Source organism: Orussus abietinus, unplaced genomic scaffold (genome assembly GCF_000612105.2).
Source record: "Orussus abietinus isolate OABI.00-Male unplaced genomic scaffold, Oabi_2.0 scaffold45, whole genome shotgun sequence".
NCBI classification, from domain to species: domain Eukaryota; kingdom Metazoa; phylum Arthropoda; class Insecta; order Hymenoptera; family Orussidae; genus Orussus; species Orussus abietinus.
In genome coordinates this window covers 89,440-233,618 of record NW_019394256.1, presented here as the reverse complement: position 1 = coordinate 233,618, position 144,179 = coordinate 89,440, and the positions used below count along the sequence as shown (strand labels likewise).

The following is a 144,179-nucleotide window of genomic DNA, read 5'->3' as shown; positions in this document are numbered from 1 at the left end:
CTGTATATCAATAAGAAGTCGGAATAATTATGTGGCATAATTTTATTCTGCTTCTCCAGTGTCATCACATGTCTTTTTCAAGGAACTTAATAAGTTTATTATTAAAATATTGTATCAAAGATATTTGTCATTATCTACTTGTCGTTTTATCCACAGAATGCGCTTTAACATACTTCCAAAAAGACATGTTTACATTCCGGCTTCTTCTGCACTATATCCTGAGAAAGAAATTTACTTTCTAACCGAAATTAATTACTTACGGTTATCGAAATACTTTTTGCTAAGAAAATTTCTTGGCTCCAGCTAAATCAATTATATCGACGTTTCTAATCAAATGATGGCAACATTGTGCCAAGTAGAAACGAGACAAAGAGTCAATAACTGGATTTAATGTACTTCATTGACGTCAGGTATAAAAAATATCAATGAAAGTTCTCATTTCTAGTATAAAATCTTTCAATTACCGAAACTTGTATTTACTTCATTCAACCGATTCTACAGTTTCCTTTTTCAATAATAACAACATTGTTTTGACTAAAGAATTCCATTTTTCCAGAATGGGATTTCCCCGCTCTGTGCACTTCGCGGTGGGACTTAAATTTGTGCATTTCGCTTATTCATCAAACTGTAAATAATTCCACATCTCCAGTTGATTTGTTGATTTTCCCCGGAGCTCGATCTAATCAGGAAAAGCAATCAAACCGAGGCCTATAATTTCCAAATTCGAAAGGTGGCTACCCCGGCGGAGAAAAGTGTATTGTTTTCCCTTTTCCCCCGGAAGTTAAAAAGTGCCGGCCATTTCGGCATGTCCGGCTCTTCTGAAATACGCCCGGCACCCCAGTGGGTAAGTTCGATATCTCGGTGGGTATTTTTCAATTTCGAGAGAGAGCTCGATACGCAACGAGAGGCGGATTGCTACCCCTATCGATTGGCAATGCGATTTATTATTGATATCTCGGCGACGGGGGGCCGCAGCAATAAGCAGAACGGCCATTTGGCCGGGCCGCTTTTTTACGCTGATGAATAGCCGTGCCCCGGAAAATTGGGTGTCATTCGTAAACGAGAGTAATAATTTTGCGCTTGACCTTTCGGCCAGGCCGCGTAATGGAATCAGCGTCGGGAATGATTTTTGATTAGCGGCCCTCCGATATGACACTTTTTGATAGCGTCGGCCGCTCCCGAAAATGAAATTAACGAACAACGCGATTACGGGCCGGCACCGACATAAAAGGCACCGCGAGATTCGTCCGATGAACCGCGAGGACCCAACTATTGTCCGGCTTGATCTCGCTGTATTAAACCTCCAAGTAATTTCTCGTTGTACATTCGATTAAAGGTGACAGTAATAGACGGCGTTGTAGCGCTGTCGGCGAGATTATCGACAGCGGACAATGCACGGACTAGATATAAATGTTTTAATCGACTTGTCACGAACAGTTCGCGTAGCCATCGTTCCGCTGGCACGAAACACCCCGAGATAATCGGGAACGCAATCCTCGGCCTTTCCTCTTCCCTCGATAACTTTTTATCCCCCTGTCCCGATAGAATGCGCGTCGATGGACGGACCTAATCGCCGATTGTCATTGTATCGATTATTCCCAAGAGGGCGGTCATTTTTGAGAAAGCGATTGAGAAATGACGTGGATTGAAGTGACGCCCTAATCGAAAGTTTCCTTAATGTCTCATGACAGCGCTTCGATGAACTGCACAGTTCTGCACATACATCGGTACCCACAAACGAGGGTTTTTGGAACCAAAATTCAATCACAAGCTCATTAGATTTTCCTGAGGAATGTGTGTTAGGGTCTGATGTGCACGATTATTGGTACAATTGTTTATGGGCAGGGCGTCGATTAAAGTGACGCCCTAATCGAAAGTTTCCTTAATGTCTCATGACAACGCTTCGATGAACTGCACAGTTCTGCACATACATCGGTACCAACAAACGAGGGTTTGGGAACCAACATTCAACCACAAGCTCATTAGAATTTCCTGAGGAATGTGTGTTAGGGTCTGACGTGCACAATTATTGGTACAATTGTTTATGGGCAGGGGGAGTTGGACTTTAAACGCCTCTACATTTTAATATGTGTATTGGAACGTGAAAGACTTGCAGGGTTACCAGAAATGTTGCAATGAAGTTAAGTTTATCGTAATTTAACGTCTAACGCTTTCACAGGCATTCGCATAAGCCGCAATGGGAGGAATTATTATGTAGCAAATTTCCACCATTTCTAGAAATTCTAACGCGGCCTGAGTTGGATTTTAACCTGGAAGATTAGAAAAATAGAGGAAAGAAGAGGAATTAAACTAAGCATCGTTTCAACTCGGATGATGAGCTAGACGAGCAAAATGGGAAAGAAAAGGGACAAAGGACCGCATCGCGCAAGAGAGCGAGGAAAAGTGTGGATGGAAAAGCCGCAAAGATACCAGACTAAATATCTTCTTGCCTCGGAAGGTAAGAGAAATTGAGAAAGAGAATGAAGGAGATGGAACGGCAGCGAAAGTTCTATGGTGGGATGAAGTGTAGATTTGACGAAAGAATTTCGGAGATGGCAGCAACTAAGGGGAAAGAGATGGTCCAGGTTTAAAATATCTTTCGAGGATATTTTCTTAAAAACACACACTCAAAACTGTTTGTCGAAACGCATCTTAGTTGGAAATCTTTCTTCCCTTCATCGACCAGTAGAGCCGACCGAATTCCTTGTGCACGAAATTGCAGACTATTTTTATCGTATTTTCACTCAATTTTCCTACCCTTTATGAATAATTGTCCTTCGTAATTCCTCATTTTCGGAAGATTTTACAAATCTTTAAATGATAGGATTGAAGGGGTCGAACGGATTGATTTAACGTTTCCTCTCCCCGGGAAGACATTATCGAGATTAGCGCAACTGGCTTCCACAAATCAATGGCCGGCTGTCCAATTCGACGTTATTATACGTATAAATTCCATGGTAGGCCTTTCATTTTGGTTCCACAAAGCGATTCTACTTTCCCGTATCGGCCATTTCACCCCAATTTCTGCGGTTATCGAATAACGATTGCTCTCAGATTTGTCGTCGGTTACTTTTATTAGAGTACCGCGAACGACTTAAGAGCAACATGCAAGGGTGCCGAAAGTCTGCTCGTCATGATAATGCTTCCTTTGTTGCGGTATATTAGGAAATTAATTTTCAAGAAAGATTAGTAATTATCCGTTATCGATAAGCTTTCATGAGTGTTGCCGTTATTGGGAAATATTCGCAATCCCAACTAAGCATACAAAACACTTATTAGCGTTTCAAATACTGTTATAAATATTCATAAAGCTCTTACACATGTAGGAAGATTGTAGTAAAATTATAAATTTTCGCGTCTTAAAAGTGCATTAGTAAACTTTTCCTTTTACGAAATTTCTTGTATTCATCCTCACCTTTCTAGATCTGGCTAGTTTTAATAACCAGAAAAAATGGGAAATTAGACGAAATAAAATGTCAATAACTGATAAGAATTGCTTATAGTGGGTTGAAAACGCGAATGACTCTCAGCGATATCGATCTCGAACCGTTTGCAAATTGGACATCTACAGCGAATGAAATCCCTTTACAGAGGACGATCCCGTGCAAAGGGTTAAATTCTCGCAATAATTATTAAATAAAAATTATTGGCGACACAACTATTCGTATAGCTAAACGCTTTCATCTTTTTTTATTCTATTAACTTTATTGGACCGCACAGGGCTCTGACACTACATTTCTTGTTAAGACCACTTGAAATTTTTACCACGTCTTCCTCTGCCACAATAAACTTTTCATTTCACGAAATTTGTTGTATTCATCCTCGCCATTTCTAGATCTGGCTAGTTTTAATAACCAGAAAAAATGGGAAATTAGACGAAATAAAATGTCAATAACAGATAAGAATTGCTTATAGTGGGTTAAAAACGCGAATGACTCTCAGCAATATCGATCTCGAAACGTCTGCAATTGGACATCTTCAGCGAATGAAATCCCTTTAGAGAGGACGATCCCGTGCAAAGGGTTAAAGTCGCGCAATAACGAGTTAATTAAGCTTTCGAAACTATTCACAATTTGGCACGGAATGCTCGGAACGGTTCTCTCATTACGTTGGCAGTAAATTCGAAAATTCCTGCCGCCAAGGAAGTTGCTCCGGATAAGCTGGAGTGGATTTTTGTCAGCGGGGGCGAAAATGCCCCCGGCTAAATTCCCTCTTTTTCTCGATCTCCGCGGCGCTAATGGGCAATTATCTGCAGAATCGCCGTTTCCGGGAGTACTTGCCGAGGATTTTCCCACCTCGAAGGTACCGATCATCGATACGGTATCCTTTTAAGCAAACCTAATGCCGCCGCGACGCCTGGACTCCCTCAGGACTCGCGGCAGATTATTGCGGTTATCCCCCGGGAGGCGTAATCGTAATGATAACGACTACAAAAGTTGTTCCGTTTTAATGGCCTGCGTGCAAACGAGCCTCCCCGGATTGCTCGGTTTCAAACTCGGTACATGCGTATGTACAAACGTAGAGCTACGTTCCACGCATACGGAACTTTGCGCCGCTCCTCTATTGGGATCAGAAGCCCGGGATAAGCTTTGATTAGCCGAGTAAGGACTTAATCCTTTAATATTCGATATTTCCCGGGGATTTTGGAACCGCTGCTTCTATATGGTCTGAGATTCAAGTGGAACTGAATTTACTCCATGCGTGTTATTCCTGCCCCATCAATTTTTTAACCCTTTCGTTACCTTGGACGAGATATCTCGCGACCCAATATTGGCCGATTAACGCTTTTGACGAGATATCTCGCGACCCGGTAGTAGCCGATCAACGCTTTTGACGAGATACCTCGCGACCCGATACTGGCCGATTAACGCTTTTGACGAGATACCTCGCGACCCGATACTGACCGATCAACGCTTTTGACGAGATATCTCGCGACCCAATACTGCGACCCAGTCTGTGTTGATGAAAACGGTGTAAAGACAAATTTCGTTTGAATTTGAAAGTAGGAACTGGTGTTATGATTTGCCATTTGAAGCACGCTTATGTTGTTACGGAGTTCTCTTCTGATTTTCTATGAAATTAATATTTCATCGCTGTCTAAATGAAGACCTTGATCTAGATGTACACGCGTCAATGTTTCAAATAGTTCCGCGCACTAACTCTGAGGAAATATCGAGGAACGAATTTCTTCGGAACTTACATGGTAAATAGGCGCTTACGAACGCCCTTAAAGCAGGAACTTTGTTTCAGATATTATAGGGACCACCTGCATGCTTTGAAAGTACTTGCTTTCATGAACTACTTCCCTTCAGTTGCCGTAACCTCATCTTCATCCTTTCTTTTCACCCATTTGCCTCTTCTTGACTTTAAAGCACTAGCTATCACTTTCTTATCTACATGATTCATACGTTCTGCACACATTTCATTGTCAGTTCTAGCACTTTAAGGATCCGAAATAATGTTTATTATTGCAGGTCTTGTAAAAATGATTACCATGTTAAAAAAGCTGATTTAACAGATCCTTTTGTTTTCTTCCATTTGCCTCTTCTTGACTTTAAAGTACTAGCTATCACTTTCTTATCTACACGATTCATACGTTCTGCACACATTTCATTGTCAGTTTTAGCACTTTCAGAGTTCGAAATGATGTCTGTTATTGCAATTTTTCACACTTCTGCCTTATAAAATAGAACCGCAATTAACCTCGAAAGAGTTAGGTCAGTATTCTTCGAAGTTCTCCATCTCTTTAGACTATTATATTGTCCAGTGATGTTTCTAATATTTTCAATATTTCTTAACAATGTAATCGACTTCTTTCCGAGAGGGATGCTGTAGTGCGAGCCTTGGAAACATTTACACCATCGAAGAGTGCTGAATGTGCGTTAAAATAACAAATATGACTAATATGGATGCAATCTTTTGCAATTCATTTCGGGGAATATATTCGTCTAGATTTTAAATGCCAGACTATTCGGGGGAGAAATTTTTCGCAAATGAGAATTCGCTCTCCCGTTCATCATGGAGTTTACAAAGCGTTCGTTCAACCTGTCAGCTGCGGTGGACATCACTTTGTACCTTTCGCAGGTTAATAAGTTATTAGGGAGTATTGTGAGGCACATCGAGTCGCAGGTTTATTTTTTTCAGAAGTGATTCTTTTTCCTCTCTTTCGGTACTCCTCTATTATACGATTATTCCACGTAAGCGCTCTTTCTCCTTTTTTGCCGTTCTATTACGTTTTCCTTCGTGTTTTCCGCCCGCTTGGATTGCATGCGTGCCATCCTGCAGTTGATATGAAATATTTCATTTTTAAAGGAACTACGGGAAATCCACGTACGTGGATCGAATCGATAACCACGGTGAAGATAATTCCCGGATTCTTTGAGATTTAACGATGTCTATACTAGGCACCTTGTCGAATTCTCAAAAGAATGTCCGGGAAGAAGATTTCCCACAAGATCATCCATTTTTCTCTCGAAAATAGTGTTTCAGAGCCGGAGTATAAAATTCATAGGATACCTTGCGACTAGAAAATGTATTTATATCGATATTATACATCTTGACACCTTGGATATATATTTATTTGTATATATTTATATTTATAATCCTTGCGACATGTTTTAAGGTTCCCTGTTTAAACTCCCATAATTTCTTTATCTTTTTAACTAATTTTCATGACATTTTAAATATACAATACTGACGTGAGATTTTTTTTCTGCAAAAATGATACTATTCTGACTTTTTGGCATAATGATATCACAGCAGTTTTTAATGATACATTTGTCTTTAAAAAAATGATGATGATGTCTTCCGGCACGAATTCATAGCTGCTTGTTAAAATTATTCACTTGCACTTTGAATTTCTTTTCCGACCGAACAAAATGGTCTTTACTCTTCGTTGATGCTGTTCAGAATGTCATTTTATTCATGAGAAAGACTTATGACATGAATATTTTATATTTAAAATGTCATGAAAATTCGCTAATAGACAAAAACATTATTCAAGTTTAAAAGGGGAATCTTAAAAAGGTCGCAATTTGACCGCACCTATTGTTTTATATTTTCGGATGATGCATGGATGAGTCCAAAATGTAGGAACGTATATTTGGTTACATTCGTGAATCTTTCATAAATTGGAGGTGGTACATATATATAAGAGAGCCATTATCTCGAGAAACAAGTCGCCGATCGAACGATCGGTGCGCATGAAAATTTCCGGAAGCGAAAAATACTTCCGCAGCGAAAGATGGCATCTGCTCTTCCAGCTGTCTCTCGTTTCACAGATTCCCGTGCACAAGTAGGAGCATTTCCGCCCTCGAATCGATTTTTCTACGTCCGTACTGCCACGCGATGTGCCGCAAGAGCTTGCCAATTACCGCCAATTCTATCGATTCCCTGAACCCACCGATCGGAAAACTGCAGAAATATCGAGGGTCTCTAAATGACTGAAACCTCGAAAGAAACGTCCAAACTGTAAACGCTAAAGTATATAAAAAATAAAATAACGCGCAATGATTATTATTTCTCGCTATATTATATTCAGGCCTGAACAACGAATTATCGATTGATGGAATTATCAGTTCGATGCAGACTAATGAAGAAACATTAACCCTTTGGCTACTAAGAGCGCCTAAAGACGCCCGACGTTTCGTCCAATATTGCCTGCACGGTCACACGAATTTCGCCCATATGTCGAAATGGCTCCGTGTTGGTAGGTTTAAATTATCCAGTACTTTACCATCACCCAAATGAATACTATTCAATTAATCGCTGCTTTTGCATTATAGAACTGACATGCATGCAATTATCACATAGGGTAGGGCTGCGTTGTTAATGTTATTTAATTATTAAATGTAGGATTACATTGAAGAAATTCCAAATGTTTGTTACTTCTATACAGAGCGATGGTGATTTTTTGACGGTGATGTAATTGATATTTCTCGGTTTTCCTAAATGTCGAGTGGACGTTTCGAAAAGAGAGGGATGGGTTAAAGAACTGGACCAATTTGTCCAAATTCGAGCTGCCAAGTCGGGGAAGAAGGGTTAGGGGGTAAGAACCACTACAACTGTCGGATAAAAAGGACTCGCAGAGATTCCTTGCAGAGGATTAGTCGATACCATCCTGAAAGGGCAACTTTTCACTCCCGGTATTAAAGTCGGGCTTGTAAAGACTTCGCAGTCTTGCAACACCTTTGGACAGCTACAATCATTAGCTGCAATTAACGTTAAGCATTGTCTTCGACAGACTAACTTATGGCGTGGAATACAATACATAGATTTGACACCAGATTACTGAGACAAACTAAATTTCCACGGCCAGACAAAGTGATATTCGATCCTGCACGAATTTAACTTTAAATTGCACGATAGGAAATCAAATCTCATTATGAGACTTGACACAAAAGGGAAAGAGCTTGCTTCTGCGTTCGATCGAGGAGCGGATTTAATAGCAATGATATTACATTGCTATTAAATCCGCACTGCATTCGAAAGTTGTTGGTCCTACCAACCCCAACCACAGAAATAAAATGAAGGATGTTTGGGCACTCTTCAGGCCCACATAACCAGATCTCGGATGCGTATTTGTTGGTATAAGGCCCAATAATACTCTCCAAGGGCACGCATTGGTGTTGGTGCACCCTTCAGCTAGGTTTGCCTGAAAGGAGCAGTTACAGCGACCTTAAAAGATCCCCAATTAGACCTAATCAGTACTCCGCAAAATCGACAAGAATATCTCAACCTAAAATCATTGCTAGTAAATCCGCACTACATCCAAAAGGTGTTGGTCTCACCAACCCCAACCACAGAAGTAAAACGAAGGATCACTGAACACTCTTCAGACCACCGTCACATAACCAGATCTCGGATGCGTATTTGTTGGTATATGGCCCGATAATACTCACCAAGGGGACGCATTGGTGTTGGTGCACCCTTCGGCTAGGTTTGCCTGGAAGGAGTTGCGCTGACCTTAAAAAATCCTCAATTAGTTCTAATCAGTACTCTGCAAAGTCGACAAGAATATCCCAACCTAATATCATTGCTATTAAATCCGCGCTCCATCCGAAGGATGTTGGTCTCACCAACCCCACCCACAGAAATAAAACGAAGGATCCCTGAGCACTCTTCAGGCCACCGCCACATAACCAGATGTCGGATGCGTATTTGTTGGTATATGGCCCGATAATACTCTCCAAGGGGACGCATTGGTGTTGGTGCACCCTTCGGCTAGGTCTGCCTGGGAGGAGCAGTTACGCCAGCCCTGTGGAGTTTTTTTTTCACGATCCGACACACCTCGTCCCTTGGCACATTTTGTCGGACCGAGCCGGAGCGGAACGGTCGAAGGCCGGCGGCGTGCACGTTTTATTACTTTACGTGTCCGAACGAGCAGCGGACACGTGGGTGGCACTGTTTCAAACTTGCATCGGTCCCTTTTTTCGTTTTACGGGTCGCCGGCGTTAGGGTGACCGTGTTACGCGTAACGAAACGGCTGCTCTCTTTCTTACGCCTCCAGGTCCCGTCTCTCTTTCCCAGTTATGCCGCGCTCGGGACGTCCGGACGTCGATAAGGGACGATAACGGGGAATAACAATGGCGCCGGGAGTACCGGGTGATCGTTAGTGTCGCCGACGGGTTGCGTTCCTTTAATGATTTTCTCGCGCCCCTGGATAAGGCCGGAGAAAAGAGGAGATACATTAACGGCCGCTGGTCCCACTCGTTTGAGAGACGATCGCCCGATAATGCTCTTTGTCGTGCGCTGCAGAATTATTTTCTTTTCGTTATGGTAACGCAAAACGTGCCGGAGGTGGACGATAATCTACGCCATGGTCGGATTTTTGGACCTGGTTTTTGTCCTACGTACTTAACGTTCGCGACTCCAAAGTTCGGAAAGTTTCCTTTGAATAGAATAATGGCATTTGGATTTTACGTGACATTTTGCAGTAGCTTGAAGCTGTGCTTGAACTTTTGAAACCGAAGTTTTTAATGCGTTAGAACACGTGCAACTACGATCGTTGTGCCTAATTTTGAATATGCTTTCAATCTAGTTGTGGGATTTTGGTGAAGTACGAGGGTGTTTCAGAAAATAACTATTAAATATTTTTAGTGTACCATTCACTTGGAGATATATATTATACACTGTTTCTCTACTTCATTACCCTTTCTTTCCGATATACTTCTCACAATGTTGCACCAGCTTTTTAATTCCTCCAGAAGAGAAAATGTGTTTAAATGTGTCCCCAGCCAGAAAGGCATCGCTTCTTTGACCTCGTCATTCTTCCCAAACCTTCGTCCCCTCAAAGCGTGAAAGCTTCGGGGGTCTAAACACAAGATAATAAAGAAGAGCAAGGTCAGGGCTGCACGAGAGATGTCATAAGATTTGAAATCTTAATCTCCGAAAGATGTCAAGAATTGTAGCGGCGGGTGGTGCAGAGAAACAAGAGTGACAAGGCCAAAGAAGCGGTTCATTTGTCTTTAAGGGCACGACCAAAAACATTTATCTTCCGATAATCCAGAAAAGTTGGTGCAACATTGTGAGAAGTGTATCGAAGAGGAGGGTGATTCTGTATAAAAATGCCGTACCGTTTGTACGTATCATTAATTGAATGATATATCTCAAAACATTTAATTTGCGATTACTTATCGAAACACCCACATACTGGTCTATTAAATAGTATGTAGGTCTATTTAAGAACTGATTTAAATATAAAACAATACGTTCATCTGATGGAAGTTGCGTAAAGAGTGTATCTTAAGATGTAACGCGTGACAATGTTCCCAATGATCCAAGTCAGGAATGAAAACTAGGTAATCATCGAGTTTGAAGAGCTTCCGCAATATTTCCACGTTATTTGACAATTTCTGGTAGGGGGAAATGAAAAGTTCAAGTGGAGACCAAGTCTTGATGAGCAGCACCAAGATACTGCAGAGGACTCTGGCATTGATCTGTAAACTCAAGGAGTTTCATCGGCATTAGAACAAGCCATCGTCCAAATGAAGTGGGAAGAAACTGGTCTTTGTGCATGAAACAAGCCCGACAGCAATCGAAGACCCACTACAGGAGAAAAGGCGCTTAGTGTCGAAAAACCCTCACCTTAGATCGGGAAGGCTGAAGGACCCAATCCTGAATAAGGACTCCAACAGATTTCCGGAACAGGCAACGTACCATCTACGGTTCCCTACAGGGAATATCCAAGAATCTGGTGACCTGAAAGTCCTGATTCCCCGAAGTCCCAAGATACTTACATACAATGTAACTTTGCCGAACAAAGTACAGCACCTGCAAGTTCACCTGAGGAGTCCAAATCCGTAATTTCTGAGCCCTTACCCTTCGCAAGCTTATAGTCAACTGTTCAGCGACCGTGATAACGTTATTACGGCCATATTAATCGATCAAGGTATGAGAGTTCACCCGTCAACAAATCACCAACGCCTAAAGGTGTCCACTCACGTTATAATAAATCGTAGGGGTTAGTAATCGTAGCGTTATAATAATCTGGGCAGTTAAATCGAGTTCCGTAGCGTCCGCAGTTAAATCTGTACAGATCGGTCTCGACAAGCTTATAGTGAGGATTTATCGTTATACGTAGTCATCCCAAGATTCAAGCAATCAGTTACAATCGAACCATAAGTACATTCTTTCAGCAATGTTGTTTTATAAGCTACATAATTCATGTTTACGTCAACATTATACACTTTTGTGACGTGATAACATTTTTTTTTAAGTATTCGATACAGTGAAACAGAAGACCCTGCACCTTCCTTCTCCATACTAGAGATCAACATTGACCCCACCCATGCTTATAAAGCAATCCTTATGCAACATATCCCTGGTGAAGCTTGATTCAGAGAAGAATTATAGCAATTAACAGTAACTTTCCAATACTAATTGCAAGAAGAGGGAAAAGGCTGCAGGGAGGGCAATAACGTTTCAACAAACAGATTTTCCAGAAACGATCCGAGGCCAATAGCGGGGGTGGGCTTAGGTAAAGTGCGGCCATTAAGCGCACGCATATTTCCGGGTAGAAGACGCGTGTACCGGGGTGTTCAATCAAATTATCCTCCATTATAATTGAAGCCAATTAGTCGAGGAGCGCCCGGTGGGCGTCGTCGATTCCTGCGAGGGCCAGGGGTGTCAGGGTGGCCAAAAGTCGAGGGTGCTCTCCCACAATCCTCCATCAGACTTGGGCTGAAGTTGCCGGTCGTTCGAGATCTGCTGATGTTATTTGCCGCGTAAACAATAATTACCGCATGCAATTAAGAGGAGCTCGCGCAAGTCGCCCTCTCCCTCGGTCTCTTTATCCTCGATCCCTGGCGCCGAGTCCTCGGGTGCAGTTCGGGGATGAATGGAGGGAGACTCGTAACTCCATCTTGTTACTTAACGTCGGCTTTGCCCCGAATTTCTGGTGGCTCGGAGGAGGCGGTTCCTCTCTCCCTCTCGCTGAAAAGTGCTGACGGGTCGCGCTTCGGGCACCATATCGCTGGAATGCTCGGAATATCCTTCCCGTCTGTCTCTCTCTCGCGAGACTTTTCGAGTCGAACGGTCCTCTCGAGGGAAAAGTTGAATGAAACGCCCCGTCCGACTTGTGGACCTCCTTCCGGGTCTGCTGGCGAGCTTTCGTTTCATCTTATTGCCCTTGGTATTATCGCGGTAATCCCGGGAAACGACCTACGTGTCTCTTCGATCGAGATCGAATGCCCGCGCCGCAGGTTCCGTTCGATCGATCCACGTCTTGGCCACTCGATTCGTCCTCGACTTGTTCCGTACCGGTACCTTCGAGACTGCTGTTCTCCGTGCAAGTCCGTCGCCGGGCTCTGGACCCAATTGCCAAAGAAAATACCCAACGCTTAATGTTGACTCTGCTGTAACGAAATCCGCCGTCGCGAGGCTGATTTATGGATGTACCAAGTCGCCTGAATTTAGTTAACCGATCGATTCAATTGCGCCTCCAGAGAACGGTTGTGGAATTGCTGGGCAGGTTTTTCTAGGAATAATTAGAAGATTGTCCATTTCTGAAAGGGTGTAATCAGTTTGGCCAACAACTGCGCATCTACCGTAATGATAAAACCTTTCACAGGTGGCAAAGAAATATGTGGAAGAACCTATTCTTAAAGAAGTGATCATGTGGCGTAATGGCTAACTGGTCTGATCAGGAATTAAGTATAAAGGGAGAAGATCATTCCTTGGGTCTGTACACGCGCAGACGTTTACACATCTCCAAAACGATTGGTCATTTGTAATTGGACAAATATAAATGACTTGCATCTAGTCCAAACGAACGGCGAAGAATTTTTCGCAAGTCTGATCCAACAACCGAGGCAGCGGTTTTAGATATCCCAGGCAGGATCAAATCAAAGTCCTGTATAATATTTCTCCAGTAGAATTCGAAATCCCCACAAAGCATAATGTTTGAGGATAATCGCGTTTGACCGACTCGGTTGCAAATTTTTTTATGTTCAGTATGGGTCAAACGGAACGTGAACAAACAGCTCGAGAACACCTGGCGCATTAAGGCAAATTACTTTCGGAAGGAACGCTTATGTGCCGTGGCACCAAGTCGGGGAAAAAGTGACGCAAAAAGGGTGATACTTATGAGGCGTCTAAATGCGCGGGAGCATTAGCGTAATCTTGCCTCCCTACGGGCACTCAGTTAAGTTAAATGTATCCGGCTGGACGAGATGATGAGAGGCGTGCTGCTAACGAGTCGCGTTACGAGCTTTACTGATTTATGCCCTAACAAGACCAAAATGCGGGGCATTACAAATTTGACGGGTCAGCCATGCATAATCACCTCGTATAAAGTCGGACTTCAAGTGTACATCAGCTGTAGAAAGTGACGTTTTGATTTGTGTAATGGCTTTCAGAGCCGCTAATCAGACCACATGGCATGAGATGCACTTCCGTTTCAACTGTTACCTCTAAAGGGCGTCTGCAAGTGGCACTTCGCTCATTATTTTCACTGTTTAGGCTTTTACAGTTTAAGCCGAAGGTACGGGATTCGAAAGAGAACGATTCTAGCATTGACGAGAAGAAGTTCATTTGGAGAGGTGATTCATGCTACAATGTCGATGTTGGACCGCGTTATTCATCACTTCTGCAAGTTCTAATTGTCAGCTTGAGATCATATTCTGTACTTTAACTGCTTACTTCTGAAGAGCGTTCACAAGTGGCACTTTGGTTATTGTGTGATCTGTGCCGCTTAGGTTGAAACTACGAATGCTAAGAGAGGATGACTTTTCCACTGAATTCAGGATGTTCATTTAAAAAAAGATTATGGGGCCTAATGTAGTTGTTGAATCAACCTGCAACCTCTGTAAAATATTTTTGTTATTTTGTTCTCATTATTTGATTTTTGCTGTATAGCCTAAATTACCTATCTTGGGAATAAATGGTTTCCGTGTCGATCAGAGGATGTTTATTTAGTGAAGTGGTAGTTCGTGTTCAATACGGCTCTAACAACTGCGACAACATCAATGCTAAGAAAGGATGGGTACTCCAAGATATGATGCTCTACCCTGGAGATAGTTGCTGGACCATGCCAATCATATTTACAAGTCCTAATTGCCGGATTTAAAATCAGAGCGTCGAAACGATCCGGAACAAAGCAAAAAAAGCACTTTTGTAGAATTTGTCGAGGAACAGAGGGGGAGACCGGCGCCGGAGAGTTTGGTGAAACTTGACTTAAGAGTTCCGGAGCGGTTCAGAAAGTAGAAACTTTGGAACAGTTCGAATAACTGCTCCGAAATTATTCCATGAATCGGGAAATTGCAAAATGGTTTCTAGAATTCGATTGCTTTCGAATGACGCTGTTCTTTCCTTTTCTCTTGAATATTTCTAGCAACCGTCCGGTTATGTGTGTAATCCATTCCATCGAAACGTTTCGCAGTATTCCGGTACTAGTCCACATCACAAATACAATATCCTATTAGTCTATGTTATAAATATGACGTTAAAACTTACTACTTTTTACATATCATGACCTATTTACTTTTCTCAATCAAAAACGGAATTGTTTAAAATCCTTCTTTAATTTCCATGAGTTCAACTGATCTGTAAATATGGTGCTTCACCGCGGTTCGTTTCCGGATTCGTTCGCAGAGATGGAGGCAAAACAAACTCTGCTTCAGGTTCTGAAAAGTTTTCACCTTTGCGGGAATCGAACTTAGACTTCGTAGTAGGTCAGCAGTTGTTCTCTAAAAAGCCATCGAAGTTCTAAATGTGGTAGAACATTCTCGGGAGGCTAGAGAACTGACAGGTTAACATAAATAGAGCTCCGGAATCTTGACGAAATGGCCCAGGTACCAAACTAGTGTTTCAATTGTAACAAATACATTTAGTGAAGAAAATAAAAATTGCTGATCTTTATAGAATCTTGAAGCATTCAAATGTAAGCTGCCTTTCACTTAATACATGGACCGAGTATCGATCATAAAGAGCTGCTCCAATTAATTGTGGAAATAAAAACATAAACTTTGTAGCAATTGACCTCGGTCTCCCTTACCCAGCATTTCACCCGACACCATCAATGACTTTAGAATCCTGAAGATTGTTGGCTCCCAATCGCGTTTCGCCGCTCATTGCTGAAACCGACGTGTATGGTAAGTGAAGATGGCTGCTTCGGTATCGTTAGGGAAGAGAAGGGGTGTAAATATTATTAAATCCGTGAGGCCGCGTCGGATTACGTAGCCGACGAGCACCCTCGGAGGTGGCACGGCTTTGTCGGCTTTACGTCGTGATGCATCCGTATTGACCCCGCGCTTCTGGATGCGGACGTGCTGTCAGACAAACAAGCAACGACGCTCGACCAAGCACTATATGGCTCCTCTGGCTGCCCTCCTCTTCCCTGGAGATGGCCTAGCTCCCTGATCGCTGGCTCCTTCTCTCTTTTGCCATTTTGTGCCGTTGCAACGGGTCCCGACTGTCCATCCAAACTCATCGTTAGGGGATAGGGCAAGGTCCTGTTCCTTTCAGTGGGAATTTCGGGGCAGCTTCAAGGCTCAAAGTGGACGTCGATAACTGTGCTCGACTATCTGTGCGGCTCTTTTTTGGTCTCCCGCGGTATTCTCAAATTGGATCTCACCCTAACTCTCATCCAGGACCCCCGCGAGGTCGAACCGTCGTCGTTAGTCGTATTGGCCCTGGAATCAAAGACGAGCGGCTTAGCAATCCCTGACTTCGCTTTCGTTATCGAATACTTCGCCCTGCGATCGCGAATCGGGGACAATGGACTGTGAACACTGGACACGTGGTCATGGCCGGAATACGTTACCGCTTTAAGGCTCTCGTGTCAGCATCGACTGACGCTGATACGATTGGCTTTATCCTCCCAGATTTCGGATTCGTCCGAGAATTTTTGCTGGCGACTTTGACTTCACGGAGATGAAACGACGATTGGTTCTTCACATATGTATCATAAGTATTCGACTCTCTTTGTGTAACAGTAGACTGATAAGAAGTGATCTTCACTTAAGCGCAGCATTCCATTTCCACCTTCTGAATTCGTAAAAAATTGTCCTGTAATTTTTATCACGCTACCAAGCAAGCTGATTACCAGCTGAATCTTTAGACGAAGAATTCTGCTGAGGGTGTTTTGGGTTGTGTAATATGTTCATCCACATTTTTCCGTGCGTGCATTTAAAAAAAACCACACAAATGTGTTACTCAACCGACGACCGTTGCAAGGATTTTTCTAATTAAGATTCCCGCTTGTCTCGATTGTTAGCAAAATATTGATTAACACATTAAATTCATCAGTTCAGATGAGTTTACTGCATTTGTTAGTGTTCGATCAGACTATGAATGTGACATTGTGATCTTTTCCCTAGACGGTTAATTTCGTAATAATTCGGATTGGAGGCCAAGTAATGACTTCCATCATCACTGCTTGAACTCCTTTTCGGTAATCAGTACAAATGGCTTTTCTTTCCAACTGCTCAGGCAAAGTAGCGTTTCTTCGCCGACGGTTTCACTCACTTAGCGTCGTGCATCGGCACGTTGTGCTTAGAGATTTCGGAGAAAAATAGTGACGGAGTACTCGATGCACGTAGGGGTCACGAGAGACGAGGTCTACCTAGGCACGAGAGCCTCGTAATTTCGGAAGTGTACGAGCAAACCGGTAATCGCTATGCACGATACCGGGCTCTGCCAGAGAGAAGGAAATCCAGTTCCCTGGTATCGCGTTATGGCCTTCAAAGGTGTCTCCGCAGAAAGCTGTCGTACATACGTGCAATTTACGTTGCTAGCGCCGACTCAAAGCACCGAAATTCGTTTAATTCCATTCCGGGAGATTTCACCAGAACTTGTGGCACCGACAGAATCTAAGGCACTCCAGCCAGGTGTGAACGGCCTTTCCTGTGAGTCACAAAGGGTATTCATGGACAAATCGATACAAGTACCCCCGCGATCGTCGATATTTCTCTCTCGCTTCTGTGATAATCTGCTAAATCGGCTCCTCTGTGTTTCGAGGTAAATGCAACTGCGAAAGCTCCCGGGTGAATTTTCATTCAGCGTCGCCCGGTGCATGTAGAAGGGCTCTGCAGCAAAGGACGGTAACTTACGTTTTATGGAGATAAAATCGATATCTATGAGCAGGCTAACAGTATGGAAAAACGAGGAAAGTAATGCTGGGCAGTAAAAACGAGTAACGACGTTGGCCGAAAATATCGGCTGATTCAGGAAATGTGTTAATGGCTGCTTTCTTCGAAGCTGGCAGAAAGACAGTTTCGATGTAACAGAACGTGGATGCCGAAGAGTCACCATTTAGAGAATTTCTAATCATGGGAAACCATGTATGATTTGCTCTTAATCTGAAAGTCTCAAAGTACTAATTTTTTAGCAAAACGAAATACAAGTAGATCAGTTAATTTGTAGGCGTATGAATTTCGTTCGCGTTGATAGGATACAGTGGGACCAGACATTGGACAAAAATTAGCAAATGTACAGGAGAATTCGGTGTACCCAACGTGAGTAGAATTTCATCAGTAAAGACAGAACCATTTGAAGATTAACCCAGCGTTTCCCCAGATCCTAGATTCTGGACCCAGGACGAGTCTAATCCAGGATAGTCTTAATTAACGAGTCCAGAGTTTTCTGAATCTGCCGGCGAGAAGTTTAAGCTCAACTAGAGATGGGGTCGCGGGTTCAGTTTGAATATTTAAAGCTGGATGTGGCAGACAAGGGTCTCGTCAAGTACGGTGCTGTTACAAGTCCAGACGACCCTGGCAGCAGAGATTATCATCTTTCAGTCCCAAGTCCCACGAATAATTACACGAATCCACTAAGCGTGTTAAGTGAGCGATGAAATCTGGGGAGATCTCATGATACAAATTAAGGCTTCCGGTGTGTCTAGATTGTAAAAACAAAGAGGAAAGCGATATGTAATTGTCCAAAAGCAAATCGTATTCGGATTAGCTTCCTCATTCAGAATTCAAAATCCAAGATGAAACAAAATCAGTGTTTTCTAAATTTGCTGACAAGAAGTTTAAGTCCAACCATAGATGGGGAGTACATGGTTGCGGATCCTGTCTGAATATTTAAATCTGATTGCAGCAGATAAGGGCCTCGGAAAGTACTGACATAAATCCGGAGGTTCCAGGGTGCAGGAATTATCACCTTTTAGTCGCAATTCCCACGAATAATTACACGCGTGTTGAGGGAACAATGAAATGTCGGGTACACCCGATACCAATTAAGGCTCCCCGAGTGTCTGGATTACAAAGACTGAGAAGAAAGCAATATGTAATTGCGATGTAATCGTCAAAAACCAAGCCATTTTTAAATTAGGTCCCCTTGTTTCAAATCCAAGATCCTAGATAAGAATAACCTAGTGTTTCCTGAATCTTTTGACGAAAAGTCTAACCCCGACCATAGATAGGGAGCACATGGTCGCGGATCCAGTCTGAACATTTAACCCTTTGCTAACGGCAAATTTCTCTTATGGAAGTACTAGATAGTCTGGACAAATTAAGCTTTTCGGAGTTATTTTTCCCTAAGTGATTGATCAGGATCATGCCGCCAGGCTGGCGATGCCGACTTCTACGACACTCTGAAAATGCCGCCACTGTGGCGACACCGGTCGCAAATGGTTAAAGCTGACTGCAGCAGATACTGGGCCTCGGCAAGGACGGTGCTAGCAGAAGTCCGGGGGTTCCAGGGTGCAGGGATTATCACCTTTTTAGCCGCAAGTCCCACGAATAATTACACGAGTCGGCGACAGGCGCTGAGCGAGCGATGAAATGTAGGCTACCCACGGGATAGGAATTAAGGCCCCCTATGTGGTCGGGTCGCGGAACAAAGAGTGGAAGGGACGCACAATCGCGAAGTGATTCCAGGACGACATGATATTTCTAGGCCGAGATGGCGAAACAAAGCGACGTATTCCGTGGTGCTGAGCTCCGCATATTATTATACTATCTCCGCCCCCTGGAAGGGCTCGGCTGGTAAGTGCGACCAGGGACTTCTCGCTTCCCCGGATCGCGAGGGGCGCCTTCCCTGGCATAAAGACCTCGGGACACCCTGTCGCCATAAATAGGGATCCGGCCTCGCCCGCTACTAAACGGACGAATCCCTTATTATTTCGCACATTACCGAGGACGACGCCGGGGGCTGCGAACTACTGTCGCCGAATAATCTTCCTGGGACACGCGAGTCGCACGCGACCTAGAGGGCTGCTGGGAACTCTGCGAACCCAGGGGTGAATTATAATGCGGTTACCGGTTCAGCGTTTTCTGCCGTTCCGATTAATCCTTTGCGTAATGGGCAGAGGGGCTAATATTTGTCGGCGACGTTTCAAAGTGCTTAGTTGGTGAGATGCATTGCGTGAGAGTCGTTTAAATGGCTTATTCTGGTATATCTGGTGCGCTTCAGGTATAGTCCATCGACATTGGTCGTTAACATTTCTATCAGGGTGATAGATGTTGACCAGCGGAGGTTCCAGTTTATGATGCTCCTTTGTGGCTAAGCCATTTCGGGCGCGGCATCTAATTCGATAAAGTGAAACATCTTCGAAACGTAGCGTCACACAGGGAAACATCTGAAGTGGAATTTGTTTTGTTCGGGGGGAAGGAACACAGGTTTAACTATTTTTGTTATTCTGAGAACGTTTTTATGACCATGTTAAGGCCAACTTCATATCTTTCTGAATCTGCGATGAGAAGGATTATTTCATTCCTTCCAAAACTCAGTTTTTGAAGACCAACTCTTAACTCCACTAATGTTTGCATATGACCATTATAAGTTACCATTGTATCCGGTGACATTCACGTCATTATTTTTTACCGAGTTATCCTCCAACAAATTCTGTTCCAGTAATTTCGGACTGTTTTCTGAAAAGATATCTTCATAAAAAGCGGATTTTATTCCAATCTTTCAGAAAATGTCTAGAATCCATTTGCCTGCCGCGTCACATTAACTTCTGCGTCGAAACTTCGCCTACTCGTATTATCGTCACCAACCAGAGTTCTATTATAAATATCAATAATTATCAATCCTTTAACAGTCAATATAGGATTTTTGCGTCAAACAAGGCGCATGAGTTACTAACTTGAAAAACTACACCGATGCATGCACGCGTTCGTTAAAACTATTCACAGGACACGAAATGCACATCGAGCAAGCGCGGGCATTTAATTCCCCATAGTCATATTTATAATTCTATAGAGAAGTTTTTCCTTTCAAAAAGGGTGGGAAAAAGTCCCGGAGGGTGGCAGATTTTTCTACACAAATTTATTCTGTTTCCAATTTGTAACTGTTAGTTGTTTATAAAGGCGTCATTCGAATTACAACTTGAGTATCATACATCGGTGTGTAGCCTTTCTGGTGGACGTTTAAATACATGTAGGCAGCAATTAACATTGATTACGATTCATTCTCTAGTAAAGTGAGACTTCGCATTTTAATTGGTGTCTGCTAGCAATATGTCGGTTAATACTCGGCTGATTGGTATTAAAAGTATGGAATATCATTTTATTGTGGGGTGGAATGTAAGTGTATACTCCAACGAGGAGTACTATCGAAAAATTACGAAACGTATGGAATGCAGAGATTGAGAGAAAACGTATATAAAGCTGGGTAGGTAAATCAATTTTAATATTGCTCGGGTATCAGGAGAAAATTGCCATCTGTAGTAATTTCAATTTGAAGAGCATTTAACCTGATTGTAATACATGAAGTTTCGCTTGAAAATAAACATCAAATAATGCGGAATGTGAAGGAAAATGTTAACCAAAATATCCCGAAGTTTTAAGGTCATCCAACAGAACCGCATAATTGAACTAATGATTATCGAAAAGTGGAAAAAATTTTGTACGGATCAGATATCCAGACATCGTAATAATACTAGAATTCGATCATAATGTTCTAAACTTTAAGTTACGTCGAAGGAGAAACTAACATATTAACGCCGATTTCTGACGAGTAATTGATAAAATGAGAACAGAAATTTAATCAGCACTTTGCTAACACATAATGCAGAAATTATGCTTAGAAAGCGCACTCGAGAATATCACCGTTTATAAAAAGAAAATGCTACAATCATCAAAAAATGGTAAAAGAAACAAGAAAGAAGAAACGAAACCGCGAATCCGAACCGCTTCGAAACGAAACTTGATAAGAAAAGTAAGGAACGAAGCAAAGCTGGAAGGAAACTAGGGAATGAATCGGTAGGAAGGGAAATGCCGGAATGAATGCGAATGGCAAAAAACAAAAACGAGAGAATGAAGGCGGAAGTGAAACGTAATTGGAAACGAAATGCAAGATCGAGGCCGAATCGAACTGTAATTCATTACGACCCCGCAACGCAGATGGCTATGACAATCTTGTAATATCATTTTGTCGTTTAGTTTTCCAAGTTGGCCCGTTCAGCATTTTCTGCATTTTTCGATATCAAAGGAAGCGGAAGATGGAATTCTCATCTCACTTTTCCTGGGGATAGTTACGAAGCTGTAATTGCGCCGGCGTGAACCATATGCATTATCCAAGCCTCCCTCATCCACTGAGTTGTTATTTACATAAACTGCAAACAATCCATCTCCTCTCCCCCAGATCTGAAGTCTGGTGATGGGACACTGGTAGCATTGTCCCAGTTTCGGTTCCGACTGTAGATAGCAACCCAGATCTAATATAATAGCGTGACATTATACGCTACAATTACCTCATTGCTGGAGAAGTAACACTCCTCGTCTTTACCGACTTCAATAAGGTTAGACCGATTAAGATTTTTCGGTTCCTCAATGTTAGAATTAGAAGTTATAGTTAGAGTTAGAAGAGAAACGACGGGAAAATTACTTAAATCTTAACAACTGGCATGCTACTTTAATATCATGAACAGAGACCACATCAGTTTTTAAATATAAAAATTATATTGGCAATATTAAAATTATATGCGTTATCCAAGCTGCCCTCACCCACTGAGTTGTTATTTACGAAAACTGCAAACAATCCACCTCCTCTCCCCCAGATCTGAAGTCCGGTGATGGGACACTGGTAGTATTGTCCCAGTTTCCATCCCAACTGTAGATAGCAACCCAGATCTAATATAATAGCCTGACATTATACGCTGCAATTACCTCATTGCTGGAGAAGTAACACTCCTCGTCTTTACCGACTTCATCATGATTAGACCGATTAAGATTTTTCGATTCCTCAATGTTTCGGAGAAACTACGGGAAAATTGTTTAAATCTTAACAACTGTCATGCTACTTTAATATCATGAACGGAGACCACCTCAGTTTTTAAATATTAAAATTATATTGGCAATATTAAAATTATATGCATTATCCAAGCCGCCCTCACCCACTGAGTTATTATTTACGAAAACTGCAAACAATCCATCTCCTCTACCCCAGATCTGAAGTCCGGTGATGGGACACTGGTAGCATTGTCCCAGATTCGATTCCGACTGTAGATAGCAACCCAGATCTAATATAATAGCCTGACATTATACGCTACAATTACCTCATTGCTGGGGAAGTAATGCTCCTCATCTTTACTGACTTCAGCAAGATTAGACCGATTAAGATTTTTCGGTTCCTCAATGTTTCGGAGAAACTACGGGAAAATTGTTTAAAACTTAACAACTGGCATGCTACTTTAATATCATGAACAGAGATCACCTCAGTTTTTAAATATTAAAATTATATTTAACAATCATTAAACTGTATAAAAGTTAGACCCTTGACGGAAGGTTATGCAGAGTAGTAACGAAATAAAATTAATAGAAATAAAACATGAAGAGATGAAATTATGGGAAGTACGGAAACAACATCACTAAAAACGGTCGAGTGTATGAGAATACATAACTGTAGTTAAGGGTTAATGGGTTTCAATTTAACGGCGCTAATAAAGTTTTGTGAGAAATTATGATTGTTAAAAATTTTAAAGGTGCTTCCATCCGTTGGCTAAACTCGGGAAAAAATAAACAAGATCATGGCATTTATTGCATTAATTAAATATTTTAATGGACATAGCAACTTAGCTAATTGTTACGTTAAGTGAACTTCGCAACGTTGTAATCTTTTATAAAAGGAAGAAGAACTTGAATATTGTAAACGATGGCGCTAAAAGCTTCTAATGATTTAGGAAAGATACGCCATGGTGGATTAAACTCAAAGGGTTCACTATTAAAGTGCTTTAAAATCCTCTTTGGATTTACAGTAAAAGGACCGAACGAAAAGTTTGAACGTAATGTCGTCTAACAACGTGTCGCACATTATTATACACGTATTTTTTACCATTTTTAAGTTTCAGAAGGTATTTGATAAACTATTGAAGTTTTCATGCTTAATATATTTGCGATATATTACGGACGATTAAGGTTTTGATGTTCAGCACATTTAATGAAAGCATGTTTCTGCCGTTACAATCCGTAAATGGAGAGTTCGTCACTAGATTAAGTATAATAATGCTCACCCATTCAGCTAAAAATCGTCTCTGCTGTTTCCTTTGAGAATATTACATACGTGTGTGCATGTACGTCAGTATATAACATGGACCGTAAATCGGTACTTCAATTCTGTTAAGAAAACAATGACAACGTTACGATACATTTATTTATGCATGCATGCGTGTATCCTAAATACTGTTGGTAACTTCTTCCATAACTCTGTCAAGACTGCTTTAAGAAGTTTACATACGTCAGCCATTTTTAGAGTCTGAAAAATCCATTGAAATTTCTTTGACACTTTATGGGATATCCTACGTGAGATTGAATTTGACTAATAACAAGCAGACAAGCAATATTTCACTTTGAAGGGAACGACGAAATTAAACTTCAGAAGATGAGGTCCATAACAGGATAACAAACCGTCGTAAGTCGATCAATCGACTTTCTTGCATAAAATTCGATTTCAGGAATTCGAGAAATAATCACAGTTTTGAATGCAATAGACCAATAAATGTGCCTAACCACGAAAACTGATCAAAGGATCTACTGTCCTCCAACTTGCTAAAGAAGGACAACTGAATTTGAGGATTATCAATTGTAGACCGTAAACCAGGAATCACTGGATCTACTAATTTGGATGTGCCCTTATCATTCATCTAACGTCGGACCTTTCCACAAAATTCACCAAACGTAACTCCTGATTTCACGCATCCTCGAATTCCCTTGGTCATCTGTCAATTGCGATGTTTGATGTTTTGACAGAACACTCTTAGGATGCGGCCATTTACAGACGACCGATCCATCAATTCACAGTCAAGGTCTTAATACGGGAGGGCTTCCCGAGGGACCTCTGTGTACGCTATTCAATAGACACGGGGATAGAATTATGGTTCCCCTATGTCACCATTATGAGTCCATTGCCCGAACTGTTTCGAACTCTCTCCGGTCTTCTCCCTTCCGGGCTCTGCCTCTTCTCCTTCGCCTACGGTCTTGTATCCTTACGCCTAGTCTCAGTAATCCCCGCAGATGCCGTGGAGTTTCAACCCTGCCCCACTAGTCTGTTTCGCTCGACATGCTAGCCTACTCGCGTTGTACGAACCATTATGTCACCAGTTCCCATCATGCACATCGTACACAGCAAGGGAAACTATAATCTGCAAGGAAGACTAACTCGATAAACGAAACCAAGGAGTACTGTACAGAATGGTTGAAGAACTAGAAAAAACGCTAGAGTTTGAGTCGACTAAAGTGTCCATCAGATACTGCAGGCCAAAACAGGAGCTGCAAAGTCACCATCGCAACATCCCATAAGGCGGGTCCGCCATTGTGATTGGTGGGAAACCTGAAAGTCTCGAGAATAAACCGCGTCAGATGTGATAACATTTGCTTAAACAAAGTATCTAACCTAGCGAAACGGTGGAATCTAAAAAGAATGATTTATAAGTTGAATAGGATATATCATTCCTAGTAACAAAATACGCACGTATCAGTGTGTTTTCTTAATAATACGCGATTTTTATGATTAATGTACGTAACGTCTTTTCCGGAAGTACGACTCTGATGGACGACTGATTTTTATGGTTGCAGATCCCAAGTTCAAGGAGCCGATCGTAAACGTGACAGCTTCCGTGGGTCGGGAGGCCATCCTGGCGTGCGTCGTCCAGGATCTGTCAGCATACAAGGTAAGTTTCGGGTATTCCTTCTAAAAGTCGTACCGATGGGAATCCGGCGGTTCCTCAGAGCTTTCGCCGGAGAATAATGAAAAGTCACTCGATCGAGCCGTGGCCATTGTACGGGGTAACGGAATTGCATGCGAGCCGATGGGTACACGGTGGTCTTTTTAGAAATTTCCAATTTCTCCGTCCAATGTGCCGCGACCGACGAATGGCTGCCGTGGCTCGCCGCTGGCTTTGAGGATTCGTGACAAGCAATCAATTTCGGCCAACGAAATGCTATCCACCGGGAAACGCCAGAAATGGATTCCCTATGTCTCGCCGGGTGTCCAACACCGGCGGAGCAGTCCGGTTGTTTCGTCCTGCTCTGCGCCAAGGAAATTAACGCGAGACAAAGGAAATAATTCACGGTTAAAGAAGCGCACGGAGTTCGGAAACGGAGAATGCCGGGGGAAGAAGGAATCCAACTATTTGAGTGAAAGAGAATATCTGAGAGACAGAGAAACTCTGAATGGATTCTGTCTGACTTCGCCAACTTCACTGATGGCACTGCGCTTTCTTGCGGAAGAACATTGACGTCCAGGGTGAATGCGCGTTTTCCTGCTGGTTGTGCTCGGTTTTAGGTGAAGTTACAGCCCGTGGCCCGATTATTAGTTACACATGTTGTAAACGCATCATCAACAAATTGAAGCAATCATTTTCTCAGAGAATCTATGAACTGTTATCGACGTTTGTTAGGTGAAATAGGTATTCTACTGTGATCAGGAAAGAACTTTCCAATCCAACTGTTTGAATGAGAAAGAATATTTGAGTGAGAGAGAAACTCTGAATGGATTCTGTCTGACTTCTCGAACTTCACTGATGTGCTACGTTTTCTTGCGGAAGAGCTTTGACGTTCAGGGATGAATGTTTGTGGGTTTTTCTGTTAGTTGTCCTCGGTCTTAGGTGAAGTTACAGCCTGTGGTCCGATTATTAGTTACACGGGTTGTAAACGCATCATCAACAAATTGAAGCAATCTTATTTTCTCAGACAATGTATGAACTGCTATCGACGTTCGTTAGGTGAAATAGGTATTCAACTATAATCAGAAAAGAACTCTCCGAAGCAGCACACGTTCAAGAAGAAATATGCTTCAGATTGTTGTAAAAAATGCTCTTAGTACTTAGTAAAACTTCCCTTAACCTCGATCATAAATTGAATTCTTTTTGGTATGCACTAAATACTTTTTGCAACACCTTTCTAATTCCAATTCTTAGTCATGATGCCAATCTTTTATTAATGTTCTAATCGGTTTTGTTTTAGTTGTAGGCTTTTCTAATTTGAAACCTTATCATCTACTATCAGTATGTCGTGTCTTAAGTTTCATCAAAATTGAGCAATGTAGCAAATAAACATAGGGTGAAGGTTTTGTTTAACCTAGTCTAACTTAATTTACACCACGCGTAATACCGTACCTGTTTAATCTAACTGACATTATATTTGCAAGAATTAAATGTCCCAGTCAGGAGCAAAACCTCATATATCAAAATTAAATTTCACTCTCGTCGCGCGTTTGACTGAGCTTATTGTCAGCCTCCCATTGTTGACTGATGAAAACTTGTGTAATTCGAATCCGAACAATAGGTCAGGCAGAAAACAATGGATGGATTCTCTGTATAATCGGCCTGGAATTCAATTACTCGAATGCAACCTCTCATTATCTGTGCGAGGAGTCATCGATGGAGATAGGAAATCAATAAGCTTCCGTTGTAAATTTATCAATTGTTAGAACCGTCTTTATGCGTCTTATCCGCTGGTACGTACGAATGCCAAAAGTTGTGGTAAAATGTCTAAATAGCCATAACGCTACAATACTTTTAGGTTTACCACCTATCCTTTAGTAGACAAAACTATTGTATTGCAGAAACTATTGTATCAAGTTGCAATGCGTCGCGACACTTGATATGTACATTTAGACTCCTGCTACTTCATATTAGGCATTGGACCATTTTGGTTTGTTTCTGAACGGTGGATGACACACGGTAAAGTGATGCTACAAGTTTTGGTAAGTGCTACCCTGTGTTCAGGCTGTTCCCTCCAAAATGTTTCCAAGTAATACGAGTGGTACATAAACACTTCACATTTGAAATGTGCGTTTCGAGAAATAGATGAATCGCCTCTCGAGACACGATTATGCATAAGTAAGCATGTACGCATATATTTACAAGTACCTTGAAAAACTAATTAACATTACTAGCGTCAATGTGCAAGCGGATAAATGTAGAGAAACGTTTTACTGACATTCATTTTATTCACATTAGACTGTTATAATTATAATATATTAATTTTATTCATATAGACTGTTTATGTCCGGGTAGAATTATCACGATGCAATGAACGAGTTTTTAGCTTTGAAATTGTTGACAAGTGTCGATACTGATAAATTAATTAAGTTGGTAGGGGAAGAACAGACTCGACGGAGAATAAACTCAAGACTGCCATGAAATATTTCTACGCGGAAAAACATATGTACTATGCTTTTAGATAATCCGATGTTGAGTGACTAAATTACTAAATTATTACGATCTCCGCGGACCGGACATTTTCAATAAATTTGGACTCCTGTTGCGGATTCGTCAGTGAAATTGAACAACAGACTCGGATGTAGAAGTCAAACAAATTTCGATCGTGCAGGCGGGATTTGAACCTGGTCAGTGATGAACAAAATCGATCTTGATCTTGCTCAGTCAAGTATAGGTCTTGCACGGTTTACTCTTGGTCTTGCGCCCTTTGCAGTATTTGTACCTTTTGCCGAACGAAGACCAACACTGGACTGAAGATCATGGAAGACCAATACTTGATCGAACAAGACCAAAACCGACCTTGCTCGTCACTAAAACCATATTCACATGAACATCACACCATGTTACTCCAAATGCTCATGAAACACGGAACTCTTTCCTGTCATCGGAAGACAAACATTGGCAGCAGCTTGCAATATCCCTTAAACAAGGTTATGGCTTTCAGATAATGCGATGTTTGCGGATTCGTCAGTGAAATTGAACAACATACTCGGATTTAGAAGTCAAACAAATTTCGATCGTGGTGGCGGGATTTGAACCTGGTCAGTGATGAACAAAATCGATCTTGATCTTGCTCAGTCAAGTATAGGTCTTGCACGGTTTACTCTTGCGCCTTTTGCCAAACAAAAGCCAACACAGAACTGACGATCATGGAAGACCAATACTCGATCGAACAAGACCAAAACCGATCTTGCTCGTCACTAAACCCCGAATACTTCAAATTCACATGAACATGACACCATGAACCTCCAAATTCTCATGAAACACGGAACCCTTTCCCGTCATCGGAAGACAAACATTGGCAGCAGCTTGCAATATCCCTTAAACAAGGTTATAAAGTTCAGAGGGCGAATCTCACTTCATCTTCTCAGATATCGAGGGATAAAGTGCTGATCAAACAAGATTAAGATGGAACAATGCTCCAAGTCGTGAGCGCTCGATCCATTTGAGGGGATCCGCACATTATTCGGGCCTTAATGTGCGCACGTACATCGGTAAATGCCTGAAGCACGCCTTAGACGCTATTTGCCTATCGTTCTCCGCTACTTTCAACGATGCGGAGAGAAGCTCTATTCCCTGCGTTTCTCGGTGCGTAATATGGACATAAACGTGGCGTGCTGCATTGCAGCCGCTCCGAGGACGTTTTACGGACCTTATATTTCCCCACCTAAGCCACGCGGTGTCGTAAATAATTTGCTTCCACAACCTCGGAATTCTTTTTATCTAACTTTCAAGTCATGACAAATAACCTCGGGTCCAGGTAATTACCTTAACCTTTTCTACTGGTCTGACAAGGAAGGTATCCCAGGTCGATCTCTCCGATTTGATTTCTTTTATAATATGTTATAGTAGACTAAAAACTAAGCGACACGTATTTTTTTTTGTCTGCCATTAAACACTTTAAGGGGGTGAAACCACCATCCAAAGTAAGGCATATCAAGGAGCGATTTGGCAGTTTCACCCACAAGAACATAAGATTCTTTAACCGATCCACCTGGAAAAGCTTTCTCATAACGAGAAATGAAAAATATAATTTTCTGAATTAAAAAGAAGAAAATTAAGGGGTGAGCCACCCCTCACAGGCCTTACTTTGGATGGTGGTTTCACCCCCTTAAAGTATTTAATGGCAGATAAAAAAAATACGTGTCGCTTAGTTTTTTGTCTACTATAATATATTATAAAAGAAATTAAATCGGAGAGATCGACCATGCGCTGTAAGATCAGTAGTAAGGTCGTTATGCGGCTTGATGACTCCCTTGAAAGGATAGTGATGTACGTGTGTAATAGTCGTTATCCGGAAGACCATCAGCTCTCCTGTACTTCAATTTTTCTATGAATTGTTTCAGCGCGCGAAATATATGAAATTTTCAGTGATGGATAGTGTTTGCATTATAGAGGTTCGACTGTAGCTTTAAATCCCTTAGAAACAGTGAAGCCGATTGAACGTTTACAGTCCATTAAATTATTCAACTACTAGCCTGAGCGCGTGCATATTCGTTAATATTTCCTGCAATATTGACAAGAGCATTATAGGTTTTTCTATCGTCCTTGTAAAGGTCTATATTTCTTTTTACATAAATCAATTTTGTAATAGTCGAAGGAGAACCATTTTTAAATATCGTGAGTTTCAAAATAACTCCTTGAGAGTCCAGCGTTGGATTGTCCCATAAGTTCGTGCCGTTCTCCCTTTTCTATTTAAAAAAAAATATATATATTTAAGAAGTAAGCTTTAACAATATAAATAAATTGTACATTCTCCTTCGTTTTCACAACTTCTTTTCGACATTAACGCAGTTTTCAAATCCCTCGCTTGAAAAAAGTTATACGAAAGACGCTTTCTAATCAGTTTTTAATATATAATCAGTATCCGATTGACAAATATAATTTTGAAAATAATTCTTTATTGACTCTTGGCCTATATTTCACTACCTCTCATTAAGGTGATATGAAAGTGTCATTCTATACATATAGAAAGGTGAAAATATTCATAAAACTTTTTTCCAAACCTGGTACATCGAATAACTTGAAACATTAACACGTGATTATAGAGGCCCTAAGGAAGAACGCAATGCTCGTAAAATTTCATTTTTCACAAAAAAATGTGATCTTGGGTCTAGTCTAGGCTAAACAAAAAAAAATTTTTGAAAAATGAAATTTCACCATCGCGTTCATCTTTAGGGCCTCCGTAATGAAATAAAGTTTCAAACGATTTGGTGTAATGATTCGGTTCGTCGAAAAGTTTTATTAATATTTTGACGTTGTGATATTTAGAATGACTCTTTGATATCACCTTAAGGCGAAGTGAAACACGTCGAGGAACTTTATCGACGTCGATAATGAAGATTTTAAGTTAAAAAGGCTAAGTTAAAAAATGTTTTCCAATTATCCAAATTTTGAATGTGTCAGGACAATTCTTAGATGGTCACGAGTCATGTGTCAAAGTTTCGGACAGTTTGGTCCAATACCCTTAAAGAAAAGTGTTGTATCCGAATCGATTGGTTTGAAGGGGGTTTCACTTCATCTTAATAGTTTGTAACGCCGCAGTTGTTCCGGTACTTATGTTCCAGGAGAAGTGCTGTACAATTCGTTGGTGCGCAATATAACTGTTGGTTGAACAACCCATTAACTTCCGGCCGACGTTAGCGCACTTCGGTCTTAGTTTTTCTCATGACGGACTATAAAGTGTCAGGGATGCAACATGGGATTCTCTGTGAATCGGGGGCTTCAAGTTGTGCGAGCTTTAGAAGAACGCACTCCGTGTACGATACTTTGCAGAGCTCGGTTTAGTTGTCTCCGCTCTACGTTTGTACTTCCGTAGTCGTGTCCGCACAAGGGAGAAATCCAACATTACCAAGATACCTAGGCCGACAAACTTGACATTGTCTCCACTCGACTGTGGTGCTTTTCAGTCTTTCCGTACCGCACCGTCCTCTGGTTCCGGCCGACTCTCGTGCAGCCACCCTTTTGAAACAACGATGCACTTGTAATTACAGTATTCAGAGCCTACTGCCGCTCATCGTAAATTAATTGCCTTTATCGATCAACTTTGTGTGTCCACAATGACGCATTTCCAGCGATGACCGCCTATTTTGCCTTTGCAAAGCTCCCCAGTGAAGCAGAACCTCATTAACTTTCATAAATCCTGGACGTCCTCCGAAAGAACATTCTTGATGTGCCCGGGGGTCCTAACAGTGGTTTGTATCAGTTCATCTTGATCCCTCTGTTAAGTTGATATGAAATGGTGGTAACGTCATCTTGAATATTCAAGTGGTAACATAAGCTGGCGCGTCACGAAACTAATATTTATATTTATGTTAAAGTCTTTTACCGTCTACGTTGATAATTATACGAACTGACCCGTCCTATATTTCATTTCGGTAAACTAATGATGAAGAAATCGAGGTGAAACTGCCGAAATCTCGCGAATTCATTATTCTACCAACTGTTTAGGACCGACGTCGCCATCTGTGACGTTTTGTTACAATTAAATTTTTGCTCCAAAAACACGTGTTAGCCCCGAGGCAAGTGGCGTCAAAGAGGTCTCGTTTATGAAACTTATCTCCGAACAGGGTGTCCCAAATCCCTTCAACCCTTACAACGTGAATACAGAGACTGTAAGGAAAATCTTGACGCCCATGAAATTTCAATTGTAAGATAATTTGTTTACAGCTATTTTAAAAAATCGTATAAAAAATGAAATTCCCGATTTTCAGGGTCTCCTCATTCGTGTGGTAAAATTTGAAACAAGTCATCCCTCCCAATTCGGAGAATACTTTCACAAACGATTGACCCCTCAGATGCCACTTTTTGCATCCCCTTAATGTAGAACTACTTTTAAAGGAAAGAAACATAATCGAAGCCGAAAAACTTGTCCGAGACGCGTCAGTCCCTCGTCTTCCCAACTGATTTTGCTTCCTACATTATACAGCCGTAATCCGTTTCCCTGATTGTCACAACCATTTCACCCACCCGGAGGTCCTTCGAGGAGGACCTTCATTATTTTTAACAAAGCCCGCACGTCCTAGGACAAAAACATCCCTAGTCATCAAAAATCTCCTAATGGCAGGGCGTACGAGTTCATACTTATTCCCACGTTTCCATTTTTCTAGCGACCAGGGAAAGAACAACGACGTAAAAGAAGCGAACGATATTATCGTCGCCGCGGTATCCTTCGAGCAGAAATGTTCGCATAGATAAAGACGTTTCCGTGGAAATGCATCCAGGCTAATGATGTAACGGGGTGGTGGTTGGGGGTACGGCGGAGAGGAACGTCGTCGCGCTCTCCGTGGAAACTGCGAGATGGAATTGCGACATAATATTCATGACGAGGGGAAAATCTGAAAATAGAGGGAGATTTACGGTTTATTCCCTCGATGGCGTCTGGAGCGGCGCCCCGCGGTCCAAGAGGTATTTCAGACCTTCGATGGAACCCTCGGAAAAATTGCCAGCGCGGTATTTAGTCGACGGGCTGGACGGTCCGGTGACTCTGGATTACGCCAACGACCGGCCAATTTTACTTCCGTTTGGCTGGAATAATTTCCTCTAATTCGGAGTCACCTTCCGCTTCGACTGGCTTCCTGGACGGGATGAGTGCTTCTCCAGGTGTGGTTACCAGCGACCCAGGAATGGAGTTAATGAGAAATTAAACGCGGCACTGGTGGCGTGCAGCGGACTGGATCGGTCCGAAAGTATTCCCAAGGATGAGTCAATGTGCAACCGCATATTTTTGTTTTGTTTAATATTATCCGTTTGCCGGGGATTTCTGAAACCCCTGGTACGATAGTGCAAAATGAACGGCCGGAGGATATTCGGCAAATAAATTGATTGTGGATTTTGTAGATGGTTATTTAAAATCCGCAATCACTTAGTTGCCGACCCAATAGTAATGGCAAATTGCGATTTTGGGGAATATCAAGTTTTTCGTTATTTTTTTTAATGTTCTCTTAGACAAAGGCAAAGTGGAATAACATTGTTAGGCGTAGAATGTTCATGAATACGAGGGTGATTAATAAAGTTATTGACAATTTTCGTTTTGCGAAATATTGTCAATTTATTGCTTTTTGAAACGCTCTCGCTCAATGTTGTAACAGTCAACAAACATGTACCAATTAGCGCTATCACGTATATATTTATCGATAGAAATAAACGATGGATTAAATTAATTAAACTTCGTCCTCGTAAGTAATGAAATATTTTAAAATAATAGAATGAATATTTTCCTTTCATCGATCAGTCGACGAGCTTTCACCTTCCCTTTGCAATGCCATGTACCAATTAACGCTATCACGTATAAATTCATCGATAGAAATAAACGATGGATTAAATTAATTAAACTTCGTCCTCGTAAGTAATGAAATATTTTAAAATAATAGAATGAATATTTTCCTTTCATCAATCAGTCGACAAGCTTTCAACTTACCGGCGGATACTATGCAGATTGCCATCGATGGTGGTTTTATTTCAAATACATTGGGTTATCGAAAGTACTGCAGACAATTCTGAAACCTTCCCTGCTAATCAGGATAAGTGACAAAAACGTCACATTGGATATTTAAAGATATTGCACCTGACCTTTCCTTATCTTTCGCAATATGTAATAAGACGTCTTTCTTTAATGATTATTCAATAATCCATTATTACCGCGACTGATAAATCGCTGTAAAATGTTTCCATTATTGATAACCGTTTAAGCGGTACATTAACGCCACTTAAATAGTATCTCACCTTAAATCGATCATAAACTATGTTATTATAAGCTATAACAGGCGATATAAAGAATAATTGCACCTCATATTATTCGGTTTTTATAAATAATCTGGATATGTCGGAGATTATTTGTAACATCATTTGTTACGTTTTAGTTTTACTTACTCGAAGATTTTTCCTGATAAGAAGTTATCGGGTGAATTTTCGTTGTTCCGTTTTTTAAGAGCAAGTAAAACAACGTATATAGTTATTTATTTAAAAATAAGACGGATAAATTAAGAATTAATGGATAATCTCGGTGGAGGATATGTTATGCAACTTCCCTTATCTTTCGCAATATGTAAGATGACGTTTTTCTTGAATGATTATTCAATAATCCATTATTACCGCGACTGATAAATCGCTGTAAAATGTTTCCATTATTGATAACCGTTTAAGCGGTACATTAACGCCACTTAAATAGTATCTCGCCTTAAATCGATCATAAACTATGTTATTATAAGCTATAACAGGCGATATAAGCAATAATCGCACCTCATATTATTCGATTTGTACAAATAATCCGGAAATGACCGGGATTATTTGTAACATCATTTGTTACGTCTCATAGTTTTGCTTACTCGATTTTAATTTAATTTAATTTCTATTTATGCTTACTAAGATTTTTCTTGATAAGAAGTTATCCGATGAATTTTCGTTGTTCCGTTTTTTAAGGTCAAGTAAAACAACGTATAGTTATTTATTTCAAAATAAGACGGATAAATTATGAATGAGTGGATAATCTCAGTAGAGGATGTGTTATGCAACTTCCCCTATCCGGAAATGACCGGGATTATTTGTAACATCATTTGTTACGTTTTACAGTTTTGCTTACTCGATTTTAATTTAATTTAATTTTTATTTATGCTTACTAAGATTTTCCTTGATAAGAAGTTATCCGATGAATTTTCGTTATTCCGTTTTTTAAGGGCAAGTAAAACAACGTATAGTTATTTATTTCAAAATAAGACGGATAAATTATGAATGAGTGGATAATCTCGGTGAAAGAAGTGTTATGCAACTTCCCCTTCAACTGTGTATGCTCAGTCACATTCGACATTTTCTAAACGAGTCTCAACAAAGGTTAAACTTTTCGAAGGAGCAAGATTTATTACCTTTCAGAGATTTCATGCTGCGCCCAGTCAGCAGCGAAGGCCATTAAAGCGACATTAATCTGCAAATGTCGCCAGCCATTTTCTTCAAACTTTATGCTTTCTCCCGTGAAGAGCCATGCTTGTAAGGTCATGCAAAAAGAAGATTGAACATAATGGGAGGTTCCTGAATACTGTATTATAATAACCCCAGATATGTATCAGCAACGTGCTCCATATTCCTTGATAAACTGCCAGGATGTTTTGCATACCTGTCGAGTTAACGTATATTAAGAAGTTATTTATATAAAAAAAAATTGAAGGCTCACTGGCAATTATCCTAAACTCGCTTGTGATTAGAATACATGTATGTTTCAAACATTTAAATATAATTCCCGGTCGTATTCTAACTCTCGACAAAGACACCTGATACCGTAGGCCACCTTTGTACGGACATTAATCAAGTACAAATTGAAAATGCATTAAATGTGGTGGAATACATTACGAGGTACATTTCCAAGCAACGAACTGTCAAAATATATTTCTGTAATTAATGCATATATATATAATAAAAATTCGACGGCATTTTTCTTAATTGCTGACGGTGATTGTGTTATGATAGGTATGTCCATTTCCTCGTTCAATATTTTCTACGAAAAGGTATGGTAAAAAGAACCCTTTTATTATTCGCTTTTAACATCCTCCCATCACTGCAAAATGCCATTCCATTTCACAGGTATTCCGAGATTAGTTATGGCCAATCGTAATTGCTCGTATCACAAAGCCCGCTGGAGAGTTCCGAGCTCGTCGGTCGTATCGCAGAACTCGTAATTTTGATACGGAGCAGAAATGTTCTCAAAAGCCGGTGTCGTAGTACGGAGAGCAAGAGGACGAAAGGGGGAAAGAGAAGAGACGGAAGAGAAACATTCTCTGGTAAGCTCAACGATGTCCCTGATTTCGGAGTCGAAAGTTCGGCTTAATCACCCGGACTAGCGTGGACTAAAAGTCTGCGAGGACCCACCGCGATTGTTAATATTCCTGGATGGAGCAGTGTGTCGTGATAGAAGAAAAAGAATTGGAAGAAAAGGATGAAACCAGATAAACGCAGAAATGCTGGACCCAGTTGGACGCTACGCGATTGCGGGTAGATTCTGCTTTTAGTGCCTCTGAAAATAGCTAAATGGTCCAGTCTCTTTCTGGCTAATCGGGGGTGCTAGCATTATCATCTAGTCGATAAACATTTCCTATTCAAGAGAAATGTATATCATTGGATTATTAAGTAGCTGTTCTGTAATGGCATTGGACACAACCGTTGACTTCCTGAATCTTGATTTGTTCATCACGTTTGGGCAACTGGTAACACAACTATGAATAGATAGATGGCAGGAAACGTAGAACTTAGTAAAGATGCCTAATTCTGTTTCGGAGAAGTACTGCAACAATTGCTTATATTGGTAACATGAATCAAACCTTGAGCAAATGACGAAGGATTATGATGAGAGAAATTTAGGGCCCCTAAGCAGTATGCGTGATGTGCGTTGTACGTAAATGTAGTATATGGACGGTGCGTTCAAATTTGTTCTATCCTTTGTTCTATCCCCTGATGAAAACACGGGGGTTGAAATGAAAAACCTGAACAGCCGCGATGAACTACACGGTGCTATAATTTATTAGTCCCTTAGAAATCTAAATGATATTACATTCTTCTGTCATATCGAGCCCTAGCTCTATATCTACGGAAGGCAACAAATCAAACCATCAACAGTCTTACGAAGTTTTTTAAAGTTACCGATGCTTAAGGTGATGTGAAAGTGGCGTCAAAGAGGTCTCGTTCATGAAACTGTACTCCAAATTAGGTGTACCGAATCGATACAAACTTTACCATATAAACATGGAGAGTATAAAGAAGATCCCGAAACTCATGGAACTTGTTCATTGATATTATTAATACAATTTTGTTATAAAAAATGAAATTCCACGAGTGTCAGGACCTTCCTTCCAGCCTTCATATTCACATTGTAAAATTTGAAACGATTCGGCACACCCAGTTCGGAGAAAAGTTTCATGAACGATTGACAGTTTGGATGACACTTTCACATCCCCTCAAGAAACATAAAACTTCCTAAATGTGCGGCCTTGTGTCTGAACGAATATTGTATCAGCTAACACCGTCAATGGCATGCATTGAATTCCGCGCAACGTGACCAAGTATTTGGGGCTTACGCTATTTTGGGTTCCCACATTGAGTTAGGCTCGGACGTTTCTGGGGAAGGGATCAGAACGAATCGCCGCTTGTTCTTCCAGCTCGAACCAATTTCCATTGAATGCTTGTGCGTTGTTTCCTGCCACCCGTTCGCATGGGTACGTACCCTGCCACCTGTACGTAAGCGCATACAAAAGAAGCATTTAGCTCGCGACTGAAATAAAACATGATACATCCTTTGCATTCAACCCTCTCTCCCACTCTGTTTCTGTCTTTCCATCCCAACGTCCCTCCACCCCGCTATCGTCCCTGTAGTCCTTCTCCCTCTTTTTCCCTCACACTCTGATCTGTCTCTCTGTTCCTCTTCGGCCCCCTAGCCTCACCCCTTGCTGTTTTTGCTGCCGCCACTCATTCGGTGGGATATCGGTCGAACGTTGCCACTGAAAAAGGATCGCGCTCGAAGAGGTGCATTTTTGATCGCGTATAGGTACCAGCACCGATGCCTCTGATTGGTAAACCACGGAACACCGGAGCCGCTATTTGACATCTTCACACGAAACGCCTCGATAGTTTCGAACGATGAACGATTCACCGATTCAACTTTTTACTCTAACGTTAACTGTAACGCTGAACGAATCGTTGCTCAGGCCGTGTGATGAGTGATCGGTTTCATTAATGCCATCAATCGACATGTTGGGTGTGTTTGGGTCCAGGAAGGTTGTAAAGCTTCAAAGTGGTGACTTCAATTAATACGAAAAACCATGCAACGAGCAACGATCATTCACGTTGACGACGCGACAAACACACGTGGTGGGTGTATTAGGGTCCAGCAAGACGAAATCTTCAACTTTGCGGTTTCAATTAATACACGAAAGCGTAACAGTAGCTACCGAATTAATGCTGCTTGCGGTTCATTAAATTTAATGGGAGGAGCTGAATTTGCTAACAGAATCAATTAACTTTTCTAACTAGAGGATGATGTACAGGTATTTGATCTGCTTGGTAAACGCAAAGGCGAAGTTCCTGCAGGTTCGGGGAGAGGTGGAGCTTGGGAAAAATAGAATGGTAGGGATTGTTTATTTACGACTACTGCCTGAATCAGGAAGAAAGAATCTCCGGTCAAGTACTCGAGTTCGCGAAAGGAACTCCTCTTGCTCCTCTCCTGCTTCTGAATTTAGTGCAACTTTCGGATAGTTGTACGCCTTTGTTGTCCGAAAACTTAGTAGCGACTCGATGTTCCATTCTCCGCGAGACTTTTTCCAGATTGTGGCAAATTGTATGTAGAACAATTGTGCGGTATAACTGTACGATCTTGTGTATGAAGGAATTATGAACTACCAAATGTGAAATGGGACATAAGTTTGTTACAATATTACTAACATTGGGTGAAATGCCATGACTGAATTCGTATCAGAGCCTTCGATAATTGTATATTGATCGAAATGTGAGAACTCGACGCCATTTTGATTCTGGTCTGGGCTAAGTTAAAAAATCATTTTCCAAAAATCCAAATTTTGAATGTGTCAGGACAATTCTTAGATGACCACGAGTCACGTGTCAAAGTTTCGGACAGTTTGGTCCAATATCCTTAAAAAAAAGTGTTATATTCGAATCGACTGATTTGAAGGGGGCTTCACTTCACTTTAAGTCAACAACTAGCCTAAGCTCAAGAAGTTACCATTACTAGTGACCAATGTCACTTTATTGTACATGAATCGTTTTACAAACACAACACCAGTATTTTCTTAAGTTAGGGTAGCTAATGGCTGTAGTTGTGTGACAATTTCTTGCGCATCTCCGAGAGTCCACCATGCCATTTAGAATTTTCAGTTCTTCTAGATGCAATAGAATTTCCACGTGCATCTTAAAACCTTTACTAAGAATCAAATTTCTCACCGTGAACGTATCCTCTCAAACGTGGGAACTATTCTCTCCTCCAGTAAACGCCAAAATGTGTTTCACGATCGCGCCATGTATTGTCTCCCGCGACAAAGAAGCCGCATCAATCGTCCCAGAAGTGCATAAAGATGCCAAAGACGCAGCTGCTGCACCATGGTCGGGCATCTCGCAACACCGTGCGGAAGAGGGACTGGGCGAAATATTGAAAAGTATTCATCCTGGCGGGCATACCATGAAATTCAAATGGATGTATTTACAGAGGCCGCACTGAGCCGCTGGGCGACGCGCCACCGACGTAGATATGGAATAATCGTGTCATTTATAAGCCCTCCGGGTGCGTCGGTTCCGGCTATGCATTAAGATGACGGATAACGGCTGCAGCCCAGCCGGAAGGCTCGAAGTGTCACGATGCAGAGATAACGGCGCCTCCCTAGCATCGCGTTGCGTTCAACGAGTACTCGCGTCCGTTGAGCCGCGTGATAACAGCGGGATGCTGCGCTACGGCTTTCTGCTATTTCATGGACCGAAGTGGCCATTTGGACTTTCGGATTTCTCGGGTTTACGATTGGGATGGCGTCCTGGGAGCTGAGGAAGGACTGGCTGCGGATTCTCTTTATTAAACACTGATTTACTGCTTGGAGGAATGGTCCTGCAGTGTTGGGTGTTGGGACCTTTTTTGAAAGTTGGTTCTGTTGAAAGTTTTAGGCTTCTAGTTGAAGAAGGACTGGCTGCGAATTCTGTTTATTGAACACTGATTTACTGCTTGGAGGAATGGTCCTGCAGTGTTGGGTGTTGGGACTGTTTTTTGAAAGTTGGTTCTGTTGAAAGATTTAGGCTTCTAGTTGAAGAAGGACTGGCTGCAAATTCTCTTTATTAAACACTCATTTTCTGCTTGGAGGAATGATCCTGCAGTGTTGGGTGTTGGGACTGTTTTTTGAAAGTTGGTTCTGTTGAAATATTTAGGCTTCTAGTTGAAGAAGGACTGGCTGCAAATTCTCTTTATTAAACACTCATTTTCTGCTTGGAGGAATGGTCCTGCAGTGTTGGGTGTTGGGACCTTTTTTGAAAGTTGGTTCTGTTGAAAGTTTTAGGCTTCTAGTTGAAGAAGGACTGGCTGCGAATTCTGTTTATTAAACACTGATTTACTGCTTGGAGGAATGGTCCTGCAGTGTTGGGTGTTGGGACCTTTTTTGAAAGTTGGTTCTGTTGAAAGATTTAGGCTTCTAGTTGAAGAAGGACTGGCTGTGAATTCTCTTTATTAAACACTGATTTACTGCTTGGAGGAATGGTCCTGCAGTGTTGGGTGTTGGGACTGTTTTTTAAAAATTGGTTCTGTTGAAGGATTTGGGCTTTTAGCTGAGGAAAGACTTGCTGTAAATTCTCCTTATTAAACACTGATTTACTGCTTGGAGGAATGGTCCTGCAGTGTTGGGTGTTGGGGCTTTTTTGAAAGTAAGTTCTTCGAAATGACTTACTCTTTTGATCCAATCGTCCTGCTTTTTCATTACTATTGTTATCTTGGTTGTTACTCCATGCAGTGTTGTGGTCTGTTCGTACGTGTCATTTAGTGCTGGATTGTGCAGCGCCGAGAGTTGGTTCAAGAACCTTTTTACAACGACACAGTTTGTAGGTCTATTTTCTATTAGGAAAGAAAAAAAAGGTTACTTATTTGTGGGCTGCCGGTTCATCATTACTATACTTTGCACTCGTCATTACGGATTGATGAGTTCATAATTATAGATAGAGTTTATTGGTATACACTAGTCTGTTTTTCGTCACCATCTCCAAGAGACTAACTCTTAGTTTTATTCCCTAGTAAGTCACAGTTTCGGTTTATTCGCCATCTCATGAACGTGTGCGATAACAACTACATATAAACCAGATATAACAGGAATTTAATCAATTCCCAAGACTAAGCCGTCCGTGTCTGAAAAGTGTTGGCCGTAACACCGAACAACAAACGAATCTAGAAGGTCCGGATCCTAATGAAAATTGTTCAGCTCCAAAAAACCACCTTCATAGGTCTACGTTGTTAATTGGTCTACTTTTTCTTCTGGTTTTTGAGAACGTTCTCTCGGAAAGTGGTAGTCCCTTCGGCATCGAGATCAAGAAGTCATCTTGGTGGTGATTAATCTGCGTCGCCTCTGTCGCGGGAAAGCCGTCGCAACCACTTCCTTGAGCCCATTCGGTCCGATTCCGAATCGTCTCTAGCCGTTAAATTAAGCCCTATTCGCAAACATCGTCTACCTTCGTCCCTTACCGTCTTAACATTCGCCGATGACGACACGTACAGCTCGCGACCCGGATTTAATCGGACTTCTCCATAACCAATGGCGCGTTCACTAATCCGCACTCCGGATTTGGGGCTCCTTCGCGATCGGTGATTCTCCTATTACCGCATGACGTATGGCACCCGTGGTCGTTGTAGTAATGACTGATTGCCCACGGATTACGTACCGTTCTGCACAACTTCCAACATCTCTCCTTCCATCTTGATTTCCGGCACCAATTTTTCCCCCTTTTTCCTTCTCGCAATACCGTCTTTAGGTATTCTTTTCTTCTTTCCTCAACCTTGTCATTTTTGTGTGGAAGAAATGAATAACGCTGCATTAATTAAAACAAGATTAATCATTTTGCTGCAGATGAAAGTGTGTAGGTGACAAGAGACATCATTCGACTTTTTGAATTGATAATTGTAGGGAGGGTTTTGAGTAGCGTGAGAGTATGTATCCTGAGTACTCTGCTGCGATGATGAGATTACACGGCTCGTCAGAAATTGCAGCACCAAAAATTGCAAACCGAGCAAGTGAAAGGCTAACATATACCCAGATATGCATATTTACTTCATACTGACATAGGTAAACAGAATACTCAGCGCAAAACATAGCTGAAATTTTAACTATCGCATGAAAACACATTTTCCTTGTACAATGCAGATAGTATAATGCCAATAGGTGTGAATTAATTATACACACAATGTAATGATCATGACTTAGCTGGGTAAATTTAGAATAATGAAAAGATACGATGATTTAATTTTTGTTAAAAAAAATACTGTTCATTATCAGTCAGAACATCCTTTCACTGTACTAAACATTTTGTGTGGTCATCAGCCATGCATAGCTTTGTTTTCCAAGTGTTGCCGCTTTCAGCAACGAGTGCATTATGATTTTTCCCAGATAAGGCATTTTCAATTTTGGCATTTCGATCCGGAGTTGTCTATTGTCGCATCGCAGGATGATTGGGCGTATAATAATTTTTTTAATGCCTGAAAGTCTTCATAGTAGAAGTGGAGTTTGAATCTAGGATCCATGGTAATGAAAAGTTGTATTTGACCATTGCACCTGGAATCCCATGAAATAAAATACGTTTTTCAATCTTTAGCAAAGGCGTTAGAATATTTTACTGTTCTACATTACATCTTAATCAACGTAAAAATCTTCTTAGAGTTGACATCAACTCCTTCGCGGTCGTCTTTCCTGTCTTGGTTGCAGTTATTGATATAGCTGGTCTCAGGCGGACCGAAATTCGATAACGTTGATTAATAAGTTATGAGGTTGAGACATTGTCACTCAAAATGGACCGCTATTCACGGATTAGTTTCTCTTCATGTATTCTTAAACAACGTGAAAGATGCATCTATGCATAAATTGGGGAGCCGACAGCTGTGTGGAAATCTTCCAGACTTCCGGCGGTTTACACTAAAATTACTCCCTGGTTCGTTGAATTCGTCGCAATCCGGATTACAGGGAAATTACTGAATTAAAGTGGAAAGTGTTTCTTCGTTATCCTCGGCGATTTCACGATGCTTGGCTACTCTGGGAAATAGACGAAGTAATTAAGACGTCAGGACGGGAGGGCGGCAGCCGCGCCGTGATGGCTCGGCCATCTTCTTGCAACCAAGTTATTACATCAACGAAAAAGAAATTAAACGTATCGCGTCTGTACAGACCGGTCTGCTGACAACAGATACCGCATTAAACGCTGATAATTGATATCATAAAATTTACAGTTAACGTTTAATCATTTCCCGCTGGATGTAATATATCGTGACACCAGATAAATTAGAGTCACTGATTGCCATCTCATTTTCATGGGGAAATTAATTAATTAAATAATAGACATAAAAGAGTTAATGGGTTAAGATGGAAATTGAACGTGAAAAATCATAGAAGTGAAATTTTTTATGAGGAAAGTATCACAGATGTATCTCGTCGATTTTGTTGGTTTTGACACAAAAACTTTTTATTGACACCTATCTCAGACGGAAATAAGCGCGGTGGTTGATTGCGATTTATTTTCAATAAACTGAATATTCCTTTGCTTTATCAGTCGTTCAAAGGTTCGCAAAAGCATATCACACCTATCTTTTCTTCCTTCCTTATCCGAGGTGCTTCATAGTACCAACGTGGTGCGGAAGGAAATCAAAAGAATTCCACATTCTTCTTGCTGTCTCGATGTCCGGAAGCATACTGAAGGCCGATTCAGACATATTCGTACCATGTCCATGCCCTGAATGAGATATCGTCTTCTGAGATTTATATCTAGGTGTTCATGCGTGTCGGTATCCGCAGCCATATTCATCAGTCCGTGTCAATGTTCGACATTGGTCCGACCGATATTTTCACTGAACTGATGGTACGGTACAGGGTCGACATTGTGAAGAAAGTCGATCTCCTGGACCCATTGGTTCTCTTCAAAGTATCTATTTTTACTTTCGGATGCAATTTCTTTTTCTAGTAGTACATGCACAGGAAAAAAAAGAATGGTCAGGAAAATCACAATTCTGGTAATCCTAACCCTATTGCAAGGCAACATACGGGACAACCTTGGGAGGAGGTTGCATTAACCAGCGTAACATAGTAAAAGGAACATAGGAAGGGTTACTTCACCATTTAGTTAATGTAACTATAAGGAACGAATTGTTCCAACATTCCGCATAGTTGGGAATATCCATTAAAAAATTTACCGTCGGTATGAAACATTCGATTTTGATGATTACGTACGTTATACCTATGTTTCTGTCAGGGTTCTCATACAATCCTACCTTAAGTAGTAAAATATCATTTGATGCTCGAAAGGATAGTTTCTCGATGATCACTTCTCTTTTCCCTCTTCTTCAGGACGGGGTACAGTCATTGTAACTTAAGCCTAAGGAATAATAACACGTCTTATATGCAAACGAGACATCCGCATCGCCTGCGAGAAGTTTGGCCACCTGGCGGTCCTGTCGGAACTAATGGGGCCAAACCATTGTTTCTGCAATCACATAAGCAAGTTTAGAATAACTTTGCAACGGACATAACCTTACTATGATACTTGGTTACAGCTCCCAGATAAACCTTCCATTTTCCTGTGCACATTGTAACCTCTTCATGTAATTACTATTACCGTTCCAAATGGTGATCACTCCTACACCTTTTAGGCGCAGCGCCATGGATACAGTACCTATTCTGAAGGATACATTTTGTTTGCGCCGTTTGAAAATGAGCGCTGAGGTAAGTTCCTGGGGGGTTAATTCGGAGTTCATTGAATTTGCACCACGCACAAGTTTAAAATAAAAACAACAAGAACAATTTATTGTACTGATAAAATAACGGATAGAGAATATAATTTTTCGATGTGAATTCGCGGTACAATCGCGGGTCCGAGTTACACACTAACAAGGAAGGTACCTGAAGTGTCCCCCTCCGATTTTGTTCATTTTTAAATATGTTATAGAGGACTAAAATCTAAGGGACCCGTGTTTTTTTTATCGGCGGATAAACACTTTTAGGGGGTGAAATCAGGCTTCAAGGTTGGCCGTGCAAGGGGGTGAGTTGGCTGTTTCATATAGAAGCACTCGACCGATTTTCATGAAACAACCGTCCAAATGTAGGGAATGAAGAATTATGAAACGTACATTTGGAATTTTTCGAAAAAAATTCATTTTTAAGGGGTGAGCCACCCCTTTGAATACTTCTTTTACCGCTTACGCGAGCAGTAATTTTTCTATCCAAATGAAACTTGGTTAATTTATAGACCAGAACAATACCAAAAAAGTTTCATTTGGATAGAACAATTACTGATCGCGTAAGGGGTAAAAGAAGTATTCAAAGGGGTGGCTCACCCCTTAAAAATGAATTTTTTCGAAAAATTCCAAATGCATGTTTCATAATTCTTCATTCCCTACATTTGGACGGTTGTTTCATGAAAATCGGTCGAGTGCTTCTATATGAAACAGCCAACTCACCCCCTTGCACGGCCAACTTTGAAGCCTGATTTCACCCCCTAAAAGTGTTTATCCGCCGATAAAAAAAAAACACGAGTCCCTTAGATTTTAGTCCTCTATAACATATTTAAAAATGAACAAAATCGGAAAGAGACACCTCAGGTACCTTCCTTGTAAGTCCCAGGGCGGAGACAGAACATCCGAATTGTTCGAAGTCCTAGTTGAGTCTAAAACTTAAAAAATATGGAAAGTTGCATTCTCGATGCACTTTCTTACCTTTCCTCTGTCGAAACCTAGGAAGGGATGCACTTGGGATGCTGAACCCTGATTGGCTGACTTTAGGATAGCATTTCCCAAAGGTTCGTTTCTCCAGAACTGCACAGACTTCCTCGAATCCTTGAGGAAGTCCGCGATGTCTCTTAGCCATACGATACCCTTTTGGAAATGCGTCGCCATGGCAGACCCTGAAGTGGCCACTTTGAAGATCTCCTTGATCGGGGTCCGGGATTCCGAGTCCTTTCTTTAGCTATTTCCTGACCATGTGCAGGACACTCCTTCGAGAAAGAGTGCCTCGCATTGTCCATGGCCAAATGTTGCTCAAATGTTCTTCAGGCCGCCTCACTCCAATCAGATGGTTCAACACATTTACCATTATATAATAAATTTCATAATTTATATACTTTTACTTCCCACAGTATTTTAACCAACTCCCTATAGTAATTTTAAACAAATTATTATTTTCTTTCCGTGTGGAAAGGGTATTCAGATAGACGGAAATATTGATAGAATTTAGTTGCTCGAAATTACGTGGAAATCGTTGGAAATCACCAAAACATTGCCACAATTTTAAAGCCGCTTATCACTTGTTGTCGAATCGCATTGTTCTTTATCATATGAAATCAGACAATCGCTTCTCAACGAAGGAAATCATTTTCACTGATTTCCGAATGTATAGCCCCTTGATTTAGTTTCATTTATTAGCTCGTCGTAAATTCGTCTTCAATTTTTTTCTTCTTACCATTTTTATGGATTTAATTGCCCACTTTCGTTTTTGCATTAAAGTACTTTCCTCTTCCTGTAAAATTGGAGCAATCACTGCGAGTTCCTAGACGGAAAAATTCATTCTTCTTAATAGCTCGATGTCTGGAGACCACGAAACAGAAATCACGGTAGTGTGTGATTACTTTGACTGGATTTATACGGATACGTCACGGACACTGTTCAGATATGTTTGAATAAATTTTAAGGAGATTGCTTAATCCACATAAGTGTCACTAGTGTCACCCTTTTTCTTTCAGGAGTCCTTAATTCCGTCAGTTCGTCAGGCTGCAATTTATTAGGCGCAAGGAAAAGTTCTGTCGTTCTTGAACATGTACACTTCTTTAGAAAAAAACGACAGAACTTTTACACCTAACAGTATAGCTCCCGTTCTTCTGGATTTTCAAATTTTTATCTATACAATTAAATCACTGGTATAGGCTTTTGGATACAAAAATGGAGTAAAGCCAAAGCCGGATTACCGATTTTCGATTCACTATTTTAAAAAAGGTAAAATCGTGAAATCACCTCGGCACTGGAACGGACGAAACGACGTGCAGTGGTGAAAAAGCTGACCAAAACCTCAAAAATGAAATTTGTATTTTGGGTTTATTGATCGCCAGATTGGGTAGAGGGGTAATTGAAAGCATTTATGTGAAGAAATAGAAAAAATGTTGATATTCTGAACCCTTTGAGCACGGAGCCATTTCGACATATGGGCGAAATTCGTCTAACCGTGCAGGCAACATTGGACCAAACGTCGGACGCCTTTAAGCGCTCTTAGTAGCCAAAGGGTTAACCTCGTAATTGACTTCTCTGAGTACATGTATTTTTCCTTGTCTAAACTTTGTGCAGGCGAATGCGTAGCAATATCGTGGCATCTTTTAAAGTATGAAGTACTTGCATACAATATTCTGTTCAGGAATTACATAAAAATGAGAGATCACTGTTAATACAGCACAGCGATCATTTGCAAGAAAAAAAAATGGCAGCTTTCTGTTTCTAATTCTATAGATAGAAATTTGTTTTTGGTGCCGAAACTTCTCAATGCAGCGATTAGCTCCAATACAGCGTCACATAATATACATATCTACAAAGAAAATAAATTTTCAACGAGCGAAATTTTTCGTTATCAAATGTAATCTTAAAAAGCACAACATACACGATTATTGAAGAAATTTAATAACCGCAAATAATATATATGGGCAATTGGTGAAATGTCCATCTCTGGAAATCTCCTCCTTTCGCGTGCATTTCCATTTGTTTATCGATTATCTATAAATCAGAAATAATCTGGGCGATCGAATAATTAATCAGCATTCATTTATAGTTTATAATTAATAAAGGGACGCATAAAAATGTATTCATCATTCAAACGCGAAGCAAATCGCGATTGTACATTTATTGCACGTTCAGACGATGCATTCAATTATTTTCATCAGTCACTGCGAGCTGAATTTTATTATTAAACATTTAATATGCGCTCCCTTATGTGTTTGTTGTAGACCGTCTGTGCTTTGACCGGAAAACATTCCATCTATTTTACCATTTCTCTGACATTGTAGCTCCATGCTGCATAATTAGAAAACTGTGCTAATTGAAGCCATTTACTGAAAGGAAGACCAAGTTGATAACATTAAATCTGAACAATCAGTTAACGCTTAGAAACTGAATAACGACGAAATTCCACCTTGATGTATTAAGGTGAAGTGAAACACGTCGAGGAACTTGATCAACGTCGATAAAGACGATTTTTCTAAATGCCTACGTTGCCCACGTTCGTTTTTATATTGACAGCTGTGTCGAATTATATTGTGTATTGTACCAAATGGCATATTCCACCTGTCGTTTTCGTACAATAATTATGAAGAAATCGAAGTAAAACTCCAGAAATCCTCTGGATTCATGCCTTCTGGGCCCTAATTGACTGCGGAGGGACCCCCTGCGCCATCTGTGATTTCCAGGTCAATTAAATTTTCACTCCGAGACCTCGTATTACCATCGTTTTAGCAAAGAAGCGCATACAACACTTTTTTTGCCTTTATCCCGTTCAAATGCGAGTTTATCGATTACCAGAGTGTTCTAAATTGTCGTAAAATTGTCCTGACCCTTTCGATTCTCATATCAGAGCCTTCGATAATTGTATATTGATCAAAATATGAGAGCTCGACGCCATCTTGGTTCTGGTCTGGACTGAGTTAACAAATTTGTTTGAAAGATCCAAATTTTCAATGTGTCAGGACAATTCTTAGCTGATCAGGAGTGATGTGTCAAAGTTTTGGACAGTTTGGCCTAATACCCTTAAAAAAAAGTGTTGTATTCGAATCGACTGATTTGAAGGATGTTACACTTCACCTTAAATGCTTGAGTAAAATGTTTTTAAAGTAACCAATTCAGTAAATTTAATGTACACTTTAATTCATGGAAAAAATAAAGTGAAGTTTCGACGATGTACAGAAACGAAGCAGGGTAGAGAAGTACTAACAATCTCACGTTAGGAATTGTTTTAACATTTATTTCATTTCCCATCATGGGTACCGAAAGTATCTTACCTGATAAGAACATTTTGCAAATCCTGGCAAGAAGGAGGCTCCATAGAAGAAGAGTGTTAAACTCGCGGTTAGTATTTCCTAGTGACATTTGAACCAGTCTCTCGAGTCTAACGATAAATGTCAAGCCTCGAGCAGAACTCGTCGGCAAGACCTTAATTAACTTAATTTCGACGTCATTAATACGAGCCATGGGCGCTTTACGTTCATCCGCGCGCTAGTCCTAATTGCAGCCTAATTATTTTCCTAGTGCAAATGTACACGGAGTGTTGAACTGGTGCAGACTTTGATGACAAAAATCAAGAATCTGAAAAGGCATATGGACAAGCAAAATCATTTGAAATATCATTTTCATAGATTGATCATTAAACCTCGTCTCGGAAAAGTGCTACATTGTTACACTAGTGGCCACTAAAATTGCAACACTAGGAATTAAAGGTATGAAATTAATGGTATGTAGAGATTCAATTGCTACAGTTAAGACTAAGAACACGAGGCAAATTTTATTTCTTGTTAAAAATACTGGAGGTTTATATCATTTGCTGCTCTGACCTGACAAATCATTTTGTGGCCATTTTTAATTGCTACATAATTTTGGGAAATTTCTGTACTTACATTTATATCATTTGAAAAATCATCTGTTAAAATTTCCTACCTCGTATCGGTTTTTATTTTAACAAAAAGATATTGTTATTGATTTTGAATCCGTATGCGTAAGAACTTCAGCGTTAAATGCGAAATGGTTGCAACGATATTGTATTCAATCCATGCTACAGGACACTTCCTTGTCGAAGATCAATTAACAGGCTACTTTATTACATGATCGACTTTTTTGTCGCACGGTGACAACGATGGAGTTGCCTTCACTCTCCGGTGAAAATTACATTACAATTTATAACTGCTGATCTAACTCCTCATGAAATTTCAAGAGACATTAAAGTCTTCTGAAGTTGACCGTCGTATATACAGCCGAGCAGAATCGCCTCCTATTCCCGATCTTTTAATCATTTATGAAGGCCTACTATTATTTCCCATCCAATTATTTTTCCCACTTTCAGTTTTCTTCCTGAAAATAATTTCCCGTCCTTCCATCCCTCGCCGTTCTTCCTCTATTCGTGTCCCATCGTTTCCTCTCTCTGCTCGAAATTTATCGTTCAACATTAAAGTCAATCCCGAGAGGGCCGAACGGATATCAGGTAATCCTCTTCTCACATCACGGAAGTTATTCCTGAAGTATATCAGCGGCAAAACCAAAAACCTGCTGCGAGCCGTCGGGAGAATTCCGCTTCGCAGTATTTACGGGTCCTTAACGAAGTTACAACCGGACTAGAAAACGGCTATGGGCAGTTCGAGATGCGCACCGAAGTGGACCGACCGTAAAGGTGGACAGCGAGGGCGGATGAAACGAACGAGGGACAGGATTGCACGAGTGTCCGAAGCGCAGGATTCTAACTGGGAAATCGAAAGTAACTAACTCCATTTCAATATTGGAAGCGTCCAACGAAATGGTTCTCTGAATGATCTGGTACTTTGATTCCGAAACGAACTTCTGCCCGTGTCCGTAAAGCTCTGCTGCAACTCTTGGCCAATGTCGTGCATATGCTTGCAATTGATCACATGGACCCATCCCTTGCTTCAAAGTTTCCTTTCTTAATTGCCAAGATAAGAGAATCGAAAGTAACTAACTCCATTTCAATATTGGAAGCGTCCAACGAAATGGTTCTCTGGATGATCTGGTACTTTGATTCCGAAACGAACTTCTGCCCGTGTCCGTAAAGCTCTGCTGCAACTCTTGGCCAATGTCGTGCATATGTTTGCAATTGATCTCATGGATCCATCCTTCGCCTGGAAGTTCCCTTTCTTAATTGCCATGATAAGAGAATCGAAAGTAACTAACCCCTTGTCAATCATGGAGATGCCCATCGAAATGGTCTTCTAAAAGATGTACTTTGATTCCGAAACGAACTTCTGCCCGTGTCCGTAAAGCTCTGCTGCAACTCTTGGCCAATGTCGTGCATATGTTTGCAATTGATCACATGGACCCATCCCTTGCTTCGAAGTTCCCGTTCTTAATTGCCAAGATAAGAGAATCGGAAGGTACTAACTCCTTGTCAATCATGAAGATGCCCATGGAAATGGTGTTCTAAAAGATGTACTTTGAATGCGAAACGAACTTCTGTCGGTGTTCGTAAAGCTCTGCTGCAACTCTTGGCCCATGTCTTGCATATGTTTGCAATTGATCACATGGATCCGTCCTTCGCCTGGAAGTTCCCTTTCTTAATTGCCATGATAAGAGAATCGAAAGTAACTAACTCCTTGTCAATCATGGAGATGCCCATCGAAATGGTCTTCTAAAAGATGTACTTTGATTCCGAAACGAACTTCTGTCCATGTCCGTAAAGCTCTGCTGCGACTCTTGACCAATGTCTTGCATATGTTTGCAATTGATCACATGGACCCATCCCTTGCTTCGAAGTTCCCGTTCTTAATTGCCAAGATAAGAGAATCGAAAGTAACTAACTCCATTTCAATATTGGAAGCGTCCAACGAAATGGTTCGCTGGACGATCTGGTACTTTGATTCCGAAACGAACTTCTGCCCGTGTCCGTAAAGGTCTGCTGCGACTCTTGACCAATCTCTTGCATATGTTTGCAATTGATCACATGGATCCATCCTTCGCCTGGAAGTTCCCTTTCTTAATTGCCAAGATAAGAGAATCGAAAGTAACTAACTCCATTTCAATATTGGAAGCGTCCAACGAAATGGTTCTCTGGATGATCTGGTACTTTGATTCCGAAACGAACTTCTGTCCGTGTTCGTAAAGCTCTGCTGCGACTCTTGGCTAATGTCTATCATATGTTTGCAATTGATCACATGGATCCATCCTTCGCCTAAAAGTTCCCTTTCTTAACTGCCAAGATAAGAGAATCGAAAGTAACTAACTCCTTCTCAATCCTGGAGATGGCCATCGAAATGGTCCTCCAGAAGATGCAGTACTTTGATTCCAAAACGAACATCCGTATTCGTAAAGCTCTGTTCCGCCTTTTGGCCAATGTCATGCATATGCTTGTAGTTAATCACAAGGGCCCATCATTTGCCTTTTTTAATTGCCCTGTGTTTCGACGGTGCAATGTAATGGAGTCAATACGGTTACGAGGCACTTTATAATGAGCCCCAAAATGGACGGACCGTAAAATTAAGAACAGAGTGTGAACGAGCAAGATAAATGACAGGATTGTCCAATATAAGAGAATCAGAAATAACTTGATTCTCTTATCTTGGACAAGCTAACCCCCTTTGCATAATTGAGATGCCCATCGAAATAGTTCTCTAGAAGATCTGATACTTTGATTCCGAAACGAACTTCGGTGTGTTATCATTAAGCCGAATTTCACCTTTTGACCTGTGTTCATTGAATAAGCTGGTACTTTTACTACAAAAGGATGCTTTGTCCGCAGGATTTCAAACACAGCGTTTCGTCCCCTGGTGACGGCTTGATTGTACTTAGAGTTCTAAATCGGTAGCATTTAAAACGAGCACGTATATCTGAAATTGGAAACACTCCAAATGAAGGATTCTGCAAAACTAATAGAGCGTCAAGGACTCGTATATAAAGTCAAATGGTTTCCAGTTGAAAGGTGAAATTTAACATTTCACGATAGAGAATAGAGATGGTAACTAGGGTAAATACCCGTTCGCGGATAATCGATCGTTTAATCGGCGCTTTCATACAGGATGTTCGGATATAAAGTGTGGGTATAATCGAGACTCTGCAACTCTGATTTCCCAGTGTCCGATTAACAGAAATGTTGAATGACAATTACAGGCTACAACGCAAATGTGAACCATGAACATTATCCAACGGTACTGATCAAATTATTCTCGGCGTTTCTGTTTCCGCGAAATGGTCATTCGCGTACGTGCTGATAAATTAATAATTACTATTGGCAAGATTATCCAGGCTGCAATGCATTTGCTCTCGTGATGTTCTAGCGCACTCCACATGTATTATGCTCCTTAATACTCCGGAATATTCTTTTCCCAAGCACTGAGTGCATATTTTGAATCGGCATATCGCTTAATCATACCGAATGCACTATGTACGTGAAACGAATTACCGTACCGAATACGTTCCAAGTACGCGAATTAAATATGGATACGTAACGCACGTTTGATCCTATTGAATATACGTACCTCCTACCAACTTCTATAGCCAGAACATACACAAATAAATGTGTATGATTATAGAAGACAGCTTATTCGCCATTTTTGTTGTGTATTTGCTACGTCTTTGTTATGTGCAACTGCCAACTTTGTACAATAAATTGTAAAAATAACACTTTTAAAGGAATTTCTCACAATTTTTCTTGCGCATTTACTACGTCTTTGTTATGTGCAACCGTCAACTTTGTACACTGAATCGTAAAAATATCACTTTTAAGGGAATTTCTCAAAATTTGTCTTGTGCATTTGCTACGTCTTTGTTATGTGCAACTGTCAACATTGTACACTGAATCGAAAAAATAACACTTTTAAGGGAATTTTTCAAAAATTTTGTTGTGCATTTGCTACGTCTTTGTTATGTGCAACAGTCAACATTGTACACTGAATCGTAAAAATAACACTTTTAAGGAAATTTCTCAAAATTATTCTTCTGCATTTGCTACGTCTTTGTTATGTGCAGCTGTCAACCTTGTATACTGAATCGTAAAAATAACACTTTTAAGGGAATTTCTCAAATTTTTTCTTGTGCATTTGCTACGTCTTTGTTATGTGCAACTGCCAACTTTGTACACTAAATTGAAAAAATAACACTTTTTAGGGAATTTCTCAAAATGGAAGTCCACCTTTTTTGAATGCGTTGCGTTGAACGGATTCAAAAGATGAAATTTTGAAGGATTAAAGTACAACAGCTGAAGAATGAAATGACGAACACGTTGATTAATTAAAGACTAACTTAAAAAATGTTGATGAATGAAATGAATAACATGATATGACGTTCAGTAATAAATTTGCACTGGTGTTTTCAAAATTGCAACACCTAGAAGTAGGAGGGACATACTCGTATAACACATTTTGTAACAAAGTATTTGTTACGTTAGAGTAAAAAATGGTCAAAATTATAGACGTTTTTAACGATAAGTAAAATTTTAATCTTGTCCTAGCTGTACCTATTATTACTATTATATATAATAGTACTATTATTGACTGCTTATTTTTATTTTTGGTGTAGTAACTTTAATGGCTACTGTAAAATAAATACGGTCAGTAGAAAGAACATTATTCTTTCATTATCTTTAATACGTGGATTTATTAAAAAGCTTGTACAATTGAGACATTCATATTCTTTTGATGACTATTTCTAACTTTACATAATATAAACGAGTTATATTATCAACAAGTTATTTAAATAACGATTAACAAAACATTAAAAAGTCGTTTTGCTGTGGAATAATCAACTGAAATGGCATATTTCTCTCGTTTTTCATACATAGAAGAAACTTAGGTATTTTCCGTAATGAACCATGGTTGTAAAACTTCATTCCGTCGCAAGGTGAGGCGGCTTAACAGATTTAAATGGAAGTCTGAGTAAATCGTCAGCTATTCTAAAGACTTGTGAGACACCAAATAACTTTTATCCGAAGTTTGCTTGCAAATGATGCATAATTTGAACTTGGATGCTTTCAAGACGCTTCCAAGAAGTTAGAAAATCCATTGCCATGGAAACTTAGATAGTTGGTAAATTGCCAGTTTAAGACGATGGTTGATTTTTTAAGAAATTTGCGCGAAGTACCATTTTTAGCCGCTTTTAGGAACGAGCAATTCAACAGCCACGGATGTCGATTTTTCTAACGACATGTCACAAATCTATCCCGTTTTTCCAGATGGAAGAGGTATCGGTGGCGAAACATTCTTTGTCAATTTGAAGTATCTAGATGTCCATTTTCGGCCTGCAATAATATCCGTCAAACTGTAAACTCTCCAACAATAGGTCATGCATGCCGTACATTAAGCATGGACTGGTACGAATGATCCGTGAATATCCTGTCATTACAGAGTTAAAGCGAGTCTCTCCGGTGCGTTTATTATCAACTCCATTCATGGGTTTGTTCCACAAGGATACATGGTTTCAGTTTATAACCAATGTTACATAAGGAAATGCCATCCTCCGAAGTAGCCCCCACATTTACAGGCGGTAGATACGTAACCCTGGATTCATAAAGGGGGTTCCGTATCTGGCTCAGCAATGAAAATAACATTAAATGCGGAAACCCACGTGTAACTCTAGGGAAAGATATAAACATTCATGTTTTCCTATTCCTCACAAGTAAACGCAGTCATTACGATATGACAGAACATAAGTAGATTTGTCGGTGCGAACATGACACTGTTATAAAAAATTATTGAGTGTCTAAGAAGTATGCGTATTTAGCGCATGTTCTTCTTATAGATCTGTATTTACTTCCTTATCTTGCCACATTCACTTAATACATCTCTATTTACTTCCCTTGAAAAATATAAAAAACTTGGAGAACCCTACAACTATTCCGTTGTATGTAGTTTGTTGTGTGATAGGTTGTAGGATAGTAGAGTAGGAGAGAATGGTATAGTAGGAAAGGGTAATAGGGTATGGTAGGATAGGATAGTGGGGTAGAAGAGTAGCAGGAGGGTAGTATAATGATAGTGATAGTAGATAGGACAACTGTATGGTGCTCAACATTTTTGATCGGTAGGGTATAAACCTCCAAAATAAATAACAAATGACAGTCAAAACCAACCCCGAAAAATATGCATCGGTGTCTAGTCCTAGCAAGACATGAATCAGTGAGTAGGATTCTGTCTAGTGAAATTCCCTACATTAGTCATTCGGCAGCGACATTAAACTGTAGGTTCCATATACTTATGCGAACCGAAGGACATGCCCAACATATTCAAGAGATTCGCCGACCTCCTAGTTACTGGACATGGCACTTCAAGAAATCAGAACAACACACCTTTGTTACCTTGTGTTTCTAATTTCTAGCTAGGAGCGAACTTTTCTACCTTGACGAAACCGCTTCGAGTATTTCAATCTATCAAGTCCCCTCCAGAAGACCAGACACATAATAGAAACATCTGACACTCCTACCATCTACCAAAAGTACAACTCCGCATGCCAAATCTCATGGTCGACATTCCCGATCCGCAAATACTTGGGGATCAAAAAGCTAGTTGCCGTTGACTCGCAATCTGGATAATGATATCAGGCGGAGTCGTTACCTTAGGTAAACCTTCGGATGCTGTTCCGGGAATGTCACGGACGTCTATTGTTCGACCTGTACGGAGTTCCAGCCAATCATTCATTCATGCGCCCGACAAGAATATCCTTTCCTAAATGGTGTCTTGGTGGGTCTTCAGCCCGACGCAGTTGTCGCGCATATAAATGCCTTTAATCGGCATTCGATGACATTCCCGTAACGCGATCGACTATCGTCCAGCTCGGCCTAACCGTTTTTCGCATGCACCCCGGTTAAGCCGTAAATCTACTTTATGGACACTCCGTGGAACGTCAATGTTTACCGTCCCGACGGTTTACGGTGCAGGCACCAGCCCCGTTGTACATACCTGGTCCATACATGTGCCGGCCTATATATCGACTTTCCCGCGTATGTCTTACTTAAGCGTGGAATCCGTGTGACGCTTCGCTGTATTCTGTTATTTCAGCGTTTTATAACTATTCCCGTTTTACGCCTTCGCGTACCCATCAGCCCGACCGGCTGCATAAAGTTTTTTATAGTTAAGCGTAAAGTGGCTGCGCGTCAGAAAGGATGAGGATGAGTCGACCGGCAGAGGCAAACGGACTTTCTGGAGGCTCGAATGCACCTTTAGCTACCGATCTCTATCGCGATTTGGGAAGATTCATTCCCTGCGTTTAGTGGACCTGCTACGCGTGAGTTACGTACGAGGCAAATCTGTGGAGGAACGGGTGCGATTTTTTCCTAGGAAGGTCGCCTAGGAAGGTTCCCTAGGAAGGTCGCCACCCTGTAATTTGAAAAAGACAGTGACCAGTTACAACCATCAGGAGTTTGTACATTCGATGATGTACTGTTTCTAGGTACCTCTTTGTCATAACCTTATTTAACCTATGAAAGACCAAGGAACTCAGCAAAGGATCCGGATGTTGAATATCTACGAAGGCTACAGAGGCAAAGTTACATTTTGATACTGGAATGCACTTTTGGTGGTTGATCTTTATTGCGTTATGACACGGTATTCCTTGTGATTAGTACACCTGCTACCTGTAAGTTAGGTACGAGGAACATCTGTAAAGGAACCGTTTCGATTTTTCTATACGAAAGTGTGGATTGGTTACGACCCTGTAATTTGAAAAAGACAGTGACCAATTTAAACCATCAGGAGTTTGTACATTCGATCATGTACTATTTCTAGGTACCTCTTTGTCGTAACCTTATTTAACGTAAGAAAGACCAAGGAATTCAGAAGCTGATCCGGATGATGAATAGGCTAACAGAGGCAAAGTTACATGTTGATGCTGGAATGCGCTTTTGGTGGTTGATCTTTATTGCGATATGACAATATATTTCTTGTGATTGGTGCATCTGCAATCTATAAGTTAGGTACCAGGAAATCTGTGAGGGAACTATCTCAAGTTTTCCATACAAAAGTGTGGTCGCGACCCTGTAATCTAGAAGAGACAATGCATTGTTCGGAACATCACTTATATTCCTATATTCAATTCCATACTCTGTTTCTCGGTTGCTCTTTGTTGTCACATTGTATAACATGATGGTGACCAAAAAACTTAGCAATGAATTCGGATGATGAATAGGCTAACAAAAGTAAAGTTCCTTTGTTATACTGCACGTATGCATTTTTGGTGGTCCAACTCTGATCCGATTTGGAGATTTATTCTCTGAGGTTAATAAACTTGCCACGTGTGGATGATCTAGGAGACAAATTTGGGAAGGAACAATTGCGATTTTTCCCGATGAAAATTTGTTCAGAGAACTACAATTAAGGAAGGAAATTGCTTAATTTTTGCCGTTAGATAGAGTCGCTCCTATATATCGTTTTTGGTGCTTCTTCATTGTAATATCGTTCCCTCTCTTGCGACTAAGGAATTTCTTGGCGAAGAAGCCAGATGACGAAGAAACCAACCAAAGCCGACTTTCTGATGGCTCGAGTGCACCTAGAGTGATCGATTTTCTTGCGGTTTGAGAGAAACTTATTTTTCCCTAGTAGTGCCTAGACATACCTGGAGTAGATTCTATACAATAAGCAATAATTAGGTATTGCTGTGAATTTTCAATTACGATCCTACATTTGATAAAGCATACAATTAGGGGGAGAAGACTTTAATAGCCGTCGAATAGCGTTGGTCGATTTGATGTAACACTGTTTCCTTGAAAGATTGTTCAACATCGCAAGTCCAGATAACTCCAGTCCTTCCATTTATTAAATATGATAATTGACATGCTAGCGAAAGCATTAATTCACCTGGGTTATCTTATTCGTAACAAGGAATATCGTGTATTGAAGTAACCACCCCAAGTGACATCACCTACGCTACACCTCACGTAAGGTTTCGGAATGCACGTCAGCATACCGAAATTTCCTACAATTTCTGTTCTATTCCGTCGAGCAAGAGCTTTCGCGTTTCAATCGTCCGAAGAAAGGCGACAATGGGATTTGTGCTCGCCAATGGCGCCCGGAATAACTTTTTCTTTCCGGACTGAGTCGATGGAACTTTTGGTTGCAGAGCTCCGTCTGCAAATGGAAAATCCCGAGGACGTCACTTTAGGAATTATTACGTGAAAGGTATCTCGAATAAATGTTTGCGAGCCGAAATAGCAATTCCATTATCCATTGGCTTTGAAGGCAGAGAGCTCGGTGTTCGCTGCAGGCGCAAATATTACTCTCACACGCTTATCGATTCGGCCCCTTTACGAAACAGCCTCAATGCGGTTCTCGTGTGAATGGCACTCGGTACTTTTCAGCGTACATCGCATTTTCTTAACAACTTGATTTACAGAACGGTCTGCGTGCGTTGTATAGATAAAAACAGAAACATAGACGTTCGTTGCAGCACAAAGTTACGCTGACATCCTTAACTCACCTTTGTTATGGAATTTTGTACTTACCCCATCGCACATGTCTCTCATCTGTCCTTACTAGGGAGTCTTCACTCCCATACTGCAGTGTATAAGTATGTCTATGTATACTATACAGGTTAACATATTTGTCAACTATGTGCAATGATTATCCGAAGTAAGGTGCGCAGACCGTTCAAGTACACGCCGGAGAGTCGTACCTACAAGACCAAAATAAAGAATTCTTAACGATCTACGAATGTGTCCTTTATAACCTCTCTGGGTATATATATAAAAGATATTATACATACGTTCTGATAGTTTCAATTTTTGAAGGGAAACCTTCTTAACCCTTTTATTACGGCAGTCCGCTCTACCAGACAACCACAACTGAACGCGACACCGCACCGAAAGGGTGCACATTGTGTGTCGGCAGTCTTCGGTGTTCGAACTTACGTCTTCCACCTGAACAACGCCTTCTTGACATCCTTTTGTATGTACATTTTTCTAAGTGTTAAATAACAACTGTTTTGTCGTATTATTCCATTATTAAACTTCCAAATTACAATCTAACCTTAAAGATTTAAGAAATTTAAAGTTACCCGGCACTCGTGTGAGTAGGAGCTCTCGTGACCCCTCTTCGATACATCTCCAAAGATTTAAATTATTTAATTACGCATTCGCCAACTTGATTTTGTTTGAATCCTGAGAACCTCCGAATCCGCCGTCCTTCTACAGAAGCAAAATTTTTGTTTATCAATCCTTGTGAACGTACTGTACTTTTCGCTGTAATACCTAAATAAAGAAGTAAATAACCTATTTATATTCTGACTTTAAAAAGTTTCTCCCTGGTCAATAGTACATAAGTGCCACGTCCTAGTTTTAAATAATAAAACATGTACTTACGTATTGTTTAAAAATTAAAACGTATTTTCCAAGAGTGCCTCGACTATAGTTATTGAATAACAGACCCGAACAGCTGATTCCTATAATCTTCCTCGCATGGTGAACATATTGTTCGAACAGATGTTTCATCAATGTGGAAATGTCGTGCTGAAGTTCATTTAGCTAAACCATGAATTTTATGTACGTGGTATGTACGATACGTGACAATTATACGCTATATGTACTTGAGGACGGTACTACGTCGACGCGTATGCCGCAATGTAGGTTTATGGTATATCTCCATATCAGGATCAGCATCATTGGATAATTCTTTGCTTTCAGGTTGCCTGGCTCCGCGTGGACACGCAGACTATCCTAACGATAGCAAAGCATGTTATTACGAAAAACCATCGGATTGGGGTTACCAACAGCGACGATCGTACGTGGTTCCTGCACATCAGAGAAGTCAAGGAATCAGATCGCGGGTGGTACATGTGCCAGATCAACACGGATCCTATGAAGAGTCAGAATGGCTACCTAGACGTTGTTGGTGAGTACACATTTGCGACTTTGCACCTTTACATCTTTCGGCCCTTCAAACTTTACAAGAATGCTACAGAGCGTTCACGAAACTTGTTCAGAGTTGGACTATCCTACAATCGTAACTCACTTCGCTAACATTTCACTTCGTATTTTAATTATATCATCAACGCTTTCCTCCGGGAAACAGCTTCATCGTTTCACCCTCTACGTTGTCCTCTATCGCGTCTTATTAATAGAATCAATCATACATTTCGTATAGGATTGACTAAATTATTGTTTGATTTTGTTTGAACAATTTGTTAGCCGGCTACGGTTCGTCGAAATGACTGGCTTCTTATAAAGTTTTGTCATTGAGTATTTGGAGGGTGGACGGTGTTAAAAAAAATGCGAAAACGATTACTCCCGCAAATTTGATTTTCAAGCCAACGTTGGGGGAAGAACAACCCCTCGAGCGCGTTTTGGGGACGAGGTCGTCACAGTGGAAACCTTCACACGCGGATGGCGCACTTGAAAGTAACGCGACAATTCTAAAGTGTAATAAGTGTGCCCGGGAAAAAGTTGGTTTCCTCTTACTTCAATAAGGCTTAAATGTACTCTCGTACAATGCTGGGCCTTTTGCAATTTTGATGGGTAATCCATCGTTACATCAAAATAGGGAGGTTCTTTCATTACAGTTCTTTAGATGGTAACGGTAGGCCATCATAAAGAGGTTGACGACTCCTCGGTTTACTTCAAAAACTGTAATACGCAGAGTTTATCGAATCAATCATACGCCCGGCTTAAACAATATTGCCTAGAGGAGGTCCAAGTGCCGGGAGATTTTTCCCCGAGCAGCGGTCTTTACGGGCAATAGTATGGAAGTAATGCCTGTTTACATCTGAGCTTACATTCGAGCCGAACAAGGAACGAGAAAACGCGAAATGACTTCACGAGGAAAACGAACATAGATGGGAGCCACTTGGGATGGTTATATCTACTACAGAGGGAGGTCCAGATAACCTAGGCGAAGGAGAGGGAAAGAGAGAAGAGGAATTTGGGAAGGAAAGAACGTGGACGGGAGATGAAAGGGGAAGAGGAAGGCACAGGAGGGTGTGGGAAGAATGAGAAGCGGCGTACTGACGGAACCCGCGGGATTAAATTGGTACGGATGGGGAGCAAGAAGGCTTTCGTGCTGATACCACACAGGATACGGATTTGATTTTAGGGTCCTATTCGGGCACGTTCTTTTTCTGATTGCCACGCAATGGGACTCCAGATCGTCCAGAATAATACCAAACACCATTTTATGATACGGAAATGTAATTTTAATGTTTCAATTCTGAAAATCTTGGGATGAAGACATGCATCAGCTACGGAACAAGTGTAGCGATGTACTAAACCTCATGAGGCGTTCAACAATGAAAGTATCAACGCCAATTGCTGATACCACACAGGATACGGATTTGAGTTTAGGGTCCTATTCGGGCACGTTCTTTTTCTGATTGCCACGCAATGGGACTCCAGATCATTCAGAATAATACCAAACACCTTTTTATGATACGGAAATGTAATTTTAATATTTCAATCCTTAGTATCTTGGGATGAAGACATGCATCAACTGCGGAACAAGTGTAGCGATGTACTAAATCTCATGAGCCGTTCAGCAATGAAAGTATCAACGCCAACTTAGTACATAGGTAGAAACATGTAGTCCATTCTTCGATCAGAAACTCCAGGTCTTTATTTGAGTACACAAGAAATGAAAACCAGGCGGAAGAAACTTTTGATATCTGACTTCCATTTCGAAGTCCAGATACAAGTTCGTACTCGTATCGGTTGGTCGTAGGTCATGTGCATGTTTCGTACACGCGGTTTACATTTACACTTGGTCTTGACACGAGGTTGCGTGTGAATCTTTCAACAGATTTAATCGAGAGATGACAAGTATAGGTTGTAATGGCGGGGAAGCATTGTAGCGACATTCTTGAGTCCGAGAAATATTTAAATAATATTTAAACAAAATTCTTACATTCAGTAGAAGACTCCAGGAGCATCACGGACAACGTGACTGCTACTTCCTCGTGAGTTTCGGATTCGATACCCCGATAATTGCAAAAGGACACTTTCAGCATTTAAGGCAGAGAGCTGTCTCTAAAAACGTCCTCGGACGTTTCCGGAATATATATATTATACGTTTTATTTGCAAACATGTTACAAAATTAGTATACCTTGAATAAAACTTCCAAGAAAAATGTTATAAATTGTTCTTTTTTTAACAGTGTAGTGTAGGTACCCTGGCCAGGACTCGAATCAAAAATGCGACAACCCCGAGTCGTGGTCAATCGTACGTCACCCTGGGTTAACCGAAGTCGCGTACTCGTAACTACCGCAAGTAACTCCAGCCGAGCTGACTACAACTTACCAACTAGCTTCCATGGCAGTTCGTAAGTTTTACCGCGTACTTGCGAACGGTAAGGCTATCCCTCCTGGTCCCGCCATTCTGCGGCCCAGCCCCGGTTTTTCTCTCTAGTCCCCCCAGCCACGTCACCTCCTCTCGGTATATTGCCGCTCGAATACTCCGCGAACTGGATTATGAACGCTAACGGGCCGCTTTCGCTGCTTTTCATCGTTAAGGAAAGTATGGGGTTAGCCAGCAGCCGGCCCGTTCGACTCTTTACTCACTCCTTGCTCTCTACCGTAGTTACGTCGGATCGATCGCGACTCTTAAGTTCCTTAAAACTCTCGGCTGAGAGTGACCGGAACCAGTGGTCGAAGTGCTCCACCGCAACTTCCAATTCGAATTAGGCTACCATCGAACCTTTCCTTAACCGTCCGAAGACCTAACTGGTCCCAATTGATTCCTTCGAAGTTAGGCCGACCTGATACGTGAAGCATTCGCAATCTCTTAAGATTGTGTGTTCATTGATTATAGGGCAATTATGTCGATTCCATGTCATCTTTTAACCCTTTCGATACGAGCGCTCTGTCCACCGTGAGATTCCCGCTGTACGAGGCGTCATTCCGAAATGCACACATAGCGCGTACATACAGGCTGTCACGTGGATGCCGGATATATCCGGCGTTAATACACACAGGTCATCAGATGGATGCCGGATATGTCCGGCACTCGTACACACAGGTCATCAGATGGATGCCAGATACATCCGGCGCTCGTACCGAAAGGGTTAAACCTTAGCTGGTCCCAACTGATTCCTTCAAAGTTAGGCAGGCCTGATACGTGAAGCATTCGCAACTTTTATAATTGTGTGTTCATTGATTATAGGGCAATTATGTCGATTCCATGTCAACTTTCAAGCCTTATCTGGTCCCAACTGATTCCTTGAAGGTTAGGCACGCGATACGCGAAACATTCGTAACCTCTAAAGATTGTGTGTTCATTGATTATAGGGCAATTATGTTGGCTCCAAAATTAGGCTTCCTTCGAAGTCAGGCTTTCAAGGCAGGCCTGATACGCGAAGCATTCGCAACCTCATAAGATTGTGTGTTTATTGATTACAGGGCAATTATGTTGATTCCATGTCAACTTTTAAGCCTTAGCTGGTCCCAACTGATTCCTTCAAAGTTAGGCTCCAAAGTTAGGCTTCTTTTAAAGGTAGGCTCCAAAGTTAGGCTTCCTTCGAAGTCAGGCCTTCAAGGCAGGCCTGATTTGCGAAGCATTCGCAACCTCTTAAGATTGTGTGTTCATTGATTATAGGGTAATTATGTCGATTCCACGTCAACTTTCACGCCTTTTGACACTTCCCTTAGAACGAGGGCAGCCGCGTGTATGATTTTTTGTGTATATAGAAGTCCGCCATGCATGCATACTTTGTCGAAAGTAGTCTAACGCATGTAGCCATAGATAATGATTCCTTAACACGTTGAGTGCGGCGTCGGTCCCTGGGGACCGACAGTGAACTTTCCGTCTGGGCGGCGTCGGTCCCTTGGGACTGACACGGCATCAAGAATCCTATATATAAAAAATTGTGCCGCCCAAACGGAAAGCTCAGCAAAATCGGTTCCGCGCTCAACGTGTTAATGGCTGAAACGGTTGTGATCACTGATTCTTCACTTATTCATTGCTATCTGCTACAAGCATATTGGATCGATACAAACTCTAACCCTTAAACTTCCCTTTATCTTTATCTCACCCTTAAGGTGATATGAAAGTGTGATATATACGTACTAAAAATCAGCATATTTATGAAACTTTTCTCCAAACTGGGCGCACCGAATTATTTGAAACTCCAGCACGTGATTATGGAGGCTCTAAGGAAGAACGCGCTGCTCGTGAAATTTCATTTTTCGTAAAAAATTTTGCATTTACCTCAGACAAGAACCAAAAAAAGATATTTTCTTTCGAAAAATGAAGTTTCACGAGCAGCGCGTTCTTCCTTAGAGCCTCCATAATCACGTGTTAGAATTTCCTATAATTCGGTGCACCCAGTTTGGAGAAAAGTTTTGTAAATATTTTCACTTTTTGGTACGTATATATCACACTTTCATATCACCTTAAATGTCCCAGCAGGAAATCACTGAAATCAACGGCCGGAGATCCTTATCGCAGCTTCCGATTGGAATTAAGCGGATATTATCGAACCCTTGGTGGTCATCCCCGAAGGCTTTCAAACTGATCCCAATTGATTTCTCAGCAGCCAGATCTGGTGAATGGAGTAACCGCAATTACTTACTCGTGATCAAGGGGGAATTTCAGATCTCTTTAAAAGCGGCCCTAGAGTCAGTCTGGTCGTGAAACGCACCGCATGTCGTTTATTACCATGTACGCCACCTTGGAATTACGAGCTGCAATTATCGCATAAAAGCAAGTTTTACAGCGAATGCTAAGTGGCTACCACTCGCTTGGATGCTGAAATTGATATCACATATGAAGAATGTGATTACTTTTTTCACTGACATTCGGGATGGTCTGGGAGAATCAGTCCAAAGCCTTAAGGTGATATGAAAGTGTGATATATACATAACAAAAAGTCAAAATATTTATTTAACTTTTTTCCAAACTGGGTGCACCGAATTATCTGAAACGTCAACACGTGATTACGGAGGCCCTGAGGAATAACGCGCTGCTCGTGAAATTTCTATTTTCGAAAAGAATTTTGTATTCATCTCAGCCGAGAACCAAAAAAAATTTTTTTTTTTCGAAATCTTTCGAAAGTATATTCTCCTGGACCTTGGATTTCGCGATGATTAGCCTAACTTCAAACATGGGATAGAAATATTTTAATGTCATTAAAATAGAGAAGGGAAGAAGGCGGCGTCATGGATCTTCCAGTTTTTTAATTTATTCTCCTGGACATTGGATTCCGCGATGATTAGTCTAACCTCAAACATGGGATAGAAATATTTTAATGTTGTAAAAATAGAGAAGGTAGGGGGACGGCGTCGTGGATCTTTCAGTTTTTTAATTTATTCTCCTGGACATTGGATTCCGCGATGATTAATCTAACTTCAAACATGGGATAACCTAACAACAAGGACCGTCATTTGGTACGGGGGTCACACGAATCTTTGTTGAAAATGAAACTTCTTACACCCATTCACAATTAGGAATTTATTTATAAATAAACTACCAGTTCATCGTCTCCTTCATATTCAAATCCACGGTTCGGCATTTTTTAAAAGTTGCCGCGGGAACATCGCTGCGTGATGTTTATGCTAAACGATGGCGTAAATTTGGAAGTTACCGCGAGTTGCCAGCAGACCTTAGAGTATTCGAATCGTATTCGAGATAATCAAGAGCAATTCAAGGTACTCCCGGAGTACTCGCCATGCATTTTCAAAGTATCCTTTGCTGTCTGGGTCAAAGTTCAGGGGAACGTTCTGGAACCAATAAAAACTGGTCCGTATCCCGCAGACTCCTACCAGGGGGTCCCTACTTCCCTCGTCTCGCAGTCGCGGTTATTGCAATTCACGTTGTGTTTCCGGCGAATCCGGAGTGACGACGACGCGGTGGATGGAGAAGGAAGTTGGAGGACTGTTCCCGACGAAGGTGGAACAGTGCCTCTAGATTGCGCGCATTTTGCAATATTAGAGAGAAGTAATGGCGTTGGCTCGGGGGACGCGGGACGATGGGGAGGAAAGTAAGGGCATTCCGAGGGGGTGAGGGGACGCGAAAACGAGAGGAAAGAAGCGAGAGGGGCACAAGTTTGTAAATATGTAGGTGGCGGAGCTATGTAATGAATAACAAGAGCACGGGATATCAGAGATGGCGGTGAGCTACCGAGTTTTGGACCGGGCGATCTTGAACCACGTTTCTCCAAATGGTCGGAATTCTTCCCGGGAATGTCCTTCGCGTTCCGTTGGCCAATGGAGAACTGGACTATGTTTTGACCCCACGTTTTAAAACAGAAAAAAAGTGGGCCCATAAACGTTTGGGTGCATCCGGCAAGCTGGGGTGCTCGAGGTGCAAAAGGCTCCGGGCAATAACGAAGAGACTCCATCATCAGACATTGAACTGCTCTGTTAAAAATAATATTATAATTTGATAACTTTTTTCTTGGAAGTTTCATTCGGATAGGGTATACTGATTACGTAACATATTTTCAAATAAAATGTATGACATACATTATAAATGTAGTACATATGTGTGATAAATTTATAACATATGTTATAAATTTGTGTTGATCGGTACTTGCTTAAGAACGTTTTTTTCTGGAAGTCTTGCTGGGAATATCCTTCGCGTTCCGCTGGCCAATGAAGAGCTGGACTACGTTTTGGCCTCACGTTTTATGTTTTTTATATTTTACAGTAAATGTGTACTAATTCCCTGTTAAGGCATCCAATGTATTATTTTACTGCAACCTTATGTACTAAAAGTGTTGGAATTTTTTTAACAGTGTTCATTGACTTATATCTGATTCACGGGGTGTGTTGGTGTTGTGTCAAGAAAGTAGTCGCTTTCTGTTCATCTGCCTGGTACATGCTACGGGTTTGTACACTTTGTGCAGGGTATCCCGAAATTCGGAACTCGAAGTGTACGTAGTTTAGAAGAGACTCATCAGCAACAACGTTCTGTCCGGGAAAGTTAGCGCAGGAGATAGTCTCGCGTTTCGGCTGGAATCTACGTCCGTACCTGCGTTTGTCTCGCGACTGATCGAATAGGATTTGATTAGGATCTGGAATTAACGGGCGATCGGGCCCTCGCTTCCTGTTCCTCTGGCGTCTTTCTTCGGGGGGCGATCCATCGTTTCTTGGGGCAAGGCAGGTGATTCAGGGGTGAACTTTTCACGCGCGCTCTCCGGATGGTCGAAATACCGAGTCCTCCTACTTTCTCTTCCTCCGATGGACCTTCTCGATGTTTCCGTTCCTCGCATTGGCCCGGAGTTCCATTTCCTTCCCATCCACGTCCCTCCGTTTCCTCCTCCTCGCCCCTCTTTGCCTCTTGGTCCCATATCAGATAACAAAGCAGCAGCGAAGCGTGCAGGCAAGTACGTCGGAGTCGAGGGCAAACCTCGTTGGCCCTCACCGGGGTGAAATATCTCCGGAGAAAATTGTCCGCTTTTCGTCACTGGAAGAAACGGAAAAAGAGCGGCGGCCGTCCCTCGTTATCCCTTCCGGCGGGCTGCCCGCGAAGTGGCACACTTCGGAAGTGCGCCTGAAGTGAGCCGGAGCTCGGAAGGAAGTGCCTCTTTCTACCTCGTTACTTGTACGCATCGGGGAGCCCCGGCCGTGGGACTCCTCGCATCGACAGTTTTACGAGTCCCGGATGGCCCGGAACCTACACGCGACGCACATCCTCGATTCTGCATCGCGCAACTCCGGCATCATCCCGGGGCAACCATTGCACATTCGACTCGGGAGTCCGGGGATCTCCAAAGCTCTCCCAAACGTAACTATCCTCGCGAAGTATAATGAGGAGGGTATGACCTCCTGCTACGACTCTTTGAAGATTGTGGTGACTTGGGTTCTTAAAGTCCGAGTCACCGACTTTCTCGAGTACACGTGGAATGTGGCACGATGTAGTGATCCTAGCTGCGAGACTGATTACATGCATCAGCATTACGTGGCGCAACTTCGGTATCATCCCGGTGCAACCGTTGCATACATGACTCTAGACTTTGGAGATCTTCAAAGTTCTTCCAAACGTAACTATTCTCGCGAAATATAATGAGCAGGGGGAACTCTCCAAATTTGGGTATGGCCACTTGCTACGACTCTTTGATGATCGTGGTGACTTGGGTTCTAAAAGTCCAAATATGCCACAATTTTGTAATCTCAGCTGCGAGACTGATTACATGCATCATCACTGTGTGGTGCAACTTCGGTATCGTCCCGGGGCAACCATTGCACACTCGACTTTAGACTTTGGAGATCTCCAAAGCTCTAGCAAACGTAACTATCCTCGCAAAGTATAATGAGAAAGGAGAACTTTCCAAATTTAAATGTGATCTCCTGCTGCTACTCCGAAGATTGCGGTGATCTAGGTTCTGAGAATCCATGTTATCAACTCTCTCAATTGCAGAATTCGGTGATCTCAGCTATGGGATTGATTAGGTGCATCGATAGTTTTGCTAAACCTAGATGGTGCAAACCTACACGAAGGTACTCGGCTTCGGTACTGCATTCGTGGTGCATCATCCCAATGCATTGACCATTGCATATTCAACTGGAGAGTCAAAAATTTACAAAACTCATCCAGATGTATCCATCCTCGCGCTTTATAATGAGGGGTGAAAATTCTAAATCTGGATATGATATACTGTCGCGATTCTTTGAATATTACGCTGGCATGGGTCCTGAAAAGCCAAGTGCCATCAAGTTTCACGAGTGCATGCAGAACCCGCCACAATTTGGTGATTCCAGCCGTGGAACTGGCTACATGCATCAGCTCTGCATACGGCATAACTTCAGCGTCATACGGAGGTTTGCACTTGCACATTCGACCCGTCAGCCCAAGGACTTCTAAGACTGTTCTAAACATATTTGTCCTCGCTAGATATAATCAAAAGTGAGAATCTGCCAAATTTTAGCATGACCTACTCCCGGATCTCTTTGGAAGGTACATATTTCGACTAAAAGGCTCTTTTAGGACCACTTTAACTCAGCCATAGTGTGACTTCAGTGTAGCACTTTTTAGTCAAGTCTAAATTTCAGTGAAGTATCTAACATCCAACTTCAAAGATTGCCACGACCTTACATTTAAAAGTTATTCAGGTACGACAAAACTCATCAAAAGTGGTATTCACCACCGTTCCTCTCTTTTCTTCATAAACCTGCGTCGCTCATCGGAATATTTTCATCCTGGTGGATGTTGAACTTCATGAGATTGCGACTGGACATATTTTCAATAGGTTTTCACCAGATTCCAGATTCTGAGACCAGAATTAGGAGGAAACCACCTGCTCTGTGTACATGGCTTGTCCATTCCCAACATAAGTGATGAATTCGATTTATGAATTATTAAAACTAGGAATAAAGTTATCGAAAATCAGTGTACTGTCTTCTCTACTTGTCCTTTGTTGCTTTCCATGTTTCTTTCTTCGTATTGTGTAATATTCTTGTTCATTCTTTTAGTCTTGTGATTTTTTACTAACGGGGAAACATGATCGTGTTTGCATTTAGTCCTCGGGTTGATCGCTTTTTGGACGTGCAGATATGAGCAAGGAAACGAGATACCAACAGACGCTTTGTGCAGTGTAATTAACTCGTGTGCTAATTGGCTTGTAATTTGAGTGTTGGCTTTAGGTAACTTTTCATGGGTTCCCGTGGTTGCCACGTAATTGTTGAATTTACCCACTGGTATTCAGATTCAATCCGAACATCGTGAATTAAATAACGCAACGTGTTGCCGCCCATACTCGTATGATGATTAATTTCTTTGGCAAGTAACACCCATCTAATGTGTAGAGAATCATAATTAAAGTTCACTCATATAAAGTTGCTTGAAAATTATTTATTTCGCATATGGTTATCAGGTCTCTTTATTACGTTCTAATCTCTACTACTTCTCGAGTACACGTTCCTTTTACAGTAGCAATTACTTGTAGATGCCTTGAAATATCTAATTACAAACGACGGAATTAAAAATACTGATTTCCTCAAACAGCATGAAACGATATACACAGTTTAATTTTAGTTTAAGTGTTTTACCTGTCATGAATTGCTCATCAGGAATAAATGACGGATATGTATTGCTGATTCTTCTGTTGACATGAAATAATTTCTCTGCTAATACCATGAAAGATTATTAATGACCGATACTTTCCGTTTGAATTTTTGTTATTAGGTGCAAGATAAAAAATCTGGATATACTGATCATTGATATTTAGTAACATTCAGAACTAATCTGGGTCGAAATTACACTTTCTTGGATTGGACCAAGCTGTATGTTCTTAAACAATTTTGAATTAGACTAAAAATGAAGACTAAGCTCATTTGATATGTACCTGAACACTTCCAAGCGGGCGGTTTTTGTCATTAAATTATTATTTAATCGCCGATCAAACAATCACTTATAAGAGGTCATTATCACGGCAGTAGATGAGGTCAATCTCAATTTGTAGGAATATGTTCCGCCCATATCAATAAACCTTGCCCAGGTCATGGCTATGTAAGACCTGATTTTCCAAAAAGTTTTAAGCTGGTAATTTCTTATATTTGTTTAAAATCATTGAAACTCTTCTTCAATACTTGGGATGGAAGGTAATAGACCTTCTTCACGTTCATTTTCTTCCATCTTAGGAGAGCGTTTCATATGAGTTGCTTGTCAGTACATAGCCGGAGGTCCTGAACATGTTCTGTTACAAATACAGGGATTTCGTTAATGCGTACAAGCGAAAAATTGCCGCCCCTTGTTATCAAACCGATGCATGTCCACGTATTTTTCTTCGACAGATTTCATTTTCCATTCTTTCCCTATTTAAAATAATTAATTTACACCTCTGATGATTTCTTTTCCGCGTTTAATGCAGCTCTTCTAAACGTGGACTTGATGATTATCTGTGCGAAAGAGAACCGTAAATTACATCTCGCTGGGCACAGGAAGTGTTTATTCTGAAATGGATTACCTGTTGATTCGTCGTGGTTAACTGATTGGCTTGTTGAGTGTCAGCTGAATTATCTCGCTAAGTCATGATATCGATCACGGCGATTATGAAGTTATCCCCTTAGCCATGGGAAACGGACAATCGTCGGATTTGCTGCCGCCTAAATCGTCTTGGAGATTGCTGAAACGGAAATTGATTAATTTGTAGAATTTCGTCTTTCGATTTGCTATTATCATAAAATACCGCGCATACACTTGACATATGATCAGGTGTGTTACACATTGTACTTCTGAAATCTCAAACACTAGTCAAACACCATCAGAATATTTAAGCAAATCTACCTTTTCTACCGCGTTGATGTTGAATTTAGAATTTGTAGTTGGAGTCACCTCCCAAAGATACTTTGTTTTAATCTAGCCAAGTTGCAATTCTTTCCAAGTTCCCGATGGATGATGGTTGAGGGAGTGGCATGATCGTATATTACCTTAAGTACTTTTATGCATGTCATCTCCTTTCCCTTATTAGAAAGTACATGCATTAGCGTTTACTTCATGCGTGACGCTTCTTTCGTCCAAAGGTTCATACTTTGTGTATAACACCTATTCCCAATTTGTTTTTAAATCATTAACATCTTACTTAACGCCTTTTCTGGTTGTTCCAACTTTGGATGCAACGTCTATTTCGTATTCATTTTTTAATCTTCCAAGAGAAAAATAAACGCGCGCAGTTACAATTTGTTTAACACTTGAAACCCACATGGACGACTGCTCATCACTGTTCGCGTTCTCGTCGAGGTCTCTCAGCACGCGTAACGACAAAGAGTAACAAACGCGTTCTTGCCCATCCACCGGACAATACTAGGGCTCAAAATTCAAAAGAAAGCAGCTGGTTGAAAACAACGAGAGCAACGCTTCAAAGGGAAATACTTGCCACAAAGTAGGGCTATTGCACTGGGTCCAGCTCCGCACTGCACCGAGGACCAAGGAGCTATGACATTGGCCGGTGCATCAGAGCTTAAAATCTGCCTGGTGTACCCAGGTCGCCATTAGTACACGGTGCTTTGTACAAGATCCATAACTCGTGATCGCCAACGTGCACGTGAACGTCGTTTGCGAGGAACATTGTCTTTACCAACACATGATGTGTCCTTATCATTCACCCTCGCTGCTGCGACAATACTCAGTGAATTCTGTTGGAAATGTCCTGCTCTTATGGATACTCTCGCCGCCCACTCTGTCGCGACGATTGTTTTATTTGCGAAGTATCTACAGTGGACGATAAATAATACTGAAAGCGAGGAGAAAATAGGTGAAAATAGTGAAAATATAAATTGTTTTTCGCTGGATTTGGGAAAACGTATTTGGTACTGTTGTGGTTTTATTTGATACAAAATGTAAGTTCTTCAGTTGGTTTTATTTCGTTGAAGTGAAACTTCTTGAACCACGGTAGGGTGAACCGCTGCTTGGGTCATTTAAACGAAACGAAAAAGTGAAACGCCAGGCACTAACCCTTGTAAATGCTACTTGAATTAGGCTACCGGTAATTCAATATGTTTTTTGGTAATATATATATTGTTTCTGTTGTGCCGAATGACAGTAGGTTTCATCCTGATTGTATGTGTGTATAAACAGTGAGAATGTTTATGTAAATTGGGATTTCGGAAACAGTTATTGGGCTCTATTGGCCCCAGAGGCACCGATATGTGTGCAGAATTTCCGTTTATTTTCGGTACAACAGGTGAATACTCTTTTCTCGGGTGTTTTGTTATATTATATCATAATGGTTCACCAGCATTGTTTGAGATAAAGCCGTTCAACCAATACTTCGTCGTCGTTTGTCAGCATTGTTTAAAATAAATCGGTTTAGCCAGTTTTGCTCCGTAAAGCAAATACTTGAATCTCCATCTCCCCTTCATTAATAAAGCATCAAATTTCAAATGATTCGGTGCATGAATATAGAATATCCCTTTCATATCACCTTAATAGTCGAAAAATGAAGAATGCGGGTAAAAAATTAATCTCATTATCAACGTATAGGTTTATTTTAATAATACTTAATATATTAATAGTACATATATTAATTCCGTGATGACTGAACTATCGGTATTTCGCTGTGGCAATACTTGCTAGGTCGCTCTTTAGGTAAATCATGATAAATGATTTCCCTCCTCCATCTCCCCTTCATTAATAAAGCATCAAATTTCAAATGATTCGGTGCATAAGTATAGAATATCCCTTTCATATCACCTTAATAGTCGAAAAATGGAGAATACGGGTAAAAAATTAATTTCACTATCAACGTATAGGTTTATTTTAATAATACTTAATATATTATTATTACATATATTAATTCCGTGATGATTGAACTATCGGTATTTCGCGGTGGCAGTACTTGCTAGGTCGCTCTTTGGGTAAATCATGATAAATGATTTCCCTCCTCCATCTCCCCTTCATTAATAAAGCATCAAATTTCAAATGATTCGGTGCATAAGTATAGAATATCCCTTTCATATCACCTTAATTGTCGAAAAATGGAGAACGCGGGTAAAAAATTAATTTCACTATCAACGTATAGGTTTATTTTAATAATACTTAATATATTATTATTACATATATTAATTCCGTGACGATTGAACTATCGGTATTTCGCTGTGGCAATACTTGCTAGGTCGCTCTTTGGGTAAACCGTGATAAATGATTTCCCTCCTCCATCTCCCCCTTCATCAGCCCCTTTCCCTTCCCGAGCCTTGTCTCTCCTCTGTCTCTTTGTAACATTATCATGCAAAAGTGGGGGGAACGGGGGACGATTGTAAGAAAGACGCCGACAAGCGCCTCGACGACGAGTAATTAATTATTCCCGGGAAAGTTAGGACTGGTGGAAGATGGCGTTGCGAAAATGGAGGACTCGCTTGGTGTTGGTAAGCCAGAAGTAAGACCAGGATAGATTCGCTCGTGGAGGTGCGGATAAAGGCTCGCCGTTTCGAACCCGACTCGCCAGTTTATATTCGGACCCCACGGTCGAGCCATTTGGTGACAGAGGATGCTTCGAGCTTAGTTTCAACCTGGCTGGATCTCACCTGTCTTTCCTCGATGCCGCACGTTAATTGCCGAAACTTCCTTCGAGGACTCGCGAAACGGCCAATCGATATCTCCCACTTCGGCAATCCAGTTATATCAGGGATTCTCGATCGGATTACTCGCCCAGCTTTTCGGGAAACACGAACTCGCCTTTCAATTGGAAAATGTCGGGACCGAGACATTTCCAGGGGTGGAAGGCGGCTGCGATTGTTGGCAATTGATTATTTTTCTTCCCACCTGCAGGCTTTAAGACTTGCCGGGAAACATACATCCCAATATTCTCATATAATAATGCCAACAATTAAGGTGATATGAAAGGGTCATTCTATTTATATTAAACGTCGAAATATTAAAAAACTTTTGTTCAAACTGGAATCACCGAGTCGTTGGAAACTTCAGCACGTGAAGGCATTTCTGGGGTGGAAGGCGTTTGCGATTGTTGGCAATTGATTATTTTTCTTCTCACCTGCAGGCTTTAAGACTTGCCGGGAAACATACATCCCAATATTCTGATATAATAATGCGAAGAATTAAGGTGATATGGAAGGGTCATTATATTTATATTAAACGTCGAAAAATTAAAAAATGTTTATTCAAACTGGATTCACCGAGTCGAAATTCTGCGGCATTGAATAATTGTAAATAAATTCATATTCGGTGTAATTAATTCAAATAGATTTCCTTGTACTAGCATTTGGAAGTACGGTAAATATTTACGTTTATTTCTGCATGTTTATTGGAACTAATTGTAAGTATTAAGAGGAATTTGACCTAGAGCGGAGATTGGGTTTGAAAAAGAATAATGAACCTTTTCGGACAAAACACCGTGTATACAATGGGGTTAAAGAATGAACACGTATACAATTACCGCGTTTATTTCACAGAAAGGGAAATATGCATATAAGGCCATTTAATGCTCCCTTAAAACGCAAATACACCGGTGTTCTGGCTTGCGCTTTAATTGGAGAGAGGAGATTTGCTCACCCCAATTTTCTCCACGTTATCCAACTCTGTGGAGTGACCAAGGATTTAACTCAGTAATCGACGAAAGTGTTATGATTAAATCATATTAATTTCAGTGACTCTGATTCTAAATAAATAATCTATCTTCATTCCCCTACTTAATCGAAGCGGTGCAGGTTAAGAGAAATGTCAATTAAATGTTTAAATTCTCGTATTAAACGCTGACTGGATTTTTGAAAGGCATCAGAGGTTCTTGTATCATAATTTGATAAAAATAAAAAGATTGTGAAAACTGACCAAGACCCTCTTTATCGCGCGAGCGAAAGTAGGAAAATTCTCGCGGAAACACGTCCACTTCGACCCCTGATTTGTTGCAGTGGACGTGCCATCATCTACATGTGCATTTTCACGTTTTTCTAAAGTCAGCCGTATTTTAAAAAAGTAACTCCACCAATGGAGATCGGATTACTCCTCGTATGAAGTGGATTATATTCTTCGATTAAATATCTGGAGAATTGTACGAGTGTTTAGAATACATGAACTGACGCTACGACTAACATCAGACTTAGGACTTCATTTCTGTAATCCATGCTTGATTAATCGAAATTTGTAACAGGCATTTGCCTATTACCAAATGCGTCGTGGGCTAATATGCATCATCGTTTATCATTTCTCTCCACCCAGGATATATAAAATGTTATATTCAGAAAACAGCAACGGATTATTATTTCAACGATCGATCAGCACCCCAACAAGGTGAAAGCGCCCAAAGAGCCCTTTAACGCACTCCTGAGATAAGGAAAAATGGTTAATTTTTGTAAAGGGATTATCTTTTGCGGTTTGGGAGGTAAATTACGGATCTGTAGTTACAGAGAAATTTTTTTCTGATTTGGATGTTAATTAATCGATGGGAATCGAGAGTCAACGCGGGTCATTCATTTTTTACACTGGTATTGATGAGAGGACGTGCTCGCCTAAATGTATCGGGAAACTTTTAGCCTGCCTGTTGATTTATGAATCGCGAACGGCTCAATCGACTAGCTGGAAAGTTTCAACAGGCAGCTCCTTCGTCAGCGATGTTTCAGCAGGTTTTAAACTTCGAGGAGTGATGACTTTCGCCGAGAAACAGGAATATCGCCGCTTTTGATCGATACCTTCGCTTAATGAGGAGACCCATCTTCCTTTGGCGTTGTATTACTGGTCCACTTAATGATCCTTAGTTTATCCATGGATAGGTGATACCACTTTTATGTAATAGTTATCCTACAATAAAACGATTGGTATAAACTATACACTGTTAAAAAAAATTCATACACTTTTAGTGCATAAGGTTGCAGTAAAATTATAAATTTGATATTCGAAAGTCATTTAGTACGCATTGTTTGGACATTTTTTCGATGAGTTATTTAGTTTACGATCCTTTCCGTAAGTTTATTTTTAAACAAATTTAATCGAGAAATGACAAGTATAGGTGGAATTGACGCGAAAGAAGTAAGTACCTACGCAGGAAAGTGTCTTACAATTATGGTTAGGTTTTCATGTAAAATATGTTTTAATAGGTTTATGTTTGGGTTAACATACGAGGCACATCAATATTATCACCAATTGCAAGATTATCCTCAAATTTACACATATAATGTAGGCCAATTATACATTTTACATGTAAAATTACCCTTTGTATGTAATATCACCATTCATATTTGCATATCAAATGTACGCCTGCAATGCGTTCTTTGGCTAAATTTAGATACTGAATCTGATATTACCCAGCTAATGTAATTTTACGGTATTAAGGTGAAGTGAAACACCCTTCAGATCAGTCGATTTGAATACAACACTTTTTTTTAAGGGTATTAGAGCAAACGATCCGAAACTTTGACACATCACTCCTGATCATCTAAGAATTGTCCCGACACATTGAAAATTTGGATTTTTGGAAAAAATTATTTAACTTAACCCAGGCCAGAATCAAAATGGCGTCGAGCTCTTATATTTCGATCAATATACAATTATCTAAGGCTCTGATATGAGAATCGAAAGGGTCAGGACAATTTTACGACAATTTAGAACACTCTGGTAATCGATAAACTCGCATTCGAACGGGACAAGGGCAAAAAAAGTGTTGTATGCGCTTGTATGCCAAAACGATGGTAATACGAGGTCTCGGAGTGAAAATTTAATTGACCTGGAAATCACAGATGGCGCAGGGGGTCCCTCTGCAGTCAATTAGGGCCCGAGAAAGCATGAATCCAGAGGATTTCTGGAGTTTTGCTTCGATTTCTTTATAATTATTGTACGAAAACGACAGGTGGAGTGTGCCATTTGGCACAATACCCAATATAATTCGACCCAGCTGTCAATATAAAAACCAACGTCGGCAACGTAGGCATTTAGAAAAATCTTCTTTACAGACGTCGACCAAGTTCCTCGACGTGTTTCATTTCACCTTAACAGTGGCAAGAAAATAACCAATGATATAGGGTGTAAATTTACATGGGAATTTTTTTTTCCCTGTTGGGGTGGTCAGGTGGGCACTAATTACATTGGTCTAAAGTTTCGGTTTCCACGTTTTGAGAGTACGCGAGGTTGTGAACGTTTACGCCGGTGTCACTTTGCACCAAGTGTGTATGCTTGAATTATATCCCACGTGCAACTTAATACCTGGTCGTAGATGCAGCTGAAACGTCGTAATGTAAAACGCAACGAGTCTGCATAAACCTCTATAAACGTCAGCACCTGCGGCGAGAGGAACTTCGTAATGTTGACCAAGTTCCCCTCCATTTCCTACCGTGCATTAGAACCCTTGTTTACGGGAAGTGTATTTATGAAAAAAATCCACGGCATCGTCGAGATCACCAGCCGGTCGGATTTACTATTCGCGGAGTTAATGGATTCGGCAAATGTTCACTTTCGGGACTTTGACGGGGCATAAGTGCCCATCGCCTGTACGCCATTACCGATCGAACTAATCGGATACGAGGGTTCATTATTTGTGCAACGCTAATGCCTTCGTATGACTCCCCGAATTTAAACCGTTTAACCGTGTTAATTATTACTTCATCCCTCTTATGCAATAGAGGGAAATGAAATGTTGGACGTTAATCATTTCGCATCTTCGCAACTCACCCGGAGTAATGAAGTAATATGCAGGGATCACTCTACATATATAAAACGTGAAAATGTTTATTAAACTTTTCTAATCATTTTAAACTTCACCACGTAATTAGGAAGGCCCTAAGGAAAAACGTGACGCTCGTGAAATTGCATAAATGAAACTTTGATTTAGCCTAGATTAGAACCAAAATCACGTTTCTTTGGGAAAAATGAAATTTCACTAGAGCATCGCGTTCTTTCTTGGGGCCTCCATAATCACGTGCTAATGCTTTATGTTATTTGGTGCAACTGGTTTGGAGAAAAGTTTTATTAATATATTTACGTTTTATAGATATAGAATTACTATTTTATTTTACTTTAAGGTGATATGAAAGTGGCGTCAAGGAGGTCTCGTTTATGAAACTTTTCTTCTAACTGGGTATACCGAATCGTTTCAAAATCTGCAATGTGAATATCGAGGCCATTAGCAAGGTCTCCACACCCATGAAATGTCAATTTTTTTAAAATATGTATATAGATATGTTTTAAATTTCTTGTAAACCATGAAATTTCATGAGTGTTAGGACCTTCCTTATAGCCTCCCTCTTCACATTGTCAATTTCGAATCGATTCGGTACACCCAGTTCGGAGGAAAGTTTCATGAACTCTTGTTTCATCAGATGAAACTTTCACATCCCCTTAAAGTAAAAAACATTCGTTCAGTCAACTATTTACCTTCCTCGAATTGGTTGCATGCCACTAATTGATTAAACCTTCACCTACATTTATGTAGGTGACATTATCGAACATATTACGCTTATCGGATAGACAATCCTAATCAATGCCGAATTACTGTACCATTGTAAACCCTAAAGACGATGTTTGGTGTCTGACTCGGTATCATCAGCACTTAAAAAACAATGCGCATGTTTTTGGGTCTTTCCTATTTAAAGACGTCTAACATAATATATGCGTACTGCATCTTGGAAATATGAAATCAGGAATGCTTTGATTTGGCAGGAATTGTTGAAGACATTATTGCCACCGTCTGAAATAATTATCGTAATAGACATCAACTTCACCTACATTTATGTAGATGGCATTATCGAACACATTACGCTTATCGGATAGACAATCCTAATCAATGCCGAATTACTATACCATTGTAAACCCTAAAGACGATGTTTGGTGTCTGACTCGGTATCATCAGCACTTAAAAAACCATGCTCATATCTTTGGGTCTTTCCTATTTAAAGACGTCTAACATAATATCTGCGCACTGCATCTTGGAAATATGAAATCAGGAATGCTTTGATTTGGCAGGAATTGTTTAAGAAATTGTTCCCACCGTCTGAAATAATTATCGTAATAGACATCAACGAACAGCAATGGATGGGCAAATTAATTTCGTTCTCGTGTCTGGCTAAGAATTTCGAGAGTTTCATTGCCGATAATTGCTCTCTGACGTGTATTTACGTATGCACGAAACACGTAGGACTGAGGACCGTGCAGATAATCATGCAACTCAGCGTATTGTTAGCAGCCATGATATTTCAAGTGCTAATAATCGCTTCGTTAGCGTGCCCGGCATTATTTACGCGTACCTCATGCAGTACCCTATTCGAATATTGAGACCGCACAAACATTAACCACAATATCCGCTTGGCGAGGACTCTGTCGGAAATTTGTGGCCAGATTCGAAACAGCTGGAAGTTGCTGCCATGACGGATCGTTGATACGCGGACATGTTTCACTGTCTGCTCAAACTTAATTGACCTGTCCAAGAAATATATTGTGGAGAATAATTGATAAAACAATTTGAAAATCTGGGCCAGTAACACCGGTTAACGTATAATATATATTTTTAATGCAAATACCAAGGAGATAAATAATTAATCTAAAGATTTCGAGTGAACAGTCCCGGGAGCAATCTCTAACATTCTCCAAGGTAAGACACATCACCTTCTAACATTTTTTTTTCCACGTGTAGAAATATGAATTTTCACTTCGTATAGAAATGTTCAATGGTTATAAAGAGTGTTATCATTGCAGAGTAAATTTGCATTGAATTAGGGTGATTATTAGGTCTTCGTGCGAGGCATAATACTCCTGAATGCGAGCTTTTGCACTCTTTTATTTATTTATTGTGAAGCTTCACGGCGGGGTACTGAGATTAAAGGAAAGCAGGCGTCTCAATAACGCGTAAGGTGAAGTGCAGCTCTTTTCATTAGGAGAGCTTGGAAAGTTGATATTTTCGATACGAGTGAAGCTTTACATATATTCAAAGGGACTCAAAGCATAAACGCGAAACTTTCAGTTTCGTAAAGTAAACAGTTTTAATTAAGAGAAGTCAATTCAATGAACTCCCTGCGGTTCTTTACCGTGTACAACTTATGAACTTCACAGGAACTTTTTAAAGTCAATTTACATCGCACGTTATTTTAAAAACCTGTCGATAAATATCGTAGAAAATATTCTCGAATGTGAAGTAGGAAGACGAAAACGAAGAAGGAGTATCGGTGTCAAATTAAAAAGGAACATTGTCAAGATGGGCGAAAATCACAGAAAATAACAATTGTCATCACTACCAATCATTTATATTTCACGTTAAAAGTGGATAAATATATAAGTAAATCATTGGGTGCCAAATGCACTTTAAATTTTATTGTGGCAAATTTCATTTGCGGTGTTATTCAGTACATGAAAGAGACTTTTTCACGCCACCGAACATTAATGCATTAATAAATCAAACGGGACACAAACTGCATTGACAGATCTGCAAGTGATTCAATTTTACCTCGATTTTCAAATTTATCAAATGAATGCCTTTTTAATAATAATTATGTTGCAACTATTGGGTAAATATCATCGTTGCCGAGCAGTAGAGCCTGCGTGAATCTCGTCGGCGGATGCGTAACGGCGATGCGACAAATCAGCTTCCGGCAAAGTGTTAAGACAATTTGTTTATAGCTATTTTTAAAAATTGCATAAAAAATGAAATCTCCCCATTTTCAGCACTTAACTTAGAGTCCCCTCGTTCGTGTGGTGAAATTTGAAATAAATTGGTACATCCAATTCGGAGAATACTATCACGAACGATTGACCCCTCAGATGCCACTTTCGCATCCCCTTAATGGAGTGTAAACGGAAATTCAATAGTTAGAGTCTCAGAGCTAATGTGTCTAAAGAGGCTCACGGAAGAAGAAAGAGAACGAAGGAAAACGGGAGAAAGTCTTCAGATGTGATCTACAAAGTGGATGCTCCATATTGACACCTCTTCGCTTGAACATTTGTTTACTTTCAACATCCCCTTTAAGCGACTCCATGCAAAGAGGAAATCCTGAAAACAGAACTTTTCTATCCCTGCCACTTTCCCTGGGCACTGCAACAGTGGAGTAATTATTAAAGGCCGCCTTTGCTGCATGCCAGGTATATGACAGGCACCTGTAAACGTCAAGCCCTTCTGCCGTGTGTACGTTCTTTGATGCACTTTGCCAGTAACCCTGGATCCTGCCTCTGTACTCGCGAAAACATTGTGCGTATAGGTAAACTCGCACGATCCAGCCTTGCGTATAGCCCACGTTTAATCGTGATGGGCTTGGAAATTCGTGCGTGGCCTAACACCCAAATGGATGTACACCGAGTTGGCGGATGAGCGCATACATACGTCTAGATCCACCCACATCTATTGTGCCAGTTACTTTTTAATCATCCATTTCCATCACCGGCCGAACGTTGCTACTGCTTTTGCCTGCCAACTCTTTTGTCCCCTTTAATAAACGGCCCGGATTTATTTACAAATTCAATTTGTCGTTCGTCAGTCCGAAGAGAGTCTGCGCGAGGATGGACTTTTCAGGGGGATTATCTAGACGAACTCCATCTGGGATGAGAGCGGATCTCTCTCGACTTCCGATTTCACCTGAATCCGTCCATATCGCTCAATAAACTGATGATAGCCCATTGCTTTGGGATCACCCGTCTTAACCCTTTCCTCGTTAAGTCCCTTCGATGTATGCCCAAAATTCATGAATGTGTACAGTCCTATAAGATTATTATAAACTTATTACACGAATGTACTAAAACTATAATATTTTGTTTAACAGTGTACCCTTTCCATTTCGCAAACAAATCCCACTGACTGAGAAATATTGTGATAGATACATGTTACCTGTACAACTATACAAAATGAATGAATACCACGAAATATGAAATGAAATACTAGTTCCTCCACTTCATTCGTTTGGTTCCCCCAACCTATAAGAAAATATTCATCTGTTAATTTCCCATAAATAAGGGGCGTCCTTCGCGATACATTTCTCTTCTAACGATTTGCCGGTCAATTTCCCTGGTATCGAGGAATACCGCCGATAAAGCAGGCGATCAATGGTGCTTGGTGGCGCATAAACTCCGACCGTCGACGAAAGTCCGGATTTCCTTCCTTTCCGGGCGTTTCATCCCCTTCCTGGGAAGGGCCCTCGCCCCGTGGCCACGTCTCGGAAATCCCTCGGTATAATTTCATCTGTGCCACTCGGTGGCGCCGCAGCCACTTCCTTTCCAACACTCGACTGACCCCGCCAAACTCGGTCTGGACGATGAACAATTTCCGGATCGGCTTTCCTCTCTTTCCAGTTCCTACCGCGAATGCCGTTCCGTCATCCACGAATCTACTCGAAACCTTTTCGCGCCGTCTCCGACTTTTCGTCCTAACGACCCAAGTTTGCATTCGACGGGGTGTACACGGCCAGGCTGGGATTGGACTTATGGGCCGAAGTAGATTTTACTTCTTATTACCATCTCAGTCATAACCTCGCTGCAAAGCAACGTGAAGAGTCATCCGGGGTACCTCTGTACCATGAACAAATGTGCGGTTACTTAGCGTTACCAATCCTGTGGCCTGGAAATCCTGGAAACTGTGGACCAACGATTTGACTCCTCAGATACATATAGGCTGACTTTCATTTCCTCTTAAGTGTTCGGCCACTGGTATACTTATTGGGGTCAATCCCGAGCCGAATCCCAAACACCCTACAACAACCATGGTACATGACCAGTAAAGGTGGGCTGAAAAACGGGTGTACGGGAGATCATGGGGAACCCGCTGATGGGAGCGATCGGGGTGAGTGAATTCCCACCTCGGAGAATACTTAGACCAACGATTTGACTTCTCAGATATATATATATAAGCTGACTCTTTCATATCCTCTTAAGTGTTGGGCCACTGGTATACTCACTTTACTGGGGTCAATCCCGAGCCGAAACCCAAACACCCTACAACGACCATGGTATATAACCGGCAAAGGTGGGCTGAAAAACGGAGGTATGGGAGATCATGGTGAACCATGGAGCGATCGGGGTGGGTGAATTCCCACCTCGGATTGAAGCGAGACGCAAGGGTGACGGGACAGGGGCTGGCTAGGCTGGAGGTCGCGATCCATGGGAGGGGACTTGACCCGCCAATTCAGCATCACCCGTACGAGCACTCAACCGCAAATCGAGTTCCGGCCGAAGGGCGGAATAAAATCGTCCCTCCCATCGGCTGATTCGCATGTAGGCAGGCCAGTAAGACATTACTCGCGAGGGACGCGTTTATTCGCCGTAGGGGCTCCGAGAGCCGGTGGAGTGTTGGTGCACGGGTTGCCGCGTTCGTGTGACCGCCGTTCGTACATAAGGGGTGCGGAAGAGTGAGAACTAGGGAGGAATAGAGATACGGGAAGAGGAGGCGGCGGCTTTAATGGGTACGGAAGAATAGAAGGTCGACGGAGCCCGGGCTAGGGGATGTTACTCGCTCGCTTCCGCCGGATATGACGTCCTGGATGTCGTTGCGCGTTATCATTCTGGTGTATTACGCGTACCTAGCCTTAGTTCGTAGGTTCGTACCGACGATACGTGTCGGCTGATTTATGCGCGATATCCCATCGGCCACCGGATCAGTTTATTGTTGAGATGGACCCGGGACATGGTCGATTGCACCGAAGTGCCGTGGGCGAGGGTGTTGTCCGTCATCCGGCACTTCGCGAGCGGGTATTATGGACCTTACTTTGTTCGCTACCCGGGGACTGATAAGACGGATGAGTGGTGTAATTTGCCACCGCAGACTGCAACTGGGAATCGGAAGGGAAATTAGAGATGCATCTTACGAGCTGGGGTTATGATGATCACCAGGATTTAAAATGGACTGGGATGTTTGCCTGGTGATTAGGATTTAGGGAAACGTTTTTTATGTCACTGCTTTCGTTTCATCCAGGTCATCGCAAGCGAGCGTTACAGGTTTTATGTTAGCTGCTAGTCGAGAACTGATTTTATTAATACTATAATTATGTTTGCACGGTAATTACTGTTCAGCGATAACAGCTTTGCCATTTGCTCTCCTTGTTACCATCATTGGAGAAATCCCAACAATTGTGTGGTACATCATACCCTCGTCAATGAAAAATCAGCATGAAAAGTAAAACCATCAAAGTTAATTCAACGAAGAAATATGACAGTTTCAACAGTGAATGTTTATACTGTATCTGAATAATTACGTTGGAAAAGGTAATTCCTTACATGGCTTGTTTTATCTAATTTCGGTACGTTAACGGGCTTTATGATATGTATATGGTTGAACAGATAACACTATCGTGTCCATAAAGTGGACGCGCGCCTCGCGATCTCCGCAAGACCAGTAATGACCAAGGGAACTTTCCTCCTCGTCCAGTAAATACGCACTTCAATGTATGTTTCGCCTTGTTGGGTTACAAACTCGATCCATTGTTGCACGGTACAACCTTCGCGTACGAATTATCACAGTTCGAGAAATCAGAGCCAATTAATGATTTCAAGTAATCACTTGTGCTACTCATGATAACACAGGACATAAAATATTCCACTTTATCGTACTTGACATGCAGTAAAGAGAAACAGTGGTACAATACCTCAAAGTAAAAAGAGGAGGGCTAAAAGATGGTTCAACGAGAACATCCAGTACTTCTCCAAAGGCACATTTTTTGTACCACAAGTAATCACTTCGATGCTGGTTAAAAGGGTTAATAGATTGTAAAATTCGCTTTAATCAAAGTGAGTTCAAAAGAGAATGGAAAAGTATAACGAATGTTTGCTTATGCGGCTCTTTTATTTTATGTTTTACAGAGAAATTAAAATAGAAAGAACTTTTGAAATGCTTCAAAACGCCGGACTTGTGGAGATTGAACGTTTCAGACTTTTCCTTTCACGGTGTACATGATTCCAGGCGAACGGCGAGTTTGAATCGCAAAGTTAAAGTGGTTTTAGAAACCATAAAAGATTATATTGGAGTACCGATAGCAGGAATTTTTTATGCAAATTTCTGTTCAAAAGTTATCGACAGTTAAAGTGCAAAAAGCAAGGAAAAGGAAAGGTCATTATTTGGGTCTGAATTTCTTTCTCGTAAAATAATCGCGCCATAAGTTCGCAATTAATTATACGAATTGTAATAATGAAATGACAGGTTTCCCTTGTAATATTTTCAGAGCTTCTCGTCTCGATTCAGTTAGCAAATTACTATGTTTAATTAGACTGGAGTTTATGTATACTCTCGACATGTACCCTCCGATGTAAATAGGCTTTCTTCTCCGTGGTTGATATCGACTTTAAATGCGGCATTGATATCAGGAAATGAATTTAACGGAGCCGATAGGCAGCGGAATCCATCGGCCGTGAGTATTGCTGGTTAGATTGGCATTTCTTGAGCTCCGACGAAGGCAAAAGAGAACCGAGAGAAGGAAATCGTGCCCGAAGCGAAATTCACGGGACAGAAGGGAAGGCTGGAAGGGGAGGAAGAAGAATCGGCAGCTTATTTTTATCCCACATCGAATGGGACTTGCGATTCGATGTGACGTAAATCTTGATAGGAGGACATCCTCTAATTGCATACATTCAAGGGATGGAACGGGAGACTATCGCTCCAGGTGGAGATTTAACAAGAGAAGCGGTTTTCTTGTCTCGTTTACTCCCCGTAAGACCTCGTTTCAAGAATGACAGTTCATATCTGCGTCCCAAATCATTACTACTTTCATGCGAAATAGAAAGAATCTTAAATGTACCGTGAGAATATTAACCAATGGTAAACATTTATAACGAATGTCTAAATAAATGTATAACTGTAGAAAATGACATCAGAAATTGAGAAATTACGGAGAATAATGGATGGCTTTATGTACTAGATTTATAGCAAACGCTTATAAAATATGTAGATTAGATGAAAAATTAGGGCACCACCTTCGAATGGAACTTCCATAAAATATTATAAAATTTGAATATTTATTTACCAGAGTGGGTACTATGTATTTGGTCTCGAAACTCAATCGAGTTTCTTGATTTCGCTTCTTCCGATATTCATTTACATTTATGCCTGGTTCCGCCAACCTCGGTCAAAAAGTTAATCCTCGGTTACAATGCACGTTCCACCATATTTTAACGGCGGGTTAATTTGTCATTAAGCTCCGTTTAGATTAACCAGCCAAATTCGATCGTTTAGTTTTGGTTAATCGAACTTCAACTTAAAAACCTCGATTGAAAAGCTAATCCTCGATTATAAGGAGATGCACGTTCCGCAAGATTTTAATGGCGGATTAATTTCCATTAACCGCCGTTTAAATTAACCAGACAAATTCGATCGTTTAGTTTCGGTTAATCGAACTTCAACCTAAAAACCTCGATCAAGAAGTCAATCCTCGATTATAAGGAGATGCACGTTCCGCCACATTTTAACAGCGGATTAATTTCCATTAATCTCCGTTCAGATTAACCAGCCAAATTCGATCGTTTAGTTTCGGTTAATCGAACTTCAACCTACAAACCTCGATCAAGAAGCTAATCCTCCATTATAAGGAGATGCACGTTCCGCAAGATTTTAACGGCGGATTAATTTCCATTAACCGCCGTTTAGATTAACCAGCCAAATTCGATCGTTTAGTTTCGGTTAATCGAACTTCAACCTACAAACCTCGATCAAGAAGCTAATCCTCGGTTATAACGAGATGCACGTTCCGCCACACTTTAACGGCGGATTAATTTCCATTAACCGCCGTTTAAATTAACCAGACAACTTGAACGTCAAGTTTAACCTGCGGTTAAGTAATAAATGATTTACCCGAGGTTGATGGAACCGGGGATTAAGATTTCACATGAACTTAGAGACCGAATTTTCGTTGCAAGTTGTATCCGCGTGCGAGGTATATTTCGTTTGTTGATGAACCTGCGATTATATAGGAAAATGTTTAATTTATTGTAACGTTTGTTTACAGTCCCCCCGGACATCCTGGACTATCAGACCAGCACTGACATGGTTGTGCGCGAAGGAAGTAACGTAACCTTACGATGTGCAGCCACAGGTTCTCCGGTACCCAATATCACCTGGAGACGCGAGGACGGCCAAGTAATTCTCCTCGGGAACAAACAAGGTGATTTTCAGCACAGACGCGAATTCCCGGCAAAACTAAATGTAGGCCTTTCCACGGGCTAACAATCCCCCTGAATACGTCCGCCGGAGAAGAGGGAAAAATATATTTCCCCATGTAGAAAGGAAGGTCGGGTAACAAAAAGCTTTGCGCGGTACATAAAGCGACGGCTCTGTTTCCTGCCGCTTTTTAGGTTGACTTGGAAACAAGTCTTTATTAAATTAACCGAACTAATTAATTGTGGATTAAACTGACACCACTGACACGGACCAGAAGTGGAAATATTATTTTCTTGAATCAGAAACAGGATACAAAGATAATGCTTGGCTAAATACCGTACACGACGTGAACGTCATATTTTCCCTAGTAGCACAAAATATTTATCATACATTATCTATATATTTAACGAATATCGTACATTTCGTAAATATTTAACAGACATTTAAAATATTTGCATAACATTAGCCTCATTTTTTCCGTAATATTTATTCCTTACAGACGCATCGAAACATTTCGTTTTATTTTAATATAAATGTTTCTTTCAATATTATCTGCAGAATACATTATAAACGTCTTAAAAATGTTTAAAATCAAAATCACCCGTTTTGCGCCCATAACGAAATAGCACAACGAAAATCTTGCAAATCTTTTTCGTGCGTTTTAATATCAAATGGAGTGTTAGACAATACTCGAAAAGTAAAAAATGTATATACATATATATATTATATGTTTATAAATTATTCAAACTAAATACGTCACTGAGATTTTCAGCAAATATTTTAGATGTCTTCAAATGAAATCTACGGGATATCTTAAAAAATATGTCGCTTGAAATATTTAGCAAAGATCTCAAGAAAATATATGGAAATTATTATTATATACTAGGGTTTCAATCGTAAAAGGAAAAGTAATGCATGTAACTTGCCGATCTCTCATTTAACTTGGTATGATTTTAATGAGGCCATGGCACAACGTAAAGTTCCTATTGTTCGAAAAATGTTTCCCCCGGTAAGCATGAAACAATGTACGCGCAAAAATGGACCATTCTTTATGTTGAATTCTTTTGTAATTCGTTTTACCTTTTGGGGGGAACATTTCACGTCGCTAGATCGTGTGGCCATTTCGATTTTAAGGTAAATGAAACATCCTTCAAATCAGTCGATTCGAATACAACACTTTTTTTTAAGGGTATTAGACCAAACTGTCCAAAACTTTGACACATCACTCCTGATCAGCTAAGAATTGTCCTGACACATTAAAAATTTGGACCTTTCAAACAAATTCTTTAACTCAGTCCAGACCAGAACCAAAATGGCGTCGAGCTCTCATATTTTGATCAATATACAATTATCGAAGGCTCTGATATTAGAATCGAAAGGGTCAGGACAATTTTACGACAATTTAGAACACTCTGGTAATCGATAAACTCGCATTTGAACGGGATAAAGGCAAAAAAAGTGTTGTATGCGCTTCTTTGCTAAAACGATGGTAATACGAGGTCTCGGAGTGAAAATTTAATTGACCTGGAAATCACAGATGGCGCAGGGGATCCCTCCGCAGTCAATTAGGGCCCAGAAGGCATGAATCCAGAGGATTTCTGGAGTTTTACTTCGATTTCTTCATAATTATTGTACGAAAACGACAGGTGGAATATGCCATTTGGTACAATACACAATATAATTCGACCCAGCTGTCAATATAAAAACGAACGTCGGCAACGTAGGCATTTAGAAAAATCGTCTTTATCGACGTTGATCAAGTTCCTCGACGTGTTTCACTTCACCTTAAGAATCCTACGTAGGTAAACTGGATTTATTGAAATGTGCGTGTTGCGTGAAGAGCCACTTGTCGAATTTGTTGTACTATTTGCATTTTGATCGTTTCCAAAATGCGCTCTGAAAGCGTTTTGGCCCAGCTGATAGGAATACTTCCCATTCAATTCCACGTGGTTGTAACACTACTGCTGCACTTTCACGGACAATGCATTTCCCTCTGCAGTAACGACATTGTCAGACCTTTGTCCGGAAGTGAAGTACGAGGAAAATCTAAAAGGATCGTCGCGGTGGAGTCGGACTTCGCGTTTGTGGGCCGTGATGAATAGAATATACCTGCCATTACCTGGGGATTAATGCAGACGTAAATGCGTATATTACTATTATACTACGTACTGGTTATTACGGCTATTTAGGTTAATATCTCATTTCATATCCCAAGGGAATATCAAGCGCAAAAAGACCTGCCGCGTACTATGGTCCGGGTTCGGGGAACCATCACATAAGTCCTGTGACTAATCTCGCGTTGTGATACCAGGGGAACCATATTCTGACATTTTTCCCCGGCAATGCTTCCTCGGAATTTTTCTAATGTACTTACGTTAATCACTTAATCATTTAATTGGATTGTTCCAGTTACGCGATTTTTTAACGTTTCTTATTTCATGTTTGGTGCCCCTTCTGGCAGACCCTCTACTCTAGCGATGTAACGAGTCGAATACTTTACCAATTCGAGTTACTCGAATTGGAAATCATGAGCAGCTCGAGTTTGAACTCGAGTTGATATTTCGATGCGACATAACGATTACTCGAATAAAGAAATAAAGCGCGATCTTGGTCTCACTCTTGCACTCATAACTCGCATTCGTTTGTACTAATAACTTGAGGTACAAGAAACATGACTCGAGTTGACTCGAACACATGCTATATATATGTAAATATTGAGTAATTTATTATTTATACTGCCAAGACGATGGAAAAGTCGAGTGTACTAGTGTTGGAACAGCCATTATTCATGGAATGTTTAATGAAGGGAAATATTTAACGTCGTGTTTGGCAGCTGGGACGTGTTCAACCACTGGTGCACTTACCTTAATACCTTCGCTCCGTTTATACTACTGATAAAGACTTTTGTTAATAAATTTTCAACGCCGCTGAACACCGCTCTACTTATTCCGTGTTCGCGAGTACCTCGAACAAAAGGAGAAAATGTCCGATTTGTTTGGATTTGTTTAGACCCTCGAGAGCAGCCCCATCTGATCCGCGATCGCAAGGACAAGATGAACACTATACTTGCTAATCTACTAAATGATCCTTGATAAACAAACGAATCGAATGTACCTGTCATCGAACAGCCATTATTCATGGAATGTTTAATGAAGGGATATATTTAACGTCGTGTTTGGCAGCTGGGACGTGTTCAACCACTGGTGCACTTACCTTAGTAGCTTCGCGCCGTTTATACTACTGATAAAGACTTTTGTTAATAAATTTTCAACGCCGCTGAACACCGCTCTACTTATTCCGTGTTCGCGAGTACCTCGAACAAAAGGAGAAAATGTCCGATTTGTTTGGATTTGTTTAGACCCTCGAGAGCAGCCCCATCTGATCCGCGATCGCAGGGACAAGATGAACACTATACTTGCTCAACTATTAAATGATCCTTGATAAACAAACGCAAGGCGCCTTAGGAACTGTGTGCACTGCATTCGCGGCTCATCCAGTCTGGATATCCAGGCTGGATATCCAGCCCAAGTCTCCCAGGAGGATAAACATCCCGTGTTCGGCTGAGTCCAAGAGTTAGGACGAGGTGATACGTCTGTAGAAACAGGAAGCTCTTTTGTATTTGCCCTGAAATTCGCAAATACCGCGGGCGACTCCCAGAACGAGCCGGAACTCACTTCCGGTATTTTCATTTTGGTAAGAAATTGTAATCGGGATGGAGTCACCGGACGATACGAGTTGTATAGAGGTTTCTCTTGTGTGCACTTCTCTTTCTGCCAGTTCCACTGCGTTCATCCGGAGCTGAGTTTTGCCTTCCTGAATAATGGACTGAATCGGAAAAAAGTTGCCGGAAGACTCGGTTTTATCGTTCCACGACACTTACATTAAACCCGAAACATTCTCGCGTACAGAAACAACAGGACGGCGATTTTGAACGGTCGCGATAATTATACCAGATCCTTTCAATAATTAAAACATTGCACTGTGTATCAGCCAATATGGTCAGAAAGATACTGTTTCGTCGCAGTCTGGCTTTACGTTTTTGGAAATTAGATTGAGTCTGATATTTGAGAATTATTTGAAATGGAATACAGAAAATACGAGTAGCAGTGTAGCAGGTTATTTAACGCCGATGCAGTCCAACCAGATATAAAATGTAAAATGTAACTTGATAACGAATCGGATTCAAAATTGATTGCAGTTTGACATTTGAGAAATTTGTAGCGAAAGATGTATGAAATTCAAGTAGGGTTGTACAATCTTGTGTGTATCGATTATATACAACCGGGAATATAATAAAGATGTCACTCGACGACGACATGCAAGTTTAACGGAAGTCATTAACTAGGTTTCGAATCGCTCAATTTCATTTCGAATCAGCTGTTTCTATTACTAGTAAAATAAAATATTGTGCGGATAATTCACTGTTAGGATTAACAAAACGATTTAAAGTTTCGCGAGAGTATCGATAGGTTCCAAATCTATTACATCCATTCCGGATCGGCTTGTCGCTTAACTAGTGATACAAAATATTTCGTTGATAATTAATTATTCAATGTAATTGCTGGAATGGTTGAATAGATCCTCGCAAATTGGTCAAGATAGAAGACCAACAATGGATCCGGTTATCAAAATTAGGTAGTAGACGGTATTTGAATATCATCAGAGTTGCATCAATTAGAATGCAGTTGTTATTTCGTACTATACAGACGTAGAAAGTCTCATTTTTCTAACCACAAATAACCTAATATTTTTTGTTGATAGCGTTGCTATTTTGGGACCCTTCCGAGGTCGCCATTAACTATCATCATCACTTACCAACGCTTCCTGGAGATGCTACTTACATAACGTCATCTGCACGTTCGTGGAATGACGTACAAAACGCTTGAGGGGTAATTGCTCGAATCCTTCCCGGGTGCACCCATGTAACCCTCTGACCCTTGTGCCCAGCTACATTTACTTTGTTAGCAGGGTGCAAATATTCGGTCGAATTTAATTGTGGTCAACAGTTGCACGTAGGGCGGACTAGACTTCCAGATAAGTAAACCGAATTTGCCTCCTCAACCAGGGATGAAACGGCCTCTCGGAAGTTATACCCGTTTCCAATGTTAGCTAATGTCAATGTTGACATGATCTCACCCAATGAAGATACCGGTCTTTAGGATTTGACAATAGCATCGTTTTTGCGCGCATGTTTCATCCAACCCTTCTTTAGACCAGTCGAAGCTTACAGTAACAAACCAATCTGTATTTATATTCATGCTTAGTAGTGCAATATGCAAATATTTTGTTACGGACCAACTGGATCATAATTAAAAAGTAATATGAAAGGACAAGAGATGAGTTGCTGTTTATGCACTTCTGACGATGACTGTGTTGGATCTTTTTCTTCGCTTAAACGCGTACCCTGAACGGAAAAATGAATGGAAAGACGAACGCATTCATTATGCCGCACGCCACATTGAATGCTTAAGTAATGTCTTATCAGCATCCGATAATACCATTACTCACGCAGTATCGCTATCGCGTTTTACATTAAGCATACGATTATAATTTACTCGCGGCAATTCGCCTTCTTCTTTTTTATCGTGTACAGGAAATGAAACTGCATGCATGTCGACTTGGGGAAAAGTACGTATTAAAGATACAATGTGCATTGTATGAAATGATAAAAATGCAAGCTGAGGGTGGTGGCTTCATTTATTTTAAAAAAGTTATATTTAGTCCATGCACTAATAGTTTCTGATACAGTCGTCGTATTGAAATCATTGCTTATGAAAGAAATAATACGATTAATGATTATTTCATAAATGAACATTATTTGTGTTTTATGAAGCGTCTACATCCTTTTCACCATTTTATAAATGACGTTTCTAACAAAAAATGGTATTTAAGATAGCATTCTTTACTTTATTCACGTAATCGATCAAACTTATCGCGTGGATTTTTAATCTGGCAGAATTGAGATTAGGCGAGTTATAAAATGATTAAAATGATTTAGCCGATAATTTAATAACTTTGACAATGCGTTTTATAAAACGGTCAAGCGTATTGCGAAAAGTCGAATTCTACAAACTGGCCACGACGTACATGTTTATACTTTATTTAATCTTTTTATTAAAAACCATTACGTTTAGTATACATCAGAACTCGAGATACGCAATCTCCTTTTGAACGGTACAGCAAACTTGTACAACGGGGAACAGGGAGCTAGTGGGTTCGCAAAATCACTAATTACTAATACAGAACACTAATATACAAATCAAACCCTTCGTTTGACTTGTACATAACATAACCAGATTGTAAAATCCAGCTTTTTGTAAAGCGCTTAGCATCATTTTACCTTCCGGCTAGTCATTTTACAAAGCGACTAGGCGTTTCATAAATTGACTGGAACGGTTTAGCCAGAATGTAAAAACAGTCGGTAATTTAATAAAATTTACAATGCGGTTAGGCACTTTACAAAATGACGGGCCAGATTGCAAAATGCAGCTAAGCAAATGAAAATTTAACCACCTGGTCGCGTTTTATAAAACGGCCAAGCATATTGTGAAAAGCCGAATTCTGCAAACTGGCCACGACGTACATGTTTATACTTTATTTCATCTTTTTATTAAGAATCATTACGTTTAGCACACATCAGAACTCGAGATAGGCAATCTCCTTTTGAACGGTACAGCAAACTTGTACAACGGGAAACAGGGAGCTAGTGGGTTCGCAAAATCACTAATTACTAATACAGAACACTAATATACAAATCAAACCCTTTGTTTGACTTGTACATATCATAGCCAGATTGTAAAATCCGGCTTTTTGTAAAGCGCTTAGCATCATTTTACCTTCCGGCTAGTCATTTTACAAAGCGACTAGGCGTTTCATAAATTGGCTGGAACGGTTTAGCCGGAATGTAAAACAGCCTGTAATTTAATAAATTTGACAATGCGGCTATGCATTACACAAAATGACTGACCAGACAGGAAAATACAGCTAAGCAAACGAAAATTCGATCACCTGGTCTCGTTTTATAAAACGGCCAAGCGTATTGCGAAAAGCCTAATTCTACAAACTGACTACGACGTACATACGCAATCTCCTTTTGAACGGTACAGCAAACTTGTACAACGGGGAACAGGGAGCTAGTGGGTTTGCAAAATGAACGGAAACAGATGTCTACTGCGAATCACCGGTTATCGGGGACACGTATCTGTTTGTACGGTCGCCAGCTAAACACGTTCGCGATTGGGCAGCTATCGTTGATTAATGGCTAATCATCGGCGATCGACGCCAGTCGAGGACTTGGCGTTTGACACGATGGGAATAACCTTTAAACTTTCATTTTACACGTTTCATACCTTTTGCAAGGCGCGTCCGTGCGACCCTCCGGTGCATGTTGCGAAATGTAATTAATGGCGTTTCGTTGCCGACTGATTGCAGTGGCGAGCGTGGAGGGGTCAACTTTCAACATCATCAGAGTGAATCGATTGCACATGGGCTCGTATCTCTGCATAGCGTCCAATGGTGTGCCACCCTCTGTCAGTAAAAGGATTATGCTGATTGTACACTGTACGTATTGTTCTACAGAATGTTGTTCAGCGCACAATTAAACACTTTGCGAGACCCCGGCTTGCTTTGAGAAAGCTCTTTGTTCCTCCTTTCGTTGTGCATCTTCCACCTCTTCAGTTATCTTTCCTCTGGTTTGGGTTAAGCAAATATGACAGTAATTGCAGATGCGCTATCCATGCAGGTGTATGTGTGAATGGAGAAATAATTGTTTTTTCGGTATTTAAATTTAATTATGCTGATCGACTCGCATGGGGCAAAGTATATGAAAGTAGGAATGAATGGGTACATCATGTTTTACTGTTTCTTCGAGGTAATTATATTATGTTCCTTTCTTCTCTCTTTAAATGTGCATAATGGGAATGACTGTAATGTTTTCAATTTTTATACTATAATATAATTAATATACTATAATAATCGTCCTTATATCAAATAAACTAAGTACAACCAAAGAGTATAACAAACTATTCTGACAGATGAGTCATCATCCTCGCGTTATGTTGAAAGCATTTAATTGCGTTATTTTTCCAAGTGTTTGGATGTTTACTTTACAGCTTATTTGGGTATAATATCCCTAGTTATATTAAATAAACTACGTACAACCAAAGAGTATAATCTAAACTATACTGACAGATAAGTCGTCACCCTCGCGTTATGTTGAAAGCATTTAATTGCATTATTTTTCCAAGTGTCTGGATGTTTACTTTCCAGCTTATTTACGTATAATAATCGTCCTTATATCAAATAAACTAAGTACAACCAAAGAGTATAACTTAAACTATTCTGACAGACGATTTGTCACCCTCGCGTTATGTTGAAAGCATTTAATTGCATTACTTTTCCAAGTGTCTGGATGTTTATTTTACAGCTTATTTGCGTATAATAATCGTCATTATATCAAATAAACTAAGTACAACTAAAGAGTATAACCTAAACTATACTGACAGACGAGTCGTCACCCTTGCGTTATGTTGAAAGCATTTAATTGCGTTATTTTTCCAAGTGTCTGGATGTTTGCTTCAAGCGGCAAGACGCAAGAAAAGCACTCGACGAAAGCGTGTCGCGAAGCTTTTATTTTTCCCAACGATCACGCTTAATTTTCCGCTCACGGGTTGATTGCATTTCGCGTGAAGAGAAAATTCCTCCGCGAGACTTTCCTTAAAGAAATTCGTATTCATAAAGATATTCCCCACGTTGTTCCCGCGGAGTTGAAAAGGAATCGTCACCGGCTCTGTCGGGAGACAATATAAACGTTACGACGAGGACGTCGTAAGATTACGTATTCGCCGAGTGACCTGTTTTTTACATTTTCCAATTCTTTCGCGCCGCGAGGTAACGGGGGGAAATATTAAAACCGCAATAACATTATATTCCAACGCGAGGGAGAAAGTTATTCCAAGTTGGTCGTAACAGGTTTTTACATAAGACCGGCTCAAAGTTCGCCACGCTAACAGGAAGCTCGTGAGATGCATTAAGAGAGCATCGTTCCGAGTGCCACTGTCTGCCAGGCACTTCGTCGAAGTGCCATTGTGCCCCCGACACTTCCCCGGCCACTTTTTAAAGCAACGTCTTTAAGGAAAATATAAACCTTCGCCCATAAATCCCCTGGCACGTAACGCGTCTTTCGTCCGCCATCTTGGGATTTCAAGTGTGGTTTCAATTTTCATTTTCTGGCGGAACGCATTTATTTATCTTGGCCTTGGAATCGGTCATGTTGCCGGAAGGTGTTTTTCTTGCAGGTGAGACACTCAATGCAATCGTGGTATCTAAGAAGAAAATAGAAATGTCTAAAGAGTACCACACGGAATTAATTATTTTAGGTTCAGGAATTACACTGACAGAAATCAGAGCATGACTGCCAGGCGCGTTGGAAATGCATCTAAGTACAGAGAATTATAAGATATTACTTACAAAATGCAATCGTGGTATCTAAGAAAAATAGAAACGTTTAAAGAGTACCACACGGAATTAAGTATTTTAGGTTCAGGAATTACACTGACAGAAATCAGAGCATGACTGCCAGACGCGTTGAAAATGCATCTAAGTACAGAGAATTATTAGATATTACTTACAAAATGCAATCGTGGTATCTAAGAAAAATAGAAACGTCTAAAGAGTACCACACGGAATTAATTATATTAGGTTCAGGAATTACACTGAAAAAAAATCAGAGCATGACCGCCAGGGGCATTGGAAATGCATCTCATCTTTCAATGAATATCTCACATTTTTCTGTAACGTAGTTTTTAGAATATTTTCCTTAGATATCAATTAATATCTCATATTTTCTGTAACGTAGTTTTTAGAATATTTTCTTTAAGTTTCAATTAATATCTCACATTTTCTGTAATGTAATTTTTACAATATTTTCCTTAGATTTCAATTATTATCCTATATTTTCTGTAATGTAGTTTTCAGAATATTATCTTCTTAGGTTTTAACTAATATCTCATATTTTCTGTACACTTGTTTTCTTTATTAGAATTTTTTATAAATAGTAAGTCTACAAAGAAACGCGTTTGCCGCGTACACTTTTTCTCTTATCAAAGTCGCTTTTTGTCTCGCCGTTAATCGGCTACACCAGGTCGAGTAGTTTAGCCACTAAATTACTTGCTCACCATGAAATCGTGTGATTGCTAGTTGCGAACCGAGAATGCATGGAGGGGTTCAGGCTTTATTAAACCCTTTGTCACCCGCTCCTGTATAGATGCATGCGTTCATGAATTCGGTACACCATATGGAAGAGTATGTAGTGAAACTTCCGCGGAGGGGATCGATTAATTTGATGAACTGCTGATACAAAATGAAATAGTGGTCAATATATTCGACGCCAATAACGCCGTTCAATCTAACATTGTTAAAAGATGATGAACTCTTTTGATAGTTTTTCAATGATTCTGAAGGTATTACACCCTGTCATTAAATTGCAACAGCAACAATAAATGAGGGGATGACATTAAATTGTTAAAAAAAAGGTTTATTATGTTAGCGTAACAAATCATCTAAATTTTATGTACTCTTAATCAGAAGCAACATTGTCGCAATTTCATTTGTGGCAATTAAATATGTAAATTAAGTTCTTCCCTTAAATTCTTGGCGTTGCAATTTTCATGATCCACAATGTATTTAATGATTACTTCATATACCGTCATACGATAGCGTATGAAACTCTGGTCAGTGTGTATTGGTTGTGTTTCTTCAAGAATTAAAATAATGCTTTTGAGAAAACTCTTCCAACAGAATTTAGTTAATGCTAAAATCACAATCTGTACTGGAAGCATGTCTTGCAAATGTTTTTCTAGTTGGACGTTCATTGATACTAAATATCGTAAAATCTAACAATGTCATTCATTATCAATAAACATGGTAACGTAATGGAATTAAAGAACATTGAAGTACGAAGGACCTTCTCGCTTTCTTTGAACAATGCTTAACCTAAATTGACGAGATTAAAGTGTTCTGAGAAATCTCATCTAATGACTATAACGCTTTAAAATTAATTTTTATTAGTAGAAATAGTATTACAGCATGTCAATTGATGTTCAATTGTCGAATATGGATATTGTACTCCTCTCTAAAATTCCACCTATGAGAAAATTCAAGTAACTAACATATTACTTTACGTAGGTATTACGTAACAAATGCAGTGTTTTATATAGTACATTGCATTTTGAGTTTTATATCTGGTAAATCATGGTCTGCACACTTTCACGCAACTTCCAACAGAGCATTATTTCAGAAATGCATTGTGCTGTGCAAGGATAATGCATAGATGCACATAACATTCTGTAACATAATAGTCACAGCGATTCGAAATCCATTCCTTTCTTTACTAACCGTTAAATAGTAGTTAGTATATGCGTTACCCTACAACTTTAATTTCTCTGATGATCCTAGTTCCACCGATGGTTGACATTCAGAACCAACTAGTTGGTGCTCGTGAAGGACAAGCCATAACGTTGGAGTGCATCTCCGAAGCTTATCCGAAGTCTATCAACTATTGGACCAGAGATATGGACGAAATAATACCGCAAGGTAAGTTCCTACCCACAGATACATATTTTAAACATTGATACACGCACGATTAAGTGTTTTGAAATACATAATCCACGCCGAAAACACTAGAAAACATCAGCTACAAGTCAGACCACCATGAATAAATGCCCCAACTATGTAGAGATAATTGAGAGATAACACTGAGTGTGTCTGAAGTCAAATGTGCGGCATTTTGTTTGCTACTTGTAAATGGTCTCAATGAAAAGGACCCTTTAGAGAACTATGACTTTCTCTAGAACAGTATTATATCATTTAGATTTTGTATCACGTCTAGGTATTTTTTATAAATCGATATCAAATTACGTACTAATGAGCCGAGCACTCGCTTATATCAAGGCAATCGAAATTCGTTCCATCGTAATAGTTGTTCTCATGGGACGATGCTTTCTGGCTGGGCCACAAACTTGCCTCGAATCCCCTGAGAACCTGTCGGGTAAACGAAGTTATCCCATAGCCGAGTATCCATGACCGACATCTTCGAAAAATTTCATGAGGTAAATCTTTGTTAAGAGATCAATAAGTGTTCTTCATGCCGGAAGGGATCATCCATTCCTTATCACTCGAAGTTTTCAAAAAGCTAGGTGGTGTCGTTTAGCTTCTGGTAATGAACGATTTCAAATGGTATTTACAGTATTTGCGTAAAGGAAAATACTAAAGCATAGTAAAGTTAAGAATAAGGAATGACAAAGTATGTAACAGAGTGGTGACGAAATAATTGATGTTTCTGTACACTGTCGGTACATGAAGTACGCAATTACTTGTGCACCAACCTAAGACTACCCAATGTAAATGTAATCCAGGTCCCTCGAGCTAGGAAACAGTTGCATGTGATTACATGGCAACATGAGATGGTTTGCTCTCTACGTGATGTTATTTACACGTCTTGATTCATCTGTGTTCCGTTTACGCGTAGCAGTGAATTAAATGCAGTTGATCCTGTACGTTCTTCCTTCAATCTGTACTAGATGTGTAATTGTCGTTTCTCATAATCTTCAGTCCTTTTTGCTGATATACGAACACTAAGGAAACAAAGACAACTCGGATAACATCTGCACATCTCAGATGAAAATGATATACAGCGAAGAGCTACTCACCGCTCAATCAACTTAAATATCAGACACAGGATAGAGACACCAGGTCTGACTTTTGCGATGGGGCAGAAATCGCGCCTTTCAATCCGTATAGTGGCTCTCACAGATGAGAAATAACTGCCCTAATCATCTCCAAATCTGCATGGACGGCGCCCTTTTCAATGTCCGCATTAGGCGGTATTACCGTTTCCATTTAATAATTGGCCAAGTGGAGGCACTCTTTCATCCTCCGGGTCCATCTCGTGTGTAGCTTCGAGCTTTCAGGACGACGAGGCCTCGCAGAATTTATCGAGCTCTTCCATCTTTTCCGAGGTACTCCCGACGAGTGCCCCACTGGACGGAACATCCTATTTTAGGGAGACGTTAGGCAGATTTTCGGCATCCCCGGCGAGAAGAGGAGCTCACAAGGGGCGGCCACCCGAACGCTCTGAATGGTGTCGATCTAAACTGAAATCACGTTAACTCAGCTACTCGCGCGCACCGAATACCCAAGTAAGGTAGACACGCGAATGGGCGAGGTCGTCTTCCCGGTTTGATTGAACCATTGTGACCTAATGCCGAGAACCTGAGAAATTTCTCCGGCGAAATTCGTCCCAGTATCGCAACCATTTCCGGCCCCGACCCCAGTAATGCGATTTACTGATGCGCCTATTGACGGCCAGTTCTATCTGCTCCCTTTAGGCGTTTATCCGTCCGCTCCTCTCTCTTATCCGTCTCATCGCGATTTATTATAATGGCCTGGCGATTTGCACGTCTTCGGGGATTGCTATCCTCGCACCTTTCCCGCCTAGTTAACTGTGGGTCGCTGAAACTGTATACCCAGAGCTCGTAAAACTTATTTTAGTTTGCGGCCCGTCAAAAACGATTACGAGTTTACGAGGGGTCGTTTCGTTTACCTTCTCCTCCCGTCAAATTGACGGACTCGATTTTCACTTTTTGCCCGGGTCACTCTTCTCGGATTTCCCGAGGTGCCAGGATCCTCCTGGCCGGTCGAGCCAGCCGCTCCAGAGGAGGTGTTCGTTCATCCGAAAATCGTTATTCGTTGGACATGGGTCTGCTCGTGTGCAGTTCCGACTGAAATCTGGAGGAAATGCAATGAAGGCATTACACTAATCGATGAATTGAGGACTGCAATTATCCGCTTTTGCTAGGAAGTTTCCCTTCCACATTACTCTGTGGTGTTCTCAAAAATAGAGGATCTTCTCGCGTTAGATTTCGCAAGATGATTGCGGCTTGTTCATGTTTGAAACATTTCAAATCCCTGATACTATAGAACCTTTAATACTATCGCAATGAAGGCATTGCACTAATCGACAAATTGAGGACTGCAATTATCCGCTTTGGCTAGGAAGTTTCCCTTCCACATTACTCCGTGGTGTTCTCAAAAATAGAGGATTCCTCGCGTTAGGAGATTTCGCAAGATGATTGCGGCTTGTTCATGTTTGAAATATTTCGAATCCCTGATACTATAGAACCTTTAATACTAATGCAATGAAGGCATTGCACTAATCGACAAATTGAGGACTGCAATTATCCGCTTTGGCTAGGAAGTTTCCCTTCCACATTACTCTGTGGTGTTCTCAAAAATAGAGGATCTTCTCGCGTTAGGAGATTTCGCAAGATGATTGCGGCTTGTTCATGTTTGAAATATTTCAAATCCCTGATACTATAGAACCTTTAATACTAATGCAATGAAGACATTGCACTAATCGACAAATTGAAGACTGCAATTATCCGCTTTGGCTAGGAAGTTTCCCTTCTACATTACTTTGTGGTGTTCTCAAAAATAGAGGATTCCTCGCGTTAGACGATTTCGCAAGATGAATACCTGCGGCTTGTTCATATTTGGATCGTTTCAAATCCTCGATACTATAGTATCTTTAATACTTATGGAACTAGAGAAATTGATGATGCATCTGCCGCTGATAGACAAACCCTTAATACTTATCTTCTCAACTTAATGTATTTCAAGTATATCAGCGGCAGAAGTGGATCACTGCCAAGAATGTACTTCTGCTTATCATTTCCTGATACCTTCGCTACCTGAATAAATCATTCTCTGATTGCAACCCGAGGCAACATGTTCGATCACAAGATCTTCCTCTTACAGTTTAAAGGAGAACATATATCCGGATTTATAAACGTGCCCTCCCGTCTCTATGATTTCAGGTGACAAGTACGAGCCAGTGCTCATGGACAACGCGTACAAGGTGCACATGAAGTTAACGATCCGCTCGGTAACATCCTTGGATTATGGGTCCTACAAGTGCGTGTCACGCAATTCCTTGGGCGATACCGACGGCAGTATCAAGCTTTACCGTGAGTGTCCCTAACCGTTTCATATCATCTTGTGACAACCTTCTAGAACGAAACGGATGCGCTATTTTAGCTTCTACCCAGATTCGCGAGATGATATCTCGAGTCGAAGGTTTGATCCTACTTACAAGGAAGTTATCCCAGGTCGATCTCTTCGATTTGATTTCTTTTACAATAAGTTATAGTAGATTCAAAACTAAGCGACGCGTGTTTTTCTTGATCTGCCATTAAACACTTCAAGGGGATGAAACCACCATCCAAGGTAAGGCATGTCAAGGGGCGATTTGGCAGTTTCACCCACAAGAACATAATATTTTTTAACCAATCCACCTGAAAAAGCTTTCTCATAACGAGACATAAAATGGTTAAGAAAGGTGTACAAGGTCGATAATAGGGCTTAAAGAGGGAAATGAGACCAATTTTTTATCAATGACATAAGAGTACATTGGATTAATCCTTTGACTAAGGAACCTTTTCGACATGTGGGCTAAATTCATTAATGCGTACAGGCAACATTGGACCAAACGTCGGATGCCTTTAGACGCCAAAGGATTAACCCTTTCGTTACCTTGGACGAGATATCTCGCGACCCAATACTGGCCGATTAACGCTTTTGACGAGATATCTCGCGACCCGATACTGGCCGATTAACGCTTTTGACGAGATATCTCGCGACCTGATACTGGCCGATCAACGTTTTTGACGAGATATCTCGCGATCCGGTAGTAGCTGTATTTATTTCTTCCTTTTAGCTATACGAATAGAATTAGTTATAAAATATATTCATCTAGAATGTCAAAATATTGGTGCTAGAAAGCTAGATTATCGTCAAAGGCGTTAATCCGTTACTACCGGATCGCGAGATATCTCGTCAAAAGCGTTGATCGGCCAGTATTGGGTCGCGAGATATCTCGTCCAAGGTAACGAAAGGATTAAGAAGGGTGTACAAGGTCGATAATGGGACTTCAAGAGTGAAATGAGATCAAAGGAGGACTTAGGTTCGAAGTAGGGCTAAAATTTCGACTCGAGGCTATTCGTCTATGTAGCTTTCTGCCGTCAGGGTGACTCGGGGGTCCCAAAACCGGGACGAGCAATGCGCAATCGATACGGTGCTGGTGATTGGTACCTTGCGACACGCGGGACCAAATTCATCGGGAGATTGCGCCGTGCCGAATATATTAGACCTTGTATTCATTACAGAACGCTGCGGCTTAAATCAATCGCGAATTCGATTAAGTGCGATTTTGCACTCGGTCGACAAGCTTTCACCGCTAACATCGTCCCATTCCGTCCTCGGTACACCATTATCCCTATCTAGCGGCCTGTTTGCGTCCTCTCTCGCATCGCATAAATGGGAATTTCGACACAGGGCCGCCGATTGCGATACACCTGTCTACCTTTGCTGCATTCAGTAGCCACGCGATGCACGGTGCACTCGACAAATTCGTCTTATCGGAGCTACCGACACGTGGATCCGACGCCGTGAACATTAGCGTAAAGGGCTCCTCTGTGGAACGCATCCTTCGATTAGCATATCATTTTCGAAATACTCTATCTTGAAAATCGACTCCTTGAGGTACATTTCGAGTAGATGTTTTCAACCTTTGACAAGATTTGGCAGTTTAATTGACATCGATAACTTCAACTTGGATATTAATCACTTTACCGACCAGTGAACTTGAAAGTAAATGGCAATCACGGGAATCGCAAAACCGATTAATTCTTCCGAAAGGTAGAGTTAAAATTCGATGTACCCGGGGACAGGAAATCGAAACGATATATCCCTAGACTGGTAACAATCACAAGAGGGAGTGAAACTTTCGTTTCGAAATCATTAATATTAATGCAAAAATGAAGTTTGTCGGTGTGTTGATTAGGGAACGCATAGTTCGATGAATCTCTTATCTCGATTAATGTGCTTCCGAAAGGTAGTGTTAAAATTCGATGTACCCGGGGACCGGAAGTCGAAACGATATATCCCTAGACTAGTAAAAATCACAAGAGGGAGTGAAACTTTCGTATCGAAATCATTAATATTAATGCAAAAATGAAGTTTGTCGGTGTGTTGATTAGGGAACGCATAGTTCGATGAATCTCATATCTCGATCGCACGTCGCCGTCATAATGGGCGGAGTTCGTAGCCGAAATTTCCCCGAGATCACGTAGCTCGTTCCGAAACTGGATTCCGTTAAATTAGCGCAGCCCAAAGTAAAGTGGCAGACATACACGGTATTTACATTAGAGGGATTGATGGTGAAATTTGTCTTGGGGTAATTGCGAGTGCGGTATTCCCGGATTATAGGGCGGTTTTGTTGTGTCGTTCCGATGGGCACAACTATATCCGCTCGTCCCCAATTCGGGGAACTATTCATCGTTTCCACGAGTGGACTAGACCGACTTTCTTAGAAATCTAGAATGCATCGAACTCGTATATACATATACGGGAGAATATCCCATCAACCTATATGCCACCTTAACTCCGTTCACTTTTCCGTTCCAGGAATACCGCCGAGTTCTGGTTCGCATTCTACGTACGCCAACGACACTAAGTACAAGGGTGAGTACCGGCCCTACAAGTAATGCAAGCTAGACCATAAGTGGCCCACGTGAAGTAGCCTCTACGTATCGATTAATTCCCAGTCCGATTAATGCCCGGTTCCACCAACCTCGGTTAAATCATTGATTAGCTAACCGTAGGTTAAAGTTAACGTTCAAGGTAATCATGGGTTAATGTACGTAAATGTTCTACCACATTTATTTAGAGCGTGATTAAGCGGGTATTATCGTCTAAAAGCTTGTCTTTAAGTAATTTTTAAAAATTAATTTTGCGATAACTATCAAACCTACAGTGCCGGGGTTTTTGACGCATACTAAGGTGAAGTGAAAGACGTCGAGGAACTCGATCGACGTCGATAAAGAAGATTTTTCTAAATGCCTACGTTGCCGACGTTCGTTTTTATATTGACAGCTGGGTCGAATTACATTGGATATTGTACCAAATGGCATACTCCACCTGTCGTTTTCGTACAATAAATATCAAAAAATCGAAGTAAAACTCCAGAAATCCTCTGGATTCATGCTTTTTGGGGCCCTAATTGACTGCGGAGGGACCCCCTGCGTCATCTGTGATTTCCAGGTCAATTAAATTCCTCGTATTCCCATCGTTTTAGCATGGAAGCGCATACAACACTTTTATTGCTTTTATCCCGTTCAAATGCGAGTTTATCGATTACCAGAGTGTTCTAAATTGTCGTAAAATTGTCCTGACCCTTTCGTTTCTCATATCAGAGCCTTTAATAATTGTATATTGATCGAAATGTGAGAGCTCGACGCCATTTTGATTCTGGTCTGGGCTGAGTTAAAAAATTTTGTCCCAAAAATCCAAATTTCGAATGTGTCAGGACAATTCTTAGATGATCATGAGTCATGTATCAAAGTTTCGGACAGTTTGGTCCAATACCTTTAAAAAAAAGTGTTGTATTCGAATGACGTAAGTAAAACTTAAGTGGGAGTACTTGGTTACTAGATATTACAAAAAAATTTCGCCTGAAGGGTAATTCACCCCCTTGAGGTGGAGTAGCATTATTGGACAATATTGTGTGTTCACCGTCCTTATACAGAATACGTTTATGCCAAGTTTCGTCGAAATCCCTCCCCTGCTTCTACGAAAATTAATATAAAAATCGAATTTTCTCTAAACTTCGGGGGGTTGTTTCACCCCTTGAATGTGGACCATTGCAGATAAAAGAAAGCACGTGTCTTAGATTTTTGTGTTCTTGACATATATAAAAATCAATAAGATCGGCGGCGGGCACTTGGGAATGTTTCCTTGTTAGAGTACGTAACACAACCCCTCGTCAAAGAAGCAGAGTCCTTTTTCTGCTGATCGATATCAAGCCATAAAATAAAGGCGGGAAGCTCGGATGGTTTTGTCGCCGCCAACTATCGAAGGCGTCGCGAGAGGCGACGACAACAGGTGGCAACAGAAGCCGGTCGACTAATTCTAATGTACCTGCCGAAGACAAATGACTCCTGTCGTGGAAGTACACGATTTGCCGGCATAACAAGGTCATTATTGGCAGTACTAGGATGAGCCCGTAACTCGGCTAGGAAGGGACAGCGCGTCGTAAACGTAAAGGCCGCCTGTAATGGAGGGACGTCACGTGCTGTCCCAAGGTGTCCCGGGCGGAGCCTTGAGTGATTAACCGAACTAATTAATACAGCGCATAACGATCCCTTTGGGAACGAATTCCTCAAGGTCGGTTACGACGTTCCACCTAGAATACCTCACGTCACTCGGTTCCGCCGATACCGGTATATTTATAATGGCATCACCTTCGGGACATTGATTAACTGATCCCGCCGATGAGCAACTTCTGATAAACCTTCCGAGGAACCATCCAAACATTTGATAATGCCATTACTCCCACACCCCTAGAGCAGGGTATGTTTAAACAAGAAATACCCTAATGGGCATTGAAATCGTAACAACAAGAATTAGTAGTGGGAAATTAATGACATTCGTGGATTTCATTACTAGATCTAAGATTAGGATGCTATGACAATTGTATTTCTTGTTATAACCGACTTGCAACTTTTTCGTATTTCTTCCTCTTCTTTGAAGGATCTTTGTAAAGCTTGGGGTATTTAGTCATGGTGTTTCTAGGCGTTGCGATTTCAATGGCCACTTGTACAGATGTCAGTTGATCATCGTGGTAGGAAGTACTGTAGTCATGATATCCAGGTGGGAGAGGAAGATGGGCAAGAAGAACGTAATGGATGGTAACTTGATTGTTCTTTTTCAATATGACTTCTTTGTATACAGGCGTGTTATGCAAAGACACAATTGTACGTTATGTCATGTTAAACATGGCTAGCGTAAGTTAGGGCAAGATCTGTGAGATCTTATGGGGATGAGTTGGATGCTGCGAAGTTGGATGTTCCTTCCTGGTTCCTTAGATCGATTTCTGGACCACATTAGAGCAGTTTCTTTGGATGTCCTTGGATGTTCGCACTTTATGGACCATCGGACTCCTTGGTGCCAGTCTTTCCTGCTTCCAAAAAATAAGGGTCCCGATGCGATCCCGATCCCAATGCGTTCTAACTTGGTGCGTCCGCATCAGTGTGTGATGTTCCACTTCCTTTGTAAAAAAACAATCCACTCAAACGGATCTTTATCTCCCCTAAACACTTACACATGATATAGACAGGTGATTCGTAGTTCGTTGTCGTCCAGTCTGGTCCAGTCGTCAAACATTCGTGGAACAAACTATACGCAATATGGAATAGAGATAATAAAAAGCTGTTGATTTTGTAGAATAATTAAAAAACACTGTACTTGTGGGATTTACGTTAAGTTTACGTAAAGATGAAAGGAATAGAAATGAAGCTGAATATGCATTTAGAAGTATTAAAGACGAGAAAGGAAGACAACGAAGATAATTCCTCAATACACTTCTGTAACAAACTACTGATTAATAAAGACTAAGCGGAAACAATTATTGGATAGTTTGCAAGGTGATCATCGCGTCTGCTGTAAAAGGCAAACCTTTACATCAAATGGAATAATGTTCCCTTCGATCGATAGGACCCTGAGCCCTTTAAGCGGCTTTTACTTGAAGGCGTTGTAATCATTCAGAACAAGCTTCAGTGTTACCTGAAAGCTGCTTATTATGTGCTCATAACAGTAATTACTCCTAACGATCACATCTCAAAATTCAAGGAAATTAATCTCGCGGTACCCCGTAGACAACAATCTAACGACACACTGTTGATTTAGATCCACAAATAACACACAACAAGTGAAATTTTTACAACAGTACAAGTCCCAGCGCGATCACTTAAAGTTCATTATATCCCTCGTCAAATTCTAACCACGGCTGACGTATCACTCAAAAATAATGCCACATCACATCAAAATGATAATCTTCCACGAAACAACCTTATCATGACAACATGCTGTATTTCAAATTTCATCAAATTGGATTAAACGTCAAAAGTAATCTGCGTTTAAGAACAGAAATGTTTAAAAGGAGATATAAAACATTTAAAATTACCAATTCCATCGCTATAGTTCATTGCATCTTTGAATAGGTCTTATTCAATTTCCAAATTTGCGTTCATGTGACATGCAAATACCTAATGTGTTAGTCCAGTCGTTTTAATGTGTTATCAGGCTGCAGGTATGGTTGAAAATATACCAGATTAATTCGTAGAGAGACGCGATAATTGAGCCGCTCAGTGCACACATTGATTAACTCCATAGAACAAAAAGTTGAGAAATGCGATGAAGTAATGTAGATTCTTTTTTAAAATTCCTATTATAATATAACTTCAAATATATAATGTAGAATACATAAATACAGTTATAGTTTTCATCTAACGGTATATAAAATTAATAAGAAAGAATAGCCAAAAAATAATCTGTCTGGATTTTATATCGTCTGGATTTTATATCGACAAATGTTTTTGCAGGTATTAAATTTCCTCCCCTATTCCTGTATGCCAAACCTTTTGTTCCGTTATGCTTTTGTAAATTTCGTGCCCATTTATCAGGATTACGACTTCTTTTCCTCCCAATCGATGTGTTTGTTGGGGAATTTGTACCGTTGCAATCGGATGAATCCGAGAAACACGATAAACGTCTTCTTGCCCCAGACTTTCTGCTGATAAATCGTATTGAAGAATCATCCCTGCTTTCCACATCCACATTGTTATTAGTTTCACTCATCTTGATTATAACGGTATAATATTTAGTTCTTTAAAAACAATCAGGGAGTAATGTTGAAAAGACTAAAAAATATGTAGTCCGTGTAATATTGGTGAAGTATACAGTAACATTTAGCGTGAGAGATCACCGTTATACTAACTACCGTCTGCATTGCGATTCTTTCTATCCGTTTGCTGATGCGATTTTATTACTCATATTGTTGAAAGGGGGAAAGCATCTTCGGCTGTTTAAAAAAAAAAAGCGTCGATGTACGGCCGCAACAGATAATCCAATAATACTATACTGCCAGGTATTCGTCTACGATTTACATTAGAGTATGGAGTTAATCAAAATTATTCAATGCCAAAAAAAATGTTGCCGTTTAATGGTGTTAATCTCTATTAATCAGGAAAGATATTATAAATATAAAAAGTTATGACTATACCAAGTGCTTTGACACCTAAATTTAAGACTTTTCAAAAAGTGGAGTTAGTCGATGTGTGCACTGAGCGGCTCAATTATTAATAAGATCAGTTCCTCCCAGAATGACGCGTTTCCAAAAGTAGCCGTAATTCTCCAAGGGGAATTGAAGTTTTGCCCTGGCGGTCGCACGAAATTTAGCGAGGCATAATCTTGAGTCCTGTGTTCAGGAGTGAACCGCAAATACACGTACGTTAACTCCAAGTTATAAGCGAATATTAGCACCAATCCGATTAGCGTTAAGCCCCATCGTATATGCATCTGCAATACAAATAGCACGGACCTGCCCAAGCATTGTGCAACGAGTGCACGTATGCCGGCACACAAGTGGCTTTTCAATTGAATCACTGCCAACACTTTACAAGGATCATGGTCCCGTATTATGGTGATTCCTCTTCTGCATTCTTGGTTTAGCAGAGTTCATTGTTTCGCCGTTTACGCTTTGTCAGGGCCAAATTGCAGGACCAACGAAACGTGGAAATAGGTGTAATTGAAGTATTGCGGTCATGGTGGTTGATAAACACTCATTCGCAAGAATCATTAATTTATTTAATCGTGTTTTATTCATCACCACAATTATTTAATCATTATCATTACTTCATTCATTGTTTTATCAATATGCGTTTCAATGAAATGCGGTCACGGGAGTAATCCTTAAATGACTCTCATCAATAGTCATTGACTGTAATTTATACCGTCACTCGTGTGGAATACTGTTTACAATTTTGGTAACATTTTGTGGCAAAAGTTACGGAGGCTTTCCACTTCATGAGTGCAAATTAATTCACAGCTACATGGTTCTTTATTTGTTGAAAAGGATGTGTATTAGTGATAACGTAATGCGTTAGGCATTTTCAGTATAAAAGTTAAAAATTTTGACGTAACACCTCAAGTGGTTCTTCAATTGTTCTCCTTTCTGTTAAGAAAAAAGGAACACACACACACACTTATAATTATTTTCGCTTAGTTTGGGTGGTAATTTGGTATTTATTAAGAAATGTATTCTTCAGCTGAACATTCAGAAATGATTCAAGTATCTTATTTGAAGTTCATTGGAAGCATTTCATCAACTATACTAATCGGGAATTTTTCGTGCGTGTGTGCGTGCGTGTAAGTGTCCGGTCCCATATTAGCTAGTTGCGAATTGACTTGCGGATTAATTTTTTGCATTCAGGGATTTTCGGGGGTGCTGAGTCGGAATCCAAAGTCGGCTTTCGGAAATCTCAATCACTGATCGATCTACCGATCAAGGACTGATTAGGAATAAACGGTCGTGCAAGCGCTTCCTCCACTTCCACACAAAGCCAGGAAAAAGGCTAATTATTTTCCTATACACGGTAGCTATCCAATCAAATCATGTCCAAAAGAAAATCATATTATGTTTGCCCCGAATATTGAATTCATTCGAGAGTAAACGACTGAAAGGAAGTAGAAATAGACATTTTAATATCCCTTTTACAGTAAATTTACATATGAATTTCCAATATTCAGGCGCGGCTTTCCAGGCGATTAATCCGTTCTTGGTGAAAAGAATAGCCATGAAGGATAGGTTGCGTAACAAGGGTTCTGGCATATTTATCGAGCCAATAAAGCTCTAACACTTAGAGATACTTATAGTAAATAACGATGGGACGCGTTCCTGTTACGCATTGAACCCGAAAATTGGTGACACGATTGCGCCACCGCAATTCGTCGTGGAACATTCTCTCTCCCTCTCTCTCGAAGGACGCAATTAATCTTCTCGATGGTTCGGAGTATCGGCTCCTCCGCGTATGGGAGGTTAAAGCCGAGAGATTATCGATGAGCGCGGTTTATTATATCGGCTGATCGCACCAGCAACCAGCGAACTCCGATCTGAAGGTGATCTCAATTTCATTTGGCAAATGCAGCTCGATATAGACCCAGGCTTTCCAATCGACGGCGTAATAAATCTAAATATCGATTCCCATTTCTTAGAATATGGATAGAGTATCTGTTGTTCGGCCTCACTGAATCACCATATTTTGCATAGGATATTAATACAGTTCGGGGGTTATTAATATTCAAAGAACGGGGTGCTGATGCATCATACCATGACCAAATGTAATTGCAATAAGTCAGACTAGGTTTTGGAAACGTAACCTTGCACCTCTTTGCACGGTGTTGACACTCGGTAACCCTTTGTTTGTGATGTTGACTTGTTTGTTGGTATCGCAAGAATTAGAAGAAACAAAGAAGGGGTGCGGATGCATCATACCATGACCAAATGTAATTGCAATAAGTCGGACTAGGTTTTGGAAACGTAACCTTGCACCTCTTTGCACGGTGTTGACACTCGGTAACCCTTTGTTTGTGATGTTGACTTGTTTGTTGGTATCGCAAGAATTAGAAGAAACAAAGAAGGGGTGCTGATGCATCATACCATGACCAAATGTAATTGAAATAAGTCGGACTAGGTTTTGGATACGTAACCTTGCACCTCTTTGCACGGTGTTGACACTCGGTAACCCTTTGTTTGTGATGTTGACTTGTTTGTTGGTATCACAAGAATTACAAGAAACAAAGAAATATGAAGTAATAAATCGAACTGATGCAATTTCGTTGTAACGTACGCAGGAGTTCATGACGAATTAGATTTCCATCCGAAAATAGGTTCCTTAAAAGTCATGAAATAGAGATAGGGCTGGGTTGGTAATTTGCAAATAGGTTTTTGCTAGATATTTTTTATCGCATGTTTTGCATTTCATTTGGAAATACAGGGTAGAAGAATTTTAAATATCGAAAGGGTATTCGTATTGGAACAAAAAAGAGAGCAGGTAAAAACTTGAACTTTACAATTCAAATACCTTTCGGAATTGGTTAAGGGTTTAGAGTCGGCTTAGTACCTACTATTAGGTTTCAAAATAGAATATATTTCTTCAATAGCAATCTCCCAAATACGTATATTTAGATCTCCATGGACGTGTTGACCCTTCACGAGGGATGACCAAGTTTTAAATATTGTATTACCCCTTTTTGGTAGCGTCCATTGTGACCTGATTCGTCCTGCCGCAAATCCCAGAATATCCAAAATAAGTCAGACCCGTTCAAAATAAAATACCTTGCATTCAACGGGAACGGCGACTAATCAATTCGCTAAAGCAATACATTTTGCGAACTAAAAATCATTAGTAATATTTTTCACCATATAAATAAAATCCAAGTCTGTCAGAATATCGGTACACGAAAACCAGAGCCAATAGGAACACTTACGACANAAATTGTCCTTGCAAAGACACCCAGCGAAAACTCGATCCAGGTCGACAGCACTTCCAGTTGTTGAAAAGCTGAGGTCAGAATGCCGAGATCAGGGAACATTTGGCATACCTCCAGTTCATTAAACGGCGTAGCTCACGCGTTGATCACGTACCGAGTCTGGGTGGAATAGAATAATCCCAATAGCTGGTACGTACCCCGGAAGGTGCAAAGAAGATTTCAAAGTCGCTTCACTTGGGGAGGCCACGGCAAACGGAATTTGTCTACGGGGAGCGGGATCCTTTTGATAGCTACGCGTCGGGGAAACGCCTAAACCTAAATAGCGAAGTCGTATCAACATGCGGAGTAACTTTGCGGTCGCGGATTTCCGCGATGTCGGTAGGTAAGGCAGTAGGCGGTGTAAAAAAGAGAGGAGTCCCGGAGCTGCTTCTGACGGTACTTCCGAGTAAAAAAGCCGGGAATGAATAGAGCCTTGCCAGATCATGCGGAGCATATCTCGGCCGGCTCGGCAGGCGCCGCGAATAGACACAAAAGTTCATACTCTACGTTGGTAAGGGCACCATACACCGGCACACGTGTGATACCGCGTCGGCGTACAGAGGGACGTTTCCTTTATTTTTCTTTTCCCCTCCTTTTTTCTAAATCCTCTGAATACCATTTCGGCTCGTACTCCTTTTTGGACAGGGCTTGCGCAAAACGGAGGCCCCGAGACGGGTCCTTTTCAGACGTAGTTTGAATCTCTGGCACCTGTCTAACTCTCTGCTTGCAAGTGCCGCGCAATCTGCTTCTTTGACCTTACCGACGTGCCCGACGTCATACCTCCGGAAACCTTTGCGACGTGCAAAGTCCTCTTTCCGGTATCGCCGTCCACGTGGATACCCTCTGTAATAATGCAAAATGTCGTTCGTCAGTGCCGAGTCGCATCGAAGCTTTGGTCCAAGGTGCATGGCGTTCGCTGACCTGAAGAATGGAGGTTGGACTCCGCTTTTGAAGAATGTCTTGCATTTAGGATGAATACTCTGGGATGGGCTCGTGATGATGTTAAGGTGAAGTGAAACCCCCTTCATATTAGTCGACTCGAATACAGCACTTTTATTTAAGGGTATTGGATCAAACTGTCCGAAACATTGTCACATGACTCGTGATCATCTAATAATTGTCCTGACACATTCGAAATTTGGATTTTTGGGATAAAATTTTTTAACTCAGCTCAGACCAGAACCAAAATGGCGTCAAGCTCTGATATTTATCATTACTTATATTATATCTTTATCATTACTTTTCCGAAATGACATATGGAACGCTTCACACATTGCAGACATATACAGTCACATACATGTACACATCTTAACATACACACACATTCGCATGAATGTCATTAATCAACATGTGTATCATATGATATATACTAATATACACTGTATACTATGTACAATACATGTTGCAATAAATACACATGCATATGGGTGTTACTATACAACGTGTAGTGCTATGTAAAAAAATGTCTCGTTAGAATTAGCCAGTCTAAGGTGGGTTTCACTACGCATTGACATGTTAAACATTTAGATCCTGCCTAGAAAAAATCCTGCGATGAGGTCCTTAGCCCACCAGAGTACTTTCGCCCCTTTTTAATACGTCCAACACGTTTTCGATGTCCTTTAGTGCCTCGCAGCTTCATCTCTCGCAGCGGAAACTTCCGGCATAACGTCTCGCTACGTTTTACGGCTAATCGATGTTTTTACGACTGGCGCGAACTTCCCTTGCCTCGGCGCAGTCAGGACTTCCGGAGGAAATAAATATTGCCGGGATAAGCAACATGACGAATCGCGGAAACTCTCCGGCCGACCGAATAAATGCGCTCCCCGGGTCGCGGCGCAAATTGCCGCGAGACAATCCTAATTTTTTACACGTAACGATACGCATTCCCGCTGAGTTTGACGCGAGCAGTATTTCTTCCTTGGATTTGCCTCGCACGTTGGCGGAATACGGAGCAGTCTTGTGATCTGGGAAACGAGGGAAGAGCGATACCGCCAGTGGCGATTGTTGAATCATTCAGCACGACCACTTGCACCGACCGGAGGTTCGATTCCTCCCAAATTCTGCTTCTTTTGCGCCCGAATCGAATCGACGCGGAAATTGCATTATACATAGCTCGTGAAAAGGTTCATACAACCTGCGACGTGGACCAGAAATAGTGGGCAAAGAATAAAAAAGAACATGTCAATGAAATAACGATTTACGAATGCGTTTGTGGATGAGAGATCCCTTTAGTGATGACACATTTGGGGCTTGAATCTGTGATCAACATAAACGTTTTCTGTCTTTCTTGTTGTACAATTAAACTTGAGTACGTTAATTTATGTAATCTCGTTAACTTTCATAATCCTATTTAATGTATGGTTTTAAAACGAGAGAGACGTAGTATTGCTCTTCAAGGTTTTGCGGACTTAAGAGAAATTAATGCAACAGATTTAATGGTATTTTTCGGTCATCGAGTACTCTGAATTTGTTGCTTAGTGTTGCTTAATTTTCATTATACAATTTCGTGGAAAGCAGTATGGAATTAATAAACAATAAAAAGGCACATGTCGATGAAATAACGATTTACGAATGCGTTTGTTGATGAGAGATCCCTTTAGTGATGACACATTTGGGGCTTGAATCTGTGATCAACTTAAACGTTTTCTGTCTTTCTTGTTGTACAATTAAACTTGAGTACGTTAATTTATGTAATCTCGTTAACTTTCATGATCCTATTTAATGTATGGTTTTAAAATGAGAGAGGCATAGTATTGCTATTCGAAATATTTACATGATGATTTTCAATCACATACACATACCCCATTGTATGCATTTTGAGAACGGCACGTTACAGTACATTCATTTACATTTGTCCCGATTATTTTTCTCTTATTATTTCGTTAACAAATTAGAATAGTTTCGTAGAAATGTTGGATACATTTTGAGAGTTCTTCGGAATCCAGTATACATTTGCTTGATTTTCATTTAGAGTGCCATTGTCTATGATTTTAGCGAACTATTGTACTCGAAACTGTTTGAAATTTGAAAATATTTCTAATTATCATAATGGGGTTTCATGGTGAAGAAATTAGTACCACGGTCTTTTGAAGGTACTTTTCAATGTCTGCATGCATAGAAGTTATTGTTCATGAACATTTGTGTTAGTGTTCATCCCAGAAATTCATTGAATTCGTATTTTCAGAAGTTAAAGTAATAATTCCTGGCAAATTCTAATACGTAACAGTTTCTGATGGGATGCAAATTGCAAATATCGTGTCGGCGTTAATTTCGAGCAAAACTATTGCAAATGGATGCCTAGGTCTGAAGTACAGCTGGTATAACAAGGACTTTAACCTGCTTATGCAGAAGCGTGTCAACCAGGACGTGAGTGCGCCAGCTTTAATCGGCTCTATTCGGTTAATACGAATTTCGAAAGCACATACACCTCGACACGCGATACACAGACGACAGTGTAATGAATATTTGCTCGGGGATCATCGTAGTCGATACATCCCTTGTAATATTGACTGATAGTTCCATGCAACTTTGTTCCGCGTCGTGAGATATTTCGCATAAATCCTCCGTGAACTGTCCCAAAATTTAATGCGGAAAGAAATATAACCGCATTTGCATTATACATACATATATACTACATAACATTAACATCCGCTCAACCATCGTGTACAATTTTGCAACATGAAGAAGTATTTTCGTTTCAACGTTTCACGAATATCGGTAGCAATCTCAGACGGAAATAGCAATAAAATTATTAGTCTTGTAAGAACGGCTATCGTTGAGACCGGAATAATAAAAAACAATATCGATAAACAGTAAAACTATGGCATTTTGAAAGAAAGGTTTTAAATTTCTGCGAGAGAACAATTTATTATTCGAGTCGTCGATTTAAAATTTGGCACTAATTGAAAAAGGTCTGGTTTTCAATTTATTATTTGAGTCGTCGATTTAAAATTTGGCACTAATTGAAAAATGTCTGGTTTTCAATTTATTATTCGAGTCGTCGATTTAAAACTTGGCACTAATTGAAAAATGGCTGGTTCCAGCAAGAGGTAGACATGCGCTGAATCTAATCGCGAAATTTCAAATGGATTCAAGAATCCGTTTTTGAAATATTACGATTACCATTTAAAGAAAAAATACTGTGTCGAGAAAAACGCATTTAAAGTTTCATGTACATATTTTTTTTGTATATAAAATGTAATTTGTGACTCTTACAGCTATTCCTGCGGGTTATTTTTACGAAGCTCATTTTTATCAATTGAAAAAAAATCGAATCGCGAAATTTCAAGTGGATTCAATCGTCCGTTTTTGATATTACGATTACCATTTAACCCTTTCGTTACCTTGGACGAGATATCTCGCGACCCGGTAGTAGCCGATCAACGCTTTCGACGAGATATCTCGCTATCCGGTAGTAGCTGTATTTATTTCTTCCTTTTAGCTATACGAATAGAATTAGTTATAAAATATATTCATCTAGAATGTCAAAATATTGGTGCTAGAAAGCTAGATTATCGTCAAAAGCGTTAATCCGGTACTACCGGATCGCGAGATATCTCGTCAAAAGCGTTGATCGGCCAGTATCGGGTCGCGAGATATCTCGTCAAAAGCGTTGATCGGTCAGTATTGGGTCGCGAGATATCTCGTCCAAGGTAACGAAAGGGTTAAAGTCGTCAAATAGGTATTTTCCTGCAACATCGGCGAAATGTAACGGGCTAGATTGGTACTTGCTTCATGACCGCACTTGACGGCATAGATGAAGCCGACACAGGCTTAAGTGTCTGATTGACACACATGTACGTCTCAATGATACACACATTCAGCTGTCTAATGCACAGCCAAGCCAATCAAGATGCAAAGTGAGCTTTAACAGGCTCCACTTGACTCGGGCGAAATGCCGGATAGTGTCAGAGAACATGTTTGGATGTGGTTTGAGGACGAAGACGTAATGAGTATTTGCTTCAGGATAATCGTCATCGACGTTTCGAGCTCAACTACGTTTTACATACCCATACTGATTGAATTGCACGTAGGATTTAAATTTATTAACGATAGCTTCCAAGATGGATATTTAAAAAGAACTGGAGTTTCGGGGGACTGTTCACTTGGAAATTGATGAAAAAGATTTCTTTCCTTGAGAACCGATTATCGTTGACTTCACATGATAAAAAACAATGCGATTCGGTAACAAGTGACGTCCGGCCTTAAAAACGATTATCTTTTACAGACCGATAAATTAAAATGTTTAGTGTATCGAATTATATGTTGTATGTTTCCATTCGTTGTGCAATGTATAAAACTTACCCTATTGCGGATAATATATGAGAGTATGAGGATGTAATTAAAAGTGTTATATACAGCATGGGTACTTTGGGCGGGCTATGTGAAATGTAATTTAATATGTGAGGAACATTTCAGGAACTAATTCACCAGTGAAACAATGAAATAAGTTCGTCCGAACGTAAATCCAGTTTAACCTGGTTTCCAAGTTACCGTGAGTTTTGTTTTCTTACAAACTGTTACTATTTACCTTCATAAGAGGCACGGAAACAAAATCAAACTGGAGATAACAAATCTTGGAAGTGTCTCGAAGATATTGAATCATATTTTGTATGGATAATTGTTTTGAACTAACGACAGCAAGATCGACGTAAAAGAACCATTCTTACCACAGTCCTTCACCTTGATGTGAGGTCGCCCACAACATCATTCTTGCGAACCCATCCCTCAGCGCAACCATTACCATTCCATGAAGCACATTTTCAAAATTCAAGTATTAGGTTGAGGAATAAATATAAAATTCACACATTCCTAAAACTTTATCAAGTTGCTGATCAGCATGCACTAAGTTCCACACATTGTTAACAAGTTAGACGTAAAAGAACCATTCCTACCACAGTCCTTCACATTGATGTGGGGTCGCCGATAACATCATTCTTGCGAACCCATCCCTCCGCGCAACCATCACCATTCCATGAAGCACATTTTCCAAATTCAAGTATTAGGTTGAGGAATAAATATAAAATTCACACATTCTTAAAACTTTGTCAAGTTGCTGATCAGCATGCACTTAGTTCCACACATTGTTAACAAGTTAGACGTAAAAGAACCCATTCTTACCACAGTCCTCACCTTGATGTGAGGTCGCCGACAACACCATTCTTGGGAATCCGTCCCCCAATGCAACCAGCCACCCACTGGCCTCCCCCTGTAACGCAACCCACTATTACGCTTAATTCCACATATTGTTAACAAGTTAGACGAAAAAGAACCATTCTTACCACAGTCCTTCACCTTGATGTGAGGTCGCCGACAACACCATTCTTGGGAATCCGTCCCCCAATGCAACCAGCCACCCATTGGCCTCCCCCAGTCCAACCAGCCACCCACTGGCCTCCCGCTGTAACGCGACCCATTATTACGCGGGTCCCGTGCAATGTTCTTTCCCGTCACACGAGTCGTGTTTACATTGACCGTACACGGATAATTTGGATGTCGCGTGTGGCGCGGATGTTCGCGATGTACATCTGGTACATGTTGGCATGCGACCATCTTAGGCGGAACGAAGCGAAGCGGAGCATGAGTGCTTTAATCGACACCGCTCGGCTGTCGTGAAATTCCTGGAATGCATGCGAGCTGGGTTGTACACGTCGGTCCTACGGGGAGTAATGGACGTTTGCTCAAGGATAATCGTTCGGAGGGTATTACGATGACAAATAGAGGCGCTCGTACGTCGCGGGCTAATTATCGGCGGCCGCATTACCATGCTCGTGATTGCGCGGCGCCTCCACCTTCCAGGATGGATACCAGTTAACGCGATGCTTCACCGATTCAATTTTCATTCCTGCCCTGTCCGAACTTCCCGGTCGATTGTCTACCGCCTGAAACGCCGCGCGTTATCATTACGTTATCAGGACGACGTGCCGAGTGCGCACCGAGTGCTCCGTAATTTCGATTGCTCCTCCTGGATCGGCGCTTTTCACTTATTGCTCGAGACACGGAACGAGCACATGCGTTTTTAATTGGAATCCCACAGCAATTAGAGGAAGCTCTGAAGTTGTTACCTCGCCATTATTGATGATGTATTTTTCCTATCTTGATGGTCTTGATGGACGTGTCGAGGTGGGTCTGGTAATTGAAGTTCGCGATGGGGCTGAAGAGCTGGACTGCTCAAGTCAGCTTGGTTTGGATGGTTGTGGAATTTCGGATTTTATTTTCATCGATTTTAATTGATGAACTCGAAATCTTGGACGCTGAATAGTTACGTTAATTAAGAAAATGAAATTAGGAAGATGGAACTACGTTTCAATGAAAAGAGGTTCAAAGTGGCTTTTCACGGTGACAAGTTACTTGCACATTCTTTTGAACACTTGTTTAACATCATTTCCAGGCATGTAACTCATCATCATCGTGATCATTGTCATTTTGACGTCTTGATAAGTGCCGCAATTTGATGGAAGTACTGTCAAGTGCTCCAGGTGAAATGTATTAGCTTGAGGAATAAGTTCCTGTCGTTTTTAACGCAACATAACCTAATTAAAACGGCGGGAACTTATTCCTCGATCTAATATAATTTGGATCTGGAAGATACTTCAGCGCTTCTGTGTCTTCACGTAATCAATGGAAATATGAGATGAACTCAATTTTTCAAAACATTTCTGATCGTACTGCATTGCTCGACGCTGTTCAGGACGTTTTTAAAAGTTGGGGTGGAGGAGAAAAGGAGCCATTATTCTTATTCGTGAATGTAGCAGAAAGCACTGGAACTTATATTTTCCGGCGACAGTAATTGTTTCTAAGTCTCTTTTCCTGTCGGACTCCAGACAAAAAGTGAAAAAAATCGTGGGGCATTTAATAATTGTCGACAACTCCCTTTTAAGTAGTAAAACATGTCGGACAGTCATCTTTAGATGCTCATGCAGTGGGTCGTCTCATAAGTTTGTGCCGTTTCCTTCTTTGCAATTAAACAAATTTATTTTAAGAAGTAAGGTTAAACAGTGTTAATCAATAGCACATTCCATTTCGTTCTTCACAAATTTTTCCCAATTTGCGAGCAATTTTTTAGTTCCTCACTTGAAAAAAGTCAGGATACAATTTTGAATAAAACGATACGAACTTATGAGCCAACACAATATGCTACATAAACCTCGTTTTTAGTCATACAGTAAATACCTATAATTAGTTACAGAGTGATACATTAAACCTATAACTTTTAGCAATTAATAACTTATAAATCATAACGTAGTAAAAAAATGAATAAAAATAGCCAGTGCAATATAATTGTAAATACATATTTTGTGAATGTCATATTCGGAATTTCCGAGATTAATAAGTTTCTCCTTTTTTCTGTTCTTAGGAAAGCTGAGGAAAAACTACGGAAACAATATCATTCAGGGAAACCAAGATATGTTGAAAGAACGTGGTAAGATTCCCGAAAATTATTTCCTCGTTAATTAACTGTTTAGCAAAAGAGTTGTGTAATTATTTAGTTACCCGATTCTTTTCTCACTTTCGAAGATGATTCTCTGTTATGAACGCAAAAAAAGTGTATTTCAATTTGGACAGCACGAAAAACACGAAGAAGGAGTTAAAATAATGACTCAAACGAGCATGCGCATGCCATTTCGCATATTAATTACCACGGAGTCTGAAATAGGATTTAACAACGATGTTAATACACTCAATGTACCTTGCCTGTCACGAGAGAGGAATTAATGACTAAATAATGCATTTGTACACTCTTGAAAAATGTTCACAATGACCTATAATTATTGTATACACGAAGATAACAGAAGGCTAAATCTATAACATTAAAGTTAAACATTTTTCAAATTAATAATTAGGTCTCCTTCAGCTAGATAATGAGAAATGTACTTCAAGTTCTAAATTCATACAAAATATGTGCATTTCAATAGAAAACTACACTTCAATAGAAAACTGTCGGTTTTTACACAACCATAATCTGCATACCATTGTTACATAATATACACATACTTAAACAGGATTAAAAAATCATCTTCCAAAAGAAATCCTGTGATTAAAATGTCTCAACACAACTACACCTTATAGGAAAACGTATTAGTCATCACTATGAATTAATAAATCGGTCGTTCGGCTGGGAAATTAATTAAATGCGTTAATTAGATACGTTGTAATCTGGGTGATAGATTTTAACAAAAGATTTGGCTGTTTCTTTCAGACCTCAAATTGCGAGGTCGCAAGGAAAACGGAGACGACGAGGACGAGGATTACAGCGACTCGGGGGCATCGTTTACAAGAGGTTGTCCGAGTTTAACCCTTACAGCAGTTGTTCTGATCCTGTGTCTACATCATCATCATCCTCAATTACGTAGGCTACATCCCGCCTGAGAAGATCGTTGATCCTCTTATCGCAACTAATCGATCCACCGGACACTCGGTTGGTTTTAATTGCGTCCGTATCTGTACATTTGGAGCTTGAGGTCCCAACTCGCAGACCACCACAACAACAACGATACCACTTCTTTGTAAAGTACCGATCAATTCCCACAAAGTGTGTCAACTAGTCCGCAGTCGATGACTGCACAAATGTCAAGTCCAAGATTGGAGAACTGCGAAATTAGAACGTTTGTATAGTTAAACGGAAAGGGACTGGTGTTGGTCAAGAACAGTGAAGAGCCTGATGAGGCATCAGCAGGGTGTTAATGATGCGACAGGTGATTCCGCTAGATCCGCAAAGATTATACCGGGAAGAGATGGGTTAATTGCATACTGATTATTTTCCGTCTGTTAATTTATTTATGCCTCATCTTCTACCACACTATACGATCATCAAGTTCCTGGTGAGTGAAGAACTCATAATTTAGTATCGAAGATTGTTCTAGTAGTGTTCAACTAGTCCGCAGTCGATGACTGCACAAATGTCAAGTCCAAGATTGGAGAACTGCGAAATTAAAACGTTTGTATAGTTAAACGGAAAGGGACTGGTGTTGGCCAAGAACAGTGAAAAGCCTGATGAGGCATCAGCAGGGTGTTGATGATGCGACAGGTGATTCTGGTAGATGCGCAAAGATTATACCGGGAAGAGATGGGTTAATTGCATACTGATTATTTTCCGTCTGTTAATTTATTTATGCCTCATCTTCTACCAAACTATACGATCATCAAGTTCCTGGTGAGTGAAGAACTCATAATTTAGTATCGAAGATTGTTCCAACAAGGCACAAAGCTCAATTAATGCAGGTCTAACCAAAACTGCGGGGGAATTCAATTCCGTGTTATAATAATATCCTGAAATTGTCATTCGGTTATCAAATATATCCAAAATTAGTCATTCGTCGTTACTTATTTTGGGACCCAGCTAGGTTCTTGATCAACGAGCTTTCTTGTAAATACGAGATGAGGAAATTCGAAGATAGATTTGCGATCCGAAGATCGCAAGAATTGGACACTCCGGTGGATCGCGAAAGGTAACGAAAGGCTTGGTGGAGGATTACAAGTGAAGTAAACTCACTATGAGAGTTAGTACTTACAAATGTACATAATATAGTACAGACATTGATCGCAGTTCGCAATGTCGAGGTGCAAACCAGGTAACGAGAGCATGAACGCGTGCGTTTATGGACACAATTATGTAGAATAAAGTGTACTAGTAAGACATGTGTATATCCTTTAAGAGGCTTACTGATATAAACACTGCATTTTTCATGCCTGTACAGATTCGATCGTAAGTTACTAAGAGCGCATAAGCTAGGGTTATTGTCATGGCTGCGTTGTTACACCTCAAACGAGAGACATGATGAGAGATAATAATTTTAAAACTGATTAACTCCTGTATCTAATCTGAGATTAGACTCCTGAAATGGACTTCGTGAAAAGAGCTTACGTTCCTTAAGGTGATATAAAAGTGGGAATATACATAAAAAAAGTCAAAATAATTATGAAACTTTTATCCACACTAGGTGCACCGAATTATCTGAAACCTTAACACGTGATTATGGAGGCCCTATGGAATAACGCGCTGCTTATGAAATTTATTTGTTTGAAAAAAATGTTGTACTTATCTCAGACAAGAACCAAAGAAAGATGTTTTTTTTTATGAATATGAAATTTCACGAGCAGCGCGCTTTTCCTTAGAGCCTCCATAATCACGTGTTAATGTTTCGGATAATTTGCTGTACCCAGTTTGGAGAAAAGTTTTATCAATATTTTGACTTTACGGTATGTACATATCACACTTTCATATCACCTTAATGGAGGTAAAGTATTTACAGTGAAGGTTGAATGGGTGTATTCATTTTGCTTTCAACGAAAGTTTGCGTGGTCTAAAAAGTATGATTTAGCGTTACCACGTAATGCCAAGTCGTACATTAAGAGACTAATCGATTTTAGAAACATCAATTTGTGAGAAAAATTGAATGTAATCATTCTTTGGGTTAATGGGACTTTCTTCATGTTGATAATGTAAATTTTATCGTAAGCTAGGATTACTGCCATACCTGCGCTGTTACATCTTAAAGGGAAACAGATTATAATTTAAACACAGATAAACATTTGCGTTTATTTTGCAAATAATGGATATGCAAATTGGTAGGAAGTAAATTTATAAAAGAAAGAGTCATGAGTCTTAAGACCCTTATTATGTTTTTGAATATAACAATTTTCGTTATAACCTTCTGTTGAAAAATGTATAATGAACGAGAAGAAATAATTATCTTTTTTTAATCACAAACCACAAAGATAATCCCATTACGTACCCAATAATGTTATATATGCATGTACTATTTACGTCAAACGTAAGTAAATTTGCTGTACATTAAATGTATATAACATTATTGCAGACAATATTGGGTCGGCTATAGCTACTGATTTGTAAACAGACAGCACAAGAATCGAGTAATACTTAATTGTTAATTAACTGGCGATACCGATGAAAGACTTAAACGTGACCAAAATGTAATTATTGCTTGTTACACCCAAACGTAGTTAAAAATAATTCTCGGGGATTTCATAATTCTAAAGGAATAATGCTGCGAGTACTTTCAACCGTTTAAAGCCCTGACAATGTTGAAAATTAATTTATGGAATACACGCGACATACATAACAAATGAAGATACGGTACGAATGACAAGAAATTTACCAGATCATGCAAGAAGATAATTCGTTTAATTCACTTACGACCTTGTTACATCTATTAAGATATATTGACGTAAGTGAAAATCTTGTTTCTTTAGGAAAGCAAACATTAATTCCATTCTAATGGAATAAAATGAGAACGAGGCGCCAGGGACTTCTTTATTTCTAATTATCTTCTTAATTCGGTGGTAATGGTTTAATGAAACACGTAGGAGAAAAACTCATGCAAGATCCAAATATGCAATTAGCCCGGGAAGGAAACCAATTTGCATGCTTCAGGACTTTAAAAAGCAATATTCCTGACGGAGTATCGCAGATATTAAAATGTACAAACTAAGATTAACATATAATTTACATTCGATTTGCTTCTTGATAAGTCATTTACAATTAATTAGGGGAACTGAGGATATTCGGCCTGAGTTTAAATAAATAATATGTATACTATATTCCTTTCACGCGTTACGCATCAATTTTTCAATATGACCTTAATTCATTTTTTATTTTCGTTTATCCCTTGGTTGTAAAAGAAAAAAAAACGAATACTTTTTTAATTCTCACGCCAGGAGAGCAGTTTAGCCAATGTGTTGTAATATATTTTAATGCGAACGCGTTTAATTAATTTACTTAATAAATAATTGGAGTCGATTGCGCAGATAGAGTCGCGGAAAAATAATAATAAAGGGAAAACTCGGTGGCAGAATTTAGACCAGTAATCCGGTGATGGAAGCGATTGAAATACAGCAAGCAGAAAGAAAAGCAAAGACAGCGAAAGTTATGAAAGCGGGGAAAGAAAAATAGAGGAAATAATAAAGCAGACGATGAGAAAAGAGCACAGGAAATTAACCTTTTGTCTACCACGCAACTTGATTGCCCTCCAAGGAGAGGTGCCATCTTGACACTCCAAGTGTTAATTGATACTAATTCAAGATTACTTTTTCAGTGATCGTTAATTGATCATTTGCTTACTTGGCAATTTTCCTTCACATTCCGGACATTCCCAGAATAAATATAATTTAAAGAGAATTTACTTCTCCTTTAATATTGTAATTCAGACCGCCACGCGATTTGTTACACCTTCAACGTAAAGAGGAGCTTAATCCAAATGTTACGTCCTGAAAAAATTGAAAACTCCGCGCCATCGGCAGTCAGGGTGTCCAAAAACAAAATATCACCTCCATGCAATTCGTAATCTCAAAATCACATTATAAAAAAATTATAGAAAGCCTTGGAAAATATAAAAGAAAAGAAACGAAAAGAACTGGGTCGTACATCAGCAGTTCTTTTGGATTATTCGATAAGCCAATATGCAATGCAAAACATGTCGTTTGTTATCCAAGTTCTTATCTCATTCTGCAGAATTCACTGGAAGTACGCAGACAATAATATTTTATTTATCTTGAAGACATGTTTGAAGACGTATGTTCTTCCTTGGACAACGATGCAACATCTTCCCATTGCCTATCCTACTTGGCATGATTTTGGGTGATTATTTCCTTCATACGTGCGAAGATTCAGAGTCTAAATAAATTCCAGATCATTTCTACATCACTCCCTTCCCTAATATCGGGAAAAAAGACGAAACGGATTTAGAACAGAGTTGTTTATTGCTTTATCCAAAGATAGGCGTCAGAGGGTTAAAAAAGGATGTGCCATTTCCAACGTCAGGCAACGGTCCTGGATGGATTCCTAGTTGAACGGGAGCTTGTAAAGTGTCAAAAGTGAAGCTAGATTAAGGGGGATCTCCAGCGAAGTATAAGCGGTTTATTTGCGCCGTGGCTCACCCTCCATTCAGAAAAACCACCTCACTCTGCCATGGCACACTGAATGCGTCACGAATCCTGACGGAGTGACGGACGCATACTCGGCTTATTCGATCGCATTCATTTGCTCGTCCAACTGTCAGGAATTACGTATCACATTATTTCCCCTTGAGGATCCACTTTCGCGTTTCGCCTCTGCGTTTCATCTTGGCGCAATTTTCCATCGAGCGCAACTAGCGTCTCAATTTTCTATGGGATATTTTCTCTTTTCTTTTTGTGAATAATTACTAAATTCTTTAAAAAATGTATGCAAACTATTTTGGACGGGAAAAGTGGATTTAGGTTTAGGAAAAGAAGAAGATGTTACGAACCCCGACGAAATAACAGACGCATGTTCGGGTTATTTGATCGTGCTCATTGTTCTGCAACAGATACTAATTGCGTTTCACATTATTTCCACTTAAGAAAATCCCCTTAGTTTCATTTCGGCGTAACTTTTCTACTCGAGCGAAGAAAACGTTCCACTATCGCCAGGAAAAATTGTCTGTTATCAATAATTATCACAACTACCTTTAAGAAATGCAGGCAGCCCTTCTGGACGAAAAAAGTGTATTTTGACGAGTTTTAGATGGCCAGGATGAGAATAGACAAAAGATGACGAACATAGGCGGTGACTGAGGATGCCCATTTGTCAAAATGGAGGAAAGTTTACTTGACAGTTTGAACATCTATTTTAATCGTCTTTGTTAGTGAATACGAGGTAGACTTTATGAGAGATGGTGATGAGTGTTTTTAATCGGCAGTGGCTAGTAATGTTATGTCTGAATTGCAATTGAAAGTTCACTTTACAAGTGATGTATGAGGTTAGTGCAGTGATGCTGTTTCTAAATGGTTGCCTTATAGAATGACTCCTCTTAGAAGTATTGTTTATCACGAGAGTCTGCCAAAGTCATCGCCTATGTTAAGAAATGTCGGTATAAATGTTGTAAGAAACGCTTAATAGAATATGCGAGTTTTCGGCATCACTATGCTCTTGTATTAGAATGCTGATTCGCGATCAGCTGATCGAACCAATTATAGAAATATTGACAGAAAAGTGTACCCAATTGCGCACCATTGTCATTGTAGATATAATCATTGTCATTAGCGAGGAGAACCTGGACGAATTGACTGTATGAGTGAATATGAACATTATAAACGCCGAGATTAATATGCGTCGTGATTGTGTGGTCATGCATAGAATGTAAACGAAATATGTACGCGAATTAGGAAATTAAGGGTCGAGGATAAGTTATCGTAATTGTACAGTAACCCGCAATTTCCCTGCACGTCACATATTTATTAACACACTCGGTACCAATTGAACCAAATAATCTAAATGATGAACATTTTCATTGTAACGCGCAGACACTATTCTGTACATTACAAGGAATCTAAATGATGAACAATTTCGTTGTAAAACGCAGACATTATTCTGTATATTATGAAAAGCAATACCGAAAATTTAAGAAAATATGTTGTTTTGTTCACCAGAAGATTGTCACATTTACTGCTATATTAATTTTAATATCTGAACGTGTTGGAAGGCAAGTTTAATTATGTGGGGTGAAGGTTAGTGCAAGAACGGTTAATGATAATAATTATAGAGTACTTACTGCATCACTTTTGTAATAAATAATAGTAATTATTATTTTCAAGAGTACCGTCAACGACTGTCACGTGACCTAATAATTTAAATAACGCCGAAGAGAGAACGTAGACTTAAATTAATATTTCTCCCACGGTTTTGAACTATAATGGGAAATATTTTACTCATGTGTTGACATTATTCGCGGCTCAATATTTACCGCCAACTATGAAACAAAAACAAAACTAAAATGAAAGGAAATTTCCAAAGATGGTTGCGCGTATATTCTGACACAACGTTTATATAAATATTTTAATGTCGATTATACTTTTACCGACATCAACTTTCGCGAAGACGTTTCTCTAGCGAAAGGGAGAATATGAAATATAGATTTATGAATTCAAGCATTTGATCATTCAGGACACCAAAGAGCAACAGACACTAAGAGCATTATCAAGGGATAAAAAAAGTTCGGCAAGCTCCCCATTGAAAATTAATTGTAGAGTCGATATTATCACTTTATCAAACTGAAGGTATTATCGATACAAAATCCACGAAAACAGGAAAAACTGAATCAGCAATTCTATCAAAGTTCTTTTTAAGAAATCTCTGCACAGAACAACCTTAACGCGTTTGGCCTTTTTCGTTGGACGGGGACATAAGCGAGGACCGATCCGTACAAGAGATAAAAGCACGATATGTCGGCATAACATATCGCCACCTTACGTAGAAAAATAACGGCGCATGAAAGGGAGTTACGATAGAGACGTAAAGACTGTCCCATATTTCATGAGAGCGAAGAGCGACTGTCTAGAGAGGGTTTCTTGTCGGCAAGTATCAAAAGCCGGCGGGCAAGATTTGGTGCCTGTAAGGAGATTGAAAGGAATACAAAATGGGATGCATTTTGTGCGTCAAACGCGAGGCTCTCATCCTTTGAGAGTCCCGAGATTCGCAAATATCTGTCAATCCATATCTCATGGTGAACTGAACACCGGGGCAGTCATGAAGCACTGGGAACAAAGGGAATATCGCGGCCTACTAGGGTGGCACGGACCTCATGGGACATGCTCATGGGAGATTCCTCCTGAACATATATGTGTGGACCGAGAAAGGGGGAGAGACAAAAGACGAGAGGGAGGAACAGGAAGACGAATCGTTCCTTTTTAACAAACGTGACAAATCTGACAAATGTTTCACTTTTGAGGATTAAGTGCTGATGGTCACCAGCTTGGTGTTGGACGGACATTGTTTCTGAATACCGCGAAAAGAGAAAACGATCGTGAATTTTATTGATAATTCCTCATTGTACCTCCATTGGAATTTTTATAATTTTGCTAGGGTTTTGTTCGTCACGAGGGTGGCCGCAGTGTATGATTTGTACTCTACGGCTACGAATGTAATTGATGTTCAAAAGTAGAGGACCGTGGAAGTAGATTGAATTTCGGTGCCATCTTTTCATCTTCCGTTGTGTGCAACGGATTGTTAATATTGCTGGTTAATATTTTTAACAAACGTGACAAATCTGACAAATGTTTCACTCTTGAGGATTAAGTGCTGATGGTCACCAGCTTGGTGTTGGCCGGACATTTTTTTCCTGAGAACCGCACAAAGAGAAAAGGATCGTGCATTTTATTAATAATTCCTTATTGTACCTCCACTGAAATTTTTCAAATTTTGCTAGTGTTTTGTTCTGAGCATTCTCGACGCCATCTTTTCGTCTTCTGTTGGGTGCAACGGATTGTTAATATTGGTGAATGATTTATTGACTCTACTTAATACAACTAATACATTTCTAAGAATAATAATGTAAAGAGAAGTCGAAGAGTTGTATGTATAGAAAAAATCATGCCTGGTTGCATTTGTAAAGGTGTTATGAAGGAATCTTAATCAGATCGATAAATCGAGATGAATATAATATAATCAGTGGTATGATACAACCCGTAAACATATCTGTTAATTGCGTAAAATATGTTTTCTGGAGTATATAGAAGCCTTTTTCAACACGTGGAAATTATTCCAAACTTAGGCCACCTCGATACGGTGTTTAAAACTGTGTTTATTTATTTTTTATAAGTACCCGCTTTTCATATATATCAGAAGAAATGTTGCGTTAAAAGATTATACTCTGGAACATGCGAAGTAAACAGTGATCTATAAAGTTCGTGATATCCCCTCGATTAATTACATTAACAAAACTTCAATAAACGAAGAATGCACAAAATGAAATCCTTTGCATGAGAAATGTCAAGAAACAAGGTCCCTTTGTTAAATCGACAATGACGCGTTGCAGTTGTACAGGGCGTTGAAAAAGGATTCAACATTTACCTGCAGACTCTTAAATGATTTTCCGATGTTCCATGATTTAGAAAAAAAAATGATTTCTGAATTTTCCTTCGTTTTTCCTTCCTTCTTGTGAATACAGTTCATGTCCCTGCAATTCAAGCATACATATTTCAACGCCTTGCATACAAATACCAAGAGCATATTGCGGATTGTGACAAAACGTACGAACCGCGCAAGATGATTTAGAGTAATGACTTACGATAGCAGAACTTCGATTATCCGAGTCCAAATTTCTGCAAATCAAGGATATCAAAATTTTCCAAGGTACATATATTACAATATCCCTCATTACAGCTGGTATTTAAGAGTCTTTTCGAGCCATCTTTTGTTTAAATTAATAACTCTTCGAGCTATTTATATCATATCGAGAATGATGATCTACAAATACATATCTCATTACATTTCAAGCGAAGTCAAAATATATAATAAAACGTTCAAGGCACATTTCTCTACATTGGAAGACAAACTTGTGCTTATTCGAAATTAGGTACATAATACGGACTCTCAATGATGACTTTACATACAAAACAATTAATCATTTGCACAATATACGTATCTACTTGTCTAAGTCATCGTTCCATCAGTAGGGAATGCTTTCAATTCTCTCATTCCATCCGATAAAGAGACACTGAGGATCCGTAAAAAAAAGAGTAATAGTTAAAAACATTTGATAGCAATGACCAGAAACATAATTTTGGAATTAAACATACGACGACGTGATAAAGAATTTTGTTGACCATTAAAACTGAGATCGATCCAGCGGTCCTGCTTACGGGATGGTTCGGATAATCGAAACTCTACTGTACATATGAATGCATAAAGTACGTGCTATTATATTTGTACAAGTACCATCGATTAAGCGTGTAAATAAAAAAGAATGTATCCCAATAAAGTACCATCTTTCGAGAAAATACGAGTTGGAAAATTCCCGAGCCCTTTCTGTTCATTTACGTCTTTGGATCGCAGAAGCGTCGCAAAATGGCGGCGGAGGAAACGCTGATCATCTTGATATTTCGCAGTGATATTATATTTGTACAAATACCATTGATTAAGCGTGTAATTAAAAAAGAATGTATCCCAATAAAGTACCATCTTTCAAGGAAGCACAAGTTGGAAAATTCCCGAGTCCTTTCCGTTCATTTACGTCTTTGGATCGCAGAAGCGTCGCAAAATGGCGGCGGAGGAAACGCTGATCATCTTGATATTTCGCAGTCCTAATATATTTGTACAAATACCATTGATTAAGCGTGCGAATAAAAAAGAATGTATCCCATTAAAGTACCATCTTTCAAGAAAGCACAAGTTGGAAAATTCCCGAGTCTCTTCCTGTCCATTTATGTCTTCGGATCATAGAAGCATCACAAAATGGCGGCGGAGGAAACGCAGATCACTTTGATATTTCGCAGTGCTATTATATTTGTACAAATACCATTGATTAAGCGTGCGAATAAAAAAGAATATCTCCCATTCAAGTACCATCTTTCAAGGAAGCACAAGCTGGAAAATTCCCGAGTCCCTTCCCGTTCATTTATGTCTTCGGATCGTAGGAGCATCGCAAAATGGCGGCGGAGGAAATGCAGATCATCTTGATATTAGGTTGTCCCATAAGTTTCTTCCCTTTTTTTCATGGAACATGAATACACGATGCGGAAGGAACTTATGGGACAACCTAATATTTCGCAGTGCTATTATATTTGTATAAATACCATCGATTAAGCGTCTAAATAAAAATGAATGTCTCCCAATAAAGTACCATCTTTCGAGAAAATACGAGTTGGAAAATTCCCGAGTCCCTTCCTGTCCATTTACGTCTTCGGATCGCAGAAGCGTCGCAAAATGGCGGCGGAGGAAACGCAGATCACCTTGATATTTCGCAGGGAAGGAAACTCGGACAAGGGAGTTATCGTCCGCGATAAATCACGACAATCTGTATCGCCTGCACGCGAAACTTTTATCCCTTCCTCGTGACATTAAGTCTTGCGTTCAAATAACTCTTCCGACGTCTCTCTTCGCCGCCGAAAGTGTGGCGATGGTTGTCGTTCCTTTGTGCGACTTCCTTTCCGGGTTCCGTAAGAAGAAAAACATTAATGCGTTCCGTTTGAGGGTAGCTGCATTCGCACTCTTCTAAAGATTCAGAATTTCTGAGACAGCCCTAGTAGCATAGAATAATTTCTAAATATTTCTTTGTAATCTTTGCTAAGTGTCTCAAGCGACTGATTTTTTAAGATGTTTTGCACATTTCATTCGAAGATCTTTTTTTCGGGAAAATCCAAAGACACGTCGTATTTCCTTCGTGTTCATGCACGATATATATTTTTTTCCGATTTTTATACTTGAATTTGACCATTTTTTGCACAACCATATTTAGGGATGGCTCACCCCTTAATTTTTTCTCTTAATCGAGGAAATTATATTTTTCATTTCTCGTTATGAGAAAACTTTTCCACTTGGATTGGTTAAAAAATATTATGTTCTTGTGATTCTTGACATGCCTTACTTTGGATGGTGGTTTCACCCCCTTAAAGTGTTTAATGGCAGTTAAAAAAAAATACCTGTCGCTTTGTTTTTAGTCTACTATAACATATTGTAAAAGAAGTGAAATCGGAGAGATCGAGCTGGGATACCTTCCTTGTTAGCCATCTTTCTGGATATCTAGCGTTAAACAAATTTCTGTCGACGCTGGCTTAATATTCGTCATTTCTGGGGCATTACGAAGCGCTCCCTGTAAAACGGTGGGAAATGAAATCGAGCAAAGTGGCGAGGGAAATTGCACAAGATTCTCTTCCCGACTTAACTCTGGTGCACTTTCAGAAGTCATTTGGCACTACATCCTGCCAAGCGCACATTTATCGAGGCACGTTGATGATACTTTCAAGAAATGGATTATACCGTGTCCACCGACATTTTACTGTCACCCGTGGATGATTACTTGGACGCCCGTAACGATAAAGTTGGTAGGATAATTTTATACCAAGCCAGATACAAGAACCGCGGGATTCATCCGATCTCATTTATCGCGCGGTACTTTCCCACGGAAAATGGGGTATTATTCCTTTAGAAGTTTCCACCTCGCCGCTTTTTCTCGGTCTCTTTGCTTCTTCCTCTCCTTCGGAAGGCGCAATTTCTCCCCCGGAGATCGGCTCGATCATTTCGAGAAGCAAATTCGACATTTTACGTCCCATAATCCGGCCTGGCGTTAAATCCTCGTCTTTAACTGTCCGAATTTTCCAGAAGGAAATAACATAATATTAAGGTCATATATACATACCAAAAAGTGCAAAATATTTATAAAACTTTTCTCCAAACTGGGTGCACCAAATTATCTAAAACTGTGACATGTGATTATGGAGCCATGAAGAAGAACGCGCTGCCCGTGAAATTTCATTTTTCGAACAAAAAATATCTTTCTTTGGTTCTTGTTCGAGGTAAGTATAACATTTGTTTAATAAAAAGAAATTTCATGAGCAGCGCGTTATTCCTTGGAGCCTCCATAATCACGTGTTAAAGTTTCAGATAATTCGGTGCACCCAGTTTGGAGAAAAGTTTTATAAATATATTGTTTTCTTCTTATGTATATATATATCATGTTAAGATGATATGAAAGAGTCAACCTAAATATATCTGAGAGGACAAATCGTTCGTGAAGTCCTAAAGTAGATCCTGAAACTCATGAAATTTCATTTTCAATTTGGAATCGAGAGTATAGATGAATTTTAATTTATCGACCTGGAAAATTAATAAATTAAATTTCTCAGCACCTTTTACGTCACCGTAATCTTAAAGCGATTGTTTTCTCTTGGGAAACCGAGTAGAAAAAAAGAAATATGCAAATATGGGAACTGTAATTTTTTAAAACATCGGGAATTAAACCTTCATGTTTTTTTAATTTGTCTACAAATTATAAAGTAAAGGCTCGAGCACCGTGTTTATGGAATATCGATTTTTGACGAGGAAAATTGCCGTAGAAATATATTGGTGTAAATGGACCCGTAGTATTATTTTTGAGTGGCCGATTATATATTGATAAACGCTGAAAAGTTGTTTTTTGCATATTAAACTGTAGGAGATGCATCGGAAACCAACGTGTGTAATATTTATGTAACAAATGTTTTAAATGGTCGACAACTTTAGATCAAAAATGTCAGTCAAGTCGTATAAAAACTCGAATTGCAATTTCTTTCCCATTTCGAAGATTAGAATTTATTTTGAAGCAACCTAGTTTAAAATTATTTTTTTAATACAAACATTAAGCGATATTAAATTAGGTTCAGAAATCACGAAGTGTCATTAGCGAGATCGCGTTAATATCTGCATTAGTAATCGAAACAATGATCGCCTAATATGTATGCAAATCGATAATAATTACTATGTATACGTTAGTCATTGATTTAATAGCATAACGGTGGATTACAGAGCATCATCATTATTACAGCGAGGATATCAAAACGCACTCATGAATATGGATAAGCTGATTACTGGCTGAGAGTGTAACTCTTTAGTGTCTGCATTAAGCCGAAACATTGTTGAAGCTGACAATTGGAAACAATTATGCGAGGAATATTTCCTCCGCAATGTGACATTTCCCATATTCGTTTCCCAGCAATTTAACATGTAACCCTCATAATCTTTTTTCATATAATTTTAATTGCAGTTTAATTCAAAGAAACGCTTTTCATAGTTTCTCACATGTGCATTTTCCTTGTATTCAATTACAAATACAAAGCACAACAAGTTTTGAATGACACCATTTTTTATTCATAGGCAATAGAAAGCCCACTTTTGAGACTGAATTAAGGCGGTATGAAAGTGATATATGGAATTCATTAAGGTACGATTAAGGTAAGATTTATTAAGATAATATATATACACATTTATCAAACTTTTCTTTAAACAGGATGCGCGTGATTATGGAGACTCTAAAAAAGAACACGATGCTCATGAAATTTCATTTTCGAAACAAAAACCTTTAATTTATCTCAAACTGGTACCAAAGACATATTTTTCTTTGAAAAATGGAATTTCATGAGCATCGCGTTCTTCTTTAAGGTCTTCATTATCACGTGCTGAAGTTCATAAATATTTGGTGTACTTCTTTGGGAAAAAGTTTCAAAAACACGTGCTCATGAAATTTCATTTTCGAAACAAAAACCTTTTATTTATCCCAGACTGGTATCAGACACATATTTTTCTTTGAAAAATGGAATTTCATGAGCATCGCGTTCTTCCTTAAGGTCTTCATTATCACGTGCTGAAGTTCATAATTATTCAGTGTACCTGTTTGGAGAAAAGTTTCATAAATATTTTGACGTTTTATATATATATGGAATGATCCTTTCATATCACCCTAAAGGCCTCTTTTTCTGCGATTAATACAAATTCGGAAGAGCATAATGGAGAGTTAAATAACGAGGTAGCAGTATAAGTTTACCTCGTTCATCACCGCCTTCGTTTCATTAAACATGAAGCTACGCCGTCAAGAAGAATATTTAAAAAGTTGCAGGTGCCCTTCCGACAGGACGGTTAATGAGATCTAAAAAATGATTGAGAATAGACATTTTCTCTCAAGATTGCTGGGATCGTTACCAGGAGTTTTTATTGACGTTACTCGTGCCGGCGTCAAGAGAAATACGGGAGCCCATAATAGATGGCAGCAGCGCACTTTATATGCCGGCGAACTTTACAGCGGCAGTTTGGTGGTAAACTAAATAATTTTACCGAGGAGCGAAATTTTTCATCCTAGAATCTTCATCCTATAATATCCATTCGTACTCTAAGAATGGCTTGGAAAAAGACACGCGTATCTAATCAAACCCTTATAGGCCTTATAGGCTTTTTATTATAAAAAGTTATTATTTAAATATTGTACAAGTATCAAAATAATCTATACGAACTACATCCGAGTATTCATACTCGGGTCGTAATATACAAACATTGTTGCACCCCTCGTAGTACAAAATATTTGTCCTATATTTTCTATACATTTAACAAATATCGTACATTTCGTAAATATTTAGCAGACATTTAAAATATTTGCAAAACGTTTACTTTAGAATATTATCTCTATAATATTTATATAATATAAGCTCCATGTGTGTTCATAATATTTTTCTACCACATATACAAAACATTTCGTTTCATTTTAATACAAGTATTTTGTAAATATTATCTGCCGAACACATTATAAACGTTTTAGAAATATTTAAAATAAAAATAACAGGTTTTGCTCCCATAATGAATATGTCATTGCGATTTTCAACAAATATTTCAGATATCTTCGAATGAAATCCACAAGAGATCTTAAAAAAATCTGTCGCTCGAGATCTTTATCAAAGATTGCAAAGAAACATTTAGAAGTTATTCTATGCTACTAGGGAAGAACAAATAAATAAATTCATTAATACACAAAAATACTCACGGAAGTTTTCGTTAAAGTTAGCGGGAGATCCGTCGCCCTATAGTGCACGCAACAACGATCAGCTGGTCCCTGACATTTAAAATTTTTGCAAAACGTTTACTTTAGAATATTATCTCTATAATATTTATATAATATTAGCTCCATGTGTGTTAATAATATTTTTCTACCAGATATACAAAACATTTCGTTTCATTTTAACCCTTTGCGGTCGCATTTTCCCAAGATCAAGAGAATTTTGGTGGCTGAGAGTAGACATACGACCGCAAAGGGTTAATACAAGTATTTTGTAAATATTATCTGCCGAACACATTATAAACGTTTTAAAAATACATAAAATTAAAATTACACGTTTTGCTCCCATAATGAATATGTCATTGAGATTTTCAACACATATTTCAGATATCATCGAATGAAGTCTACAAGAGATCTTGAAAAAATCTGTTGCTCGAGATCTTTAGCAAAGATTGCAAAGAAATATTTAGAAGTTATTCTATGGTACTAGGGAAGAACAAATAAATAAATTGATTATTACACAAAAATACTCACGGAAGTTTTCGTTAAAGTTAGTGGGAGATCCGTCGCCCTGTAGTGCACGCAACAACGATCAGCTGGTCCCTGGCGGGCGATCGTCGCGCCACTGTCGGAAGTTCTTGGCGTTAGCCGCAGTTAGGGGGAAAAGACAATATGGCAGTGGCCTCCGGCGATTCCATAAAAAATATCGCGAAGACGGGTCGGCTTGGCTCGGCGCGGCGTCCCGAGAAAAACGAGAGCCCATAATGGGTTGCACGGCGCACTTTACGTGCCGGCAAAGTTCACGGCGGCAATTTGGCGCTTTCAACGACTCGTTTCATGTCTGCATAGCGACGGGCTTTATCATAGGGCACCTACCTACAAATTACGCCGTAAAATTCTGCAGTCGCGCAAGTAGCAATTTCCAACTAATTTTGCAGCGGGGGAGGAGAGGGGAATAGGGACTGCCGACCCTATTGTAGGTATAGGGATTGGCTCCCGGACATGAGGTGTCGGAATTAATTATCTCCCCGTGAGCCACTGCCGTTATAACCTAAGAGAGGCCGGATCGCCATTTTGTCCGCCCTTAACGTTTTTCGAGGAGCTACCTACTCTGTAGTTAAGCACCCCGGTGCATTGCACGGATAACGAAATTATTTCCACTGCTCGTCCGCAGTCTCGAAGAATATCCCAGGATGAACGGAACTTCCATCTCGGCGCTCTTGGAGTTGAAATTGTTCTTCTGGCTGCCGGTAATTTATGGAACATGCTGTCCGTCTGGAATAATTTATTCTAGATGTTGATTATACTTTCGGCGTCGGATTTAATTAAGCATTTCTGGGCATCGCGCGGATACATAAGTCGATTCTACCGCTCAACGGTAACCTCGGAGAATATTATTTTATGAACGGTACTTTCATTTCGATACTTCAGGAATGGAAATGGTAAGACGGTACGGATGGATATCGGTAATTGATGAAAAATGGTACCGTTTTTGAGGAATTAATTTTAGATGTTCATTACACCTTTAACGTCGAATTTAATTAAGTATTTTTGGGCATCGCATTGATAACTAAGTTTAAGTACTTATCGGTAATTTAGAAGTGTATTCTTTTATGAACGATACATTTATTTTAATACTTCAGGAGTAGAAATGGTAAGATGGTATGTATGGATATGTATAATTGATGAAATATTGTACCGTTCTTGAATAATTTATTCTAGATGTTGATTATATTTTCACCGTCGGATCTAATTAAGTATTTCTATGCATTGCACGGATAACTTAGTCGATTCCACTGCTCATCGGTAATCTGGAAGAATATTATTTTATGAGCGGAACTTTCATTTCGATACCTCAGAGATAGAAATGGTAAGATGGTACGTACGGATATCGGTAATTGATGAAAAATGGTACCAATATTGAATAATTTATTTTAGACCCATATTACACTTTTAACGTCAGATTTATTTAACTATTTCTGTGCATCGCATGGATAACTAAGTCGATTCCGTGGCTCATTGCTAACCTGGGAGAATATTATTTAAATATACGTTATATTGTTAAAATTATACGTGCTAATTTGTGGGATTAAGAGAGGAAAACCACGCCAAAAGTTGACCATGGAAACAGTTTCTTCAACATTTTTGGTAAATGGAATTAACACCTAGGTATATCATATTTAATTTTTTTTCAACATTTTTGGTAAATGAAATTAACACCTAGGTATATCATATTTAATTTTTTAGTCATTTGTCTTTTTTCAACATTTTTGGTAAACGGAATTAACACCTAGGTATATTATATTTAATTTTTTAGTCATTTGTCTTTCCTGCTATCAGGTATTATCCCTGAGAGAGTGTTTCTCCTAATCTTGGGTTATTCTTTATCAGCTGAACCGCCACGTAATGGACGCTCATAAAGGATCATTAAAGCTGTAGAACTGAACATGTACGTCAGTTAACTCCTTCCGTTTAGTTAATTTTTATGGCGTTCTATAATGGGCTGTAAGAGTTAAACGTTAAAGTTGTAAGGAGTAAATCGTTCCTTCTAATGGAAATTTACACAAACACACACGTGCTTTTCGAAGGTGTGAAAATCATGAAATTTCAATGTATGGAAGGTGTTACAATGGACAGTAATTCGATTCTTGAAAGAAATTTCATGCAGGAACCACTTTATTTAACATACATACTGTATAAAGAATACACTGTAAAAGTTTATTGGTCATGAGAAATAAACAAATTAAACATTCCTTGAAAAAGATGACGGAAACGTTAATTGCATTATAACATTATAAAAACAAATACTGATCGGAGTAAAAAAATTGGACGATTGAACTTTCGACTTGAAATGTTACACTTTTTCTCCCTCTAAAAGGACCGATGAGTGTTTTTGAAACACCATATATGTCTGAATGTAGTATACACTTGACATGTTCGGAATACAACATTTACTCCCAAGCTCAATTTTCAATTGTTTAAAGTTAATGTCGAATACCACCATTCTTGATCAAATGTTTATATTGTTACATAAAGTATCACTTGTCTTACAAAACTGTATATGGGTATTCAAGAATTCTTACAAACCAACCTCCACCTCCAAACACCAACAAGTACCACATTTACAAAATGTATACATTTAATATGCAGTGCAATTAAATAAACCGTAATTGCTGTACATACGTTTGTTATTATTACTTTATAACATTACTCTGGATACACCTAATTCCACCTTTACTGCAAAAAAAAAAACTTTGATTCTTTCAATTACAGCCCACCAAACACTATTACGTAAAAATAATATAAACATTACATAACAATTTTATCATGAAATGCAATATACATGTAACATGTAAGTAAAGTTTGTATTACTATTTCCTGCACAGGTATATAACACTGTTAGAAAATGAATAATGTAACATACACGTGATATATTGGTAACATGTTATGTTATATTAATATTTTACAACTGAAATGCTGACAAGTTTGTAATAATGTTACCGAACGGTAATTATTCAACATTATATGATGTCAACGTATTTTTTGAATAACTATCATTATATATCATGTTATTCCAGTGTTATGTAATTGTTACATAGCGTGCTTGTTGGGAGTATAAAAGTACGAATGTTTTATCAATAATTAATATCCATTATTACATATTTATTACATTATTATTATAATCGATATCATTTTGGAGTAAACAATGTCAGGTTATTTAACATTGGTTATTAAATTAACATTGATCGAAAGATACCCGAATTATTAAAAAAAATAGGAGGAACAATGAATGACACTACATTTCTATTCAACCGAGTACAGTTTAATTACAAATTCCATTACAATAAAATCATACTTTTTACATCATTGAAATTTAACCCAATACTTATTCAAACGTCTTGCGGGATTTCTTAAATATCCATACCTGAATACATTGAACTACTGATATCTACCTCGGGTAATGAAAATATAATTTCCACATCGGACCCGAAATTAACATATCAGTTAATATAAACGCGAACACTCGACAATCCAAGATGGACGTTGAGGCAGTTTCCTTACAGTCTTTTCTTAAAAAAACCTATGTATGACGATTACTATATACAATATTGCTTAGCTTACCAGGAAGGTACCTGAGGTGTCCCCCTCCGATTTTGTTTATTTTTAAATATGTTATAGAGGACTAAAATCTAAGGGACCCGTGTTTTTTTTTTATCGGCGGATAAACATTTTTAGGGAGTGAAATCGGGCTTCAAGGTTGGCCGGGCAAAGGGGTGAGTTCACTGTTTCATATAGAAGCACTCGACCGAGTTTCATGAAATAACTATCAAAATGTAGGGAATGACGAATTATGAAACATGCATTTGGAATTTTTCGAAAAAATTCATTTTTAAGGGGTGAGCCACCCCTTTGAATACTTCTTTTACCCCTTACGCGAGCAGTAATTATTCTATCCAAATGAAACTTTTTTTCTATTGTTCTGGTCCATAAATTAACCAAGTTTCATTTGGATAGAGCAATTACTGCTCGCGTAAGGGGTAAAAGAAATACTCAAAGGGGTGGCTCACCCCTTAAAAATGAATTTTTTCGAAAAATTCCAAATGCACGTTTCATAATTCTTCATTCCCTACATTTTGACGGTTGTTTCATGAAAATAGGTCGAGTGCTTCTATATGAAAAGCCAACTCACCCTCTTGCACGGCCAACTTTGAAGCCTGATTTCACCCCCTAAAAGTGTTTATCCGCCGATAAAAAAAAAACACGGGTCCCTTAGATTGTAGTCCTCTATAACATATTTAAAAATGAACAAAATTTGAGGGGGACACCTCAGGTACCTTCCTTGAGTCGAAATGTGCGCATGCTTTGGTCTAGGATTACCGAAAGAACCGGAAGTAAACGATACAAATACCACTTCGTTGTTCTGACAAATCACCTCTTCATTTGGATAAAACAATAAGTTGTGGAGTAAACTCGGGTTTAACTAATTTCCCGGTTACATTTTCCCGGCAACTTTTCGGTATGGTAAGTCACTAGAAGAAGCAGAATGGCGTAGAAATGCTAGGTCCATAATGGCGGATCCTGACTGTCCAGCCATACGAGGGAATATTCCCGAACCGACCGAGATACTGAATTATCGACTGCTATCGTTTATAAAAATGCCGAATAACTCAGGTGAACATTATCGAAACGAGACTCCTTCGCCAAGGTCGATGATTACTTTTCACTCGTTACTCATATGTACACTGGAAATCGCATTCGCTTATGGAGGACGCCCCTAACGCCCGTCGGTAATGCAGGGACCCTCGTTACCTACCGAAGGGGTGGGATCAGTCGGCCACCCGAAATGCTGGGCAGGCAAACGTTAACTAACACCGATCCGTTATTTACACCTACCGATGTAAATTTCCGAAGATGGACGCGTATGAGCGCATTAACTTTCACCAGGCAGTATTTACAGCTTAACGCTTAATCGGGAATTACGACACACCCGTTGGTACCGACTAAACCTATTATTTACACAGTTTGCCGCTACTCGAATCGCGCTAAAATTTACGCCGACTCGGAACCATCGAATAACGACATCGATAATATGTACAGGGACGAACGGGCTTCGATATCGATCGGGAGATTTGATTTTGATACCCATAAACCTGGACCCGGCATCAGCATTGTTCGGATGTCCCGCGGGAATCCCATGCTCGGTCGGTAATGAAGCTCTCAAGGACTCAATTCTCATTTTTCTTTCATTAAGAACGCAGATATTTTACTCGTGCAATCATTTCTCGCGAAGAACTCATTAAATTTAGCGCTTAATAATTATCAAACTTAAGAATTTAGTCTGATGGAAGCTAGTTTCGCTGGTCGTGGAATTTCCTACGTTTCGTAGTGATAAGGATTTTATAGGAAGAGTTGAAAAAAGGGATCGATAGAGTCAACGAAGATTGGGATCAACTTCAGAATTTAGTCTGATGAAAATTATTTTTGCTGTTCGCGGAATTTCTACGTTTCGTAGTGATAAGGAATTTGTAGA

At 40.0% G+C, this 144,179-nt stretch overlaps 1 protein-coding gene across 1 annotated transcript; it reads left to right on the top strand.

The window, feature by feature from the left end:
* The first annotated feature begins 25,076 nt into the window (after positions 1-25,076).
* Positions 25,077-123,245, top strand: LOC105694408 (neurotrimin-like). The gene is made up of 10 exons (XM_012415049.1): positions 25,077-25,161; positions 25,461-25,555; positions 60,664-60,871; positions 88,243-88,398; positions 95,826-95,954; positions 99,849-99,986; positions 103,268-103,417; positions 105,915-105,971; positions 122,233-122,298; positions 123,076-123,245. The coding sequence occupies exons 1-10, from the start codon at positions 25,077-25,079 to the stop codon at positions 123,243-123,245; spliced, it is 1,254 nt and encodes a 417-aa protein (XP_012270472.1).
* Positions 123,246-144,179: the final 20,934 nt, after the last annotated feature.

What these genes read in the sequence shown, in the direction of transcription:
- LOC105694408 (XM_012415049.1), top strand. Translation starts at nt 25,077, where the DNA reads ATGGTTGAAGAACTAGAAAAAACGCTAGAGTTTGAGTCGACTAAAGTG. An exon ending in GCCAAAACAGGAGCTGCAAA is followed by an intron (nt 25,162 to 25,460) that starts GTCACCATCGCA and finishes TTATGGTTGCAG; the next exon opens with ATCCCAAGTTCAAGGAGCCG. An exon ending in AGGATCTGTCAGCATACAAG is followed by an intron (nt 25,556 to 60,663) that starts GTAAGTTTCGGG and finishes CTTTGCTTTCAG; the next exon opens with GTTGCCTGGCTCCGCGTGGA.